General features: G+C 44.1%; 1 protein-coding gene across 1 annotated transcript; it reads left to right on the top strand.

Moving 5' to 3' along the window:
- The first annotated feature begins 42,107 nt into the window (after nucleotides 1-42,107).
- On the top strand, nucleotides 42,108-110,643 carry UBE2H (ubiquitin conjugating enzyme E2 H). Its single transcript, XM_069765395.1, has 7 exons — nucleotides 42,108-42,525; nucleotides 80,550-80,626; nucleotides 90,822-90,896; nucleotides 94,798-94,837; nucleotides 96,518-96,570; nucleotides 102,321-102,449; nucleotides 108,001-110,643. Exons 1-7 carry the CDS (start codon nucleotides 42,473-42,475, stop codon nucleotides 108,123-108,125), a joined length of 552 nt encoding a protein of 183 aa, XP_069621496.1. The 5' UTR covers nucleotides 42,108-42,472; the 3' UTR covers nucleotides 108,126-110,643.
- Nucleotides 110,644-144,179: the final 33,536 nt, after the last annotated feature.

The raw sequence follows: 144,179 nt of genomic DNA on the forward strand, positions 1-144,179 counted from the left end.
CGCTCTGGCTGCAAGATTCAGAGATGGCCTTTCTGAGGCCATTAAAGATGTTATGGTGGGGTTCCCTGCGCCTACAGGTCTGAATGAGTCTATGACTATGGCTATTCAGATTGATCGGCGTTTACGGGAGCGCAAACCTGTGCACCATTTGGCGGTGTCTTCTGAACAGGCACCTGAGACAATGCAATGTGATAGAATTCAGTCCAGAAGTGAACGGCAAAACTATAGGCGGAAAAATGGATTGTTGTCACCTTTGCCTATCCCGAAGAGGCCTTGGACGCACATTTCCATGGACTTTATTTCGGATCTCCCTGTCTCTCAAAAAATGTCCGTCATCTGGGTTGTGTGTGACCGCTTTTCTAAGATGGTTCATCTGGTACCCTTGCCTAAGTTACCTTCCTCCTCTGAGTTGGTCCCTCTGTTTTTTCAGAACGTGGTTCGTTTGCATGGGATTCCGGAGAACATTGTTTCTGACAGGGGATCCCAGTTTGTGTCTAGATTTTGGCGGACGTTCTGTGCTAAGATGGGCATTGATTTGTCCTTTTCGTCTGCATTCCATCCTCAGACGAATGGCCAGACGGAACGAACTAATCAGACCTTGGAAACTTATTTAAGGTGTTTTGTTTCTGCTGATCAAGATGACTGGGTTACCTTTTTGCCGCTTGCCGAATTTGCCCTTAATAATCGGGCTAGTTCTGCTACCTTGGTTTCTCCTTTCTTTTGTAATTCGGGGTTTCATCCTCGTTTTTCCTCTGGTCAGGTGGAGCCTTCTGATTGTCCTGGAGTGGACATGGTGGTGGATAGGTTGCATCAGATTTGGAGTCATGTGGTGGACAATTTGAAGTTGTCCCAGGAGAGGGCTCAGCAGTTTGCTAATCGCCGTCGCCGCGTGGGTCCTCGACTTCGTGTTGGGGACTTAGTGTAGTTGTCTTCTCGTTTTGTTCCTATGAAGGTCTCTTCTCCTAAGTTCAAGCCTCGGTTCATCGGTCCCTATCGGATCTTGGAAATTCTTAACCCTGTGTCGTTTCGTTTGGATCTCCCGGCATCGTTTGCTATTCATAATGTGTTCCATCGGTCGTTGTTGCGGAGGTATGAGGTACCTGTTGTTCCTTCGCTTGAGCCTCCTGCTCCGGTGCTGGTGGAGGGAGAATTGGAGTATGTTGTGCAGAAGATCTTGGATTCTCGTGTTTCCAGACGGAAACTTCAGTATTTGGTCAAGTGGAAGGGTTATGGTCAGGAGGATAATTCTTGGGTGGTTGCCTCTGATGTTCATGCTGCTGATTTGGTCCGTGCATTTCATAGGGCTCATCCTGGTCGCCCTGGTGGTTCTCGTGAGGGTTCGGTGACCCCTCCTCAAGGGGGGGGTACTGTTGTGGATTCTGTTTTTGGGCTCCCTCTGGTGGTTACAGATGGTACTGGGTGACTTGTGTTCTCTGCGGTCTCTGGTGTCCACCTGTTCTATCAGGATATGGGAGTTTCCTATTTAACCTGGCTTTCTTGTCATTTCCTCGCCGGCGATCAATGTAATCAGTGTGTCTTGTTACCTCTGCTTTCCGCTTCTGTAATCATCAGGACTAGCTAAGTTTTTGATTTTCCTGTTCCACGTTTTGCTTTATTTTTGTTTTAGTCCAGCTTGCAGTTATGTGATTCCTTGTTGCTGGTTGCTCTAGTGGGCTGATATTACTCCTCATGTTCCATGAGTTGGCACATGAGTTCAAGTAATTTCAGGATGGTTTTTTGTAGGGTTTTTCGCTGACCGCGCAGTTCACTTTTGTATCCTCTGCTATCTAGTTTTAGCGGGCCTCATTTTGCTGAATCTGTTTTCATTACTACGTATGTGCTTTCCTCTCATTTCACCGTCATTACATGTGGGGGGCTGCTATTTCTGTGGGGTGTTTCTCTGGAGGCAAGAGAGGTCTTTGTTTCTTCTAATAGGGGAAGCTAGTCCTTCGGCTGGCGCGAGACGTCTAGAATCATCGTAGGCACGTTCCCCGGCTACTGCTAGTGTTGTGAATTAGGTTCAGGATCGCGGTCAGCTCAGTTTCCATCACCCTAGAGCTTGTTCTGTTTTTTTGTGCTTGTCCTTTTGTGATCCCCTGCCATTGGGATCATGACAGAAACCCCACCATAACATCTTTAACGGATTCAGAAAGACCCTTTCTGAAAATTGCCGCCAAAGCATCATTATTCCATTTAGTCAACACCGACCATTTTCTGAATTTCTGACAATACAATTCTGCCACCTCTTGACCCTGAGACAGGCCAACAAGGTCTTCTCAGCTTGATCCACAGAATTAGGTTCATCATATAACAATCCCAAAGCCTGAAAAAAGGAGTCTACATCAAGCAAAGCCGGATTCCCAGATTCCATGGAAAATGCCCAATCCTGCGGGTCGCCACGCAGCAGGGAGATGACGATTTTAACCTGCTGAATGGAATCACCGGAGGATTGAGGTCTCAAAGCAAAAAAACAGTTTACAGTTGTTTTTAAAACTCAAAAATTTGGACCTGTCACCAAAAAAACAAATCAGGAGTAGGAATCTTCAGTTCTAAAACAGGAGTCTGAACAATATAATCAGAAATACCCTGTACCCTAGCAGCAAGCTGGTCTACACGAGAAGCTAATTCCTGAACATTCATGCTAGCACAAAGCTCTTCAGCCACCCAGAGATAAAGAGGGAGTAGAAGACAAAGTAGACTGAAGAAAAAAAAATGGCTCAAGACCTTTCTTCCCTTTTTTTGACATGCATTTAACTCATTATTGGCCAGTTGTACTGTTATGATCAGGTGACCTTGGAGCAGCATGAAAACTTTCACTGGAGTAGGTGGTAACTATACTGACCGTAAACCCTGATCTTAACACCGCAACTAGAAGTAGCCGTGGGGTGTGCCTAACAAAACCTAGACACCTCGACACAGCCGGAGGACTAAATACTAGGGTTGAGCGAAACGGGTCGAAATTGTTCAAAAGTCGCCGACTTTTGGCAAGGTCGGGTTTCATGAAACCCGACCCGACCCCAGTGGGGGGTCGGCCATGAAGTCGGCGATCTTTTGAATCTGGAATCGGAATTCCGATCCCGATTCCCGATATGTTTAAGATATCGGGAATTGGTATCGGAATTCAGATTAAAGTGTAAAATATAGAATTAAAATAAAAAATATTGCAATACTTACCCTCTGACGCGCCCTGGTACTAACTGGCAGCCTTCCTCCTTCGAATCCGCTCTTCTAGGACCTTGCCGTGACGTCGCGGTGACGTCGCGGCTTGTGATTGGCCGCGCGGCCGCCCATGTGACCGCTCGCGCGGCCAATCACAAGCCGCGACGTCACCCGCGACGTCACCGAAGGTCCTGGAAGGGCTGATTCTTAGGAAGGAAGGCTGTCGGAAGGAAGCAGGGCGCTTCCGAGGGTGAGTATATACCTAATAGGAATATACTCACCCTCGGAAGCGCCCTGCTTCCTTCCGACAGCCTTCCTTCCTAAGAATCAGCCCTTCCAGGACCTTCGGTGACGTCGCGGGTGACGTCGCGGCTTGTGATTGGCCGCGCGAGCGGTCACATGGGCGGCCGCGCGGCCAATCACAAGCCGCGACATCACCCGCGACGTCACCGAAGGTCCTGGAAGGCTGATTCTAAGGAAGGAAGGTTCCCGGTTAGTACCAGGGCGCGTCAGAGGGTAAGTATAAGGATATTTTTTATTTTAATTCTATATTTTACACTTAAATATGGATCCCAGGGCCTGAAGGAGAGTTTCCGCTCCTTCAGACCCTGGGAACCATGGAAACCCAATGCACTGCATTGGGTTTCGAGTTTCGGCCGACCCCGACCCCGACTTTTTTATAGGATCGGCCGATTTCACTCGACCCGACTTTTCCAAAAGTCGGGTTTCGTGAAACCCGACCCGATCCTATAAAAGTGAAGGTCGCTCAACCCTACTAAATACCCCTTTAGATGGAAATAGGAATACTACCTTGCCTCAGAGCAGAACCCCAAAGAATAGTCAGCCCCCCACAAATATTGACTGTGAGTAGTAGAGGAAAAGACACACGCAGGCAGGAAACAGGATTTAGCAAATGAGGCCACACTAGCTAAATAGGAAAGGATAGGACAGGATACTAAGCGGTCAGTATTAAAAATCCTTCCAAAAATATCCACAGCAGAAAATACGAAAACTCCACCATCTAACTAAAGATGTGGAGTGTATATCTGCAACTCCAGAGAATCCAACAAGACTGAGAAAACACTGACACAGTCTAAGCTGGACAAGAGAAAAACAAATGAATAGCACAGAATATAAGCACACTGCATGTGTGCCACAGAAAAAGAAACAGACACTTATCTTTGCTGAATTGGCAGCTAAGCAGGAGAAGCCAGAAAGTGATCCAACACTTCACAAGAAACATTGACAACTGGCAAGGACTAATGAATCCTGCACACCTAAATATCCCAGTCAGAACTGCAATCAGCAGATACACCTGGCCAGGACTGTGACTCAGAGACAACTGCATTCCCACCTTCAACCACTGGAGGGAACCCAAAAGCAGAATTCACAACAGGGCCCACTGTGTTTATATGCGATCATGAATCGTGGTATGTGTTAAAGGGGGGGCCCACTGAGACTCTTTCACGCGGGGCCCTCAAAAACCTGGAGCCGGCCCTGTACATACATACCACATACATACTACATACATACTACATACAATACATTCATTCATTACATACAATACATACATACAGACATACAGTACATATAACATAGAGTACATACTCACCATCACTTGTCACTCTGTTCCCTGAAGCCAGTGTCATCTGTAAAAAATATTAAAATAACAAGCAACCAATATACTCCCTGATCCGCAGAAATGCACGAGTGAACCACGACGATCTCCCGTGGAGAATGGCAGCATCAGCTGATGCGACCGCTCTCTAGGGGCTCCAGGAACACAATGATGGGAGGAAGGTATCCTTCCACACTGTATTCCTCTGCCGCAGTGAATAAAATAGTCCCTAGTCTCACTTTTGGCATTGCTGTGTGAGAAATTTTCCCACGCAGCAATTGCCATAAAGTGAGAATTTGAACTATAGTAAACTCAGTGATGCACTGCAGGAGCCATTGTCTCCTGTCAGTGTGTCACTGAGGGTCCTATAGAGCAGTGACATCACCCGATGTCACTGTTCTATAGGGGAGATCGTCATGGGACACTCGTTATTAATTGGACTACGGCGGACAGGTAGTATATGGTTTATTTTACGTTTTTTGCAGGCACTGAAGTATGGTAAGTATGGTTAAATGAAGAATAATTAAATACTTTTTTCCTAATGTGTGCGTGTTTTATTAACCCTTTATTACTATTGGATTAATAATGGATAGGCGTCATTTCTGGGGGCGGCTGCGGACTGGTATTTGTAGCCGGGGGGGGGGGGGGGGGGGGGCGAGGCAATATCCATGGCCCCTCTCTTGGCTATGAATATCAGCCCGCCTTTCTGGCTATAAAATATAGGGGGACCCCACATCAGTTTTTTGGGGGGTCCCCCTATTTTAATAGCCAGTAAAGGCTACGCAGACAGCTGCGGGCTGATATTCATAGCAGGCTACAAATATTGACCGTCGGCTTTCCTCTCTAGTGCAGAAAATTGAGCGGGAGCCCAGGCCTTTTTTTTTTTTTTAACCCCTTTACCCCCAAGGGTGGTTTGCACGTTAATGTTATGATACGGTGGTTTAGGTGCAACATGGAGCGAGCTCTGAAGGAAGTGGTAACTGTACTGACCGCAGTCCCTAAGCTCAACACAACACTAGAAGTAGCCGTGGGATGCTCCTAACTCTCCCTAGGCACCTCGTCACCGCCTAAGAGCTAACTACCCCTAAAGATAGAAGCAGGAAAACTATCTTGCCTCAGAGAAAATCCCCAAAGGATAGATTAGCCCCCCACAAATAATGACTGAGTGGAGAGGGAAAAGACATACACAGAATGAAACCAGGATGAGCACAGGAGGCCAGTCTAGCTTGATAGACAGGACAGGATGGAATACTGTGCGGTCAGTATAAAACACTACAAAAATCCACACAGAGTTTACTAAAAATCTCCACACCTGACTAAAGGTGTGGAGGGTAAATCTGCTTCCCAGAGCATCCAGCAAGACATAATTAATTCATACTGATAACGCTGGACAAACATAGAAAGCACAGAACGGACAAGTCCACAATCAGTGAACAGAAAAAAGCAAGCAAGACTTAGCTTTGCTGAACTGGTCAGGATAACAGGGAAATCCAAAGAGATGTGAATTCAACCAGGAACTATTTACAAGTGGCACTGGCTGAAGAAAGAGCCAGGCATAAATAGCCGAGCAGAAAAGATGATCAGTGAAAGCAGCTGCTGACAGCTAACTCCAAGGAGCAGCCATACCACTTGAAACCACAGGAGGGAGCCCAAGAGCAGAACTCACAAAAGTGCCACTTACAACCACCGGAGGGAGCCCAAGAACGGAATTCACAACAGTACCCCCCCCTTGAGGAGGGGTCACCGAACCCTCACCAGAGCCCCCAGGCCGATCAGGACGAGCCAAGTGAAAAGCACGAACCAAATCGGTGGCATGGACATCGGAGGCAACAACCCAAGAATTATCCTCCTGGCCATAACCCTTCCACTTGACAAGATACTGAAGCCTCCGCCTCGAAAAACGAGAATCCAAAATCTTCTCAACCTCATATTCCAACTCTCCCTCAACCAACACCGGGGCAGGAGGGTCAACCGAGGGAACAACGGGCACCACATATCTCCACAACAAAGTTCTATGGAAAACATTATGAATGGCAAAAGAAGCTGGAAGAGCCAAACGAAAAGACACCGGATTAATAATTTCAGAAATTTTATAAGGACCAATAAACCGAGGCTTAAACTTAGGGGACGAAACCTTCATAGGAACATGACGAGAAGACAACCAAACCAAATCCCCCACACGAAGCCGGGAATCAACACACCGACGGCTGTTAGCAAAACGTTGAGCCCTATCCTGAGACAACGTCAAATTGTCCACCACATGAGTCCAAATATGCTGCAGCCTGTCCACCACAGAATCAACACCAGGACAATCAGAAGGCTCAACCTGCCCAGAAGAAAAGCGAGGATGAAAAACAAAATTACAAAAGAAAGGTGAAACCAAAGTAGCCGAACTAGCCCGATCATTAAGGGCAAACTCGGCCAACGGCAAGAAAGACACCCAATCATCCTGATCAGCAGACACAAAGCATCTCAAATAGGTCTCCAAGGTCTGATTAGTTCGCTCAGTTTTGCCATTAGTCTGAGGATGAAACGCCGAAGGAAAAGACAAATCAATGCCCATCCTAGCACAAAAGGCCCGCCAAAATCTAGAGACAAACTGAGAACCTCTGTCAGACACAATATTCTCCGGAATGCCATGCAAACGAACCACATGCTGAAAAAAAAATGGAACCAGATCTGAGGAGGAAGGCAACTTAGGCAAAGGTACCAGATGGACCATTTTAGAGAACTGGTCACAAACAACCCAGATAACAGACATCTTCTGGGAAACAGGAAGATCCGAAATAAAATCCATGGAAATATGCGTCCAGGGCCTCTCAGGGACCGGCAAAGGCAAAAGCAACCCACTAGCGCGGGAACAGCAAGGCTTGGCTCGGGCGCAAGTCCCACAGGACTGCACAAAGGCACGGACATCGCGCGACAAGGAAGGCCACCAAAAGGACCTAGCAACCAAATCTCTGGTACCAAAAATCCCAGGATGACCAGCCAACACTGAACAATGAACCTCAGAAATCACCTTACTTGTCCATCTATCAGGAACAAACAGCTTCCCCACAGGACAGCGGTCAGGCCTATCAGCCTGAAATTCCTGAAGTACCCGCCGCAAATCAGGGGAGATGGCAGAAAGAATCACCCCTTCCTTAAGAATGCCAACCGGCTCAAGGACTCCAGGAGAATCAGGCGAAAAACTCCTAGAGAGGGCATCAGCCAGTGGCGTAACTACAAAGTGAGGGGCCCCGATGCGAACTTTCAAATGGGCCCCCCCCCCCCTTCGCCAAAATATTTCCCACCGAAATTCACATTTTCCCTATTCATTTCGCACACTATAGTTGTGTTGCAATGTTGTATAGTCTGACCTAATACTGCCCTGTACTCGCTGAGAAAAATGATTTTATAACTAACATGTCCCTATAGTAATATGTCCTCCCTCGCTCTAATTCCAAGCGCACTCCCGCCATTTGAAATTTGTGTGCTGTTTCTTCCTGGTATGACGCTGCAGTGCGTCATTTCCGGACCTGTGCAGTGTGGGGGTGTATTCGGTGTACTGGTCGGCTCCGGAGCATGCGCACTGCACATTCTGATGCTGGCGAGTACACACAATACTCCCCCACAGTGCACATGCTGGGCTCTGCCCACAGCCGTGTACAGCCCGTACACACACGGCTTCGCTCCGAGAACCAGTACACACGCGGCTCTGCTCCGTACACCTTGTACACACGCGGCTCTGCTCCGTACACCTTGTACACACGTGGCTCTGCTCCGTACACCTTGTACACACACGGCTCTGCTCCGTACACCTTGTACACACGTGGCTCTGCTCCGTACACCTTGTACACACACGGCTCTGCTCCATACACCTTGTACACACACGGCTTCGCTCCGAGAACCTGTACACACACGGCTCTGCTCCGTACACCTTGTACACACACGGCTCTGCTCCGTACACCTTGTACAAACGCGGCTCTGCTCCGTACACCTTGTACACACGTGGCTCTGCTCCGTACACCTTGTACACACGCGGCTCTGCTCCGTACACCTTGTACATACGCGGCTCTGCTCCGTACACCTTGTACACACGCAGCTCCGCTCCTTACACCTTGTACAAACGCGGCTCCGCTCCGTACACCTTGTACACACGCAGCTCCGCTCCTTACACCTTGTACACACGCAGCTTTGCCCCATACACCTCACACACACGCTTCTCCGCTCCGTCCACCCCGTCCACACGCGGCTCCGCTCTATACACCTCTTAAACACGCAGCACCACTCCATACACTCCATACATACACGAATCCGCTCACCTCTTTCACCCTCGGCTCAGCTTTGTAGATCTCGTACACACCTGACTCCGCTCCGTACACCTCGTACACATTGCTCCACTACACACATACACAGCTCCGCTCTGCACACCTTGTACACACACGGCTCTGTTACATAAACATCCCCTCATTCAGCACCATGACAATCAAGCACAGCAGAGTCCTGCATAGTGCATACACTGAGGCCACTGATCATGTGACCCCTGACTCCTCCCCTCCAGTGACCTCATCATAGGTCCTGTGCACATAGAACAGGTAGGTGTGTGTGTGTGTGTGTGTGTCAGGTGTAAGCAGCACATCACTCACCAGCTGCTGCCTTCTTCCATCTCTCCAGCTTCAGTCAGTGACAGCCCAGCCATTCTGCTAGGTCACATGTCCTTCACGGACACGCCCACTCGCCCCACACTGCTGAAAGTCTGGGGAAGCTGTGGGCGTGGCCAGCAGGATGCGTGCGTGACTTGTCTCCTAGTCCTTTGTTTCCCCTGCTACTTGTTTTCTGGACTGCACGGGCCCTGAAAGCGCTGCGGGCCCCGTCGCAGTCGCGACCCCTGCGACCGCAGTTGTTACGCCCCTGGCATCAGCCTTAACATTCTTAGATCCCGGAAGATACGAGACCACAAAATCAAAACGGGAGAAAAACAGGGACCATCGAGCCTGTCTAGGATTCAGCCGCTTGGCCGACTCGAGGTAAATCAGATTCTTATGATCGGTCAGGACCACAACGCGGTGCTTAGCTCCCTCAAGCCAATGTCGCTACTCCTCAAACGCCCACTTCATAGCCAACAACTCCCGATTGCCGACATCATAATTGCTTTCCGCAGGCGAAAACTTTCTGGAAAAAAAAGCACACGGTTTCATCAAAGAACCATCAGACTCCCTCTGAGACAAAACGGCCCCTGTACCAATCTCAGACGCGTCAACCTCAACCTGAAGAGGAAGAGAAACATCCGGCTGACGCAACACAGGGGCAGAAGTAAATCGGCGTTTAAGCTCCTGAAAGGCCTCAACAGCCGCAGAGGACCAATTCGTCACATCAGCGCCTCTCTTTGTCAAATCAGTAAGGGGCTTAACCACACTGGAAAAGTTGGCAATGAAACGGCGATAGAAATTAGCAAAGCCCAAAAATTTTTGAAGGCCCTTCACAGATGTGGGTTGAATCCAGTCATGAATAGCTTGGACCTTAACAGGATCCATTTCTATAGACTAGGGAGAAAAAATAAAACCCAAAAAAGAGACCTTCTGAACTCCGAATAGGCACTTAGACCTCTTCACAAAGAAAGCATTATCTCGAAGGATCTGGAACACCATCCTGACCTGCTTCACATGAGACTCCCAATCATCGGAAAAAATCAAAATATCATCCAAATATACGACCATGAATTTATCAAGATAATTGCGGAAAATATCATGCATGAAAGACTGGAACACAGATGGAGCATTAGAGAGCCCAAATGGCATCACAAGGTATTCAAAATGGCCTTCGGGCGTATTAAATGCAGTTTTCCATTCGTCACCCTGTTTAATACGAACAAGATTATATGCCCCTCGGAGGTCAATCTTAGTAAACCAACTAGCCCCCTTAATCTGAGCAAACAAATCAGTAAGCAAAGGCAAGGGGTATTGGAATTTGACCGTGATCTTATTAAGAAGACGATAATCAATACAGGGTCTCAAGGAGCCATCCTTCTTGGCAACAAAAAAGAAACCCGCTCCCAATGGTGACGACGACGGCCAAATATTCCCCTTCTCCAAAGATTCCTTAACATAACTCCGCATGGCGGCATGCTCTGGCACAGACAGATTGAAAAGTCGGCCCTTAGGGAACTTGCAACCAGGAATCAAGTTAATAGCACAATCACAGTCCCTGTGCGGTGGAAGGGAACTGGACTTGGGCTCATCAAATACATCCTGGAAATCCGACAAAAACTCAGGGACCTCAGAAGAGGGGGAAGAGGAAATTGACATCAAAGGAACGTCACTATGTACCCCTTGACAACCCCAACTAGTAACAGACATAGTTTTCCAATCCAGCACCGGATTATGTTCCTGTAACCATGGAAAACCCAGTACAACAACATCATGCAGGTTATGCAACACCAGAAAACGGCAATCTTCCTGATGTGCTGGAGCCATGTACATAGTCATCTGCGTCCAGTACTGAGGTTTATCCTTGGCCAAGGGTGTAGCATCAATACCCCTCAAAGGAATAGGGCTCTGCAAAGGCTGCAAGGAAAAACCACAGCGCCTGGCGAATTCTAAGTCCATTAAGTTCAGGGCAGCGCCTGAATCCACAAATGCCATGACAGAAAAGGACGACAAAGAGCAAATCAGGGTCACAGATAAGATAAATTTAGGCTGTATAGTACTAATAGTAACAGACCTAGCGACTCTCTTAGTACGCTTAGGGCAATCAGAGATAACATGAGCAGGATCACCACAGTAAAAACACAGCCTATTCTGACGTCTGAATTCCTGCCGTTCTGTTCTAGTCAAAATCCTATCATATTGCATAGGTTCAGGACTCTGCTCAGAGGACACTGCCATATGGTGCACAGCTCTGCGCTCGCGCAGACGCCGATCAATCTGAATGGCTAGAGACATAGATTCGCTCAAACCGGCAGGCGTAGGAAAGCCCACCATAACATCTTTAAGGGCTTCAGAAAGACCTTTTCTGAAAATAGCAGCCAGAGCCTCCTCATTCCATTTAGTGAGCACAGACCATTTTCTAAATTTCTGGCAGTATAGTTCTGCCGCCTCCTGACCTTGACACAAGGCCAACAGGGTTTTTTCTGCATGATCCACAGAATTAGGTTCGTCATACAATAAGCCGAGCGCTTGAAAAAATGCGTCTACATTCAATAATGCCGGATCCCCTGTTTCAAGAGAAAAAGCCCAGTCTTGAGGGTCACCACGCAGCAAGGATATGATGATTTTTACTTGCTGAATGGGATCACCAGAAGAACGGGGTTTCAAAGCAAAAAACAATTTGCAGTTATTTTTAAAGTTCAAAAACTTGGATCTGTCCCCAAAAAACAAATCAGGAGTAGGAATTCTAGGCTCTAAAGCTGGAGTCAGGATAACATAATCTTGGATACTCTGTACTCTTGCAGCAAGTTGATCCACACGAGAAAACAAACCCTGAACATCCATGCCAGAGCATATATCCTGAACCACCCAGATATCAAGAGGAAAAAAGAGACAAACCAGAGCACAGAAAAAAAAAATGGTTCAGAACTTTCTTTTCCTTTTTTTGAGATGCATTTAATTCATTTTTGGCCACTTGTACTGTTATGATACGGTGGTTTAGGAGCAACATGGAGCGAGCTCTGAAGGAAGTGGTAACTGTACTGACCGCAGTCCCTAAGCTCAACACAACACTAGAAGTAGCCGTGGGATGCTCCTAACTCTCCCTAGGCACCTCGTCACCGCCTAAGAGCTAACTACCCCTAAAGATAGAAGCAGGAAAACTATCTTGCCTCAGAGAAAATCCCCAAAGGATAGATTAGCCCCCCACAAATAATGACTGAGTGGAGAGGGAAAAGACATACACAGAATGAAACCAGGATGAGCACAGGAGGCCAGTCTAGCTTGATAGACAGGACAGGATGGAATACTGTGCGGTCAGTATAAAACACTACAAAAATCCACACAGAGTTTACTAAAAATCTCCACACCTGACTAAAGGTGTGGAGGGTAAATCTGCTTCCCAGAGCTTCCAGCAAGACAGAATTAATTCATACTGATAACGTTGGATAAACATAGAAAGCACAGAACGGACAAGTCCACAATCAGTGAACAGAAAAAAGCAAGCAAGACTTAGCTTTGCTGAACTGGTCAGGATAACAGGGAAATCCAAAGAGATGTGAATCCAACCAGGAACCATTTACAAGTGGCACTGGCTGAAGAAAGAGCCAGGCATAAATAGCCGAGCAGAAAAGACGATCAGTGAAAGCAGCTTCTGACAGCTAACTCCAAGCCATACCACTTGAAAACACAGGAGGGAGCCCAAGAGCAGAACTCACAAAAGTGCCACTTACAACCACCGGAGGGAGCCCAAGAACGGAATTCACGAAGTTTATTAACCCTTCTGGTGCTTCACAGGAATTTTTGGAATGTTTAAATAAAAATGAACATTTAACTTTTTTTCACAAAAAATTTACTTCAGCTCCAATTTGATTTATTTTACCAAGGGTAACAAGAGAAAATAGACCCCAAACGTTGTTGTACAATTTGTCCTGAGTACACTGATACCCCATATGTGGGGGTAAACCACTGTTTGGGCGCATGACAGAGCTCGTAAGCGAAGGAGCGCCGTTTGACTTTTCAATGCAAAATTGACTGGAATCGAGATGGGACACCATGTTGCGTTTGGAGAGCCCCTGATGTGCCTAAACATTGAAACCCCCCAAAAGTGACACCATTTTGGAAAGTAGACCCCCTAAGGAACTTATCTAGAGGTGTGGTGAGCACTTTGACCCACCAAGTGCTTCACAGAAGTTTATAATGCAGAACCGTAAAAATAAAAAATCATATTTTTTCACAAAAATTATCATTTCGCCCCCAATTTTTATTTTCCCAAGGGTAAGAGAAGAAATTGGACCCCAAAAGTTGTTGTACAATTTGTCCTGAGCACGCTGATACCCCATTTGTGGGGGTAAACCACTGTTTGGGCGCATGGGAGAGCTCGGAAGGGAAGGAGCGCCGTTTGACTTTTCAATGCAAAATTGACAGGAATTGAGATGGGACGCCATGTTGCGTTTGGAGAGCCACTGATGTGCCTAAACATTGAAACCCCCCACAAGTGACACCATTTTGGAAAGTAGACCCCCTAAGGAACCTATCTAGAGGTGTGGTGAGCACTTTGACCCACCAAGGGCTTCACAGAAGTTTATAATTCAGAGCCGTAAAAATAAAACAAAACTTTTTTTCCACAAAAATTATTTTTTAGCCCCCCAGTTAAACCCCCAGTTTTGTATTTTCCCGAGGGTAAGAGGAGAAATTGGACCCCAAAAGTTGTTGTCCAATTTGTCCTTAGTACGCTGATACCCCATATGTGGGGGGAACCACCGTTTGGGCGCATGGGAGGGCTCGGAAGGGAAGGAGTGCCATTTGGAATGCAGACTTAGATGGAATAGTCTGTAGGCGTCACATTGCGTTTGCAGAGCCCCTAATGTACCTAAACAGTAGAAACCCCCCACAAATGACCCCATATTGGAAACTAGATCCCCCAGGGAACTCATCTAGATGTGTTGTGAGAACTTTGAACCCCCAAGTGTTTCACTACAGTTTATAATGCAGAGCCGTGAAAATAAAAAATCTTTTTTTTTTCCCACAAAAATTATTTTTTAGCCCCCAGTTTTGTATTTTCCCAAGGGTAACAGGAGAAATTGGACCCTAAAAGTTGTTGTCCTATTTGTCCTGAGTACGCTGATACCCCATATGTTGGGGTATACCCCTGTTTGGGCACACGGGAGAGCTCGAAAGGGAAGGAGCACTGTTTTACTTTTTCAAAGCAGAATTGGCTGGAATTGAGATCGGACGCTGTTGTGAATTCTGTGGTCAAGCTCCCTCCTGTGGTCATGAGTGGTACTTCGGCTGGTTCTGTCTATGAGCTTCCTCTGGTGGATGTGAGTGGGGCTGCGGCTTCTGAGTTTCCTTCCTCAGGTGACGAGGTTAAGTCGTTAGGTGCTGCTCTATTTAACTCCACCTAGTTCTTTGTTCCTTGCCTCCAGTCAATGTTCCAGTATTGGTCTTGCTCTATCCTGGATCGTCCTTGTGGCCTGTCTTCACTGCATGAGCTAAGTTCTGCTTGTGTTTCTTGGTTTGCTATTTTTTCTTTCCAGCTTGCTATTTTGGTTTGTCTTGCTTGCTGGAAGCTCTGGGACGCAGAGGAAGCACCTCCGTACCGTTAGTCGGTGCGGAGGGTATTTTTGCGCCCTCTGCGTGGTTGTTTGTAGGTTTTTGTGCTGACCGCAAAGCTATCTTTCCTATCCTCGGTCTATTCAGTAAGTCGGGCCTCACTTTGCTAAAATCTATTTCATCTCTGTTTTTATATTTTCATCTTTACTCACAGTCATTATATGTGGGAGGCTGCCTTTACCTTTGGGGAATTTCTCTGAGGCAAGGTAGGCTTATTTTTCTATCTTCAGGGCTAGCTAGTTTCTCAGGCTGTGCCCGAGGCGCCTAGGTCTGGTCAGGAGCGCTCCACGGCTACCTCTAGTGTGGTGTGATAGGATTAGGGATTGCGGTCAGCAGAGTTCCCACGTCTCAGAGCTCGTCCTATGTTATTAGTAACTATCAGGTCACTTTGTGTGCTCTTAACCACCAGGTCCATTGTGTTTCTAAACCACCAGTCATAACAGGATGACATGTCGTGTTTGGAGAGCCCCTGATGTGCCTAAACAGTGGAAACCCCCCAATTATAACTGAAACCCTAATCCAAACACACCCCTAACCCTAATTCCAACGGTAACCCTAACCACACCTCTAACCCTGACACACCCCTAACCCTAATTCCAACCCTATTCCCAACTGTAAATGTAATCTAAACCCTAACCCTAACTTTAGCCCCAACCCTAACTGTAGCCCCAACCCTAACCCTAGCCCTAACCCTAGCCCTAACCCTAGCCCTAGCCCTAACCCACCCCTAGCCCTAATGGGAAAATGGAAATAAATAAATTTTTTAATTTTTCCCTAACTAAGGGGGTGATGAAGGGGGGTGTGATTTACTTTTATAGCGGGTTTTTTAGCGGATTTTTATGATTGGCAGCCGTCACACACTGAAAGACGCTTTTTATTGCAAAAAATATTTTTTGCGTTACCACATTTTGAGAGCTATAATTTTTCCATATTTTGGTCCACAGAGTCATGTGAAGTCTTGTTTTGTTGCGGGACGAGTTGACATTTTTATTGCTAACATTTTCGGGCACGTGACATTTTTTGATCGCTTTTTATTCCGATTTTTGTGAGGAAGAATGACCAAAAACCAGCTATTCATGAATTTCTTTTGGGGGAGGCGTTTATACCGTTCCGCGTTTGGTAAAATTGATAAAGCAGCTTTATTCTTCTGGTCAGTACGATTACAGCGACACCTCATTTATATCATTTTTTTTATGTTTTGGCGCTTTTATACGATAAAAACTATTTTACAGAAAAAATAATTATTTTTGCATCGTTTTATTCTCAGGACTATAACTTTTTTATTTTTTTGCTGATGATGCTGTATGGTGGCTCGTTTTTTGCGGGACAAGATGACGTTTTTTCAGCGGTACCGTGGTTATTTATATCTGTCTTTTTGATCGCGTGTTATTCCACTTTTTGTTCGGCGGTATGATAATAAAGCGTTGTTTTTTGCCTCGTTTTTTTTTTTTCTTCTTACGGTGTTTACTGAAGGGGTTAACTAGTGGGCCAGTTTTATAGGTCGGGTCATTACGGACGCGGCGATACTAAATATGTGTACTTTTATTGTTTTTTTTTATTTAGATGAAGAAATGTATTTATGGGAATAATATTTTTTTTTTCATTATTTAGGAATATTTTTTTTTATTTTTTTTTACACATTTGGAATTTTTTTTTTAAAACTTTTTTATTTTGTCCCGGGGGGGACATCACAGATCGATGATCTGACAGTTTGCACAGCACTCTGTCAGATCACCGATCTGCCTAAGAGCACTGCAGGCTTCACAGTGCCTGCTCTGAGCAGGCTCTGTGAAGCCACCTCCCTCCCTACAGGACCCGAATCCGAGGCCATCTTGGATCCGGGGCTGGAGCAGGCAGGGAGGTGAGGAGACCCTCGCAGCAACGCGATCACATCGCGTTGCTGCGGAGGGCTCAGGGAAGCCCGCAGGGAGCCCCCTCCCTGCGCGATGCTTCCCTGTACCGCCGGCACATCGCGATCATCTTTGATCGCGGTGTGCCAGGGGTTAGTGTGCCGGGGCGTTCCGTGACCGCTCCTGGCACATAGTGCCGGATGTCAGCTGTGATAGGCAGCTGACACCCGGCCGCGATCGGCGGCGCTCCCCCCGTGAGCGCTGCCGATCGCATATGACGCACTATCCCGTCGGTGGTCATAGAGGCCCACCCCACCTCGACGGGATAGTACGTCTAAAGTCAGAAAGGGGTTAAATTAAATGCTCATTAAGGCCTTTTTCACACTTGCGTCGATACGGGTCCGTCGCTATGCGTCGGGCCGACGAACCGATGCACGTTGTGAAATTTGTGCACGACGTGGGCAGCGGATGCAGTTTTTAAACGCATCCACTGCCCATTCTGAAGTGGAGTGGAGGGTGGGGCGGAGTTTCGGCCGCGCATGCGCGGTAGAAAATGGCGGACGCGATGGACAAAAAACCTCCACTTGAACGTTTTTTCGTGCCGACGGTCCGCCAAAACACGACGGATCCATTGCACGACGGATCCGTTGCACGACGGACGCGACGTTTAGCCATCTGTCGCGATCCGCCGCTAATACAAGTCTATGGGTAAAAAAACACATCCTGCGAGCGTATTTGCAGGATCCGTTTTTTTCCCAAAACGACGGACTGCGACGGATTGCTAAAAATGCAAGTGTGAAAGTAGTCTTAGAAACATCGGCCTTTCTATTATATATCTATGGATATATCTATCTATAGATACAGTTAAGTCTATATATATTTGGACAGAGACAACATTTTTCTAATTTTGGTTATAGACATTACCACAATGAATTTTAAACAAAACAATTCAGATGCAGTTCAAGTTCAGACTTCCAGCTTTAATTTGAGGGTATCCACATTAAAATCGGATGAAGGGTTTAGGAGTTTCAGCTCCTTAACATGTGCCACCCTGTTTTTAAAGGGACCAAAAGTAATTGGACAACTGACTCCAAGGCTATTTCATGGACAGGTGTGGACAATCCCTTCGTTATGTCATTCTCAATTAAGCAGATAAAAGGCCTGGAGCTGATTTGAGGTGTGGTGCTTGCATTTGGAAGGTTTTGCTGCGAAGAAAACAGGCGGTCAAAGGAGCTCTCCATGCAGGTAAAACAAGCCATCCTTAAGCTGCGAAAACAGAAAAAACCCATCCGAGAAATTGCTACAGGAGTGGCAAAATATACAGTTTTGTACATCCTGAGAAAGAAAGAAAGCACTGGTGAACTCATCAATGCAAAAAGACCTGGGCGCCCACAGAAGACAACAGTGGTGGATGATCGCAGAATAATCTCCATGGTGAAGAGAAACCCCTTTACAACAGCCAACCAAGTGAACAACACCCTCAAGGAGGTTGGCGTATCAATATCCAAATCTACAATAAAGAGAAGACTGCATGAAAGTGAATACAGAGGGTTCACTGCACGGTGCAAGCCACTCATAAGCATCAAGAATAAAAAGGCTAGACTGGACTTTGCTAAAAAACATCTAATAAAAGCCAGCACAGTTCTGGAAGAACATTCTTTGGACAGATGAAACAAAGATCAACCTCTACCAGAATGATGGAAAGAGAAAAGTATGGCGAAGGCGTGGTACAGCTCATGATCCAAAGCATACCACATCATCTGTAAAACACGGTGGAGGCAATGTGATGGCTTGGGCATGCATGGCTGCCAATGGCACTGGGTCACTGGTGTTTATTGATGATGTGACACAGGACAGAAGCAGCCGAATGAATTCTGAGGTATTCAGAGCCATACTGTGTGCTCAGATCCAGCCAAATGCAGCCAAACTGATTGGTTGTCGTTTCATTCTACAGATGGACAATGACCCCAAACATAAAGCCAAAGCAACCCAGGAATTTATTAAAGCAAAGAAGTGGAATATTCTTAAATGGCCAAGTCAGTCACCTGATCTCAACCCAATTGGGCATGCATTTCACTTGTTAAAGACTAAACTTCAGACAGAAAGGCCCACAAACAAACAGCAACTGAAAACCACCGCAGTGAAGGCCTGGCAGAGCATCAGAAAGGAGGAAACACAGCGTCTGGTGATGTCCATGAGTTCAAGACTTCAGGCAGTCATTGCCAACAAAGGGTTTTCAACCAAGTACTAAAAATGAAAATTTTATTTAAAATTATTTAATCTGTCCAATTACTTTTGGTCCCTTTAACAACAGGGTGGCACATGTTACGGAGCTGAAACTCTTAAACCCTTCATCCAATTTTAATGTGGATACCCTCAAATGAAAGCTGAAAGTCTGAACTTCAACTGCATCTGAATTGTTTTGTTTAAAATTCATTGTGTAATGTCTATAACCAAAATTAGAAAAATGTTGTCTCTGTCCAAATATATATGGATTTAACTGTATATTTATAGATATATCTATAGATACATAGATGCTGCTTTCACACATCAGGTTTTTGCCGTCAGGCACAATCTGGCGAGTTTTGAAAAAAACGGATGGGTTTTTTTCCGCCGGATCCGTTTTTTCTGCAGGATCCGTTTTTTTCCACCGGATCTGTTTTTTTTCCCGCCGGGTCTGTATTTTCCGATGGATCCGTTTTTTCCACCGTATCCATTTTTTTCCGCCGGATCCGTTTTTCCCACCGGATCCTTTTTCCCGCCAGATCCGTTTTTTCAACCGGATCCATTTTTTACGCAGGATCCGTTTTTCCGCCAGATACGGTTTTTTCTGCCAGATCCTTTTTTCCGCCGGATCTGGTTTTTCCACCAGATCTGTTTTTTCCGCCGGATCAGTTTTTTCCTGCCGGATCTATTTTTTTCAAAACTCGCTGGATTGTGCCTGCTGGCAAAAAACCTCATGTGTGAAAGTAGCCAGATATATGGATAGATACATCTATGTATCTATAGATATGTCTATCTATAAATATATGAATAGATAGATAGATCCACAGATATATAATAAAAAGGCCGATGTTTCTAAGGCTACTTTCACACTTGTGTTCTTAGCAATCCGTCGTTTTGGGGAAAACGGATCCTGCAAATGTGCTCGCAGGATGCGTTTTTACTCATAGACTTGTATTAGCGATGGATCGCGACGGATGGCCACACGTCGCGTCCGTCGTTCAATGGATCCGTCGTGTTTTGGCGGACCATCGGCACGAAAAAACGTTCAAGTGAAGGTTTTTTGTCCGTTTTGTCCACCATTTTCTACCGCGCATGTGCGGCCGAAACTCCGCCCCACCCTCCACTCCACTTCAGAATGGGCAGCGGATGCAGGGCTGGCTCCAGGTTTTTCAGGGCCTTGGGCGAAAAAGTCTCAGTGGGCCCCCTTTAACACATACCACGATTCATGATCACATATAAACACAGCCATATAATATATAACACAGCCCACGTAGTATATAGCATAGCGCTCCCCTCCCCGTTATACTCACCTGCTCCTGGCGCTGTGCAGTCCGTGCTTCCCGACACCAGCAGCTTCTTCCTGTATTGAGCGGTCACCATTACCGCTCATTACAGTAATGAATATGTGGCTCCACCCTTATGGGAGGTGGAGCCACATATTTATTACTGTAATGAGCGGTACCATGTGGCCGCTCAGTACAGGAAGAAGCTGGGGAGCCGGGGACCTACAGGGACCGCACCAGCCGCCAGGAGTAGGTGAGTATAATTAGACAGCCCCTGGCCGCTCCCCCTCCCCTGCCGAGTCAGCTCCGTGATGTGCCGCTAGCTGAGGGCCCCTGGGGGAGCGGTGGTGCTAGGCACTGGCAGCTGCCTGCCCTTAACGCCGGCCTTGAATGGGCCCCCCTATCTCGCCAGGGCCCCGGCACTTGCCCGGGTACGCCGGGTGCTGACGCCGGCCCTGAGCGGATGCATTAAAAAACTGCATCCGCTGCCCACGTCGTGCACAAATTTCACAACTTGCATCCGTTCTTTGGCCCGGCGCATAGCGACGGACCGGTACCGACGCAAGTGTGAAAGAGGCCTTAATGAGCATTTAATTTAAAAAAAAAAAACGGCGTGGGCTCCCACGCAATTTTCTGCACTGGAGGGGGAAAGCCGACGGCCGATATTTGTAGCCTGCTATGAATATCAGCCCGCAGCTGTCTGTGTAGCCTTTACTGGCTATTAAAATAGGGGGACCCCCCAAAAAAATGACGTGGGGTCCCCCTATATTTTATAGCCAGAAAGGCTACGCAGACAGCTGCGGGCTGATATTCATAGCCAAGAGGGGGGCCAAGGATATTGCCCCCCAGCTACAAATATCAGTCCGCAGCCGCCCCAGAAATGGCGGCAAATGACGCACACATTAGGAAAAAAGTATTTAAATATTCTTCATTTAACCATACTTACCATACTTCAGCGCCTGCAAAAAAACGTAAAATAATAAACCGTATACCACCTGTCCGCCGTAGTCCAATTAATAACGAGTGTCCCACGATGATCTCCCCTATAGAACAGTGACATCGGCTGATGTCACTGCTCTATAGGACTCTCAGTGACAAACTGACAAGAAACAATGGCTCCTGCAGTGCATCACTGAGGTTACTATAGTTCAAAGTCTCACTTTATGGCAATTGCTGTGTGGGAAAATTTCTCACACAGCAATGCCAAAAGTGAGACTAGAGACTAATTTTTTTTACAGTAGGTTCAATAACCCTAGTTATTGAAATCTTCAGAATTGGAATGGCACTCGGACCAGCTACTCAGCAGCACGAAAACTTGCAATCCTGCGATCACATTTCTCCTTCACGTGCCAACATTAGTGTGCATTCGGTTTTTGGTGCTCAGCTGTGTGCGAGTAATGCAATACGAAATCCCATAGAAAGAATATGACTACATGGACCTGTAGAAGTGCTATCCGCACGAAACGGCCATCGTCCTCCTGCACTCCCCGCACCCCTGTAACTTCTTAGCAAGAGACTGTATTAATCTGTACATGGATTAAATACTGCGCATCAGCAAATTGATGAGTGCCACTGTTTTCTTATTCTTTTTATGGGATTTTGTACCCTAGTTATTACCTACATTTAACCCCTTAACCCCCAAGGGTCGTTTGCATGTTTGTTCAGACTGGCCTACCGCCTCAATGCATTAACCTAACGATCCCTGTGTGGCCTATTTATAAAAAAAAAAAAAAAAAAAGGTTCCTCGCATGATGTTCTCATTCACTTTATGCAGTATTAGCCCTCTGTGTCTGTACTGCTACATACTTAGGCAGATAACTGGTTCATGCAGCTTTACATGAACACCTGAGCCTTACACTATAGCTGGTCCAAATAACTAAAGCAATTGTTACCATCCACCTCTCGTGTCTCCCCTTTTCCTCATAGTTTGTAAGCTTGCGAGCAGGGCCCTCACTCCTCCTGGTATCTGTTTTGAACTATATTTCTGTTATGCTGTAATGTCTATTGTCTGTACAATTCCCGTCTATAATTTGTAAAGCGCTGCGGAATATGTTGGCGCTATATAAATAAAAATTATTATTATTATTATTACTAGATGGCAGCCCGATTCTAAAGAATCGGGAGTCTAGAATCCATATATACTTGAAATTCGGCAGGAGCTTGAAGAGCAACGTCACTGGGCCCGCCTCCACGCAGTAGAAACTTGCTGTGAGGTAAAAATTCAAAAATCACACCAAAATGGCGGGCGGAGTGTGTCACAGTACGGCACGTTTCTGATTGGTCGCTCGCAGCAGGCGGCAACCAATCAGACACTGGACACTGTTGACGTCACTTATCTCCGGACATTAGCTCCGGACATTAGCTCCGGACATTAGCTCCGGACATTAGCTCCGGACAAAGCCACGGAAGTTGGCACAAATTGCAGGAAGTAGTATTCTAGGCAATTATATATTAGATTATCCGGGCCAATTTTTACAATTCTGACCAATGTCCTTTTATGAGGTATTAACTCTGGAACACTTCCATGGATCCCGGTGATTCTGACATTGTTTTCTCATGACATATTTTACTTTACATTAGTGGTACAATTTCTTTAATATGAATTGCGTTTATTTCTAAAAAAAAAAACAAAACGGAAATTTGGTGAAAATTTCACAATTTTCCAACTTTGAATTTTCATGCCCTTAAATCACAGAGATATGTCACACAAAATACTTAATAAGTAACATTTCCCACATGTCTACTTTACATCAGCAAAATTTTGGAACTAACACTTTTTTTGTTAGGAAGTTATAAGGGTTAAAAGTTGACCAGCGATTTCTCATTTTTACAACACCATTTTGTTTAAGGACCACATCACATTTGAAGTCACTTTGATGGGTCTATATGATAGAAAATACCCAAGTGTGACACCATTCTAAAACCTGCACCCCTCAAGGTGCTCAAATCCACTTTCAAGTTTATTAACCCTTCAGGTGCTTCACAGGAATTTTTGGAATGTTAAAAAAAAATTAACATTTAACTTTTTTTTCACAAATTTTTTTACTTCAGATCCAATTTGTTTTATTTCAACAAGGATAACAGGAGAAATTGGACCACAAAAGTTGTTGTGAAATTTGTCCTGAGTACACCGATACCCCATATGTGGGGGTAAACCACTCTTTGCGCGCATGGCAGAGCTCGGAAGGTGCGCCGTTTGACTTTTCAGTGCAAAATTGGCTGGAATTGAGATCGGACACCATGTCGCATTTGTAGAGCGCCTGATGTGCCTAAACAGTGGAAACCCCCCAAAGAGACACCATTTTGGAAAGTAGACCCCACAAGGAACTTATCTATATGTGTGGTGAGCACTTTGAACCCCAAAATGCTTCACAGAGGTTTATAATCTAGAGCAGTAAAAATAAAAAATCATATTTTTTCCACAAAAATTATTTTTTGGCACAGTTTTATATTTTTACAAGGGTAACAGGAGAAATTGGACCCCAAAAGTTGTTGTGCAATTTGTCCTGAGTACGTTGATACTCCATATGTGGGAGAAAACTACGGTTTGGGCGCATGGCAGAGCTCGGAAGGAGCGCCGTTTTGGAATACAGACTTTGATGGAATGGTCTGCGGGCGTCATGTTGCATTTGTGCAGCCACTGATGTGCCTAAACAGTAGAAAACCCCCACAAGTGACACCATTTTGGAAACTAGACCCCCCCAAGGAACTTATCTAGATGTGCTGTGAGAACTTTGAACCCCCAAGTGTTTCACTACAGAGCCGTGAAAATAAAAAAAAAACTTTTTTCCCACAAAAGATTTTTTTAGCCCCCAAATTTTTATTTTCCCAACGGTAACAGGAGAAATTGGACTGCAAAGGTTGTTGTCCAATTTGTCCTGAGTACGCTGATAGCCCATATGTGAGGGTAAACCACTGTTTGGGCACACGGCAAAGCTCGTAAGGGAAGGAGCACGATTTTACTTTTTCAACGCAGAATTGGCTGGAATTGAGATCGAATGCGATGTCGCCTTTGGAGAGCCCTTGATGTGCCGAAACAGTGGAAACCCCCCAATTCTAACTCCAACCTTAACCCGAACACACCCCTAACTGTAATCCCAACCATAACCCTATCCACACCCCTAACCCGGACATGCCCCTAACCAGGTACGGACTGGGGCTGATATTCAGCCCTGGAATTTGAAATTACACAGGCCCATGCTGTCCCCGTCCCCAAGCAACAGATGGGATATATTGCTACTAATATTGCCCTGAAAGGAGGAAAGCAAGATTTACCTCCAGACAAATATTTCTAATGATACCTGTGGCCTGCTGGGGTAAGTGACAGAGTCAGCGACTTTGTGTTCCGTCACAACAGTATAGGTGTCTTGAGAACATCGATTCTGTTAACAATGTCAACAAGGCAGCCCACGACCAGACAGGCCCTTCTGGCATTTGCCAGAATTACCAGATGGCCAGTCTGGCCCTAACCCTAATCCCAACCCTAACCACACCCCTAACCCTAATTCCAACCTTAATCATAACCCTAACCACACCCTTAACCCTGACACACTGCTAACCCTAATCCCAACCGTAAATGTAATTCAAACTCTAACCCTAACTTTAGCCCCAACCCTAACTTTAGCCCTAAACCTAACCCTAATGGGAAAATGGAAATAAATACTTTTTTATTTTATTATTTTTCCCTAACTAAGAGGATGATAAAGGGGGTTTGATTTATTCTTTATAGCGGGTTTTTATAGCAGGTTTTTATGTTTGTCAGCTGTCACACACTAAAAGACGCTTTTTGTTGCAAAAAGTAGTTTTTGCATCACCATATTTTGAGAGCTATCATTTTTACATATTTTGGCCCACAGAGTCATGTGAGGTCTTGTTTTTTGCGGGACGAGTTGACGTTTTTATTGGTACCATTTTTGGGCACATGACATTTTTTGATCGCTTTTTATTACGATTTTTGGGAGGCAGAATGAGCAAAAACCAGGAATTCATGAATTTCTTTTGGGTGGGGTGTTTATACCGTTTCGCGTGTGGTAAAATTGATAAAGCAGATTTATTCTTCGGATTATAACTTTGTTATTTTTTCGCTGATGACGCTGTATGGCGGCTCATTTTTTGCAGGACAAGATGACATTTTCAGCGGTACCATGTTTATTTATCTCCGTCTTTTTGATCGCATGTTAGTCTACTTTTTGTTCGGCGGTATGATGATAAAGCAGTTTTTTTGCCTTGTTTTTTTTTACGGTGTTCACTGAAGGGGTTAACGAGTGGGACAATTTTATAGGTTGGGCCGTTACAGATGAATGTATGTGTACTTTTATTGTTTTTTTATTTACATAAAGAAATTTATTTATTGGAACAATTTTTTTTCTTTATTTAGGAATTTTTAAAAAATATTTTTACACAGTATATTTATTTTTTTACATCTTCCACGTCTCTTCAGACCCCACGACTAGAACATGAGGGTGAACGTATTTCATGATGCAGAAGTCAGTCTAATTTTTGGTAAAGGTGTTTATGATGCCCGTAACTAATTAAATAATAAAAAAAGGGTACCCCCCAGGTGGAAATGTTTGTCAGCCCTTACACTTACTGTATGGGCATTACAAGTACAGTACACCTGCTCGTTTATAATAGGAACATTTTTTTATTAGGCCCTCCTCCACATCTCTTTCACGGAGCATTGGAGTGCCTCCAAATTTTTTGCAGGCCTTGCATTCACTGCATTGGCAAACACTATGGGAGACCCACTTCCTAATAATGGGAACATTATTTTCAGGAGGCCCACCTCTACGTCTCTTGCATGGCATATTGTGGTGCGTGTTACTTTGGTGCAGGGCAGGCCTTGCATGCAATGCATAGGCTAACAGTATGGCAGTACCGAATGAAAAAAATTTTAACTTTGGTTTCATGTGGCCATCCAGGACGTGGGCTCAAAGGCTTATTGGGATGCGTGTTACTTTGGTGCAGGGCAGGCCTTGCAATCAATGCATACGCTAACAGTATGGCAGTACCAAATTCATAATAATAGGAACTTTGGTTTCATGTGGCCATTCAGGATGTTTGTTCAATGGGTTGTTGGGGTGCGTGTAACTTTGGTGCAGGGCAGGCCTTGCATTCAAAGCATAGGCAAATACTATGGGAGACCCACTATCTTATAATGGGAACATTTTTTCAGGAGGCCCTCCTGTATGTCTCATGAAAGAGGTATTGGGGTGCGTCCTAATTTTTGGCAGCCCAACCTCTCACTGCTTAGGCAATAACAGTATAGGAGACCCACTGTATAATAATGGCCCTTTAAGAATATTAATGCCGCCTGATGCCACTATAAAAATAGGCTTTGTGACTTTACAAGTCCCTCCTTCGTTAATGAAACAAGATGTGTCTGATGATGTGTCACACACCACATGGCCAGCTAAGGTTGCTCAATGTTACAATGACATGTCCCAGTGAATGCATTTGTATTGGTTGAAAGCAATGCTAAAGTTGAAATACGCATCAAAAACGCTACGAGTGAACATAGCCCAAGTGGTGGAGGAACATTTGTTTTGGGTTAATTATTTCGCCTGATATATAATTCTTTACCCTGGAAAGGATGTTCATTAACATATTTACCAGGAAAACCAATTTTGGTTTTGTTTTTGTATGTTTTTTGGTGCGCCTGTAAAAATGGCGTAAAACTGACAACATTGCTCAAAGCTGTGACCTGGGACTGAGAAATGCTTCTAGGGGCATTCCCCATGATGTTCCCAGGTCATTTGAGCACTGTTTCCATCATTGTCAGAAGTTTTTAGGCCTTAAAAGGACCCCTGGGGGGATCGCAGTAAAAATGCTCGGGTTTCCCATAGACTTACATTGGGCTCGTTGTTCTGGCCGAGTACTTGAGTATTAAAAATTGCTTGACCCGAGCAACGAGCACCCGAAATAGGTTAACTTTTAGATGATATTCCAATTTTGTGAGAAGCACCTGTATGTGGGGAGCAGTGGGGACCTTCATAATATATACAGTGCCTTGCGGACGTATTCGGCCCCCTGGAAAGTTTCAACCTTTTCCCACACATCATGCTTCAAACATAAAGATACCAAATGTAAATTATTGGTGAAGAATCAACAAGTGGAACACAATTGTGAAGTTGAACGAAATTTATTGGTTATTTTACATTTTTGTGGAAATTCAAAAACTGAAAAGTGGGGCGTGCAATATTATTCGGCCCCTTTAACTTAATACTTTGTTGCGCCACCTTTTACCTGCGATTACAGCTGCAAGTCGCTTGGGGTATGTGTCTATCAGTTTTGTACATCGAGAGACTGAAATTCTTGCCCATTCTTTCTTGGCAAACAGCTCGAGCTCAGTGAGGTATGATGGAGATCGTTTGTGAACAGCAGTTTTCAGCTCTTTCCACAGATTCTCAATTGGATTGAGGTCTGGACTTTGACTTGGCCATTCTAACACCTGGATACATTTATTTGTGAATCATTCCATTGTAAATTTTGCTTCATGTTTGGGATCATTGTCTTGTTGGAAGACAAATCTCCATCCCAGTCTCCAACTGGTTTTCTTCAAGAATGGTCCTGTATTTGACTCCATCCATCTTCCCATCAATTTTAACCATCGTCCCTGTCCCTGCAGAAGAAAAGCAGGCCTAAACCATGATGCTGCCACCACCATGTTTGACAGTGGGGATGGTGTGTTCAGGGTGATGAGCTGTGTTGCCTTTATGGCAAACATATCGTTTGGCATTGTTGCCAAAAAAGTTCGATTTTGGTTTCATCTGACCAGAGCACCTTCTTCCACATGTTTGGTGTGTCTCCCAGGTGGCTCGTTGCAAACTTTACACAACAATTTTTATGGATATCTTTGAGAATTGGCTTTCTTCTTGCCACTCTTCCATAAAGGCCAGATTTGAGCAGTGTACGACTTATTGTTGTCCTATGGACAGAGTGTCCCATCTCAGCTGTAGATCTCTGCAGTTCATCCAGAGTGATCATGGGCCTCTTGGCTGCATCTCTGATCAGTCTTCTCCTTGTTTGAGATTAAAGTTTAGAGGGACGCCCGGGTCTTGGTAAATTTGCAGTGGTATGATACTCCTTCCATTTCAATATGTTCGCTTGCACAGTGCTCCTTGGGATGTTTAATGTTTTGAAAATCATTTTGTATCCAAATCTGGCTTTAAACTTCTCCACAACAGTATCACGGACCTGCCTGTTGTGTTCCTTGGTCTTTATGATGCTCTGTGTGCTTCAAACAGAACCCTGAGACTATCACAGAGCAGGTGCATTTATACGGAGACTTGATTACACACAGGTGGATTATATTTGTCATCATAAGGCATTTAGGACAACATTGGATCGTTCAGAGATCCACAATGAACTTCTGGAGTGAGTTTGCTGCACTGAAAGTAAAGGGGCCGAATAATATTGCAAGCCCCACTTTTCAGTTTTTGAATTTCCACAAAAATTTAAAATAACCAATACATTCCGTTCAACTTCACAATTGTGTTCCACTTGTTGTTGATGCTTCACCAAAAATTTACATTTGGTATCTTTATATTTGAAGCATAATATGTGGGAAAAGGTTGAAAAGCTCCAGGGGGCCGAATACTGTCACAAGGCACTGTATATATATATATCTGGTAATGAGGACCTTCATACTATACGTAGCTCGGGGGCTTTTTGGCCCCACTGTGCCACAAACCAGACTACCCTAGAAGGGGCGTGACTATGACAGCTGCCTTTGTATTCACTGGAGCATCTGATGGTGAGGTCAGGCTTGTGCGGCAGGCAGCTGCCAGGTGCTACTCCAGGGTGGTGTCTGGCTGTGGCTGCTGATCCCACTTGGCGAACAGGAACACTAGGACAGGTGCATGCATCAGGCAGGACAGGCAGAAGAGCACGGCTGAAACTCAGACGAGTAGGCTGGCATGGCTGAGACACAGGGCTGGCAGAGAAACAGGGCTGGCAAGTACGGCAGAGACACAGGGCTGGCAGGTATGGCAGAGACACAGGGCTGGCAGGTACGGCAAAGACACAGGGCTGGCAGGTACGGCAGAGACACAGGGCTGGCAGGTACGGCAGACACAGAGCTAGCAGGTACGCCAGAGACACAGGGCTGACAGGTACGGCTGAAACACAAGGCTGGTTGGTGTGGCGTATGAAGGAACAGGTAGGGTCCTGTTCACACAGGAGGTGCAGGTACGGAAACAAGCCAGAAGGAAAGGAGAATGAAGGAACAGGTTGGGACCTGTTAACACAGAAAGAGAAAAGCAAGGCTGCAGATAGGAGCGGTAGAGCAGCAAGAGATAGCGATGCAACAAAAGCTAAGCAGAGCGGAACCACAAGGAATGCGGAGAGGAGCTGCAGCAAGAGATTACTGCAGCAGCAGGAGCAGAGCAGAGTAGAACGGAGCAGACCCACAGGAGTGCGGAGCAGAGGCAAAGCCGCAGAGAGACAAGGGTAGAAGCACAAAGTGCAGAGCCAAGAGCAGAGTGAAGGCACAGAGTGCAGAGCCAAGAGCAGAGTGAAGGCACAGGGTGCAGAGCCAAGGGCAAAGTGAAGGCACAGAATGCAGAGCCAAGAGCAAAGCAAAGTCGCAGAGAGTGGAGTCGAGAGCAGAGCAGAGAGGCACTGCAGGGAAAGAAACTACAGACAAGGAGACAGAGATAGGACAAAGTTCAGACAGGGAAATGGAACAAGACAAGGTATAAGAACAAAGACACATGGACCAGGATATTCTGCCTCCTGGAGGGCGGACAGACCAAAACAAGGCAAAGCAAGGACACAGACACTGAGTCCAGGATATACAGCCTCTTGGAGGGCAGACCAACAAGATACAAGGCAAAGCTAAGAGTAGAGCCTCCAGAGAAGGAGAAACACAGAGCAAGGCCTGGCAGCTCAGAAGCAAAACACTAACTGAGTTAACACATTGCACAGGCCCAGTCCACTGGGTGGAGCTGCACTAAATACTGGAGGCCTCTTGGTAATTGGTCAGGAACAGATTAGACAGGTGCACCTGATTCCTATAAGAACCAGAGAGTTCATGCGCCGCCCTCCTATGCACACAGCCAGGAAGCATACAGAGAACAGAGGCACAGAATATGGAGCTGGCAAGAAACAGAAACCACAACATGACCTGGAGCAGTGGGTAAGAAAGTGTGAGAGATGTGAGGCCATGCCGTGATGCCAGCAGAGTTGTTACAACGGGGCAGTGGGGGCCATCATACTATATATTTGAGGCAGTGAGGACCTTCATACTATATATAGGGGGAATCTCTGTAGTCAACTCTGTTCTGCTCCCATATCTCTGTAGTAATCTCGGTCCTGCTCCCATATCTCTGTAGTAAGCTCGATTTGACACCCATATCTCTGTAGTAAGCTTGGTTCTATTCCCTTATTTCTGTAGTAAGCTCTGTTCTGCTCCCATTTCTCTGTAGTAAGCTATGTTCTGCTTAATCTCTACAGAAAGCTCGGTTCTGCTCTCTCATCTCTGTAGTAAGCTTGGTTCTGCCCCCAAAGCTCTATAGTAAGCTCCTTTCAGCTCCCTTATCCCAGTAGCAATCTTGGTTCCGTTCTCATGTCTATGTAGTCAGTTTGCTTCTGTTGCAGTAGCTATGTAGGCAGTAAGCTTGGTTCTGCTCCCATATCTCTGTAGTAAGCTTGGTTCTGCTGCCATATTTCTGTAGTAAGTTCAGTTCTGCTCCCTTATCTCTGTAGTAAGCTTGGTTCTGCTCTCATATTTCTGCAGTAAGCTCGGTCCTGCTCCCATATCTCTCTAGTAAGCTCGGTTTGACTCCCATATCTCTGTAGTATGCTGGTTCTGCTCCCTTATTTCTGTAGTAAGCTCTGTTCTGCTCACATTTCTCTGTAGTAAGCTCTGTTCTGCTCCCTTATCTCTGTAGTAAGCTCAGTTCTGTTCCCTTATCTCTGTAGAAAGCTTGGTTCTGCTCCCTTATCTCTGTAGTAAGCTTAGTTCTGCTCTCACAGGTCTGTAGTAAGATCCTTTCAATTCCCTTATCTCAGTAGCAATCTTGGTTCCGTTCTCATGTTTATGTAGTCGGTTTGTTTCTGTTGCAGTAGCTATGTAGGCAGTAAGCTTGTTTCTGCTCCCATATCTCCGTAGTAAGCTTGGTTCTACTGCCATATATCTGCAGTAAGCTCAGTTCTGCTCCCTTATCTCTGTAGTAAGCTTGGTTCTGCTCCATTTTCTCTGTAGTAAGCTTGGTTCTGCTCCCTCATCTCTGTAGTAAGCTCCTTTCAGTTCCCTTACTTCCGTAGCAATCTTGGTTTCTTTCTCGTGTCTATGTAGTCAGCTCGCTTCTGCTGCAGTAACTATGTAGGCAGTAAGCTTGTTTCTTCTCTCATATCTATGCAGCAATCTGCGTTCTGTTCCCATATCAATGTACCAGCCCTTATTGAAAGCCTGTTATCTCTACTGCTTTAATGAGTGGTTAGAGATAATCAGGAAAAGGGTGGACCACCGCAACTCAAGGGCCACTGCCTTGTGATTGCCCTCCAGGCTGAAAAGTGCCAGCCAGTCCGATTGTAAATTCTACAATAGCTCAGAAACAGGCAAATCCTGGCAATGCACAGTGTGACTGCAGACTTATCATTTTAGACTGGACAGTATAGTTCTCCATACAGCATTATGGGCACCACAATGTCCTCTATACAGTATTATCGGCACCACATAGTCCTCCGTACAGTATATGGGCACCACATAGTCCTCCATGCAGAATCATGGGCACCACATAGTCCTCCATACAAAACTATGGGCCCCATTTAGTCCTCCATACAGAATTATAGGCCACATATAGTCCTCCAAAAAGTATTATGGGTTCAATATAGTACTCCATACAGTATTATGGGCCCAATATAGTCCTCCATACAGAACTATGGGTCCCATATAGGTCTCAATACAGTATTAAGGGACCAATATAGTCCTCCATACAGTATTATGGACCCAATATGGTCCTCCATACATAATTATGGGCACCACATAGTCCCCATACAGTATTATGGGCCCCATTAAAGCTTTTCTCCATCTTGGGACCCTGGTCCTTGTAGGCGCAAACTGGCTTCTTCCAGAAGGACGAAAGGACCTACTTTGAAAGGGGTATCTTTTCTTGGCATCTGCCGCCTTCTCCAGTATCTCATCTAGGACTGGTCTGAAAAGGAATTCTCCTTGGCATGTAATACCGCATAATTTACTTTTTAACTGAAGATCTCCTGCCCAATTCTTCAACCAAAGAGCCCGGCGAGCAGAGTTGAATAAAGCGCACGAGCGGGCCGTGAGTCTTACTGTGTCCGTGAAGACATGCTATAGAAAATCAGAGGCTTTTTGAATGGTTGGAAAAATGGCTAAAATCTGATTCCGTGGGCATTTATTTTTTATCTGAGAGTGCAACTGATCTATCCATACAATAAGGGATCTTGCTGTGCATGTTGCAGCGATATTTGGCTTAAATGCTGCTGCCCCGACTCCCAGGCACTTTTGAGTAAACTTCTTGCCGATTTATCTAAGGGGTCCTTTAGGAGCCCTGAGTCATCAAAAGGCAAAGCCGATTTTGGGATACATGTGAAATCGTTGCATCAATTTTTGGGGCCTTTTTCCAACTCTCAGAAATATCTGCTTCAAAAGGGGTATTTCCTTTTAATTTGTTTAGGAATGAACCTTTTTTATCAGGCTTCTTCCATTCCTTCTTTATCAGGGAGGATACTTTCCTATGTATTGGAAAATTTCCTCCCATTCAAACATCACATTGTGTATGGTTCTGGGCTCCTTAATATACTCAATTTTCATTGTGGCAATAACAGCTTTAACTAATTTGATTGTGTCCTCTGCTGGGAAACAATGACGGCCTTCGTTATCGTCTGAGGATGAACATGAGACATCCGACTAAAACCCTTTTAATTTCCCATCTTCCAAGTCCTCGTCCGAGATTGTATCCAACTTCTCAGCAGGAACATAAGAGGACCTATTCTTAAGTCCCTTAAGCAAATTTCTGACCTCTGTTTTTACTATAGCCTTCAAGTTATTCATAAGGGGCAAGGATTCCTCTGCCACTGTCTTCTCTAACGAAATGTTGTGCCTGCCAAGTTTGCACAACTTTTTGTTAGAGGATGGCAACATTTCGCTCTACAAAGTGCACGTTCCTTATTCACCGCTTTTTTAGGCAGGTTCTACAACAAAACATATTCATGGGACACAGTCAGGTATGGACTGGGGCTGAAATTCAGCCCTGGCATTTGAAATCTCACAGGCCCATGCGGTCCCCATCCCCAAGCACTAGATGGGATATATTAGTAAAATTACCCTGGGTGGAGGAAGCAAGATCTACTACAAGACCAATATTTCTAATGTTCCCTATGGCCTGCTGGCACTTTGTGCTTGTCACACCTCTTAACAGTATGGGTGTCTTGAGAACACCGATTCTGTTAACAACATAGCAGACAATGCGGCCCATGACCAGACAGGCCCTTCTGGTATTTGCCAGAATTGCCCAATGGCCAATCCGGCCCTGGACACAGTATTAGTGTAAAGGTAAAAGAGGTATTTAATTCACTCACCCCAGCAGGAAACTACCGTGCACGGAGGGGCCACTTCTTCTGCAGGATCTCTGGCCTAGCTCCATTCCTCAGTTCTGCCGATCTACTGGTGCAGCTAAGAATGGAAGGAGAAGAGCACCTTTTATAATATGCGGCTCCATTTTCTAATTTCCCACCTCTGCGGTGGCGGCAACACCCCAGGATGTGACTCCAGACGCCGACCACTTTTACCTGGGTGCACGTGTCCGTGACATACTGCTCTATCAGGAGAACTGCGTAAGCCCCTGCCTGACTGATTTGGCAGTAGTTAATCTACACGAAGAACAAAAAGGATAGACAATTTAAATTGCTGAATCCGATGAGCAATTTTCAGTCAGTGACGGGGGCGCGCTTATAGCCGCTGCTCTATATACTGTATACTCAGAGCGGGTACTGAACCCACATTGTTGCCACTCCCGTCACTGAAACTCAGATGATACCGGAGTGAACAAAATTAATTTTCTCTGTGCAGCGCTCGGCTACATGCAGGCACCGGGCAGGTTAATAATGCTATTAAACCTGCAGATTAACCCCATATCTGCAGGTTAATACCGTTTTTTCTGGTGACAGGTTCCCTTTAAGGAGATATAAAGCAGTTGTTTTGTACTAAACAATTAATTAAAGGGAAACTGAGATAATTCATGCTGCCCAAACCGCTGGCAGCATGAACTATGGGTAGGCTGCACAATTGAAGCCAGTTATATTATCGGAAACGCTTTGGTGTTTCAGAGAAAGTACTGTTTGAAGATCCAGAGGTGATGGACAGGTCTCTCCCTATGTATTCCCAAATAGAAAAGACCTGTCAATCACTCGCAATGGCCAGAGGCAGAACTTGACTAACCTTGTCTCAGGCTATGGTCCCCGGCCAGATATTCAGACAATTTTTTTTCTGTGACGAAAGAGCATTTTAAAGAAAAATATACCTTGTGCAGCTAGGTTGAGATGTATCCTACCCGCGATTTTGGCAGCATAGATTGCCTGACAGGTTCCTTTTAATCTTATAGGACTCTGACCCTAAGCTAATGTTAACACAAGTACCTACATTAAAGTGTTAATAAAGTGATAATGCTGAGTACAATAACAAGGGAACAATCTGGTGTTCTTGTTGTAGATAAAGAGTAAATACATAGTGGAGGACAGCTGTAGATTACAGTTGATTTGGTTAACCTAAATTAAACTTTAAGACTATAATATATCAGTGTAATTCAGAATTAGGCCGGGATCACACATACGCGAGATACGGCCGAGTCTCGTAGGTGAAAACCCAGCTCTGGCGCCGGTACTCCGGAGCGGAGCGTGCAGCCGCACAGCAATACATGGAGCTGCACGCTCCGCTCCGGAGTGCCGGCGCCAGAGCTGGGTTTTCACCTGCCAGACTCGGCCGTATCTCGCGTATGTGTGATCCCGGCCATACATAGGCATTAGTGATGTGCAAGCGTGCACGGGTGTTATCAGAGCATCTGGGAAGGCTTGTATATTATGTTTGTGTCTCTGTGGCTGCATGATTTGTGGCTGTTAGATACCCTGAACACATGTGAGGGTTGCTTGTTTGTTAGGGAATTCCGACATTTGTTGAGGCTGTCAAACAGCCACAAATCATGCAGCAGCGGGGTGAACCTGTCACCCCGAAATTCGCGGGTGAGGTAAGCCCACCGGCATCAGGGGCTTATCTGCAGCATTCTGTAATGCTGTAGATAAGCCCCCGATGTTACCTAAAAGAGGAGAAAAAGAGGTTATATTATACTCACCCAGGGGCGGTCCCGCTGCTGGTCAGGTCGGATGGGCGTCTCTGGTCCGCTGCGGCGCCTCCAATCTTCATTACAAGACGTCCTCTTCTGATCTTCAGCCACGGCTCCGGCGCAGGCGTACTTTGCTCTGCCCTGTTGAGGGCAGACAAAGTACTGCAGTGCGCAGGCGCCGGACCTCTGACCTTTCCGGTGCCTGTGCACTGCAGTACTATCCTCTGCCCTCAACAGGGCAGAGCAAAGTACGCCTGCGCCGGAGCCGTGGCTGAAGACCAGAAGAGGACGTCTTGTAATGAAGATGGGAGGCGCCGCAGCGGACCAGAGACGCCCGTTTGACCTGACCAGCAGCGGGACCGTCCCTGGGTGAGTATAATATAACGTCTTTTTCTCCTCTTTTAGGTAACATCGGGGGCTTATCTACAGCATTACAGAATGCTGTAGATAAGCCCCTGATGCCGGTGGGCTTATCTCACCCGCGATTTTTGGGGTGACAGGTTCCCTTTAATACACGAGCACTTCTATATGTTCGGATAACACCTGAGCATGCTCAGATAAAACATTTTCCGAGCACGTTGGCGCATCACTAATAGCAAAATATGCAGCCGCACGCTCCGTTCCTGAGTGACGGTGGTAATGCCGAGTATTAACATGCGAGACTCGGCCGTATTTCTCGCATGTGTGATCCTGGCCTTAAGTGTGTTAATAAGATCTCTGTTGGCCTTGTTGTCAAGGAAGTGCTTAGGTAAAGTGAAGACCACTTAATTCTGCAGATAAACAAACTCACATTGACTATATTCAAATAAATCAGTGCTTGGTAATGTGGTAGTGACCTGTTCACATGGACTGAACAGAGGCGTAGCTAGGGTTGTGTTTCAGGGGGGGGCCAAACTTCTGAGTGAACCCCTAACCAGGTAACCTTGATTACAACTCGGTGATGCACCCTAATAGTAGATGTAGGAGAAACTCAACAGATGACTGTCCTGTTGCTGAAAATATAATCCCTATACAAAGACCAACATTGATATTACCGCTATATGGTCAGTGGTAGAGACCAGTCCTGCAGAACATATAAGAGATCACAGCACAGTTATAGATGGTGACTTAGGGTATGTGCACACGTCAGGATTTCTTGAAGAAATTTTCCTGACAAAAAACGGACATTTCTGCCAGAAATCCGCATGCGTTTTTACCGCGATTTTGACGCGTTTTTGGTGCGTTTTTTCCCCAAATGCATAGAAATGCGGGAAAAACGCAGAAAATCCGCAAAAATAATGAACATGCTCATTTTTTTACCGCGATGCGTTTTTTTTCGCGGAAAAAAACGCATCCATGTGCACAAAACATGCAGAATGCATTCTAAATGATAGAATGCATAATGTATGCGTTTTTAATGAGTTTTTATAGCGTTTTTAGCGCGAAAAGAACGCGAAAAAACCTGTACGTGTGCACATAGCCTTACAGAGGAAGTTCTTTCTGATGGAATAATTCACTTTTCCCGTCTTTTCTATTTGGCCCAGATCAACATGAGAACAGCCAGGACTCGGCTGCAGACACACGTTTCACTTATCATACTTGCAGCCCCATCACCATCTTTTCCCAACCTGCACAAACTCCTCATGCTGCTGATACCCCAGTACTGAGCCGCTGCTGCCGTATGTGTCCCTATTATTGCACCTGCTGTGTGGAACAATGTGCCTCTAGATCAGGGGTGTCAAACTGCATTCCTCGAGGGCTGCAAACAGGTCATGTTTTCAGGATTTCCTTGCATTGCACAGGTGATAATTTAATCACCTGCAGAGAATGATTCCAGCACCTTGTGCAATGCTAAGGAAATCCTGAAAACATGACCTGTTTGCAGCCCTCGAGGAATGCAGTTTGACACCCCTGCTCTAGATGGTACAATAAACCTCTAGAATATATTAACGTTGTGTGCAAGTGCCTGCATCTCTCCCAGCAGAGACACCAGCGTACTCATTTTTGAGGCTCCTGTCCTGCTCCTTCCGCGTGTGCTGCTGCCCGGGGTGCGTGCTCTCCTAGTAGGTCTCCAGGCACTGTGCTTAGGCCGCACGCACACTTCCTTTTTCTTAAGGGGGCCGCGCGCATTCCTCTAAAGTGTACACAGCCAATAGCTGGAGGTCACTTACTATTTAAAGCGCCTCTTCCAACATGGAGGTGCCTTTGCAATGTTGTGAGTTTGTTCCTAACACTCTTATCAGCTCTCAAGTCCCCATGTTTGCATTTAGTCTGTTGCTCACACCAGTGCTCACCTCAACGGCAGCCGAACCAGTTGCACACGCCAGTGCTCACTTCAATGGCAGCTGAGCCTGCTGCACCCACCAGTGCTCACCTCAACGGCAGCTGAACTGGCTGCACCCACCAGTGCTCACCTCAATGGCAACTGAACCGGTTGCACCTGCCAGTGCTCACCTCAACGGCAGCCAAACCGGTTGCAATCGCCAATGGTCACCTCAACGGCAACTGAGCCTGCTGCACCCGCCAGTGCTCACCTCAATGGCAGCCGAACCAGTTGCACCCACCAGTGTTCACCTCAATGGCAGCCAAACCGGTTGCACCCGCCAGTGCACACCTCAACGGCAGCCGAGCCTGCTGCACTTGCTTGAGCTTGTCACCCATTGACTTCAATTGAGTCAGTGAAATCTGCAGCAAAAACACAGGTATAAAAATGTCTGCGGATTTGCTAAGTTTTTGCTTTTGATGTTCTTACTTTGGTGTTTCCCACGGTGTCATCTGTGTGACAGCGTGAGAAACACCGGCGGCTCTGATTGGCAGTAAGATCGTTAGAGTATGTGCACACGTATCTGTGAGGGCTGCGGATTTTTCCGCAGCGGATTTGATAAATTTGCAGTGCAAAACCACTGCGGTTTTTCCTGCGGATTTATCGCGGTTTCTATTGCGCATTCCGCTGCAGGTTTACACCTGCAGTTTTCTATTGGAGCACGTGTAAACCCGCAGCAGAATCTGCACAATGAATTGACATGCTGCAGAATGTAAACCGCTGCGTTTCCGCGTGTTTTTTTTCCGCAGCATGTGCACTGCGGATTTCGTTTCCCATAGGTTTACATTATATTGTAAACGCATGGGAAACCGCTGCGGACCCACAGCTGCGGATCCGCTGCAAAATCCGCAGCGTGTGCACATACCCTGAAGCCCTTGTCTCCCATAAAAAAATATAAAAAAATATACTCACCTTAATGCCTAATCCTCGATGCCCATGTCACCTGGAAAAGAGAAAAAAATAATAAACCACCATATCCCTCACCTATCCGCCATTATCCGTATGGTCCAGTAACGATTCAGATTCAGTAACTGCTCTCAAAGTCATCAGGATCGTCGTGGGACATTATGGATAATCTCTTCACTTCAGACAGGTGAGGAATGTAGTTATTATTTTAATTCTTTTACAGGAGACATTGGCTTCAGTGAAATGTGCATTGAGGTGAGTATATGTTTTTTGTAAATGTAAATTCATTAAAGGAGTCTGTGTAATTATTTAATAGTCTCGCACTCAACTTAAATCTTATTTCTTTATTGAGTGAAGGGTAGCACTGGAAACGTTTCAGCTCAAATTGAGCTTTCATCAGTCACGTGCTGTGCCTAAAATGGTGTGTGGATCATGTCCTGAGATAGAAATACAGATCGTGCCTGTTGCAGCTGAATGACTACTGAGAGATGAGGTGGAAGTCTTTTATGTAGTATACAAAAGTTGCGAAGTAGAGCAGTGGTAGGCTTAGAGTTATATAGCATTGGTGGCAAGAAACAAAACACCTCGGGGGCGGTCAGCATAAGAACCGGGGCTTATGGGTATGGTGTCGGCAATTATTATTATTATTATTATACATTTTTATAGCGCCATTTATTCCGTGGCGCTTTACATGTGAATACGGGGCAAATATAGACAAATACATTAAACATGAGCAGATAACAAGGCACACAAGTACATAAGGAGGGAGGACCCAGCCCGCGAGGGCTCACAGTCTGCAGGGGGTGGGTGAGGATACACTAGGAGAGGGAAGAGCTGGCTGTGCGGCTGTTAAGTAGGTTGAGGATCACTGGAGGCTGTAGGCTTGTCGGAAGAGATGAGTCTTCAGGTTCTTTTTGAAGGTTTCTATGGTAGGCGCAAGTCTGATGTGTTGGGATAGAGAGTTCCAGAGTATGGGGGAAGCACGGGAGAAGTCTTGGATGCGGTTATGGGAAGAAGAGATGAGAGGGGAGTAGAGAAGGAGGTCTTGGGAGGATCGGAGGTCGCGTGTAGGTAGGTACCGGGAGACCATGTCACAGATGTATGGAGGAGACAGGTTGTGGATGGCTTTGTATGTCAGTGTGAGGGTTTTGAACTGGAGTCTCTGGGCGATAGGAAGCCAGTGAAGGGCTTGGCACAGGGGAGAGGCTGGGGAATAGCGGGGGGACAGGTGGATTAGTCGGGCAGCAGAGTGTAGGATGGATTGGAGTGGTGCCAGAGTGCTAGAGGGGAGTCCAGAGAGTAGGAGGTTGCAGTAGTCGAGGCGGGAGATGATAAGGGCATGCACTAGCGTTTTTGCAGTGTTGCGGTCAAGGAAAGCACGGATCCGGGAAATATTTTTGAGTTTGAGACGACAGGAGGAGGCAAGGGCTTGGATATGTGGCTTGAAAAAGAGGGCAGAGTCGAGGATCACCCCGAGGCACCGGGCGTGTGGGACTGGGGATAGTGAGCAGCCATTGACATTGATGGATATGTCTGGTGGAGCGGTAGAGTGAGATGGGGGAAAGATGATGAATTCTGTTTTGTCCATGTTCAGTTGTAGAAAGCGAGCAGAAAAGAAGGCTGAAATGGCAGACAGTGCGGGATTTTGGTAAGCAAGGAGGAGAGGCAGTACCCTCAGAGACGGCCAGTAGTAGAGCCGGGGCTGGAGGAAGAAGCCACCTATGTACGTATGACGCCCCTGGAGACGCAGAGGACAGGACATGATCCACACACCATTTTAGGCACAGCACGTGACTGATGAAAGCTCAATTTGAGCTGAAACGTTTCCAGTGCTACCCTTCACTCAATAAAGAAATAAGATTTAAGTTGAGTGTGAGACTTTTATACTGATTATTGATGGTTTGGGAACCTAGTCTCTGCACCACCCATATAGCAGTGCACACGGTGTTTATTTACATGTGTAATTATTTAAAACACAGGACTTTATTCGGGTGTGTATTTTTATAATATCACTACTATAAATTAACATGGTGCACAGTACTGTAAAAATGACATTGCTGAACACGTTTAGTTCATTGTTACTTCTTTTAGCCAAATCACAAACCATGACGCAGTTAAAAGCATGCTTATTGCTTAGGTGTCTTTGGAAGCCCCCAACTCTTTGAAAGTTCAAGGAAAAAACCCCGTAACTGACAGCAGAGCCGCCAGCGAAGCAACTTCAAGAAAAAGACTGACAGCTTTTTCCTGAAGGATCTTAGTCCAAGAAAACCTCTGCGGTTCCACCTTCGGAATTAAAAGGAGTTTGTCACCAGGTCTTTGCTACCCCATAAACGAGCATCAAAATGTAGGGGCAGAGACTCTGATTCCGTAATATGTCACTTACTGGGTTGCTTAATGTCATTTTGAATAAATTACTGTTTTATCTGCCGCAGATCTACCAGTTCTAAATGCTGAGTCCTGTATAACCCTCCCACACCACTGATAGAGCATGGGCAGAAAGCTGGCACTCAGTGGTGGGGGCGGTGTTATACAGAGCTTATGACTATGCTGGACTACCTGGCAGCAGGTTTACTAGTCCTCTAATGATAATGTCCTGCTGATAAATCAGTGATTTTATCAAAACTACAGCAAGCAGCCCAGTGACACATTGCTGGAATTAGGGAATGTTTCTACATTATGCTGCTCTGATTAGATGGCAAAAACCTGGTGACAGATTCAGAGATTTTTCCACGCCAGCTGCAGAGCCATACTAGTTTGAATGACTACCGATGGGCACAGTGAGGAGTGGGCCCCTGTACATTGGCCCTTTGCAGCCCAATAGCTCATTATGATGCACTCTTCTACCTGCTTTGGGGGGAAATGGGCCCCCTTACCTAGTGGGTTCCTGCACCAATTCTATGGCCACCACTGCTCTACACATTTTTTCATGGAGATTCATGGCCTCCTTACTATGAAACCAGCCTCATGCAGTTCACCTCTGTAGGAGTGCTGAGTGCGAGCTCCCACTCTGCTCACTTGAGAAACAAACACTCCTGGTTATTCTGCAGCCACATACACCCTGACTACAACTCCCATAAGGCATAGCGGTTCCCTATAACGCCATCTTCGACAACCGACGCCAAACTGACTGAAGAGAACAGGTAGTCCCTTTTTTTTCCAGAGCGAGGCTTGGAAAGCAATATAGATCACTCCGCCCATCTAGTCTGACTCCTCCTCTCCCTTCTCTGTTTTTAAGTCTTCCTCCGCGACCGGCGCGTCATTATTTGTCGAGGTCACGTGACAGCGGTTCTCGTAGTCGGTTGTATTATTTACGTGTTTGAAGGGGAGTCCCCCGGAGAGCGAAGACGTCGGCGGCGGTGACAGCACCCGACAGCGGGGTCCAGGGGGAAGCGACAGTGAGGCCCGACCCCTCCGTCACATATATAAACACCGACTGAGACTAAAGCTCCGGTTAGCCGAGTCCGGGGGAGAGAAAAATAAGTCCGGCTTTCTGTGTCAACGACAAGTCTATTTTCCAGCCCTCAGCACTGCGGCCAGCCGAGTGTGAGACCCCGGGGGGGAGCTGAAGCCATGTCATCTCCCAGCCCGGGCAAGAGGCGGATGGACACGGATGTGGTCAAACTGTATCCTTCTCGGGGTGCTGGGGTATGTGGGGGGCGGTGGAGGACTGCGGCTGGGGGCCTTCATTGTGGCTGCCATCTTCCTTGTCATGGCTGCTGGACAGCAGTGGAGGAGTGTAGCCCTGTAGTGTACGTGTCCTGTGTGCTGCCAGTGCTGGCCTCACTGTGTGTATGTGTATACTGTGTGTATATGTATGTATGTATTGTGCCTCCCTATCCTCGGGGCTGCCATGGCTCCTAGGCCCATTATTTATATTGGGTGGGGGGCACCGATCTGGAGACTTGCCTGGTTTGTGTTGAGCTGCCTTATTGTGCCCGTTGCCATAAGCTGGCGTTTAGTGCGCCCGTTGCCATAAGCTGGCGTTTAGTGCGCCCATTGCCATAAGCTGGTCTCTAATGTGCCCATTGCCATAAACTGGTCTTTAGTGTGCCCGTTGCCATAAGCTGGCCTTTAGTGTGCCCGTTGCCATAAGCTGGTCTTGTGTGCCCGTTGCCATAAACTGGTCTTTAGTGTGCCCGTTGCCATAAGCTGGTCTTTAGTGTGCCCGTTGCCATAAGCTGGTCTTTAGTGTGCCCGTTGCCATAAGCTGGTCTTTAGTGTGCCCGTTGCCATAAGCTGGTCTTTAGTGTGCCCGTTGCCATAAGCTGGTCTTTAGTGTGCCCGTTGCCATAAGCTGGTCTTGTGTGCCCGTTGCCATAAGCTGGTCTTTAGTGTGCCCGTTGCCATAAGCTGGTCTTTAGTGTGCCCGTTGCCATAAGCTGGTCTTTAGTGTGCCCGTTGCCATAAGCTGGTCTTTAGTGTGCCCGTTGCCATAAGCTGGTCTTTAGTGTGCCCGTTGCCATAAGCTGGTCTTTAGTGTGCCCGTTGCCATAAGCTGGCGTTTAGTGTGCCCGTTGCCATAGCCTGGTCTTTAGTGCGCCCGTTGCCATAAGCTGGTCTTTAGTGTGCCCGTTGCCATAAGCTGGCATTTAGTGTGCCCGTTGCCATAGCCTGGTCTTTAGTGCGCCCGTTGCCATAAGCTGGCATTTAGTGTGCCCGTTGCCATAGCCTGGTCTTTAGTGCGCCCGTTGCCATAAGCTGGCGTTTAGTGTGCCCATTGTGTCTTTGCTTAGTCCCTTTAAGAGCTGTCAGAAGCTACTTGTTGGTGTTCGCCTGCCTTGTGTGACACGTCCTATATTAATAATCTGTTGTCAGGTATGTGTCATCGGGGCTGGATGCAGTCGCCTTATGTCTGTCCTGGTGTTTTGTTGTAAGGCAGCACACAATAGGCTGTTGTCTCTTGAGAACCGGATCAGACCCCGTTGCTGATCCTTTCTCCTTGGTCTCTATTGTAGATTAATAAGACAGGTTTCTTACTGATGTGCAGGTTCCTCACCCCCGAGCTTAAATTAGATCACTAACCACAGGGTACATTGGTGCGTTCACGTTCTTTGTTCGTTTCTAGATTCAGACACAATGATTTCTGAAAGTGTCATTACATTAAATGAACACACCGAATCCTATTGGACTTTCAGGTCTGCAATGCAGGATCTCTGGTAAAGAAATGGTCACCGGTCTCTAAACATTAGTAATGGAGATTACATGTCCACTATTCTCTTATGCTGCATCTGTGTATAAGGCGGATCTGGGCCTGCAATAAGTAGATTTCGCACACTTGACACCCCCTCCTTCCTTCCCTCCCTGGGGTGTGCAAAGTTAACTTTGGGATCTAAGATTGCAGACCTTGTATGCTGCCTAGGGGTCTGCCTGGCACCAATGGCTTTAAGGGGGCTGTGCTAAAGGGGGGGGGAGGTTGGCTCAGAAGCTGTTTTGTATGAATGTTATTCCTCTCCACCCTTCTGTTTTGCTGGAAGTCCATTTGCCCCAGTGTATAAAGTGGGGGAGGACACTATAGGTTTGTTTTGCTCCTGAGAAATGAAGGTGGTGTTTTTTTTGCTGTGAAAGGGAGTTTTTGTGGAAGATGTTTAAAGCGAAGGAGGAATGTGACCCTTCAGTCCTCTGGAGCCTACGTTTAGCACCCAGGCCTAAATTCAGCTGTAGTCCTGATCTGGGAGTTATATTTTAGGAAATATATAGTGTCCAACCTGGTAAGAGGGGGTTAATGACTGGTTACCTTTTTAGGATCTGGTTTAATACTGAGGTGGAAATGTTTAGGGCTTGGTAATGACAAGCAACCACCAGAAATTGTGAGTCACTGATGTTTCATTCCCCCTCCCTGCAGCTGGCCCTATTTTTATGCCTATTACTGATGACATTATTCTTGGCTTAGGTCTCTCCTTGTGTTTACGAAGTTTGTTTGTTTGTTTTTTTGTTTGGGCTTCTTTGTTTGATATCATGGAGCAGAAAAGATGCATCGTGTTAGGGAGAGCAGTTTCTCCAAGTTCAGCACCTATGTAGGGAAGAGGTCACGGCTAAGGTTTAAAGGGCCTTGCCAGTGTCTGCTGTAAATATGTAGCCCCTACCCCCTTCCCTGACTTCCTTGTTAACTGTTGCATATTACTAGAGCAGAGCTGGAGCTGCTTGTTTTGTCAGCTTGCTGTCATATTATTGGCTGCTCTGTTACTACCCGGAAGCGGGGAGAGAGGAGGGCCAAGCAAACAGCTGATCGGTGACAAAGGAAGCTGTTCTGTGTATAGGGGCAGACTGGCCATGCAGGATCTGTGCAGAGTTGGCAATGCCAAATGACTTCCCAAGTATTGACCTTAGCTTCACTTTATTTTTCTGTTTGCCATTGTAGTTTGCACACTGTGAAGACCCTTTAGCTGTGATATGAGGATTGCATGCTGTTACTTGTTAGTGGGTTTTTATTGCATTTCGAGTGTTTGTTTTGTACCTCTCCGTTATTGGTCTGGTCGAATTCACACCACACTATTTTTTTTTTTTCCCCCACCCATGATTGGCTTGTGAATGCTAAAATCCATTTTGCTCCCGTCTAGTTTATTCTGATATCTCTTTGGAGACAGTTGCGTTGCCCTTACAAACATTGTCTGCGGGGTCTGCTGAGATTGTTTTTATATTTGTAGCTAGCTTTAGGGTGTGCTATTAATTTGTGACCAATTTTCACAAGGGCAGAGACCTCACATGGCATGATGTTTATACGCCCTCTGAGTATAATTGCCATTATACAAACCAAGGCTAACATGGATAGTATACGGTAGATCAATTTGTCCGGTTTGCCGTGCCTGTTAGCGGTTGCTACATTGACTGTCAATGTCCAGTGTTGCTCCCTCTAGTGTTTGCATCCAGCCTGAGCTATAAACAGCTGATCAGCAGAGGTGCTCCCTGGCAGACCTTCACCAATCTTATATTGATTACCTGGCTTGAGGATAGGCTATCAATACCAGATGCCAAGAAAAACCTCTTTAACACCAGCACGATTGAGGGGTGCTGATTTATTGCTATGGCAGTCGATTGCTGACAAAGGCCTCCAGCTAGGTCTGCCATACATGAAGTGATGTCTCATAGGCTACTGTCACTCAAACACTGACATGGTAGTGTCATACATAGTCCTCGTGAAGTAGTGTTGTGTATAAAGGGTGCTTTCACATGGTGTTCAGTGGCTTATATCCAAAACTGTTGCAAAACGGGATTCCGATGTATGCACCGACAGCTCCATACACTATAATGGGGCTGACAGAGTGAATGCGCACTCTGCCGTCCATCATCTTTTTCGGATGTGTATGTCTACTGCAGGTGTGCACTCAAACTTAGTAGATTGCATCTGAATGTCTGCCTCCAGTAGGAGTACAAGCCTGAAAATGATGCACAGCAGAGTGCACATTCGCTCTGCAGTCACCGTTGGTCTATTATCCCATCTGCCCATACGTCCGAATCCTGGGGGACCTGAGCCGCTAAACGGTTGCCTAAAGGCATTGTGAACGTACCCTTACCAATGAGATCATGTTAAAGTCGTTTTGAGGTACTAACACATTGCTAAAAAATAAATAAATCAGTATGTAACCCCTTAACGACCAGAGGTATTTTTGGTTTTGCATTTTTATTTTTTGCTCCCCTTCTTCCCAGAGCCATAACTTTTTTTTTTTTTTTTTCATTTTTTTAGTCAAAATGGCCATGTTTTTTGCGGGACGAGTTGTACTTTTGAACAAGACCATTGGTTTCACCATGTTGTGTACTAGAAAACGGGATAAAAATTCCAAGTGCTGTGAAATTGCAAAAAAAAAGTGTAATCCCACACGTTTATTTTTGTTTGGCTTTTTTACTAGGTTCACTAAATGCTAAAACTGACCTGCCATTATGATTCTCCAAAAAAATTCCAAACTTTGTTAAAAAAAAAAAAAAAAAAATTGCACCATTTTCCGATACCCGTAGCATCTCTATTTTTCGTGGTCGGGTGAGGGCTTATTTTTTAACGTGCCGAGCTGACATTTTTAATGATACCATTTTGGTGCAGATACGTTCTTTTGATATCCCATTATTGCATATTAATTCAATGTCATGACGACCAAAAAACACGTAATTTTGGCAGTTTTACTTTTTTTCTCGCTACGCCGTTTAGCGATTCTGAACTTGGCGATACCAAATATGTGTATGTTTGATTTATTTTTTTTTTGTTTGCTTGTTCTTATTTTGAATGGGGTGAAGGAGGGGTGATTAGAACTTTTCTATTTTTTTTAATATTTTTAAAAACTTTTTTTTTTTTTAACTTTTGGCATGCTTCAATAGTCATGGGAGACTAGAAGCTGCCACAATCCAATTGGCTCTACTACATAGAGGCGATGATCAGATCGCCTCTATGTAGTAGAATTACTCCCTTACTATGAGTGCCGACCACTGGGTGGCGCTCATAGCATGCTGGCTGTGACAACTATAGAGACTTCTGGTTGTCATGCCAATGAACCAGTGACTCGTGATCACGTGATGGGGTCACCGGTTGGCAGTCTTCCAGCCCGATGGCCGGAAGCTTTTAAATGCCGCTGTTGGCGTTTGACAGCGGCATTTAACGGGTTAATAGCCGCTGGTGGATCGCGATTCCACCCGTGGCTGTTCCGGGCACATGTCAGCTGTTCAAAACAGCTGACAGGTGGTGGGAAACACGTGGGCTCAGCGCCGGAGCCCACATCAAAAGGAGGGAGTCTGACATCTGTGTAAATGTATGCCCAACGTCGGAAAGGGTTTAAAAAGCTCAATCTCAAAAGTCCAATTTTCCAAATAAAATGGTTTTAACCCTTTCACGACATGCGCAGTAATAGTACGGCGCATGTCGTGTCTCCCCCTTTGATGTGGGCTCCGGCGGTGAGCCCACATCAGTCGCGACATGTCAGCTATTTTGTACAGCTGACATGTGCGCGCAATAGCGGCGGGTGAAATCGCTATTCACCCGCCGCTATTAACCTGTTAAATGCCGCTGTCAAACGCAGACAGCGGCATTTAACCGGCGCTTCCGGCCGGGCGGCCGGAAATGATGTCATCGCCGACCCCCGTCACATGATCGGGGTCGGCGATGCATCAGGAAGGTAACCATAGAGGTCCTTGAGACCTCTATGGTTACTGATGCAGGCCTGCTGTGAGCGCCCCCCTGTGGTCGGCGCTCACAGCACACCTGCATTTCTGCTACATAGCAGCGATCTGACGATCGCTGCTATGTAGCAGAGCCGATCAGGCTATGCCAGTTATAGCCTCCCATGGAGGCTATTGAAGCATGGCACAAGTAAAAAAAAAAAAAAAATGTTTTTAAAAATATGAAAAAAATATAAAAAATATAAAAGTTTAAATCACCCCCCCTTTCGCCCCATCCGAAATAAAACAATTAAAAAACAAACAAACCTACACGTATTTGGTATCGCCACGTTCAGAATCGCCCGATCTATCATTAAAAAAAGCATTAACCTGATCATTAAACAGCGTAGCGAGAAAAAAATCCGAAACGCCAGAATTACGTTTTTTTGGTCGCCGTGACATTGCATTAAAATGCAATAACGGTGATCAAAAGAACTTATCTGCACCAAAATGGTATCATTAAAAACGTCAGCTCGGCACGCAAAAAATAAGCCCTCACCTGACCCCAGATCACGAAAAAGTTTGGAATTTTTTTTCACCACTTAGATAAAAAAATAACCTAGTCATGTTAGGTGTCTATGAACTCGTACTGACCTGGGGAATCATAATGGCAGGTCAGTTTTAGCATTTAATGAACCTAGCAAAAAAGCCAAACAAAAAACAAGTGTGGGATTGCACTTTTTTTGCAATTTCACCGCACTTGGAATTTTTTTCCCGTTTTCTAGTAAAAGACATGGTAAAACCAATGGTGTCGTTCAAAAGTACAACTCGTCCCGCAAAAAATAAGCCCTCACATGACCATATTGACGGAAAAATAAAAAAGTTATGGCTCTGGGAAGGAGGGAAGTGAAAAATGAAAACGCAAAAATGAAAAAGGGGCGCGATTTGAAGGGGTTAAAAGGCACACATTTTGGTATTTTTGAATCCATAACTAAGTGTACTATAGTTCCAGACAAGTGTATGTGCTTGTCATGCTTGAAGTTACAGGAAGACTTTGTTGTATATCACCCAGTGCTTGAAATTTGAGCCATTATATGACTACACATGGCAAGAGAGTCCATCTTCTGGGGTAAACTTTTCAAAGCTTTGTTTTATCTTTAAAAAAATAAATAAATGAAACACCGTTCTTGTGAACAGGAATTCATCTTTAAACCTTTTGGATTTTAGCACACATGTTTTGGAACTGGCAATATATGTATCATATTTTTAAGAAGGCTTGGAAAATTTTATCCCAGGCTGGACTCTTTCTTTAGATGTACTATAACTAATAATAATCTTTATTTTTATATAGTTCCAACATATTCCGCAGCGCATTAGTTTTCACACACTATCATCGCTATCCCTGATGGGACTCACAACCTAAATTCCCTATCAGTATATGTATAACACTATATCCGTATTTAACCCGTAGGGTGAGCACCACAACATTTAACCCCTTTCTGACCTCGGATGGGATAGTACGTCCGAGGTCAGATCCCCTGCTTTGATGCAGGGCTCCGCGGTGAGCCCACATCAAAGCCGGGACATGTCAGCTGTTTTGAACAGCTGACATGTGCCCGTAATAGGCGCGGGCAGAATCGCGATCTGCCCGCACCTGTTAACTAGTTAAATGCCGCTGTCAAACGCAGACAGCGGCATTTAACTACCGCTTCCGGCCGGGTGGCCGGAAATGACGTCATCGCCGACCCCCGTCACATGATCGGGGGTCGGCGATGCGTCAGGATGGTAACCATAGAGGTCCTAGAGACCTCTATGGTTACTGATCACCGGTGGCTGTGAGCGCCACCCTGTGGTCGGCGCTCACAGCACACCTCCATTTCTGCTACATAGCAGCGATCAGCAGATCGCTGCTATGTAGCAGAGACGATCGAGTTGTGCCTGCTTGTAGCCTCCCATGGAGGCTATTGAAGCATGGCAAAAGTAAAAAAAAAAAAAAAAAATGTGAAAAAAATAAAAAAAAATATAAAAGTTTAAATCACCCCCCTTTCGCCCCAATCAAAATAAATCAATAAAAAAAAAATCAAATCTACACATATTTGGTATCGCCGCGCTCAGAATCGCCCGATTTATCAATTAAAAAAAAAAGCATTAACCTGATCGCTAAACGGCGTAGCGAGAAAAAAATTCGAAACGCCAGAATTACGTTTTTAGGTCGCCGCGACATTGCATTAAAATGAAATAACGGGCGATCAAAAGAATGTATCTGCACCAAAATGCTATCATTAAAAACGTCATCTCAGCACGCAAAAAATAAGCCCTCAACCAACCCCAGATCACGAAAAATGGAGACGCTACGAGTATCGGAAAATGGCGCATTTTTTTTTTTTTTTTTTAGCAAAGTTTGGAATTTTTTTTCACCACTTAGATAAAAAATAACCTAGTCATGTTAGGTGTCTATGAACTCGTACTGACCTGGAAAATCATAATGTCAGGTCAGTTTTAGCATTTAGTGAACCTAGCAAAAAAGCCAAACAAAAAACAAGTGTGGGATTGCACTTTTTTTGCAATTTCACCGCACTTGGAATTTTTTCCCCGTTTTCTAGTACACGACATGCTAAAACCAATGATGTCGATCAAAAGTACAACTCGTCCCGCAAAAAATAAGCCCTCACATGGCCAAATTGACGGAAAAATAAAAAAGTTATGGCTCTGGGAAGGAGGGGAGTGAAAAACGAACATGGAAAAACGAAAAATCCCAAGGTCATGAAGGGGTTAAAAAAAGAAAAATGCTAAAACTGCCATTTTTGGTCATTCTGCCTTACAAAATGACTAAATAAAAAAAATGATCAAAAAGTTGTACAAATCCACGAATTGTATCAACAAATGACTACTTCACAAAAAAATGATTGTCTAATTTTATTGTTCATAAGTAGTAAACAGTGGCACTTATGAAGGAAAAAAAAAGCCCTCCTACAACTGTCTGTGGAATAATCACTTGTAGGATCGCTATTTCCAACAGGTGGCGCTATATAGAGTTGAAGTCCTCTTTCTCTCTGAAGAGGCAATTTGCATATTACATTTCCCAGAGGAGCATTGCATGGCAAATAAGCCTCTTTACCTTGACAAGCCAGAGCTGGTATGTCACTCTCCACAAGGAGAAGCCTTACCCCTTAAACCCCAGTCCAGAGCCTCTCACCTAGCCAAATCAGATCTCATACTTTGCACTGACGAGGGCCAACAGCCTGAAACACCGTTTCTGTGAATTGAGATTCTGATTTGGCTTTTATTCTAAGTCCTATTGCAAGACTCGTTAAAGGATTGATTGTGACTTGTAGGATCGCTACTTCCAACAGGTGGCACTATAGAGTTCAAGTCCTCATTCGCTCTGAAGAGGCAATTTGCATGTGGAAGAATAAAACATTTATGGGTCATAGAATATGGCAACACCCTTTTCCTCCCACCCATCCTCAAAAATAAGTACTGTATATACTCAAGTATAAGCTGAGATTTTCAGCCCATTTTTTGGGGCTGAAAGTTCCCCTCTTGGCTTATACTCGAGTCATACCCGGGGGTCGGCAGGGGTAGGGGAGCGGGGGCTGTCTAGTTATACTTACCTGCTCTTGGCGCGGTCCCTGCACGTCCCTGCTTCTTCCAGCGCTGCAGATTCTTCCTGTACTGAGCGGTCACATGCTACCGCTCATTACAGTAATGAATATGCGGCTCCACCTCCCATTATATGTGGTACAGCTTTATATGGAGCATCTATGGGGCAATAATGAACAGTATGCAGGATTATATGTGGCACAGCTTTATATGGCGCATCTTATGGGGCAATAATGAACGGTATGGAGCATCTATTTTTATTTTTGAAATTCACCGGTAGCTGCTGCATTTCCTACCCTAGGCTTATACTCGAGTCAATAAGTTTTCCCAGTTTTTTGTGGCAAAATTAGGGGTCGGCTTATACTCGGGTCGGCTTATACTCGAGTATATACGGGTATATAATTTCTTAAATTTCAGTTGTTTTTCACTTTAGTTACTACAGCATAAAAAAAAATCTGCAGATGGGTACGATAATGACAATCTATATAATTGTCTAAGGGTCACTTCCGTCTGTCTGTCACGGAAATCCCGCGTTGCTGCACAGTCCGGCTGCGAATTCGCCCCTTCCTACTCTCAGTGCCCCTCCATACTTCCCTCCAGTCAGCGCTCACACAGGGTTGATGGCTGCGTTACACCGCGTTATGCTGCGGTGTAACAGTCCATTAACTCTGCTATTAACTCTGTGTGACCAACTTTTTACTATTGATGCTGCCCATGCAGCATCAATAGTAAAAAGATCTAATGTTAAAAATACCGTAATTAAAAAAAAAAAAAAATTATATTCTCACCTTCCGGTGCCTTTCCTGCTCCTCGCGACGCTCCGATCCATGCATTGCGGTCTCGCGAGATGATGACGTAGCAGTCTCACGCCTGGCCTAGATCCAGGGGACGCTGGAAGGTTAGTCTAGAACTATTTTTTATGTTAATTATTTTTTTTTTAACAGGGATATGGTGCCCACATTGCTATATATTACGTGGGCTGTGCTATATATTACGTGGGCTGTGCTATATATTACGTGGGCTGTGCTATATATTACGTGTGTTGTGTGCTGCGCGGGCTGTGTTGTGTGCTGCGCGGGCTGTGTTGTGTGCTGCGCGGGCTGTGTTGTGTGCTGCGCGGGCTGTGCTATATTTTTTTCTGCTGTATCTGTGCATTATGAATCGTGGTATGTATTAAAGAGGGGGGCCCACTGAGACTTTCGCCCGGGGCCCTCAAAAACCTGGAGACGGCCCTGGCTTCACTGATTGGTCACGCCTGGCCAGCCGCAAACAATCAGCGACAGGCGCAGTCCGCCCGGAATTTGAACCACGCTTCGCTTATTGGTCGCGCCTGGCCGGCTGAATCCTGTGTATAAATTGCATTATTCTGAAAACTTCATAAATAAACTACATACATATTCTAGAATACCCGATGCGTTAGAATCGGGCCACCATCTAGTAACTTTATATACCGGTAAATAGGTTAACATGTCAATTAAATGGAATCGTGAACAGTCCTTTGAAAAGCAAAACAAAATCCAGAATTGCTGTTTTGTTTTTTGTTTTTTTTTGTATGCTCTACCTCCAAAACTGTAATAAATACGGTAGTAATCAAAAGATTGTATGGACCTGAAAATGGTAACACTGAAAACTAGATACTGACATGGAAAAAATAAGCCTAATACAGCTCCATTAATGGAGAACTGTAAAACATACAGATCGCAGAATGATACATATAAACCAACTTTTCTATAATGGGGAAATGTCAAAGATTTTTCCTTCTAAACTTTCAGCTTCCCATTATGCCCTTTTACCTGCATTTATATAGTCCTTGTGTTGTCCTTAACAATTAAAGCTTTAAGTGCAAAAACAAGTTACCATGTGATTGTGATTCCAATAATTGCTCCAGTCATCAGGGTGGTGCTTCATACTAGAACCAGTCCAGCTACATGTGCTGTAGTCATTTTGGAAAGGACTTGATTGATGGTCTCCAAACTACCCCATCCAAAATGCTTTCTCCCTTGGTATGTGCAGTAGCTAGTCTGAATAGTGGTCACGTGGATCCGAAGAGGACCTGAACGCTGCTGATAACAGAAGGCAGCAACTGGTAATTACGGTATATTAAGAGATGCATTGTGTAAGCAAAGGTTGAGAATAGAAGATGAACATTTTCATGGGATGAATTTCCCACCTTGTAATCCAAAGATGGATTAAATGGATTTTCAGGTTTAAGAAAAGTGGACTTTGTATGCTTTTCTATACATACCCTAACAAGCAGGCACTGGCCCTCACCAGGTTCTAAAGGTACCTTCACACTCAGCAACTTCACAACGAGAACGACAACGATCCGTGACGTTGCAGCGTCCTGGATAGCGATCTCGTTGTGTTTGACACAGCAGCGATCTGGATCCCGCTGTGACATCGCTGGTCGTAGCTAGAAGTCCAGAACTTTATTTGGTCGTCAGGTCGGCGTGTATCGTCATGTTTGACAGCAAAAGCAACGATGCCAGCAGTGTTTTTACATGGAGCTAACAACCAGCGAGAACGATAAGTACGTCACTGGATCACTCCTGCATCGTTCTGGAGCTGCTGTGTTTGACGTCTCTACAGCGACCTAAACAGCGACGCTGCAGCGATCTAGTTTAGGTCGGCTCGTTGTCTATATCGCTGCAGCGTCGCTGAGTGTGACGGTACCTTAAGTCACTGCTTTGGTTTGGGTGTTTTGGCTGCAGTGGCAACATCATGTTGGCAACTCGCGTCACCGCTGCAGCCAGTTCCCAAGCTCGGTGGTGTGTGCCATCTATATTATTGTTAGCCCCAAAGTGCGTTTAAAAAAAAAAGACTTTTCCAGTTGTCATTTTGACATTTTAAAAGTTTATGCTACTCACGTGCTGCACAAAGGTGATAACTATTCTGTGCATCAGCAGGGTTATAGGTATAGCGATAACAAATGTTTAATTTGTGCTTTGACTTTTCTGGCTTATTCTAATTTGAATTTGTCACCATATTCGGAGAGCCATAAGCTATTCAATTCTTGGACTGAAGCTGTAGGTGGGCCACCTTATTGCATAAGTTATAGGCTTTAGTAGTACCATTTTCTAGTGCTTACAGTTACAACTCTTGATTTTCATTAGTTTTGTGGAAGAAAAGAAGTTAACTCCTACATATTTTTACCTTATTCAGTTGAAAGCTTATATGGGCTAAACCCATGTGAAGGTGTAGGTGAATTAACATACTTGCTGGTGGTGTACAGCTCTGGTGCTCTTCTGAGGCTGTGTAGGCCTACATCAGAGGTGTCAAACTGCATTCCTCGAGGGCCGCAAACAGGTCATGTTTTCAGGATTTCCTTGTATTGCACAAGGTGCTGGAATCATTCTGTGCAGGTGATTAAATTATCACCTGTGCAATACAAGGAAATCCTGAAAACATGACCTGTTTGCGGCCCTCAAGGAATGCAATTTGACACCTCTGGCCTACATTGTGTGCCACAAGTCACTTCTACAAAGATCCCTGTGTGAGCCAGAAGGTTGAAACGTTGGTCACACCACTCAAGGCCTGGAGCAGCACTGGACACCGGAGAAGACTGCAAGTGGTGAATATATTAATACATCTACTCTACAGACACATCCACACAGGTTTAGAGAGTACATATTCTCACTGGAGTCTTCTAAGCACAAATTGCTGTTTAGTTTTACTGGCATATAAACTTTATTTTTGCAGGTTGAAATAAAAATTACAATACCCAATTTATAGTGTTTGGTTTTACGTAAAAAAAAAACTAAAAATGCTCACTTTATTTTTCCATAGAGAGTTGTATTCGTTTTTCTTGTGGGAAAACTTGTAGTTTTCACCTGATCATCAAACTTCTGGAATTTTGTTTTTCTTCGTTGGTAAGATTAGGGATATCCACTTTATATATATTTTTTTGTTTTTAATTGTACTTTCAGTTGCACAAGAAATAGATTTTATATTTTTTGCATTAGACTCTCAACCTTTTTTTTTTTTTTTCCCCACTTGATAGGGCTTTGAGGAATTTTTTGCCTGAAGAGCTGTAGTTTTATTGGTAAAATTATCGGATATGTTAAACTTTCTGGGCAATTTACTTTTTTTTTTAAAATGATTTAGAATGAATAAAAATTAAAATTCAAGCCTTAATATATATTAAATTTTTTGCAAAATTCACCATGCAGGTTAATTGATGGTGTTCTAGTGCACTCTATTACAGAAATGGAAATATACGGTAAGTACCGAAATAGTCACATTTGAAGTTTCCCCAGATTTAACCATTTTTTCGAGGGTGGGGGGAAACCTAGGTTTTCGGGGAAATTATGTCTTAAATTATTTTAAAAGATGTTAGAAAAATAATTAAATCATTTTTTTTTTTTTTTTTTTATACCGAACGCTCCCTCCACCTCCGGGGGCTTAAATAATGCAGTCCTGTTGCATGGATAACCAACTGATATACTTAAACAAAGCAGTGTATTACATAGGTTCTTAAACACTAATAGGACAGTCAGACCCAACCTTAGTTGGGATCTGATTGGCTGTAGTGCATAGCAGACCCAAAGCCTTTGTTATGCTTTTGGTTGCTATAGCAACCCAATGACACCTCCGCATCAAACATCATTGTAGCTAATGGGTTGACAGAAGGAGCACTCTCCCTCTGTCAAACTCCTTAGGTCCTGGTGTTAATAGTGCATGTTAAACTGCTATTAATAATCACACTGAGCCAAACTGTTATAGCAGGAGTCAGCCATGTATGTCTGTCGGGCTTGTGCAGTTGGTCACATTGTTACAGAAGCCACAGAAACCATGCAGTAGGCATGACCTACATTTCTGTCCGAGTACAAGGTGACGTGTGCGTGATTGAGATGTCAAATGCCACCAAGGGATTAAAGTGGAAACCCTTTAAGGCCAAGTTCACATATCCAGTAGTGATCAGTTAGAGTGGTTCCAGCAGCAATCCGTTGGCAAAAAAGGTGTGGAGACACATCTTTTTAGTCTGTTTTTAAGTAACTGACTCATTTTAGTCTTTTTCTTTTTTTTTAACTGTTTGTTTTTTTGTGTGTTTTTTTTTTTTTTTAACATTGTAGTCTATGGAAAATGTAACTGTTATAATTAGCCATCGGTTTCTTTCATTTGTAACAGATCTGTTTTTTTGCTTACTGGATCCAGTCAGCAAAAATGGATGTACATGATTTTCACTGACCCATAGACTTGTACTAATTGTGTTCCGTGACCCTGATAAAATAAAAAGAAAATTGGTACGTGTTTTACCCATGAATGACAGATGTCTGAATGAGGCCTTACAGTGTTGCTCGCTGTTCTGCAGGGAATCCCTCAGTAGAAGGGATCATAAGTGGGGGATCCCCTCTGTTGTGTATGTATTTTCCTGTTAGGTCTAACGGGCTAAGGTTGTCTTCCTGAGACAATCCATTTAATGTTTGAAGGATAGCACAAAAGGTGAATATTACCAAATTACCAGTTATTAACTATTGGAAAGGGAAGTCATAGAATCATAGAATGGTAGAGTTGGAAAGGACCTTGTGGGTCATCGTGTCCAACCCCCTGCTAAATGCAGGATTCACCAAATCATCTCAGACAGATGTCTGACCAGCCTCTGTCTGAAGACTTCCATTGAAGGAGAACTCACCACCTCCCGTGGCAGCCTGTTCCACTCATTGATCACCCTCACTGTCAAAGTTTTTTTTTCTAATTTGTCTCTACTCCCATTTAGTTTCATCCCATTGCTTCTAGTCTTTCCTTGTGCAAATGAGAAAGATAATCCCTCTACAGTGTGACAGCCCTTGAGATATTTGTAGACAGCTATTGAGTCTCCTCTGTCTTCTTTTGCAAGCTAAACATTCCCAAATCCTCTAGTGTCTCCATTGTGTAAATCCAAAATGTTATATTTTAAAATCTAGCTTTATTTGGAGAATTCCTTGGTGCTTGAATTTAGTCCTTTGAGAAGTTTGTATAGAAAATGTTTAAGTCTTAGCAGGCTGTGTTGCAGTGATATCAAATACTTGATATAATCTACTATGTAATTGTCAAAGGGTCACTTCAGTCTGTCTGGCCACAGTCCGATTAGTCCCTCCTTACTCCCCTGCAGTCAGTGCCCGGCACCCGCTCCATACTCCCTGCAGTCAGCGCCCGCTCCATACTCCTCGCAGTCAGCACCCGCTCCATACTCCCCTCCGGTCACCGCTCACACAGGGTTAATGCCAGCGGTAACGGACCACCTCATACCGCGGGTAACCACTCTGTTACCGCCGCTATTAACCCTGTGTGACCAAGTTTTTACTATTGATGCTGCCTATGCAGTATCAATAGTAAAAAGATCTAATGTTAAAAATAATAATAAAAAAAAACAAAAAACCTGCTATTCTCACCTTCGGTAGTCTGACGATGTGCTCGCACCTGCCGCCAGCTTCTGGTCCCAGAGATGCATTGCGAAATTACCCAGAAGACTTGGCAGTCTCGCGAGACCGCGAAGTGATCTGGCTAATTTCGCAATGCATCTCTGGGAACGCAAGATGGCGGCAACCGCGCGCATCACCAGAGGTTCGCTGGATCTACGTTGGATCCCGCCAGGTGAGTATATAACTATTTTTTATTTTAATTATTTTTTTTTAACAGGAATATGGTGCCCACACTGCTAAATACTACGTGGGCTGTGTTAGATACCGCGTGGCTGCTATATACAGGTCCTTCTCAAAAAATTAGCATATAGTGTTAAATTTCATTATTTACCATAATGTAATGATTACAATTAAACTTTCATATATTATAGATTCATTATCCACCAACTGAAATTTGTCAGGTCTTTTATTGTTTTAATACTGATGATTTTGGCATACAACTCCTGATAACCCAAAAAACCTGTCTCAATAAATTAGCATATTTCACCCATCCAATCAAATAAAAGTGTTTTTTAATAACAAACAAAAAAACCAACAAATAATAATGTTCAGTTATGCACTCAATACTTGGTCGGGAATCCTTTGGCAGAAATGACTGCTTCAATGCGGCGTGGCATGGAGGCAATCAGCCTGTGACACTGCTGAGATGTTATGGAGGCCCAGGATGCTTCAATAGCGGCCTTAAGCTCATCCAGAGTGTTGGGTCTTGCGTCTCTCAACTTTCTCTTCACAATATCCCACAGATTCTCTATGGGGTTCAGGTCAGGAGAGTTGGCAGGCCAATTGAGCACAGTAATACCATGGTCAGTAAACCATTTACCAGTGGTTTTGGCACTGTGAGCAGGTGCCAGGTCGTGCTGAAAAATGAAATCTTCATCTCCATAAAGCATTTCAGCCGATGGAAGCATGAAGTGCTCCAAAATCTCCTGATAGCTAGCTGCATTGACCCTGCCCTTGATGAAACACAGTGGACCAACACCAGCAGCTGACATGGCACCCCACACCATCACTGACTGTGGGTACTTGACACTGGACTTCAGGCATTTTGGCATTTCCTTCTCCCCAGTCTTCCTCCAGACTCTGGCACCTTGATTTCCGAATGACATGCAAAATTTGCTTTCTTCAGAAAAAAGTACTTGGGACCACTTAGCAACAGTCCAGTGCTGCTTCTCTGTAGCCCAGGTCAGGCGCCTCTGCCGCTGTTTATGGTTCAAAAGTGGCTTTACCTGGGGAATGCGGCACCTGTAGCCCATTTCCTGCACACGTCTGTGCACGGTGGCTCTGGATGTTTCCACACCAGACTCAGTCCACTGCTTCCTCAGGTTCCCCAAGGTCTGGAATCGGTCCTTCTCCACAATCTTCCTCAGGGTCCGGTCTCCTCTTCTCGTTGTACAGCGTTTTCTGCCACATTGTTTCCTTCCAACAGACTTACCATTGAGGTGCCTTGATACAGCACTCTGGGAACAGCCTATTTGTTGAGAAATTTCTTTCTGGGTCTTACCCTCTTGCTTGAGGGTGTCAATGATGGCCTTCTTGACATCTGTCAGGTCGCTAGTCTTACCCATGATGGGGGTTTTGAGTAATGAACCAGGCAGGGAGTTTATAAAAGCCTCAGGTATCTTTTGCATGTGTTTAGAGTTAATTAGTTGATTCAGAAGATTAGGGTAATAGGTCGTTTAGAGAACCTTTTCTTGATATGCTAATTTATTGAGACAGGTTTTTTGGGTTATCAGGAGTTGTATGCCAAAATCATCAGTATTAAAACAATAAAAGACCTGACAAATTTCAGTTGGTGGATAATGAATCTATAATATATGAAAGTTTAATTGTAATCATTACATTATGGTAAATAATGAAATTTAACACTATATGCTAATTTTTTGAGAAGGACCTGTACTACCTGGCCAGTGTTAATACGATGTGGGCTGTGCTATATATTACATGGCCAGTGTTATATACCGCGTGGGCTGTGCTATGTATTACGTGGCCAGTGTTATATACTGCGTGACTGCTATATACTGCGTGGCTACTATATACTGCATGGCCTATATTAACGCATCGGGTATTCTATGATATGTATGTATATCGCAGCCACATGGTATATACCACAGGCCACGTAGTACTCCTATATACTACGTGGCCTGTGCTATATACGATGTGGCTGCTATATACATACATACATATTCTAGAATACCCGATGCTTTAGATTCGGGCCACCATCTAGTGCAATATATTGATGGATGAGAAAACCCTTTTCAATAACCTTACTGCATAAATGTGAATGCAGTCTTCGAATCGTAAATTTAAAGGGACATTGAAATTGAATAAACTTGATACGTAGTCTGCTTGGAGTAATCTTGGTAATGCATGTGTTAAAATGTTGGGATGGAAAGGGGTTTGGTTTGTGCTACTATACCAGTGTATTGAAACAGGCATATGTATTCCCTGGATGAGATGAAATGAAATGTGCTGTAAAAATTCTTTAGAAAATTGAAATACTTTGGTAATATGCAATAGATGCCCATTTTGTTTCTCTACTCCAGTGCTACACGGAATCCGTATTCTGGTAGAGGGCACTGTATCTTCGATGGATGTTTACCCCTTTTATCATTTTTAAGGGCTTCTGAATAAGAATCTGATGGTCAATGTCAGCACCCTGAATCTTGCTTTTCAGTGGGCCTTACAGATATACCACAAGCACTAGTTTTTATTAGAAACCCGATTCCTTGCTGCTTTTTCTCTGTACCATCACCATTGGAAGGATAGCGGTCCCAGGAGTAATGCTTCCATAGTAAGGCCCTGCCACAGTAGTTCTATATTGTTACAGGAGTGAACTAATAATATACAGTCATGGATGAAAAGGCTTGAAATTGTTCTAGAAAACGAAGTATTTCTCACAGAAAATTATTGCAATTACGCATGTTTTGTTATACAAATGTTTATTTTCTTTGTGTGTATTGGAACAACACAAAAAATAGAGAAAGGAAAAATTGGACAAATTCAGACAAAACCTCAAAAATGGGCCAGACAAAATTGTTGGCACCCTCATATTAATATTTGGCTGTACACCTTTTGGAATAAGTACCGTATATACTCGAGTATAAGCCGACCCCCCCCTAATTTTGCCACAAAAAACTGGGAAAACTTATTGACTCGAGTATAAGCCTAGGGTGGAAATGCAGCAGCTACCGGTGAATTTCAAAAATAAAAATAGATGCTCCATACCGTTCATTATGGCCCCATAAGATGCTCCATATAAAGCTGTGCCATATATAATGCTCCATACTGTTCATTATTGCCCCATAGATGTGCCATATAAAGCTGTGCCATATAGTGCGCTGCACCGTTAATCATTGCCCCATAGATGTGCCATATAAAGCTGTGCCATATAGTGCTCTGCACCGTTCATTATTGCCCCATAACTGCCATATAGTGCTCTGCGCCGTTCATTATTGCCCCATAGCTGTGCCATATAGTGCTCTGCACCGTTCATTATTGCCTCATAGCTGTGCCATATAGTGCTCTGCACCGTTCATTATTGCCCCATAGCTGCCATATAGTGCTCTGCGCCGTTCAGATTTCCCCATAGATGCTCCACATAAATCTCTGCCATTGCTGCTGCTGCTTAAAAAAAAAAAATGACATACTCACCTCGCTGCTTGCAGCTCCCAGCATCCGGTCCCGGCATCTCTCCGCTCTGACTCATCGGTGGCGGTAGTCATAGGGGGCTCGGTTAGGCATTTCCAATTTAGACCTCTCCCCTTTGGTCTTGCCGTGGCCCCTTGAGTTTTTGCTAAGGTGGTAGCAGAAGTCATGGCCCACCTGCATGAAACCAATGTCTTGATTATTCTCTACCTGGACGATTTTCTTATTGTATGCAGGTCAGCGAATCATTGCCCATCTCAAGTAGAGGGGATAATGGCCACTCTCAAGCACTTGGGGTGGTTACTCAACATTAAAATATTTCGGCTACAGCCCTTAAGGGTGCAGCAGTTCCTGGGGCTCATTCTGGACTCCTAGAGGCAGGAGTGTCGTCTGCCACATGAGAAATTGATTAACCTTTGGCACCAAGTAATAAGAGCATCAAACAATCCCACTATGTTCCTTAAGGTACCGTCACACTTTAGCGACGCTAAAGGCAGCCGGAAAGCACAGCGGTGACGTCACCGCTCTGCTTTCCGGCCGCTGTGCTCACAGCCAGAGCAGAGAAGCCCAGCGCCGGGGACAGACAGCGGTAGGTAAGTAGCGGTTGTTTTTTTTACTTTAACGATGGTAACCAGGGTAAACATCGGGTTACTAAGCGCGGCCCTGCGCTTAGTAACCCGATGTTTACCCTGGTTACCAGCGAAGACATCGCTGAATCGGCGTCACACACGCCGATTCAGCGATGTCAGCGGGACCTCAACGATCAAAAAATGGCCCAGGCCATTCCGACACGACCAGCGATCTCACAGCAGGGGCCTGATCGCTGGTACGTGTCACACATAGCGAGATCGCTACTGAGATCGCTGTTGCATCACAAAACTTGTGACTCAGCAGCGATCTCGCTAGCGATCTCGCTATGTGTGACGGGGCCTTTAGGAAGGCTATGTCCCTGTTGGCGTCACTAACCTGCATCCCAGCGGTCTGGTGGGCGCAGTTTCATACAAGAGCCTTGCAGTGGGACATTTTGTTTAATGATGGAGCGCTACCTGCAGGAACTGGTGACCTTGTCCCCTTCTATACATTCTCTGAGGTGGTTAAACCGGTTTAATCTGTCCAGGTGGGGTTTCCTGGGAAAATCGTATAACTCGGGTGGTCACCACGAACACTAGCCCTACAGGATGGAGCGGCGCATAAGGGCGAGGTCGTAGTCCAGGGATTATGGGAAGAACAGTTCTTCTAACCTGAAGGAGCTGAATGGCAGTGGAGCTGGCTTTAAAAAGACTCCTTATATCCCTACAGGGTCATCATGTCAGGATCTTATCCGACAATCAGGTTGCAGTGGCCTACATCAACCACCAAGTGGGAACTCGGTCCAGACACCTAATGGAAGTGATAATAAATACCTCCAAAAACGTACAACTACAATAACCTCTTTGCAAGAGACACTCTAAAGTGAATCAGCAGACCAATATGGAATGTGGAAGTGGAAGAGCGGCTATTCCAAGTAGCAGAGTAACATTTTCTGTGTCTGACGGCTCTGCACATAAGAGCAAAGGACAACATCAGGGCAGACTTTTTAAGGCGCAACCTACTCTGTAAGGGAGAATAGTCGCTGAAAGGTTACTTCTTCGACCAGATTGTGCGGTTGTGGGGTCATCCAGACATAGACCTCTTCGCCACCAGGAAGAACAGAAAAGTAAGGCTAGGTTCACATTGCGTTAATGCAGCCCGTTCAACACATGCGTTAAACGGGCTGCGTTAACGCAAGTGCCAACTTGCCATCGCGCTAGCGTAGATAGAGCATCTGCTAGCTCTATCTGCGCTAGCGGTGACGGACCTGGAAGCGCTGCAGACCGCGTTCCAGGGTCTGTCACTAAATGATGGCACATCGGTAGCCCATTATGGGCGTGCACTAGCAATGCGCCCGAAATAGAGCTCAATGGCAGCGTTAACGGACCACGTTACACTGCGTTATGCCATGTTGTGCTTGTTCCCATGGTTTTCATGGCTAAGGACCATGTCGGTTTCCGAACGGTGGGTGCTACTGGAACTCCCGGATCTCCTTTCCCAGGGACCGGTCTACCATCCACGAGTGGCGGGGCTTCACCTGACAGCATGGAATTTGAGAGGCTGTTACTGAGGGATAAAGGATTTTCCCACAATCTGATAGCCACTCTCCTTAAGGGCCCCTTTCCACTTGCGAGGAAAACGGACGAGTGCAATCCGATAAAAAAATCAATGTTATTTAATAGGTGACATTACATATGCGATATTTTTTTTTTTTTTTTCTCAGCCGAAATCGGACTGAGAAAAAAATCACAGCATGCTGCATATTGCTGCAATTCTCAGACGAGACTTACCAATGCAAGTCAATGGGTGCGAGAAAAAAACGCACAGCACTCGCACCATGCGAGTGCTGTCCGTTTTTTACGCATCGGTGTCCTTTGAAAAGCCGGCAATTCAGCGCGGTGTGCAGTAAAATCACACTGACAGCTTAGATTACAGTAGATATATACACATAGAATAGATATATATATACCTATTCTATGTGTATATATGTACTGTAATCTAAGCTGTCAGTGTTATTTTACTGCACACCGCGCTGAATTGCCGGCTTTTCAAAGGACACCGATGCGTAAAAAACGGACAGCACTCGCATGGTGCGAGTGCTGTGCGTTTTTTTTCTCGCACCCATTGACTTGCATTGGTAAGTCTCGTCTGTGTATATATATATATATATGTGTGTATATATATGTGTATATGTATGTGTGTATATGTATATATCTATCTATATATCTATCTCAGCGCTAGATGGCTTAAAAGCCGGTAATTCAATTATCGGCTTTTGCTATCTCCTTCCTAAACCCGACATGATATGAGACATGGTTTACATACAGTAAAGCATCTCATATCCCCATTTTTTTTGTATATTCCACACTACTATTATTTGGGCTATCTAGCTATTATATTTAAGGATTAAATCGCGGAAAAATTGGGCTCCCGCGCAATTTTCTCCGCCAGAGTGGTAAAGCCAGTGACTGAGGGCAGATATTAATAGCCTAGAGAGGGTACATGGTTATTGGCCCCCCCCCCTGGCTAAAAACCTCTTCCCCAGCCACCGCAGAAAAGGCACATCTGGAAGATGCGCCTATTCTGGAACTTGGCCATTCTTCCCATTCCATGTAGCGGTGGGATATGGGGTAATAAAGGGTTAATGTCACCTTGCTATTGTAAGGTGACATTAAGCCTGATTAATAATGGAGAGGCGTCAATTATGACACCTATCCATTATTAATCCAATAGTCTGAAATGGTTAAAAAAAAAAAAAAAACACAAACACATTATTACCAAGTCTTTTAATGAAATAAAAACACAGGTTGTTGGAATATTTTATTATCCTGGTAATCCACCTGAAGACCCTCGCTCTGTAACAAAGGAAAAATGAAAAAACAACAATATCTCATACCTTCCGATCTGTCACGTCCCACGATGTAAATCCATCTGAAGGGGTTAACTTTTTTTTTTTTTTATAGGCAGGAGCTCTGCTAATGCAGCTGTGCTCCTGGCTGTAAAACCCCAGCGAATGAATGGAAACTAGGTCAATGACCTGTAGTTACCTTCATTCGCTGTGATGCGCCCTCTGCTGGATGTCCTCATATGAACTCGAGCCTGGGAACTTTTCTGATTTTTTTCCCCCCCCCACGCTCGAAGGACATCCAGCATCCATAGGTGTCTCCCCTATCTACTCTAATCTAAGCTGTCAGTGTGATTTTACTGTACACTGCGCTGAATTACCGGCTTTTCAAAGGAGACCCATGCATAAAAATCACAGCAATACGGATGTTATACGGATGTTACGATAAAGAAAATCGCATGACACTCGCAGACGTTACATCCGTTTTTTTGCTCACAAGTGAAAAAGGGGCCCTAAGAGAAGAAAGGTAGTCATGACCAAGATCTATGCCAGAACCTGGAAGAAGTTTCTAGCTATCTCAGATTTTAGTCAGGGAGGGGGTCTCGATACATCAGGTTCTGGAGTTCCTTCAAAAAGGACTTGAGATGGGTCTTTCCACAAGTGCCCTTAAAGGGAACCTGTCACCTGAATTTGGCGGTTTTGGGTCATATGGGCGGAGTTTTCGGGTGTTTGATTCACCCTTTCCTTACCCGCTGGCTGCATGCTGGCCGCAATATTGGATTGAAGTTCATTCTATGTCCTCTAGTACAAGCCTGCGCAAGGCAATATTGAATGCCTTGCAATAGAATGAACTTCTAGTAGCTCCATTGCTACTAGAATGATGCAATATTCGAAACATCTTAAAAAAAAAAAAAATAATAATAATAATAATAATAAACAGTGGGTCATAGTGATCACTGGCTAATTCTTACAGTGCATAGTTAAGACTAGACAGTTTTCTACAATTCTGCAAACTCATCAAAATGGCTCATGCAGTTTGATAATTGTCAGACTTTGTAGTACAAGTTTACACCACCTATTAGTTGACTTGACTTACATTGTGCCATAAATGTGCACCTTGAATTGCAAATTAAGCCACACCCTTTTCACAAAGCCACGCCCCTAATCAGGCATGTCTTACAATTGTCTAAAATACATTAATATGGTGCAAATCAGTGTTATTTTTTTTTTGTTTTTTTTAAGGCATTTTTTCTTTTTCCTTAAATTATGCCAGAATTGTGGCCCATTTAGCTTCATCACTATGACCCTTGATGTGGATAGGATGTAATTTTCCTATTTGCTCATTGTCTCCATCTGGCCACTGCGTTTTGAATCTTGGCAGATTGAATACAAATCTGCTTATTTTAGATCCTGATTAGTGTCTGTTTACCATAGGCAGATATCGGTTTATTGTTTCTATTGCTGTTCTGTGGTTTTAGAAAACTCAAAGAATAAATTTAAAAGTACAACCTCCCTACTGACTTGTTTTAAGCTTTCAGGCTCTTGGATTTGTTTGTCAGCACTGGCCTACAAAAGACCCCTATGCTAAATGTAGCAGTTCATTGTTGGTTTTGCTGACCTGTATACATTGCATGTTTGTGGCCAACTCACTTCTGTTGTAAAATTGTCCTGTAACTGCTTTCATTTTTCCTATTTTGTGCAGTAGGTATGAGATGTGTATAAAGGTACCTTCACACATAATGATATCGTTAACGATATCGTTGCTTTTTGTGACGTAGCAACGATATCGTTAAGGAAATCGTTCTGTGTGACAGCGACCAACGATCAGGCCCCTGCTGGGAGATCGTTGGTCGCTGAGGAAAGTCCAGAACTTTATTTCGTCGCTGGACTCCTGCTGACATCGCTGGATCGGCATGTGTGACACCGATCCAGCGATGTCTTCACTGGTAACCAGGGTAAACATCGGGTTACTAAGCGCAGGGTCGCGCTTAGTAACCCGATGTTTACCCTGGTTACCAGCGTAAAAGTAAAAAAAACAAACACTACATACTTACCTACCGCTGTCTGTCCCCGGCGCTCTGCTTCTCTGCACTCCTCCTGCACTGGCTGTGAGCGTCGGTCAGCCGGAAAGCAGAGTGGAGACGTCACCGCTCTGCTTTCCGGCCGCTGTGCTCAGTCAGTGCAGGAGGAGTGCAGAGAAGCAGAGCGCCGGGGACAGACAGCGGTAGGTAAGTATGTAGTGTTTGTTTTTTTTACTTTTACGCTGGTAACCAGGGTAAACATCGGGTTACTAAGCGCGACCCTGCGCTTAGTAACCCGATGGTTACCCGGGGACCTCGGGATCGTTGGTCGCTGGAGAGCTGTCTGTGTGACAGCTCTCCAGCGACCAAACAGCGACGCTGCAGCGATCGACATCGTTGTCGATATCACTGCAGCGTCGCTGAGTGTGAAGGTACCTTTAGTGGCATTATACCATTGTCCCTGACTCCTTGAATTTCTATATATAGGTAGCATTCTATATAATGCAATTTTATCTAACATCCTCTTGGCTAAAGACACAGTCCTTGACTTAATAACATTTTAGTATTTTTATTTTCTTTTTTGTTTTCTAAGTCTGCAAAATTTGGCATGGAAAATGTTTTGTATGTATGCCAGTAATTTCTGGAGCTTGGATCCGTTTAGCATTGTGCATTGAAATAGTAACTGCCTGCGCTCCTAGTTCTACTTTTCCAGTCTCCCAGGATCACATTACCTGCAACCTCTCATTTGTATACAGATGGCTATATTTATAGCTGGCAGAGTTCAGTCATCCTATAAAATGTCATGACAGGAATGCATCCCTTTAAGATGGCCATGCCTGGAAATGAGCTGTATACTGCTGCAGTAGATTAATGTGGCAAGTGCATGGATCTCAGTACAAGCATAGGGAGGATCTTTAACTTGTTTTTTTTAAAAAGTGGTAAGGCTATTTTTTTTCCACTTTAATACTCGTAGGTATGTATGTAGTGGGGAAAATTTAAGTATTTGATACACTGCCATTTTTGCAAGTAAAAATATACAGAAAATCACATTGTATGATATTCACATAATTAAATTTCATTTTATTGCATGCATTAAGTATTTGATCACCTACCAACCAGCAAGAATTATGGCTCTCACAGACCTGTTCTTTTCTTTCAGAAGCCCTCATACTCTGCACTCATAACCTGTATTAATTACACCTATTTGAACTTTTTACCTGTATAAAAGACATCTGTCCACACACTTTATCACACTCCAACCTCTCCACCATGGCCAAGACCAAAGAGCTGTCTAAGGACACCAGGAACAAAAATTTTAGACATGCACAAAGCTGGGATGGGCTACAGGATAATAGGCAAGCAGCTTGACGAGAAGGCAAGAACTGTTGGCACAATTATTAGAAAATGGAAGAAACTTAAGATAACTTAATCTTCCTCGGTCTGGGGCACCATGCAAGATCTCACCTCGTGGGATAAGGATGATTTTAAGAAAGGTCAGGAATCAGCTGATGACTGCACGGGAGGACCTGGTCAATGACCTGAAGAGAGCTGGGACCACCGTTTCAAATATTACCGTTAGTAACACACTACACAGTTATGGATTAAAATCCAGTAGGGCATGCAATGTCCCCCTGCTCATGCCAGCACATGTCCAGGCCCGTTTGAAGTTCACCAATGACCATCTGGATGATTCAGAGGAGGCATGGGATAAGGTCATGTAGTCAGATGAGACTAAAATAGAACTTTTTGGTATCCACTCGACTCTGTGTTTGAAGGAAGGAGAGGAGTACAACCCCAAGAGCACAGTCCCAAACATGAAGCATGGTAGGGGAAACCTCATACTTTGAAAGGTGCTTTTCTGCAGAGGGGACAGGATGATTGCACCTTAATGAAGGAAGGATGGATGGGGTCATGTGTTGCGAGATTTTGGTCAACAATCTTCTCTCAGTAAGAGCATTGAAGATGGGCCGTGACAGGGTCTACCAGCGTGACAATGACTTGAAACACACAGCCAAGGCAAGTTGCTCTGTAAGAAGCATTTTGGGATCCCTGAGTGGCCTAGCCAATTTCCAGACCTGAACCCAACAGAAAATCTTTGGAGGGAGCTGAAACTCAATGTTGCTCAGCAACAGGCCCGAAACCTGAAAGATCGGGAGAAGATGTGTATGGAGGAGTGGGCCAAAATTCCTGCTGCAGTGTGTGTGCAAGCTTAGTCAAGAACTGCAGGAAAGTCTGACCTCTAATAGTTAAATTTTTCCATTGTATCAAATAATTATTTCATGCAGTAAAATACAAATTGGTTATTTAAATAGCATGCATTGTTTTCTGGATTTTTTTTTTTTTTTTTTTTTTAAGATCATCTCACAGCTGAAGTGTACCTACAATAACAATTACAGACCTCTCCATTCTTTGTAGGTGGGCAAACTTGCAAAATCTTCAGTGTATCAAATAATTATTTTCCCGTGTGTTTGTAAAATAACAAAAGTATAAACGAAACACTTGCTTTTGCTCCCATTTTCCATTAACTGAACTCCAAGATCTAACACTTTTTTTTTTCAATGTACACAAGGCCTTTTAAAAAGAAAGAAAAAATCACTTTATCTAAATCCGTTAGGCTACGTTCACATTAGCGTTTTGCGTGTTTGCGTCGGGCGACGCATGCGTCATGCGCCCCTATATTTAACATGGGGGACGCATGGACATGCGTTGTGCAGCGTTGTGCGACGCATGCGTTTTTTTTGCCGCAAGCGTCGGGCGCAGAAAACGCAACAAGTTGCATTTTTCTTGCGTCCAAATTTCGGCAAAAAAGGAAGCATGTGTCGCAAAACGCAGCGTTTTTGCGTGCGTTTTGGTGCGTTTTTATTTGCGTTGTGCGTTGCGTCGCCGACGCAGTGGCGCACTACGCAAATGTGAACGTAGCCTTAGTGAGCACTTCTCCTTTGCTGAGATCCATTCAACTCACAGGTGTAGCATATTCAGATGCTGATTAGACCGCATGATTATTAAACTGGCCACAATAAAAGCAACTCAAAATGTCAAAATGTGCAGTTTTACAGTGTACGGGTGGTCCCATGGATTCAGAAAATTAGTTAGTATCTGTGGTGTCCATCATTTTGCCTCACGCAGTGCAACACATCTCCTTCACATACGGTAGTTGATCAGATTGTTGATTGTGGCCTGTGCAATGTTGATCCATTCCTCTTCAATGGCTGTGCAAAGTTTCTGGACATTTGCAGGAGTTTGAAAATACTGTTGAATATGCCGACCCAGAGCATCTCAAACATGCTCAATGGGTGACGTCTGGTGAGTATGCTGGCCATACAAGAACTTCGCACAGCCACTGAGAAGTGGACCAACATTTCACTAACACAGATTTAGACAAATTTGTGAATAGTTGAGAGTTGTGTACATAGGAAAGTCTTAGATCTTAGTTCAGCCTATAAAAAATGGGAGCAAAAACAAGTGTTGCATCACACACACACACACGCACGTGCGCGTATGTATCTCTCAGAACAGATTAAAAAAACCTTAAAAGTAATCTGGCATCAGGTTATTGCTAAGAAATCTGAGGACCGCATGAGGTAGTGGTTAAAACAGACTTCCATTGTGTCAGATGTCAAGCTGTGTGTGGTTTACTTACACTGAACACTTTATCACATGGTGATTATCATTGCTGTGACTGCGGGTTGCGGGAGTGGCTCTTGTCAGACTACATCCCCTCCTGTGATAAGCAGCTCACTGTCTATAGACAATGTACATACAGAAGCGTAGTGGACATAACCGGAAGTTGAAAAAGACTACCGTACTTCTGAAGTTCGTCATATGCACTGCACATTTGAAGCTGGGAAGTGTATACCCGATTGCAAAGGCACAGTGACGCTGACGAAATATGCGACGCATGTGCACATTATTTGCAGAATCTGATGACACCTGCTCCTGCAAATTATCAAACCCACAGGGGCGTGATATGTAAAGAGGGTTAATTAGTCTGTGGACATTAAGGCCCATCGACCAGTCAAAGCCCTGATTGGCATAGGAAACTGGGATATTATAAATGTGTTTTTTTTTTTTTTTTTTAAACCTAATTTTATACGGTTTGGTTAGGCAAGGAATTTACATAAGTAAATGCTGCTGGGTTGGAAGGCATGTGGGTCCTGAAAGGTTGCCTTTACAGGGCACGAGTCGTTTAATAAGTATGTTTTGTCAGTGGTGTGTGCCTCCTGCAGGTTGCCAGAAGTGTTACTGCAGTTAGGGACTTTATGTATACTTTAAGTACACTTCACAATTTTGGAGAGGAGCAGGAGAATGTGTCAAATATCACACAATTTTAATAAATGATCCCTTTCTATACATTTGTGGAACATGGAACACGAAGGATGCCATATAATGTACATGTATTTGTTTCACGCCTTTTAACCCCTTCCCGACCTGTGACACAGCGTATGCGTCATGAAAGTCGGTGCCAATCCGACCTGTGACGCATATGCTGTGTCACAGAATGATCGCATCCCTGCAGATCCGGTGAAAGGGTTAACTCCCATTTCACCCGATCTGCAGGGACAGGGGGAGTGGTATTTTAGCCCAGGGGGGCTACGATCGCTCTGGCTGTTGAAAGTGAAACTGCCAATCAGAGCGATTTGTAATATTTCACCTAAAAAACTGGTGAAATATTACAATCCAGCCATGGCCGATGCTGCAATATCATCGGCCATGGCTGGAAACACTTTTGTGCCCCCACCCCACCGATCGCCCCCCCAGCCCTCCGATCTGTGGTCCGCTCCCCTCCGTCCTGTGCTCCGCTCCCCCGTCCTCTTGTCTGCTCCCCCTTCCTCCTGTCCCCACCCCCTTTGCACACCGATCCACCCCCCCCGCACACCGATCCACCCCCCCATGCTCCGATCCACCCCCCGTGCCCTGATCTCCTCCCCCACCCCCCCCCACCCCACCCCTTATAATTACCTAGCCTCCCGGGGTCCATCCGTCTTCTTTCCTGGGCGCCGCCATGTTCCAAAATGGCGGGCGCATGCGCAGTGCGCCCGCCGAATCTGCCGGCCGGCAGATTCGTTCCAATGTGAATTTTGATCACTGTGATAGGTTTTATCGCAGTGATCAAAATAAAAAAAACAGTAAATGACCACCCCCCCCCCCCTTTGTCCCCCATAGGTAGGGACAATAATAAAATAAAGAATTTTTTTCCACTAAGGTTGGAGTTAGAACTAGGGTTAGGGGTAGGGTTAGGGTATGGTATGTGCACACGTATTCTGGTCCTCTGTGGATTTTTCCGCAGCGGATTTGATAAATCCGCAGTGCTAAACCACCCTGGATTTATCGCGGGTTTACCGCGGTTTTTCTGCGCATTTCACTGCGGTTTTACAACTGCGATTTTCTATTGGAGCAGTTGTAAAACCGCTGTGGAATCCGCAGAAAGAAGTGACATGCTGCGGAATGTAAACCGCTGCGTTTCCGTGCAGTTTTTCCGCAGCATGTGTACAGCGATTTTTGTTTCCCATAGGTTTACATTGAAATGTAAACTCATGGGAAACTGCTGCGGATCCGCAGCGTTTTCCGCAGCGTGTGCACATACCTTTAGAATTAGGCTATGTGCACACGGTGCGGATTTGGCTGCGGATCTGCAGCAGATTGGCCGCTGCGGATCCGCAGCAGTGTTCCATCAGGTATACAGTACCATGTAAACATATGGAAAACCAAATTCGCTGTGCCCATGGTGCGGAAAATACCGCGCGGAAACGCTGCGTTGTATTTTCCGCAGCATGTCAATTCTTTGTGCGGATTCCGCAGCGTTTTACACCTGATCCTCAATAGGAATCCGCAGGTGAAATCCGCACAAAAAACACTGGAAATCCGCGGTAAATCCGCAGGTAAAACGTAGTGCCTTTTACCTGCGGATTTTTCAAAAATGGTGTGGAAAAATCTCACACGAATCCGCAACGTGGGCACATAGCTTTAGGGTTGGGTTGGAATTAGGGTTGTGGTTAGGGTTAGGGGTGTGTTGGGGTTAGGGTTGTGGTTAGGGTTACGGCTACAGTTGGGATAAGGGTTAGGGGTGTGTTGGCGTTAGAATTGAGGGGTTTCCACTGTTACGGCACATCAGGGGGTCTCCAAACGCAACATGGCGCGACCATTGATTCCAGCCAATCTTTTATTCAAAAAGTCAAATGGTGCTCCCTCCCTTCCGAGCCCCGACGTGTGCCCAAACAGTGGTTTACCCCCACATATGGGGTACCAGCATAGTCAGGACAAACTGCGCAACAATTACTGGGGTCCAATTTCTCCTGTTACCCTTGAGAAAATAAAAAATTGCTTGCTAAAACATCATTTTTGAGGAAAGAAAAATGATTTTTTATTTTCACGGCTCTGCGTTGTAAACTTCTGTGAAGCACTTGGGGGTTCAAAGTGCTCACCACATATCTAGATAAGTTCCTTGGGGGGTCTAGTTTCCAAAATGGGGTCACTTGTGGGGGGTTTCTACTTTTTAGGCACACCAGGGGCTCTGCAAACGCAACGTGACGCCCGCAGACCATTCCATCAAAGTCTGCATTTCAAAAGTCACTACTTCCCTTCTGAGCCCCGACGTGTGCCCAAACAGTAGTTTACCCCCACATATGGGGTATCACCGTACTCAGGAGAAACTGGACAACAAATATTGGGGTCGAATTTCTCCTGTTACCCTTGGGAAAATAAAAAATTGCAGGCTAAAAAATCATTTTTGAGAAAAGAGATTTTTTTTTTTTTATTTTCATGGCTCTGCGTTATAAACTTCTGTGAAGCACTTGAGGGTTCAAAGTGCTCACCACACATCTAGATTAGTTTCTTTGGGGGTCTAGTTTCCAAAATGGGGTCATTTGTGGGGGATCTCCAATGTTTAGGCACATGGGCTCTCCAAACGTGACATGGTGTCCGCTAATGATTGGAGCTAATTTTCCATTTAAAAAGCCAAATGGCGTGCCTTCCCTTCCGAGCCCTGCCGTGCGCCCAAACAGTGGTTTACCCCCACATATGGGGTATCTGCGTACTGAAGACAAACTGGACAACAACATTTATGGTCCAATTTCTCCTATTACCGTTGGCAAAATAGGAAATTCCAGGCTAAAAAATCATTTTTGAGGAAAGAAAAAATATTTTTTATTTTCATGGCTCTGCGTTATAAACTTCTGCGAAGCACCTGGGGGTTTAAAGTGCTCACTAGGCATCTAGATAAGTTCCTTGGGGGGTCCAGTTTCCAAAATGGGGTCATTTGTGGGGGAGCTCCAATGTTTAGGCACACAGGGTCTCTCCAAATGCGACATGGTGTCCGCTAACGATGGAGATAATTTTTCATTCAAAAAGTCAAATGGCGCTCCTTCCCTTCCGAGCCCTGCCGTGTGCCCAAACAGTGGTTTACCCCCACATGTGAGGTATCGGTGTACTCAGGAGAAATTGCCCAACAAATCTTAGGATCCATTTTATCCTGTTGCCCATGTGAAAATGAAAAAATTGAGGCTAAAAGAATTTTTTTGTGAAAAAAAAAAAGTACTTTTTCATTTTTACGGATCAATTTGTGAAGCACCTTGGGGTTTAAAGTGCTCACTATGCATCTAGATAAATTCCTTGGTGCGTCTAGTTTCCAAAATGGGGTCACTTGTGGGGGAGCTCCAATTTTTAGGCACACGGGGGCTCTCCAAATGTGACATGGTGTCCGCTAAAGAGTGCAGCCAATTTTTCATTCAAAAAGTCAAAGGGCGCTTCTTCCCTTCCAAGCCCTGCCGTGCGCCCAAACAGTGGTTTACCCCCACATATGAGGTATCAGCGTACTCAGGACAAATTGGACAACAACTTTCGTGGTTCAGTTTCTCCTTTTACCATTGGGAAAATAAAAAAAATTATTGCTGAAAGATCATTTTTGTGACTAAAAAGTTAAATGTTCATTTTTTCCTTCCATGTTGCTTCTGCTGCTGTGAAGCACCTGAAGGGTTAATAAACTTCTTGAATGTGGTTTTGTGCAGTTTTTAGAATGGTGTCACTTTTGGGTATTTTCAGCCATATAGACCCCTCAATCTGACTTCAAATGTGAGGTGGTCCCTAAAAATAATGGTTTTGTAAATTTCGTTGTAAAAATGAGAAATCGCTGGTCAAATTTGAACCCTTATAACTTCCTAGCAAAAAAAAAAATTTTGTTTCCAAAATTGTGCTGATGTAAAGTATACATGTGGGAAATGTTATTTATTAACTATTTTGTGTCACATAACTCTCTGGTTTAACAGAATAAAAATTCAAAATGTGAAAATTGCGAAATTTTTGAAATTTTCGCCAAATTTCCATTTTTATCACAAATAAACACAGAATTTATTGACCTAAATTTACCACTAACATGAAGCCCAATATGTCACGAAAAAACAATCTCAGAACCGCTAGGATCCATTGAAGCGTTCCTGAGTTATTGCCTCATAAAGGGACACTGGTCAGAATTGCAAAAAACGGCAAGGTCTTTAAGGTCAAAATAGGCTGGGTCATGGGGTTAAGAGGGCTGTGGCCTGTGTTGGGTAAGTGCTTATTACGATTTTTTTTTTTCTCGTTTTTATATTTGGCACGGGTACAAAATGGTGTTTTAGCATAAAGGATTGATGAACTTGCAAACACCATGAATGTCCCTATTTTATTGTGAAAAATGTACCACTGTTCTGTTGCTGTATCCGATTTTTCACAGGTGGATGAGCCTACAGTATATGCAGTTTACATTACCAGCTCTACATAAAAGGCAATCACAGGGTGCAGTCTCATTACTACACAGGGCACAGAAGCCATGTGTCCTTGAGGCTTTGTATGGTCCCAACCTCATGGCTAGTTATACAGAGTTCTAGAACCACTGTGAATTGTATTTGTCTTTGTAGATTGACATCTTTGGTTGTTGCACTATAAGAACAAAGAACTGCTTCTCTAGCCTTTTACCATTAACTTCAATATAATTGCATGTTTAGTGTCCTAGTAATCCGTTAATGAGCAAGTACAAAAAAATATCAATTTGAAAATGGTGCCTGCACTGTAGCGGCTATATCAGTGTGGGTGTGGATCTGACAACTGCCATTGTGCCAGCAGCGCCATCTTGCTGGAGAAGAAAAGTTTCCTCCTCCAAGATGGCACCGCCTGCGAAATGGCAGCTGTCAGATCTCTATACACACCAATAACATCAAGAACAGTGATTACTAGGACACTAAACATGCGACTGTGGACATTGAACTGCCTGGCAATTGTGGCAGCTGGGAGTGGGCCAACAGAGTCACCAGATTTCTTTTCTGATAAGTCCCAGAGGTAGCACATGCACCTGTCAGGCATTTATTGGAAACACTCATATAAAGCTCTAATCGTATTACTCAATATATCTTCTCTAACAATTCTTATTTTTCAAGACCTTTTTCCTTACCGTAAAATTTGTCAATGACTGCAAACAGAGCAGCTCGAAAGGTGTTTTTTTTTTTTTTTTAATTTTTAAAGGGAAAACTGTCCTAGTCACGTAATCACATACATTAACAGCCTCAATTCGCTCAATACTGTTGCAGATTCCCCCGGGAAAAGCAGCTTAAGGCTTCTTTCACATTTCCGTCGGTACGCGGCCGTCGCTAAGCATCGGTACCGACGGACGTTGTGAAAATTCGGCACAACGTGGGCAGCAAATGTAGTTTTTCAACACATCCGCTGCCCATTCTAAAGTCCCGGGGAGGAGGGGATGGTGTTCCAGCTGCGCATGCGCGGTAGGAATTGCAGGACCCGACGTACGAAAAAACATTCCCTTGAACATTTTTTTCGATATGACGGTACGCCAAAACACGACACATCCAGTGCACGATGGACGCAAAGTATGGCCATACGTCACAATGCTATGGCCATACGTCACGATGCTATGGCCATACGTCACGATCCGTCAGCAATACAAGTCTATGGGAAAAAAAACGCATCCTGCGGGCGCATTTGCAGGATGCGTTTTTTCCCCAAAATGACGCATTGTGATGGATCAATAAAGACGGAAGTGTGAAAGTAGCCTAACTCACTCTTGGAGCTTGTCGCATTCTGCCATAGTGTACCTCAGATTTCATACATTTTCTATATGAGGAAAAGTACGTGCTTGCACTGTTGAATGCCGTTTTATGGCACTAATGTCCATAGTCCCTGTGGCTCCTTAGTGTGGAGGGACTCCTCTATTTGGCCTCTAAGCACACAGCAGGGATGTGCCTAACCTGTGTCTAGCTGTGTGCCTCTTCCTACATGACCAGGTGTCCTGCGGGCTTTAGGTGCATCAGTGTCAGCACAAACTATCCTTTGGCATTTGAATGAAATTAAACTCTCTGGCAGGAGACCCAGGAGGACTCCACTGCTAACATACATAAAAAGCTAGTTTACAGTTTGCCAAAATGTATGAGTAAGCCAGAATGCTTTTGAGAGTCTTGTGCACCTATGAGACCAAGATAGAGCTTTTTGGTAAAGTACATCATTTACAGTTTACTGAAAACTGAAAGAGGCCTACAAAGAAAAGAACACAGTACCTACAGTCAAATATGGTGGAGTTTCAAAGATGTTTTGCTGCCTCTGGCACTGAGTGTGTAAGCATCATGAAACCTTGAATATTACCAAAGGATTTTTGGTTTCGATGTAGTGCTCAATGTCAGAAAGCTGGGTTTGTGTCCTAGGTCATGGATCTTCCAGCAGCACAATAACCCCAAATATACTTCAAGAATCACCCATAAAAGAATGTAAACTAAGCTCTGGAGAGTTCAGAAGTGGCTAGTAATAAGATTGGATCTACATCCTATTGATCACTGGGGAGCTCTTAAAGTTGCTGTTGGAAGAAGGCACACTTCGATTATGAGGGACCTGGGGCGGTTTGCAGAAGTGGTCCAAAAGTCCAGTTGAGAGGTGTTGGTGGTTATAGGAAGAGATTGTGGTTATTTATTCCAAAGGGTATGCAAGCAAATATTAAGTTGAAGGTGCCAACAACTTTGTCTGGGCCATTTTGTTGGGTTTTGCATAAAATTGTCCAATTTGGCTTTTTTTTTTGCTGTACACACAAAGGAAATAAGCATGTATAGCAAAACATATGTAATTGCAATAATTTTCTGGAACAACTTCAAGGGTGCCAACACTTTCGGCCTTGACTGTGTCATAGATTATAGTCAACTAAAAGCTATACTGTAGATTTGACTTTAGTCGGAGCCAAGTCCCCTACATACCTATACCACTCGGAGCCTGCAGACTTCCATTTTCTGCCTTAACAATCCTTTCAAGGTTCCAGTTATCCCAGTTTCTTGTGCACCTTTTTCTACCACACTTTTTCCTTCCACTCAACTTTCCATTAATATGCTTGGATACAGCACTCTAAACAGTCAGCTTCTTTAGCATTGACCTTTTGTGGCTTCCCTCCTGTGGAGTGTGTCACTAACTGCCTTCTGGGCATCTAAGTCAGCAGTCTTCCCCATGATTGTGGAGCCTACTGAAACAGACTAAGGGACCCTTTTAAACGCTTAGGAAGCCTTTCTAGGTTTTTTTTTATCCTAATTTACGGAGATAATGACTTTTGGGTTCTCATTGGATGTAAGCCATAATCAACTTAAACAGAAATAAACGCTTGAAATAGATCACTCTGTTTGTAATGACTGTAATGAGTTTCACTTTTTGTATTGAGGAACTGAAATGTAACTTTTTGATGATATTCTAATTTTGTGAGACACACCTGTATGTGATATGGTCTTTCATGCTCTGGTATGGACACCAGGGCATTTGGCTGTAGTGTTAGAGGCTAGTACTCCGTCTTGTTTACTTTTGTATTTTTAGCTGATGTTGTATGTCTTCTAGCAGAAAATACAAGCTGTCATGTAATGACGGCAGTGCAGATTCCTGGAATAGATTTTTCACTTGTGACAAGACTTCTATGTGTGTAAGTGAACATTGTGTGCCTGGCTTTGATTTCTGCATGGTGGATATCTGTAAGAGGACATAATGTGCCTGGCTCCGTGATTCCTGTATGGTGGCCTTGATGTGTGAGAAGACCGGTTGGGTGCTTGCCTGGAGTAATGCATGGTAGGAACAATTTAGTCTTATCGCTAGATTTAGAAATACAACCTACGAAAGGCTGAATGTGGAGAGTTGTCAATGTGAGCATCTCTAACAAAGTGTGCCTATTTGTAATATTAGAAGAGGCGATCTCTACACAGAATATTCTACAGGACATCCTGCATACATCTTCAAAGTAATTACAACAACTATTTATAAATAGTCTTTACTGAAACTTAAAGGCATACGCTCTTTAGCAACTTATTTTCAGTTGCCAGAATTCTTTAAAATTCGCTATTATAGACATGGCTCATTGGTAGTTACTAAGGCGTTTTCAATGGTACATAGCTTGGGTGACATCTCTGAGTAGATTGTGTGAATGAGCCATTGTAAGAAATCTCATTCCCAAGTGTCTGCCCTCTCCCCATCTAAACCTACCAGCAATCAACTGATAAAAGGTCAAAACGCTTGGTGATTGTATCAGTTATGCTGGCAAAAAAAATCATTCAGACTTGTTGCGCTGCTGAGAAACAGGACATACGCTGGCAATAACCGGATAATGTACAGGGACAGAACAATCATATTATTGACCGTCCCCACCATTGTAGATCAGCCTGTATAACAGCCAGGGCGCATGCTTTAGTTACACATTGCAATGTATAGTTGTTCCTGAGCTCCTAAGTATTTTTTATCCCTGCTCATTGAGGTCTTAAAACAATTTTCAGCTTGATTGCTCACTCAGATCTCTAGTATTAGTACCAACATCTGGGAGACCCTTGCCTCTTCTTCTTTTTTTTTTTTTTTTTTTACCCTTTACTTGGGCAAATAGGACCAGAGTATGCCTAGGAGACTCTCATAGAAGACAATGAATATCTCCAATCTGCTGGTTCCTGTTGGCTATGTGGTTACCATAACGCAGCTCAAAGTTCTCATCTAGCTACGACAAGATGGCTGCCCCATAATCATGTACAGCAAATGGAATACAAAGATGCATACAATTTGGAACTAAAAAATAAATAAAATAAGTATCTGGATTTAATTGGATAAGACTGTCAGTACAGAATGACTGTTCAAACCAAGTCCTTACGCTCGGTGCTTCTTGGCGGAGCCAATCGTTTATATTCACCTTCCCATCTGCTTGTTTTCCCTCTATCTCCATCCCCGCTGCTCTTCTTTGACAGCTCAGGCTTCATAAGGCCATAAAGAATGGAGATGGCTGGAAACCAAGCAGGTTGAAGGAATATATGTGATTGACCCTGCCATAGAGCACCAAGCGCCTGTACTGGTTTTGAACAGTCATTCTGTGCTGACAGTCACTTTAAAAAAAATAGGTGATGTATTCCTCTTAAAGTACTGTGATCAAAAGCACACATCAACAGTGCCTCGTCTTGGTATTTTATGTATAATCCATCTTCGTGTTGTTGTCCTTGACATACTGCTTTTAGTATTGAAAGCAAACATGAAGTCACAATCCTAGGAGGTCTAAATGAATTTATAGTGAAGTTTTATGGACCACAAGGAAGTAAGTATTACGATCACGTTCATCAAACCCTTCTTCCAGGTATAATCTTGGCTCTGCCGTCGAGGTAATGCTGTTCAGGGACTTGGATAATCTGAATCTTCAAGAAATTATGCCACCAGGTTCCCTTTTCGCTGTTAAAGCTATATGTGCTGGTTGCCACAGAAAATTATTCCTCAATTAAAAGGAACCTGTCAGCCAGTTGGTTTTTAGATCTTTTATACGAATTTCTTCTATGTAAATCCTCTGAAATGTTACTGATTTCTATACATTTGTCTTAGTCTTCTAACCGTGCAGACCAGACTTGACTCCTACATAACTACTCAGGGAGCCTGGTGACATTGCTCTGCATGCATCTCTCAGAAGATAAGTGGCAGGGAGACAAACATGGCTTCTTTGGTACTCTCAGCGTATACCAATTCCAATGACACGGATACTATTCAACACAGAGTATTACTAGCGCTCTGAGTCTTGCTTTTCAATTTTTCTGTGAACCCACTTCTGGCATCTAGGAATGCAATGTCGGCAGTATGAGCAGGGCTCTTTATGCATTCTCGTTTGGGGAAAGGGGAGCCTAGGCCTTGGCTCAGACGTCATTGCTGACATGTTCGAAAGCTGCTAAGAATCATGGGCATCTTAATGTGATGTAATTGGAAGTGTTGAGGATCGAGAGTGCATTCACAAGGGTGACACTTCATGGGACACTGCCACTAAAAAAAATCTATTGGAAAAATAAAATTGTCTCTTTAGAAAGGCTTTTAAGTGCTGGCTAAAAATGAAGTCAATGATGCGTACCAATGTTATGTTTAGATACCTTTCTCTTGCCTGTCCTGACTGTAAAATGATCTAGGGAAAATGTGCTGTTCGGTAATAAGGTGTGCCCATTTTTTCTTTCTAATATAGGATATTATGGATTTTTTTTTTTTTTTTTTTTAATCTATTCACAAGTGACCGGTCCTCTTGAATAGCGACTTTGCAGTTATAGGAAAACATTTGCCATCTGTTAAAAGTAGAAAACAGAAACTTTGTGTAATCTGGATTCCAAAGTCTAAAAAGTTTTCTAGGGCCAAAACATACAATAGTCTATACTGGTCAGTTTCCTAGTTTCTGCAGTGTCAATAGGACAGGGTCACTGCAACCTAAACTTGGAAAAAACTACAAGTTTTTGTTGATGGTTTAAAAAAAAAATTGACATTTTGGCTTTTTCAAAAGATTTTCCTGACCCTTTATCAAGTTTGTGTTCAGTGCATATTCCTTTTTGTTTTACACCTTTATTAGCAGAGCACCTAAGGTCTGCGTTTGTCATGCCGGCACTGCACCTAGGATTTAAAGTGTGATTCCAAACAAAATGGTGTAACACTGATCATTAGTTAAATGTTACTAAAGCAACTTCAGCCGTATTGTTTGTCACTTCTGAATTGTAATTTGTCACACTTGAATCCATAATATAGAGACTATTTGAGATGACAATCACTAAAAATGAAATGGGCTTCTGATTTAGGCTAGTGTTGTCATATTGTTCTAGTACACTGAATGTAAGGGTACCGTTACACAGTGGCATTTTGATCGCTACGACGGCACGATTTGTGACGTTCCAGCGATCTCGCTGTGTCTGACACGCTCCTGCGATCAGGGACCCCGCTGAGAATCGTACGTCGTAGCAGATCGTTTGAAACTTTCTTTCGTCGTCTAGTGTCCCGCTGCGGTGGCATGATCACATCGTGTAACAAAGGTGTGCACGATATTGTATACGATGTGCGCATAGTAACCAACGGCTTCTACATCGCACATACGTCATGAAATTATCGCTCCAGCGTCGTACATTGCAAAGTGTGACAGCAGTCTACGATGCTGGAGCGATATTGTTACGATGCTGGAGCGTCACGGATCGTGCCGTCGTAGCGATCAAAATGCCACTGTGTGACGGTACCCTAAGTCCTATTATTTTTATAGCCCCTTATAGGAGTTATGAATGCAGTTTCTTAAAGCCGATTGAATACAATAGAGATATTTTGGTTTTTGCCTCAGAAAACTGCATCAAGAAAAATACAAAATCTGATTCCAGCCTTAATCATTGGGGAGATAAAAGCCAACAAATTTTCATAAGTCTTAACTGCTTGTAATGTGAAGGTGTCATAAATGCCGTTGCCCCAAACATATCTGTTTTTATCTGCCAATAAACATGAAAATTGTTCTACTCAGGATATGTTCTACTGCCTTAGACAGTGTTACCAAGGTCAGTATTTTTGCCCATGTTTAAAATTAATTGGTCCTCATATTTCACAATGCAAATTGCATGTGTTACTAAAAGAAATTGGGCATTACAATCCAGCACATCCTCCCGGAAACCCCCCCCCCAAAAAAAAAAATACTTGTCATGTTAATCATTGACAGATAAGCCAATTCGAACATCTATAAACTCCACTGCTGCATGACCAACAAAATCCACACTTTAATCCATACGCAATTAAACTTTAGTGCTCTGGGCGTGATCAGGGTGCTTCACGAACCCCTTGTTTCCCCTGCTCTATTCACTGCTTTTTTTTTTGCAAGCTTTTTTGTAAATCAGGTTTATTGAGTTGTTTATGAAGAAACATGAGAATCACAGTAATAATTTGCATTTATAAACACATACAAAGATGCAAGATATACATTGTGATTCAAATAATGATTATCTAATATTTGTCACTCTTGCAATATTATAATAAAATTTAACTGTCTCAACAAAGAGAGTATAAAGAAAAAAAGAAAAGGGGGTCGGGGTATTGTAAACTGGTTATAGTTTTAGTCCTATGAACATGGACATACTACATTTAGTACATTAAGAATTTATTGATGATTGTAATGTGGGTTTGTAGACATTACAATCCCCTAGCCCCCGCTACTCCACTTTTATGAGTTCGAAGATATTATTTATTTATTAAAAGGGAGTAGTGATGACTAGGTTCTCCACAGTACCAAACTCCTATAGGAGACTCTGAGTGACCTAGGTTATGAAAGGAGAAGACGAGTAGTCAAAAGAAAGAAGAGAAGATGAAGAGAGAAAGAGAAGAAAAAAAAAAAAGGGGGGTGTAGGGGTGGGATGGAGAAGATGTGGGTGTGGTAGGTAGGGAATAAGAATCTGGTTTCTGGTCCAAGTGAACTGGAGTCTAGTTTTTCGTGGTGATACAATATTAGTCCCATTATCAGGATAAATGGTGAGTATGGGTTTCTAGTGCACTGGGCTGGTTATTTAGTGTAACCAGTTATTTAGCTCTTCAGTTTCCCTAAAGGCGATCCAAGGAGACCAAACCCTAAACACCTTGTCCGAGGTTCCAGTGTCTTGACCAATCAGTTGCTCCATTCTAAAGATGTGATTGAGTTCCATTATGAAATCAGAGCGCGAAGGAGATTTAGATTGCTTCCAGTAGCGGGGAATCAGGTTACGCGCCGCCGTTAGATGTCTCAACAGGCCTTTCTTGAATTTGGAAATGGAGAGGTTACAAATGGATAATAAGGCTAATTCCATTGTAGGTTGGATTTTGTGGAAGGATAGTTTATTGTGAAGTTCAAAAATGTCGACCCAAAAATCATGTATAGGTGGACAGGACCACCAGACATGCGAGTATGTCCCCTCATCCTCCCAGCACCTCCAGCAAGTAGATGGGGTGGTGGGGTAAATAATATGGACACTTGATGGACATCTGTACCACCTAAACAAGAGCCTATAGCCTCTCTTGGTAGTCTGAGCATAGAGAGGATCTAAAGGTGAAGAGAAGGCTTTTGTGGCGATCCTCCGGTGATAGTTGTTTACCTAGATCATTCTCCCATTTTGAAAAAAATATAGTGGAGTTATCTGGGGTTATTTAGTGCCCTTGAAACATATTGTATAATAATGATACCGTGTGTGTCGGAGGGTCCCCACCCAGGCACGCAGACTCAAAGGGAGTAAGTTGTCTGTAGATGTCAGTCTGTTTGGATAATTTGATGAGGTAGCTTTTAATTTGTTCATGGAGGAGCCATGAGCCTGGCGGTGTCTCAGTTCCCGCAAAAATCAATCTCAGGGGTTTTATCGAGTCCTGATTAGTGCAAGCTTTTTAATTTAAATTAATGGCTCACTTGCTGGACTACACAGCCTGTGAGCGGGGAATTGAGCATAAGGAGGTGGCGCTAGGCAGGGAATAGTCGGGGAGGCAGTGGCTCTGGAAATGTCTGATCATGCCCAAAGCTTAATTTGCATACCAATAATGTGGAAGTTTTGGATTATGGGGTGACCAATCTTATAAATGTACAAATTGGCTGCTCTTTCAACAAGCTAAGCAGTTTTGGGGGCTTTGAGCTTCAATTCAGATTTCCTTTAAATCAGGGCTGTGGAGTAGAGTCAGAGCCCATTTTGGTGGAGTTGGTGTCATGGAAATTGAGTTGGAGTCAGAGGTTTGGCTTAGACTCCACAGCCCTGCTTTAAATATGTCTGAGACCTGATGAGACTGATGTAATTCTCTTGTAAATTCTTGTCAGAATGGCTGAATTTATGAAAGTTTAAGGCTATGTGCACACATTCTGGATTTTTAGTGTTTTTTCGGCAGTTTTCCGTTGCAAAAACGCTTACATTAAGCATCACATCAATTTTTTATGAATTCCACAATTTTTGTGCCCATGTTGCATTTTTTCCGGCAAAAAAAACGCAGCATTAATTTTGTGGACTTGCCGCTATATTATTGCATTGGGAATCTCCGGAAAAATCCGCAAAAAAAGCGCAAAAAAAGCGAGCGGATTTCCTGCAAAAGTAGTCCGGATTTGCTCAGGAATATTCAGCAAACTTTCCTGAACGTGTGCACATAGCCTTAAGGATTTGTCTCCACCATAAGTGGGTAAAGCTGTACATTGCACTTATCGGCCACTTGTGAACGCTTATCAACTGAGATTACCCTACTGGGCAAGGATCAAAGTACTTACAAACTTTTTTCCTATAAGGCTTTTAATCACTGCTCTGAAACTATCTTGAGTGCCACCTCGCTCCTCCAATTCTGCAGAGGCAAAGCGGTTTCTACATGCAGCATCAAAGAACATACCATTTGGGCCAGCAATGTGATGATTCCGTTGGTCCAAACTGGCAAACAGTCAAACTCAAATTGCCACTAACAAGAAAAATGACATAAGGGAGGCGTAGACAAGCCCTCCTGAAGATCGATGTTGAGAATAATCCTTTTAAAGGGAATCTGTCAACAGGTTTTTATTTATTCTGAGAGCAGCATAATCTAGAGCAAGAGAGCCCCATTCCAGTGATGTCACTTACTGGGCTGTCTGGCATAGTTCCAATACAATTAGTATTTTATCAGCAGGAGATTCACAGTTGGACTAGGTGTCATGTGCAGGCCAGTCACTGATTGGCAGCTTCTTATGTATACTGTGCATTGTCAGGAAGCTGACAATCGGTGATGTTGGTAGAGTTATATACATCTCAAGCATATGGTACCTGCAGCTATGCTACAGCATACCACTGCTACACCTGCAGCAGAATAAACAGGGATTTTATCAAAACTGCGCCACGGAGTTCAGTAAGTGACACCGCTGAAATCGGGCACTCTGCCCCTTCTTCATGATGCTCACATTCCATAGTAAAGACCTGGTGACAGATTCCCTTTATTTTGTACCCCACACACCTAGCCTGACTGACAGCTCCTCAGTGCCCCTCCTGTTACTAAGATCTGATGCTGCTCTGTACAAGCTGCGGCTGTTAATCTGGGTGCGTGGATGAAGGCTGAATACACTTGAACTCAAGGGCTGTTTGTCTGTGAAACAGTCCCTAAAATGCTCCTCTTGAAGGACACGCACACTTGCGCTTTTATTTTTTAACTTTTACAGCCATCTTTGTGGGTGTAGTGTTCCCATCCTGAACTTTCTGCCAGCTCACCAACTGTTTGCCTCTACACATTTCCCAAGTGGAAAACGGGTAGCATAGTGAGCTATAGTGTAATCTCGCACGCTAAATTGCCCTGCTCCACCCTGTGTCCAGCAGTTAATATTGCTGCTCTCCATGAAGCCTGCAGTGCCTCTGTGGCTTTTTCTCTCCTTCCCTACATACATATACAGTGGGGAAAATAAGTATTTGATACTCTACCGATTTTGCAAGTTTTCCCACCTACAAAGAATGGAGAGATCTATCATTTTTATCGTAGGTACACTTCAACTGTGAGAAACAGTATGTTAAAAAAAATCCAGGAAATCACTGATTTTAAAATAATTGATTTACATTTTATTGCATGAAATTAAGTATTTGATACAATAGAAAAACAGAACGTAATATTTTGTACAAAAACCTTGTGTTTGTAATTACAGAAGTCAGATGTTTCCTGTAGTTCTTGACCAAGTTTGCATACTCTGTAACAGGGATTTTGGCTCTCTTCTGCAGCGCTTTCAGGTTTTGGGGCTGTTGCTGGGCATCGTGGAGTTTCAGCTTCCTTGATAGATTTTTATATTGGGTTCAGGTCTGGAGTCTGGATAGGCCACTCCAGGACCTTGGAATGCCTCTTACGGAGCCACTACTTAGTTGCCCTGGCTGTGTTTCGGGTCATTATAATACTGGAAGACTCAGTAAGAGTATTGAAGATGGGTCGTGGCTGAGGGAAGGGGGTTGGTGGCCAGAATCTTGCAATAAATGACCCCATCCATCCACCCTTCAATATGGTGTAGTCGTCCTGTCTCTTTTGCAGAAAAGCGGACCTAAAGTATGAGGCTTCCCCCACCATGCTTCACGGTTAGGATGGTTTTCTTGAGATTGTACGCATTCATCTTTCTCCAAACCCAGAGAGTGTAGTTGATACCGAAGAAGTTCTATTTTGGTCTCCCCTGACTGCAAATGACCATCTGGCTGATCCAGAGCAGGCATGGGAGAAGGTCATGTGAACTTCAAATGGTCCTGGACATGTGCTGCTGTGAGCAGGGAGACCTTGCATACCCTGCAGGATTTTAATCCATGACGATGTAGTGTGTTACTAAAGGTATTGTTTGAGACTTTGGTCCCAGCTCTCTTCAGGTCATGGACCAGGTCCCCCTGTGTAGTTCTGGGTTGATTTCTGACCTTTCTCAAAATTCTCCTTACCCCAAGAGGCGAGATCTTGCATGGAACCCAAGACCAAAGAAGATTAACAGCCATCATGTGTTTCTTCCATTTTCTATTAATTGTGAAAACGGTTGTCTTCTTACCAAGCTGCTTGCATATTGTCCTGTAGCCCATCCCAGCTTTGTGCAGGTATACAACTTTGTCCCTTCTGTCCTTAGACAGCTCTTTGTCTTTGGTCATGTTGGAGTGGTTGTGTGGATAGGTGTCTTTTTATAGAGATAACAAGTTCAAACAGGTGCAATTAAAGGGAACCTGTCACCCCCAAAATCGTAGATGAGCTAAGCCCACCAGCATCAGGGGCTTATGTACAGCATTCTGTAATGCTGTAGATATGCCCCCGATGTTACCTGAAAGATGAGAAAGAGGTTAGATTATACTCACCCAGAGGCAGTCTGGTCCAATGGGTGTCGTGGTCCAGGGCCTCCTATCTTCATAGGATGATGTCCTCTTCTTGTCTTCACGCTGCAGCTGCGGCGCAGGCGTACTTTGTCTGCCCTGTTAAGGGCAGAGCAAAGTACTGCAGTGTGCAGGCGCCGGGCCTCTGAGCTTCCCTGGAGCCTGTGCACTGCAGTACTTTGTTCTGCCCTCAACAGGACAGACAAAGTACGCCTGCGCCGGAGCTGCAGCCTGAAGACAAGAGGACGTCATCCTATGAAGATAGGAGGTGCCGGACCGCGACTGCCCCTGGGTGAGTATAATCTAACCTCTTTTTCTCATCTTTCCAGAATGCTGTAGATAAGCCCCTGATTCTGGTGAGCTTGGCTCATCTTCGATTTTGGGGGTGACAGGTTCCCTTTAATACAGGTAATGGGTGCAGAGTAGAAGGGCTTCTTAAAGAAAAACTAACAGGTCTGTGGTAGCCAGAATTCTAATTGGTTGTTAGGCGATCAAATACTTATTTAATTATGTAAAAATATTATGTGATTTTTTATTTTTATTTTTTTTTATTTTTTTAAGATTCTGTTTCTCCAAGTTGAAGTGTACCTACAATAAAAATTAGACCTCTCCATTCTTTGTAGGTGGGAAACCTTGTAAAATCGGCAGAGTATCAAATACTTAAAATAGAGAGAGAGCAGAGGCACTGCAGGCTTCATGGAGAGCAGCAATCTTATCTGCTGGACACAGAGATGGTGCAGGGCAGTTCAGAGTGCGCGAATACATTACAGCTCACTGCTGTATTACTACTCATCTGAAGAGTGTGTGTATATGTGTGTGTGTGTGTGTGTGTGTGTATGTATGTATAACTGCCTTGGCTCACTGGGCAAGCCCCCTTGACATCACCATTCAGAGCATACTTGTTGGCTGAGCAAGTTCAATGAACAAACAGGAAATCTTTGGCTTTGAACAGATAACAGGAAGTGTGGCGCTGCAGGTCCCATCGCCACACGCTGAAGGCCAGAAAATAGCTCTACATTTCTGATGGGCTTTAAAGCTGCGTTCCTAGTAAACCCCTTTAAAATCCGTATTATACAGCCATAATTTCTGACGAATTTCAGGCTTATGAGATTTGTTTGATACATGTAGTTTGTATTGTGACATTTGGTGACAGATCCTCTGAGGGTGTGTGCTGACAATCAGGAATTGGCAGAGCTTTAGGCGCAGCGCATTTCCACTGCTTCCAAAGCGCTACCGTCTATTGAATGCAGGTGAACCGCATGTGTTCACTGAATCGTGCGGATTCACCGCGTCTAATACATTGTATGGGTGACATTTCTCTTGCTGACTCGTGTCTCCTCAAGATAGACGTACTACAGTCTGGAAAGACGCGCCGCATGTTCGTCTCTGCATGTGAGCCGCCGCCGTCGGTGCACGCATAGTGAAGATGGGATTTCTTGAAATCCCATCTGCTATGTTGTAACATCTGGACACTGCAGAAGTACACAGCGCAGCGTCTAACCTGCAGTGTTTACTGGTTGTCTGCAAATACATTAAGGTATACTATACTGCAAGTTACAAATCTGACAAATTTACTCATCTTATCAATAACCAGCCACATTCTGGTAATGCAAAGTGCACCAGTGAAGTCTGCAAAATAAAAAATAACATTTACGAGCACCTGCTAGAAAAATGAAATATGTGAACATTGACTAAATTCTGAACTGCATTACTGCTACATACAGTTGTGCTCAAACGTTTGCATACCCTGGCAGAATTTTTGCTTTCTTGGTCTTTTTTTTTTTTCTTCAGAAAATATGAATAACACAAAACCTTTTTCTCCACTAATGGTTAGTGGTTGGGTGAAGCCATTTATTGAACGGTATTAAGAAATGGGACATGTTAACTTTTGATTAGTGTCACTTGCATGTTTTGGGTTGTCATTATGATTTAAAAAGCAAAAACAAAGTAGTTTGACAATAAAAGGCTTCCACTAACTGAGTGGAGAAAGTTTTGGTGTCATCAGTCATATTCTCTGGAAAAAAAAAAAAAAGGCCAAGAAAGCAAAAATTCTGTCGAAGTATGTAAAGTTTTGAGCACAAATGTAGATTATACTTGGCAGAGTTTCATCAAATTGTATGAGCCCATCACTGGCGTCCATCTGGGATCACCATATGAAAAGAATCACTTTCCCATACTGACAAATATTGTTCGGATGTTTATAAACCACAGACTTCATAGCTAGCGTGGGACCCTTTCCATGAGGTAGCAAACTGCTTTTATCTAATAAGGGGTCTCTCTCCATTAGGAACTGAAAATGGTAAAATTGTAACAGATCAAATAGAACAATGCTTTCTACATAAAAACTAGAACACATGAGGCATGTAGTATCTTCTGATATTACTAATTAAATTGCTGCCCCTACTGGCGGCATTGAAGAGCTCATGGCACCGGATCGAAATTCCAATCTCAAGGAGAGTACCGCCTCTGAGGAGGCAGGAAACTGGTGCATGCTGGAAGATGGATTAGAGCAAGCCTTTAATGGCTGGTGGTCAGATATGTACACTTTTCTTCACAAAAACTGAGGTTCTCCAGCACTCCCAGTGTATGAATTCTGAAATGTTCTTTGTTTGACATCATGAACAGATCGTTTATGCCCCACATCATTTCCTTGTGTTTGGAAAGCTTTAGTCATACTTGGTCTTTTCTTCTCTATGGCAGCACCATATGAAGGTGGAGTGTGGAAAGTTAGGGTTGATCTCCCTGATAAATATCCTTTCAAGTCTCCTTCTATAGGTAGGTATTGCTTAACATTTTTAACTGTTTCGTCATGTTTTGTCCAGAACATGGAAAGCTGCGCTTGAATGTCAAATTATTCTAACTTCTTAGTTTTATGCATTTTTGCTTCATCTGTTTATGGCATACATGAGTTTTTCTCATTTACAATCTGATATTATTTACAAGCTCTCATTTCAAGGAAAAAAGGAGGATTTTTTTTTCCTCATTCTGCTTTAAGGTTTAATGAACTGAAATGAATCCTGCTCCCCCCCCCCCCCCCCCCCCCCATGCTAGCAGTGCCTAATGTGTACATTGTAACATGTTTTTTTGTTGTGCCATGAAAGAATGCTTTTTGGTTTTGCATTTATTCCCCCTTTTTACTTTTTTTTTTCTTTTTAGTTGCCTCTGTGCATGTATAATAACAGGACAGCTTGGTGTAATTGCCTGTGTAGTATGCACCTCCATTCTAAGTGATGAGAAAGTATTAAAAGGGTGTGCCAGGATTAAAACTATTCTAAAATCAGGAAAGGCTTTAAAAATAAAAATAAAAAATAAAAAACAGAAAAAAACAAACCTCAACGGTTAAATGTATCTCCACCATTGGAGTGCTCACCATCACTCTGTGCAGTGATCATAAGGACTGGCCTTAGGTGTTGTCTGACTGTAAAGTAGAAGACCGCTAAGACCAGTAGTTGGTTTTCCCTGCTGTTGGGATAATGATTGAAAAGTATGCGTCACCTTAATATTTTTTTCCCCCCCCCCACCCACGAAGTTTGTAATATTAGAGAAATTGCCTTTTTCCGAACCTGGGCTATCAATCTCAGTTCATGGGTAAGATTAGTCTTCAGTGAATACAGACTTTCCCATTACGGAGAGAGATGACGGTGCTCAAAGTTCTATGAAAAACTGTAATCGACACAGTTTGCAGCAGAATGTCTGCGTCTAGCGTCTGCCTCCATAGAATCTTTTGTCATGGGAAATTGTGTTCACTGAATAGATTTTTACCCAAGAATAGAGTGACCGGTAGTATAGTGACCCAAAAAGAGAAAGAAGCTGATTTTCTTGGATAGGCAACTTTGTAATATATCATATCTTTACATGTACTATGCCTTTATGAAATAAAAACTGATTATTATTCTTTAAAGTTGTCCACTACTTGGACAACGTCTTATCATACCCCATGCTTGTTCATGATAAAATTAAAAAAAAAAACCGTACTTGCCTCCTATGCTGGCGTCTTTCCCTCTGTGTCGGCACTGGCTCTCCCTGGGACTATCGTGTGGTGTTGTGACGCCGGCACCCAATCGGCACTGTCGTCACTGTCTCCGCCTCCTGTTGAATTGAGCAGGAAGAGGAAGTCGGAGATAGCTGTAGCCCGGACTTCATCTTCATCGTTGATTTGTCCGAAGACTGAGACAGCGATGCTGGTGCCTAATTGGGTATCGGTGTTGCGTGTCATAACACCTCGCGAGTGCTGACACCACGGTAACAGCACTGGCACAGAAGGAGAGTATAGGCTTTATTTTATCGGGGCCAAATTTTTTGATCAAGAACAGTTTGTCCTAGTAGTAGACAACCCCTTTGACCTTTTGTGCACCTGAGCAAAATGTGTTCATCAGTCTTATGTTGGGTTTTTGTGTGACGAAAGGATGTTTTGTTTTGTTTTTATTAAATTTACTTTACTCATTACTGGGTTAGGTTAGATATGTGCCATCTTTTCTGTTGTGCTCATATACAGGTCCACCGATCTAATGGCACTTGGTCATTAGGTCAGTTATTTGTACAATCATTGTCCCCTGCATGTCTCTGAACCCCCTCTACACAGGGAATACCTGTGACGTAATTGCTGACATAATGGATTCCTTAGCAACCAGAGAAATGTGGGATCAGCCCTTCTGCATTCACTGCACTTAATATGATTATATCCGATTCCTAGCATAACATTGTTGGGCTGCCAGTGTGAGTGTGATCCTATTGATGCTGCTCTGTGCAGGAACGGTCAATGCCATCAAAGGCAGCATGTAAATTAACAGGCTTTTGGCATTGTGCCATTGGCTGAGGATTTGACGAATCTTACTAAATACACGGTTTAGGTATTTGGATTATTTCCAAATGCCTCATCAAAGCAACCTCTTCTAAAGGTTTTCTGTACCTGCAGGAAACCTTCTACCGGAACTACAATAATTTGCCACTCTTGGGTCTGGGCTTTCAGGACCTACCTTCACTCTGAAAAGAAAAAAATAAGGCTTCGTTCACACGGATGTATTTTGCATCAATATTTTTAGTCCGCTCTAGAAGTGGTCTCAATTTAAAAGCTGCAGATCTTTCCATAAAAGTATTTCAAGTGTGAATGTGTCTAAGGCCTCGTTCACACTGGCTTTCTGTAGTTCATTTGGGTGTTCAGTCTGAATCCTATTTTTAGTGCGATTCCGCAATGGGGCCATATAATACAATGAATACAAATTTAGTCAGTTTGTGGTTTTTTGTTTTTTTTTTTATCTAAAACCCTGTCTTTCATTCGAGTTGATCTCATTGTATTCTATGGCCTTGTCTGCGGTTTGGTTGAATCCTGTGTTTAGGGGGATTTGGAAGCACAGAACAGGATCATAGAAAGTGGAAGGAGCATGATGAAGAAAAAAAGAGTCATCAACAAAAAGACAAGTTGGAGATGGGGGTTGTGTGTGTGATTTTTTTTTTTTTTTTTTTTTTTTTTTTTTTACATTTGTCCCTTATTTTCTATCCTCCTTTTACCTCTTCATCTGTCTGTATGAATCTATTTAAGGTTTTCCTCAAAGCAGTGACATTTACTTCTTATCCACAGGATCAGCCTCCAATGCTTTTTATGTGGAGTTAAATCTGAGACTTAAGTTGATCATTACAATACAGTGGTCCCGGTTCTTCCGCATGAACCACTGTGCCTGGTACTGTATCTGGACCTCTGTTTTGTGATGATCATCTTGCGTCTCAGTTGTTGGCTTGTAAGTGATGACAGGACTGCATTGCTTGCTGAAACGTCATGGCCATATTCCCATTAATAAAAATGTTAATGACTCATCCTAAGGTTGAAGAAGTTGAACAGCTCCTTCTCATACTCAATGCTTGGCCCCAATAAAATAAAAGCTTATACTTCCCTCCCGTTCGGCTTTAGTGCGGTTATTGTTACACATGACGCCAGCGCCCAGTCAGTGCTGGCTTCACTGTCCCTGCCTTCGGACATATTGAACATGACGAGGAATTCTGGACTGCAGCTGATCTGACTTCATCTTCAATTCTACAGATGGCGAGGACAATGACACCAACGCTGATTGGGCACCAAAGTCACATGTCGCAACAACCACACATAGAATGGGAACAACCCCTTCAACTCTCACCCTTAAGACCATTTTCACATTTTTGACATAAACAAATGAACTTTAAACTATAATTTTTTATAGTTTAATTTCCCTGTATGTTATCTAAAAGACACTTGTCACATTGTGAACAAGTCATGGACAGATTCATGCAGTCTTAATTCGAAGCATAGCATTTTGTAGAATGTGTGTATATGTGTGTATGTATGTATGTATGTATGTATGTATATATATATATATATATATATATATATATATATATATATATATATATATATATATATATATATATATATATATATATAGTGTGTGTATATAAAATATATGTGTGTATGTGTATATATAACCTCTCTTCTTACACTTTTTTTTTCTATTAATCTAAAAGTTCGACTTAAGTTAAACGACACCTAAAGGCAAAAGCTGTGTGAAGAACATGCACAAACCTCTGCTCTAGCTGCAGCAAGTGCTCAACGTCCCGTTGTATTACATACCATTTTTAACTGTGAAGGAGGTATTTATTTTGCCAAATCTAGGGTTCTTAAATATTTTGCCTTTTTTTTTTTTTTTAGGATTTATGAACAAAATATTTCACCCCAACATCGATGAAGCGTAAGTTGCCCTTGAAATTTCCATAGTCTAAATGTTATGGCAAAACTTTTAAAGAAAAATTATTGCAGTATATGGAGAACTTTATTTGTAATCAAACTTTTCTTTTCTTTTTTTTTTTTTTTTTGTTTTCAATTCTTTGCGTTAGCACATCATATTTAATAGAAACTGTCTATTTCTTTGCATATCCTATTTGACTTCAATATATGTATTATTTCTGGAACATGCCAGTTACTTACACCCTTTAGTGCATCCATGAGCTACATTCACTTTAAAGGAGCACTCCCAAGAAATGGAATATTGGCAATAATTATAATAATAATCTTTATTTATATAGCGCCAACATATTCCGCAGCGCTTTACAGTTTAACAGTTTCAAACACAAAAGTCATAAGTAACAACGTTAACAATACAATAATTAAAGCAAAATAAGACGACCCTGCTCGTGAGAGCTTACAATCTACAATAAAATACTTCTCAATAGCCTTCCCACAGTTTCCAGCTTTGGTCCTCTTCTCACTCACCTGAATGACATTCCATCTTGTTGGAACATGATAGGGTTGAGGTGTGAGATGGAAGTCATTTTTACAATGAAAGCTTGTGAAGCCTCATTCAGAAATTCCAGACTTATATTGTGAAGGCAACTACTGGTTCGCACCTAAACCCTAGTGTGAGGTGACGATTTGGAACAGCTGTCACATGAGTGAACAGAGGAAGCCAATCGGTATGTATTTTATTGCACTTTAATTGCATACACACAGATTTATACAGTGTTAAAAGAAAAATAAGATATTTCTTGTGTTTCTTTAAGATTTCAGCTCTGAAGTCTGAGTTTAAAGCATTATTTGCTGGCACAGTGTACCTTCCAGGCACTATGTAGTAATCTGTGCTATGCTAAAAAACATATAGGCCTCTATTCGTCAGGACTGACTATATTCACACCGGTCTTGAGGGAGCTGGGTGGAGTAACTCCTCTTAATGATTCAGGAGCATCTGACCAGTATCAAGCACCACACTACATCTTACTGCAGTCAATGGCCGTAGTAAGATTTCTGCCATAAGGAGCGCCACATCTTCTCTTGAATTAGATGAGCTGAGGTGTCACTCCCTTGCCTCGCTTCTATCCCGACCTAGCTCTGTTCATTTTGTCAGACCACACATCCCCGTGTATGCGCTTTTGTCCCAACCCAGATCTATCCATTTTGGCAGAACTGGGAGAAACTTGTGTGGAAACTCCAAGCAATTTACACCAGAAGTATGGTGAAATTGCTTTGATTTGGGCCCTTAGCCTTTGTATCCTCATGCTTGACATTATAATCGACAATAGTTGTGTGGCTTTTTGCCACAGCAGTAGGGCCACGTAAGCTTCACTCACCGCATCAAATACAGGCCTCAAGATCCACCAACAGATCATGCACTGCAAAACAAATCCTGAAAACATAATTTGTTGGCGGGGTTGTGAGAACTTGAGTTGAGGAACACTGGTTAAAGAGTAGCTCAGCCATTAATATTTATGATCACACGCGTAGCATTATGTAGTTCGCTTATTGTGTTCTCTGGTATTATGCAATACTGTGCTAACAGGTTGGTAATGTCTAACTGTACTTTATTAGCAATGTTACCTGAGCTCTTGATGACTATTTGGTGCAATAATTGTTGTCCTAATGCTTTGCCTCTCCACAGATCAGGTACAGTGTGTCTAGATGTCATCAATCAAACCTGGACAGCTCTGTACGGTGAGGTGTTAAAAAAAAAAAAAAATTGTTTGCAACAAATCGACATTTAAAGAGGTGGTTCACTACATTGTACAATGCACCTACCACTTTACACGTCACAGTCCAGTATCCAGCGCATTCTTTTTACCCTTCACCACGACAGCACCCACATTGAGTGAAAGGGTGCTGTCATGGCTCATTAAAAGGGCATTACCGGTAAGTAATCTGACTTTTTACCCCTCGCCACGACAGCACCCTCGCACTCAATGTGGGTGCTGTCGTGGCTAATTAAAAGGGCATTACCGGTAAGTAATCAGGCTTTTCCCCTCTCCTATGCGTTCACTGGCCGCAAGCGCGCACTGGTTACTGGGCTGTGAATTGCCACTCAGCCCAGTCAATCGGGGGTGGAGGGGTGCGTGCTCCTGGGTCACGCCTGGGTGTATCGAGAGATGTCCAGAAGTTGACATGACCTCAGCGGATGTCAGTGGCGGCTGCAGCCAGGGTCACGTGATGCCAACTGAGCGAGCAGTGATAGCGCTGCTCACAGGCACATATAGCAGCAGTATGTATTTACAAAAAGACTTATTTAAAAGGTCTAAATTGATGAGTGCATTCTGCAATGTAGAGGAAAACCTTTTGGGTTGAATAACACTAATCTGCAGGCTATTAGCACTGTAGAGGTGCGACTGTACTGAAGGTGTGGCTCCTGGGAGAAAATTAACTTTTTCTCGCGCAACCCCCCGGCTTTGTTATGCAGGCATGCTAGCCTGGCTACAGTCATTGCTCCCTATACTGTGAGCACGCCCCCCGCCACTTTAACTGACAGCTGGCTCTCCACTGATGCACTGCAGACACAAGGCTGTCGGTCAAAGTGCCAGGATGTGTTTACAGCTCCCAGTATAGTTAGCGATTATTGTCGCCACACTGGCACGCCTCCATGAATGAAAGCTGGAGGCTCCCTGGAGAAATGGTTAATTTTCTCCTGGGTGCTGTACTTTCAGTAGTGACCAAGCACCTTCATAACTCTTATAACCTACAGATTAATCCTATATCTGCCGGTTAATGGCATTCTCTGACGTGACAAACTGCTTTTAAAGAAGTTGCCCACTACTTTTTCATTGATGACCTATCCGACATCTGGCACCCCCACCGATCAGCTGTTCTTGGCAGTGGCCACTGGCCAGAACTACTCGATTGTGGAACTGCTCCGTCTTCTGATAGTGGCCGCGACAGGGTACTACACAGCCGCCCCCTATTGATTTGAATAGGAGGCGGATGTGTAGTATTCTGCCACGGCCACCATCAGAAGACTGAGCAGCTCCACAATAGAGTACTTTCAGCCGCCAACCTTAATAACCTTTGCTAAGGATGAGTCGTCAATGAAAAAGTAGTTGACAAGATCCATATAAACCAACTGCTTTGGTCTGCCTGTATAAATTTACAGATTGTATCGTGACACCAAACCATTATCTAAACTGATCGTTCAGTGCTCATAGGATGCCACGGTTCTCGGCAGTGTGAGTCCTGTTTGCTCAGGATGATTATATTTTACTCTGCTCAATAGAGAAGTTCGCCCAGTTAACAAGCAAGCGTTCTGCTTGTTCATCAGGTTGGCAGCCTGTTTACACAACAAGATAATTGTGAAACAAACGTTTTTAACACTGTGCGTTCACAATGCTCTTGCAGTATAAATGCCCCTTTTCTTTTTTGATTCAGTAATAGAGTGCAACTTTTTGATAGGTTGCTGAATGAGTGATAGGTAGTTTGATATATGTGGTGGTGTTTATAAAAAAAGGTAATTTGGTGTAGGGGCAGCTCTGAAAAATATGATTTTGTAAAGCAAAGACTTAGTTGTTGTAAAATAGTTGGTTGTCCCTACTGCAAAAACTTATAGGCATATGAGAAAAAAAGCAATAGCTCTTAACACTGGAGTAGTGATATAATGGAATGGGATTCTTTAAGACCACTACTCATGTCAGTTAAACATACGCTGATTATTCTCAGTTTTTATTGTCTTAAGTTTGCAATATTCTCAAATTCTTTTAATTACAGTTTTATTAAGAGCAACCTGATTTTGAGGTTGAGAAGTGCTAAAAAGAAACAGACAAGAAAGCATAATTTAGCCAACTGATGCTATTGCTCCACTGTCAGATGCAGCTAAAATCAAAACCTTTTCTTTAAGTTGTCTATCCCACCCTAGCTCTCTGTGTTTGTACAGATTCCCTCATGTAGTGGGTGAATTGCACCAACAGATTAATTGAGCTACATTAATTTATACATTGAAAAAGTCCAAAGCTTCCAGCAAGTTCTTGTAACTGCATTTTTAGATGGCTAATGAGCATCTTTCAGTTCTAGCCTTCTGTTTCCAGTGTCTGAATGGCTTTTTCTTTTATAGATGGTCTTGCAACTGCTGTAGGGTTTGTCATCCGCTTTATACAATTCTTGAAAGGCTCTTTCTGCCTCTTGACTGTGTTGAAGTAGACTTATTACGCTGACCCAATTGTGAACCATTCATTACTAACTAAATACAGGGAGTGAAATAAGTATGGAACATATTACCAATTTTCAGATATATTTGTGAAGGTGATATTGACATGAAATTCTCACCACCAGATGTCTGAACAGCCAATCCACACAAGCAAAGAAATCAAACCATAAATGTCCATAAAGTTGTGTAATAATGAGAAAGGACACTGGGAAAAAGTATTTAACACATGAAGAAAGAGAAGTGCAAAAATCCATGGTAAAACATGACACCAGCTGAAAGCTATCAGTAAATAGAAAGCAATCCTGCCATTTAGTGAAAAATAGTAGGTGGTTCAACAGGTGACCTCTTCTAATGGTGCTACACAAGAAACCTCTCATGATGGGTAAAAGCAGTGAGCTGTCTCAAGACCTTTTCAACCTTACTGTTCCAAAACTTACTGGTTACAGAAGAATTTCTAACAAGTCCAAAGAGAACAGTAAGTGTGACCGGCACCGATAGCTGTATGATATGTTGAAAAATTAACCTGTGATCTTCATAGGATGGGATATACTTGGTCTAATGAATGCGGTGGGTGGTGCACAATCCAAGCAGTATAAACAGAAAGAAAGAATGCGGCACTCACCCTGTATCTTCAGCTAAATTTGTGTCCTTTATTTAGCACTTACGCCATAACCGACATTGTGCGGCAACGGCAGGAGTGCACTACGGAGTGCTCACAAGGACCCGTAGAAGCACTTGTGTGCGAAACAGCCGTCGTCCCGTCTCTTCACTCTCCCGCTCCCTCGTGCACTCCTGCCATTGCCGCACAATGTCTGTTATGGCGTAAGTGCTAAATAAAGGACACAAATTTAGCTGAAGATACAGGGTGAGTGCTGCATTCTTTCTTTCTGTTTATACTGCTAGAAGAATTTCTAAACTACTGAAGATTCCAGTGAGAAATGTTGGGATCATAATCCTGAGTGGAAAAAACATAATTTAACTATAAGGGTATGTTCACACGTTCCTGATTTCCATCCTTTTTTTTTCAGGACTGTTTTTTAAAAAACTGCAGCTCTTGGCAGAAAACGCAGGTCCTTTTTTTGGTCCTTTTTTTTGTCCTTTTTTGATCCTTTTTTTGATCCTTTTTTTTATGCAGTTTTCTATGCAGCTAAAATGGCTGAAAATACCCTAACCCTACCCCTAACCCTACCCCTAACCCTACCCCTAACCCTACCCCTAACCCTACCCCTAACCTTAGTGGGGGAAAAAAAAAAATTCTTAATTTTTTTTTATTGTCCCTACCTATGGGGGTGACAAAGGGGGGGGGTCATTTACTATTTTTTTTTATTTTGATCACTGAGATAGGTTATATCTCAGTGATCAAAATGCACTTTGGAACGAATCTGCCGGCCATTTTGCAAGATGGCGGCGCCCAGGGAGAAGACGGCCGGACGGACACCGGGACGCCGGGTAAGTATAAGGGGGGGAGATTAGGGCACGGGGGGGGGGGGCATCGGAGCACGGGGCGGTGGGATTGGAGCACGGGGGGCGGGATCGGAGCACGGGGGGGCAGCCACACTCCGCCCACGCACTTCCGCCCGCTTCCCCGCACTTCCTGCTGCAGCGGTTCGGCACCACAAACCGCAGTAAAACCCGCAGATATTTTTTTCATCTGCGGGTTTTACTGCGGGTTTGACCTCACAATGGAGGTCAATGGGTGCAGAACCGCTGCGGCTCCGAAAAAAGTGACATGGTACTTCTTTTTTACCGCGGCTATTCAGCGCGGCTTTTTTTCCCGATTCCCGCATCATGTGCACAGTGGTTCCTGTTTTCCATAGGGTACAGTACACTGTACCCTGCATGGAAAACAGCTGCGGAACCGCAGCGGCAAAAACGCTGCGGTTCCGCAGAAAAAAACGCACTGTGTGAACATGGCCTAAACCGTCCACAACCAGGTGTTCCCCGTAAGATTTCAGACAGGAGTGAAAGATTTTTTCAGAAGAGTTGTCCAATAACAAAGAACCACCTTGGTAAAGCTACCGAAAGACTTGGAATCGGTAGGTACAACTTTTTCTTTTTTCCAAGAAAAATATAAGTAATGCACTCAACCTCCATGGCCTGTATGCACACTCGGCATGCAGGAATCCATTGCTGAACAAAAAGCATGTTGAAGCACGTTTAAAGTTTGCTCAACATTTAGTCAAGCTGTGAAATATTGGGGGAAATATAGACTGGTCAGATGAGATCAAAATTGAGCTCTTTGGATGCCATAATGCACACCATGTATTGAGGCCAAAAGGTACTGCACATTACTTCAAAAACATCATACCGCCAGTGAAGTTTGGAGGTAGGAACATGATGGTGTGGGGCTGTTTTTTCAGCATACGTAACTGGCAAACTTCATATAATTAAAGGAAGGATGAATAGACAGATGTACCTAGACTTTCTTGATAAAAATCTGCAACCATCTACCAGGATGATGAAGATGAAGCTAGGGTGGACATTTCAGCAAAACAAATGATCCCAAACACACAGCCAAGGAAACTCTCAACTGGTTTGAGAAAATAAAGCTGCTAGATTGGCCCAGCAAATCACCTGACCTGAATCCAATAGAAAACTTGTGGAAAACACTAAAATTCAAGCTTTCATAGAAGGAGCCAACTGGACCATCAGGATTTGAAAGGTATTTGTGTGGAACAATGGGCCAAAATTACACCTGCAATGCATGCATATGACTAGTTTTTCCATGCAGGAGGCATCTTGAATCTGTCATCACCAACCAAGGCTTTTGTACAAAGTGCTAAATAAATGCGTTGAATACTTTTTCCATGTCTATTCTCATAATTACACACAACTTTATGTACCTCTATGGTTTGAATTTTCCCTGTGTAGATTGGGTGGGTTGGTTGTTACCGACGTCTGTTGATGATTTCATATCAGTAGCACCATTAGAAATACATTTACTTTGTAAATTGTAATATTGTAAAATAGCATTGGAATGAGCCCCTACCCCATACAAATGGAGTACAAGTTCACAAAGTGTGTGATGCCAACGCACTGAATAGTCTCATGCAGGCCCTGTATTATAGTGTAAATATACAACACCACCATGTATTTATAATGTACTATGCCCTTCTGACCCGTCTTTGAAGTGTGCCCAAACTCAGTGTGCCACTTGGTGATTCAGGCAAAGCAATTTTGACATTTTTGAGACAGAGCAATAATCTTTTAACTAAATTGAACTCTGGAAAAGTGTAATCAGGATGTCTAACTTTTTTTTTTTTTTTTAATATAAATATTGCAGATCTTACCAATATATTTGAGTCCTTTTTGCCCCAGCTGCTGGCCTACCCCAATCCAATAGATCCACTTAATGGAGATGCTGCAGCAATGTATCTGCATCGACCAGAGGAGTACAAACAGAAAATTAAAGGTAAATGTGTAATTCTAAGAAATGGAAGGATAGTGTAACTTTTATAAAATGTGTGTAAACTTAACCGAAAAAAGCACATAGTTTCAACAGCAATTAGCACAACTCCCTTCCTAAAACTAAAAAAAACCTCATAATGCAAAAGGGTAAACACTGGCGCAGTTACCACCTGCACCAGGTCAGTTAGGCAAGTTGGCTTAATGACTGTATACGGTAGTTTCCATTAGGGGAGACTGCATGGCCCCTAGTTACTACAGTAACTTTACCACTGGGTGGCATCATGACTCGGTGCAGCACCATGGAGCATTGGTAACTGTAGGAGTCTTGATGTGGCTTATGAATTGATTTTGACATCTGGCCTGGAAGATCTCCTTAACACAACCTGCCAGGAGCAGCCACAACTGGTTTTTACTGACTGACTCGGATGGAATTAGCCTCGCACAACTTGAACTCATACAGAGCTGTAAGTAAGTCTGTATTAATGAGTACTTACTCGTATGATGTATTACCAAATGTATCGCGAACACAAAAAAATAAATAAATAAATCATGTGCATGGATCTACACTCTGCATTTAATGTGCTAAACTCTTTTTTAGCCAGAAAAAGCCTTTATCGCCTATAAACAGGATACTAGATGATTTAAAGTACTTTTAATCTGGTTAGGGACAGAAATTCCACAATTGATGTGGATCTCCGTGATGGGACACCCACTGATCAGCACATTATCAACTAGTTTGGGAAAAACTTGGTCACTGAATGGCCCCTCTTAAGGTTCTTAACCAGTTTATAATGGGAAAACCTCTTGTGTTTTATAAAGCACTCTTCATCCCTCCCAAATGGAAGTGATTTAAAAATTTTATTTATTATACTGCACACACAGCACACTATTTGTACGAAATGCACTTAGCCTTTAAATGTTAACATAGGTTAACAATGAGAATTTAAAGAGAATACAGGTGTTTCTCACAAAACTAGAATATCATCAGAAAGTTATTTTATTTCAGTTCAATATAAAAAGTGAAACTCCTATTTTGTGAGCTTTTTTTATTTATTGTAATGACTATATAATATAAATCAGCATGACAAGTGCCCAAGAGATTTACTGAATAGAGATAAATATCTGCTGATCAAAATGGTGGACAAAGAATAACTAGTAACTAACTAACTAGTCAAGCAACAGGGGGGAAGGCAAAACCAAAACAAACGACTGTTCCAGAACCCCCCCCCCCCCCCGCACCAAGAATGTTATGCAGTATATGTATGTATAATAGTTTCCATGTGAAATGCATCAGTCCACAGGCTGCGCCCCTGGACAAGATATTCTCTTTCTGATCTCCCCCCACCTTTGTAATTCCCACAGTAAATATTGGCAGGCTCCGGCCCCCTGCGGCTATTGTAATGTAGGTCTGGCCTGCTGTGTTCCTATTGGCCTGCCCTGTGTATCTGTGTTATATATTCTGTGTGCTGTAAATAAAGGTTGTTCTTGGACTGTTAATACGTGGAGAAGCAGTCAGCTTTTATATGCTCTCATGTAATTAAGAAATTCCTGCCAGCTTCCTTCATTCAAAATCTAGCAAAAGCAGAGTGGACTTCCTGAAACACGGGGTGGTACTGAAAGAGGTACCCCAGCTTAGTAGACCCCGTTACAACGACCATAAAGTCCATGGGTATAAAAATATGAAAAATCTTTATTAAATAGAGTACATAGAGCAGGTGAGGAAAAGTGCACCAAAAAAGTACAAACCACTATACAGGTGCACGAATACAAGAGCACACAGCCAGGGAACCATGCCTATCACATTAAAATTAAAATCATAGCAAGGATTTCCACTCCCATAGTAGGGACTAATCAAGGTAGAAACCAATTATAGCATGCAAACATATCTGCAAATTATCATAATGTAGCTGTAGACAGAGGCAAGGTTGTTAAACAGTATGCACTGCGGTTCCCTGGCTCCATGTGCTCTCGTAGTAGTCGTGCATCTGTATAGTGGTTTTTACTTTTTTGGTGCACTTTCCTCACCTGCTCTATGTACTGTTTAATAAAGATTTTTCATATTTTTATACCCATGGACTTTATGGTCGATTGTTTTGGTTTTGCCTTTCCCCCTGTTTAGTCAGTACAAACAGGGCGATCTATTTCAAGTGTTTTTCTGTTAAGGTTGATGATTATGGCTTACAGCCAATGAAAACCCAAAAGCCATTATCTCGGTAAATTAGAATAATCAACAAACACCTGCAAAGACTTCCTAAGCATTTAAAAAGGTCCCTTAGTCTCTTTCAGCAGGGTCCACAATCATGGGGAAGACTGCTGACTTGACAGATGACCAGAAGGCAGTCATTGACACACTCCACAAGGAGGGTAAGCCACAAAAGGTGATTGCTAAGGAAGCTGGCTGTTCAGAGTGCTGTATCCAAGTATATTAATGGAAAGTTGAGTGGAAGGAAAAAGTGTGGTAGAAAAAGGTGCACAAGCAACCGGGATAACCAGAGCCTTGAAAGGATTAAGAAAAGGCCATTCAAATATTTGGGGAGGTTCACAAGGTGTGAACTGCTGCTGGAGTAATTGCTTCAAGAGCCACCACACACAGACCTATCCAGGGCATGAAAAGAAATCCTATATAGAAAAGAAATACCAAAATATAATGTGTGACCAATTTAGTAAATATTATTCAAAAGATATATAACCTAAAAAAATATTTACTGACAAACCAATCATAAATTTAATAAAATAATTTTATTTGTTAAAAAAGGACATGTACACAACAAATAACATTCTTTTAATTTTATTATTGTATGCGACAGTATCCAAATATACGAAAAATTGGTTAAAAAATAAAATACAGCAAGTATGCGAGGGGGCTAGGGCACGCAGAAACTGATTGGCAACAATTTAATAAGAATAATATCCAACATCAATTAAATATACAAAGTAATACAAGAAATCTTGATATTTGATGAAAAAATAACAATATGGCTGACCAAAGCCAAATAAATATAACCTTATACAATAAAATTGATAACAAATAAATAATATTTAATAATTCTTGTGATAATATGGGCAACATTTGAATTAGTCTACACACCTGATCATTACCAATAGATCTATGTAATTAATACAATCGGCAATATGATGAGAAATAGGGGAAATTAAATAGGAATTGATACAAAATGTGTTTATAAAATAAAATGTGTGCAAAAAGAAAAAATAAACTAAGTGTAAATCAATCCTGAAAACTACAATATGTGTAAAAGATTTAAATAATAGTGTTTTAAAAGTGAAACTATGAATGAATAAAAAAAATATATATATATATTAACTCTTAATGCGTGCAGTAAAACTGAGTATAAGTATAATAGTGTTAATTCATATACTGAAAATAACCATGTAAAAATCTGTGCAAAAAAAGGGAATGTATGGGAATCTCAACACTAGCCGATGGTAGCCCCAGAGTATACAAGGATGCTGATAGCGTAACAATGTAATGAACAAGTTTGTGGATATACCTATACAGAAATAAGAAAGGCGTACATATAATAAAAATAAAAATAAAGTAAGCTCAGCCGTTACCAACCAGATATGCGTGCCGCAGCCCCCGCACACACCACACCAACGCACGTTTCGCAACCGCTTCGTCAGGGTATATCCACAAACTTGTTCATTACATTGTTACGCTATCAGCATCCTTGTATACTCGGGGGCTACCATCGGCTAGTGTTGAGATTCCCATACATTCCCTTTATTTGCACAGATTTTTACACGGTTATTTTCAGTATATGAATTAACACTATTATACTTATACTCAGTTTTACTGCACGCATTAAGTGTTATATATATATATATTATTATTATTATAGTTTTTTATTCATTCATAGTTTCACTTTTAAAACACTTTATTATTTAAATCTTTTACACATATTGTAGTTTTCAGGATTGATTTACACTTAGTTTATTTATTTTTTCTTTTTGCACACATTTTATTTTATAACACATATTTTGTATCAATTCCTATTTAATTTCCCCTATTTCTCATCATATTGCCGATTGTATTAATTACATAGATCTATTGGTAATGATCAGGTGTGTGGACTAATTCAAATGTTGCCCATATTATCACAAGAATTATTAAATATTATTTATTTGTTATCATAATTTTATTGTATAAGGTTATATTTATTTGGTTTTGGTCAGCCATATTGTTATTTTTTCATCAATTATCAAGATTTCTTGTATTACTTTGTATATTTAATTGATGTTGGATATTATTCTTATTAAATTGTTGCCAATCAGTTTCTGCGTGCCCTAGCCCCCTCGCATACTTGTTGTATTTTATTTTTTAACCAATTTTTCGTATATTTGGATACTGTCACATACAATAATAAAATTAAACGAATGTTATTTGTTGTGTACATGTCCTTTTTTAACAAATAAAATTATTTTATTAAATTTATGATTGGTTTGTCAGTAAATATTTTTTTAGGTTATCTATCCAGAGCATGGACTAAGTGTTGGATTCTTTGTGTCAAGATACTCATGACCAATAGACAACACCAGAAGCGTCTTACTTGGGTCAAGGAGAAAAAGAACTGGACTGTTGCTCAGTGGTCTAAGGTGTTGTTTTCAGATGAAAGTAAGTTTTGCATTTCATTTGGAAATCAAGATCTCAGAGTCTGAAGCAAGAATGGAGAGGTACACAATCCAAGCTGCTGGAGGTCTAGTGTGACATTTCCACAATCAGTGGTTTGGGGAGCCATGTCATCTGCTGGCGTAGGTCCACTGTGTTTTATCAAGACCAAAGTCAGAGCAGCCGTCTACCAGGAAATCTTAGTGCACTTCATGCTTCCCTCTGCCGACAAGCTTTTTGGAGATGGAAATTTCATTCTCCAGAAGGACTTGGCACCTGTCCACACTGTCAAAAGTATCAATACCTGGTTTAAAAACCACAGTATCACTGTGCTTGATTGGTCAGCAAACTCACCTGATCTTAACCCCACAGAGAATCTATGGGGTATTGTCAAGAGGAAGATGAGATGGCAGACCCAACAATGCAGACAAGCTGAAGATTGCTATCAAAGCGACCTGGGCTTCCATAACACCTCAGCAGTGCCACAGACTGATCGTCTTCATGCCACTCTGCATTGATGCAGTAATTGATGCAAAAGGAACCCCGACCAAGTATTGAGCGCATTTCCTGAACATACATTTCAGTAGGCCAACATTTCGGATTTTATAATCATTTTTCAAGCTGATGTTATAAAGTTTAAAGCCACAATCAACATTAACAGAAATAAACACTTGAAATAGATCACATTGTAATTACTCCAATATGCGTTTCACTTTTTGTATTGAAGAACTGAAATTAACTTTTTGATATTCTGATTTTGTGAGAAGAACCTGTATTAGAAAACTTGGGAAAGGGAACAAAGTTTTTGAGGACAGGTCCTGTTTTTTATTGACATCACAAGTTATTAAAGGAAGTTTTCTCTTTAATGTACTGACCATGAAAGCGTGCTCCAGAGTTAATGCTTTGCGTTTCTTCTCTTAATGTCTAGAGTACATCCAGAAATATGCAACAGAGGAGGCGCTTAAAGAACAAGAAGAGCGCACAGGCGATAGCTCATCTGAAAGCTCAATGTCTGACTTCTCGGAAGATGAAGCCCAGGACATGGAGTTGTAGTAGATACAATCTGCTTTTCGGAAGCGAAAAACAAATACAAAGACTTATTTCCTAACCCTGAGAAGCAGACTATAATATTCATATTTAAACAAAGCAATTTTTTTTATTACTAAACAAGGTTTTTATGAATAATAGCATTGATATATCATCACCCTTTAGGTCTTGATTTTCCTGATCATTTTGCAACCCAATGTGCATAGCGTGTGCCCCTTTCCCCACATTCCATTTTGGTAGCTGTGTGCATGAGTTCAGCAGTCCAACGTTGTATGCTACTTGAACTGAGGAAAAAGACCACAAATATAGCAAACAAATAACAATTCTGACTGCTGTGATACGTAGTTTTCAAGTAGTTTTGTCCTTTTTATCAACGCCCTGCCAAGTGGATCATGCCTCGGACTCTGCTGGAATAGTACATTCTGTAAAACCATACGGTGTACATTGAGGCAATTTGTGCACAAAGAAAAAAAAAAAACCTTGGGAATACAAACTTCCATGGAATGTGTGCTTTTGGGGGGCACCGGTTGGTGTTGCCCTTGTCCTTCCCCGTTTTTTTTTTTTTTTTAAATTCAGATTTAGTTTCAAAGAAAGCAAAACAACTTAAAATGACCCTCCCTCCCCCCCCCCCCCTTGAATGGGTTTCATACATGCCTGTCCGTTTTTAATTTTTTTTTTTTTTTTTTTCCCTTTTTTAAAGTTTATTTACCACCCACCCTTCTTTTAAAGCCAGGAGGGCTGAGAATATGACAATGTTTAATTTGCTAATATGGTGACTTGCTCCATCTTGAAGGATTTGATTCATTTGGAGATGGGTTTGGGGGTGTGCAAAACCAGTGGTGAAGTGACCCATTGCTATTGTTTCCCTTTTAGAGAAAGAGGGTGGTGAATTGTATGACTTAATTTACTTTCAAATATAGAGACAACTTCAAATGTGTCATATTCACGGTTTTTCAGCTCTCGTTTGTACTGGTGTGACCACAGCATCTTTACACTACCAACCAATCAAAATCGACTTGTTAATTAGGAATTCCTCTGCAGTTTAGCATGCTTTCAAGGTTTACCGTTCAGTTAAGCCCACAGTTAAGACATATATGCCAAGGTTTCTAAATACATGACGTTTTTTTTCTAATTGCAGTAAAATTTCTCCTTGCAATTTTGTATTTTCCTCCCCTCCTCATACTAGATACACTGGCAACATTAGAGCTCTCTGATCTTTTTGCTCTCACTGGGAATATTAAACAAAATTGGGCCTGTTGTGAGAAATAGAAGCATCACAGCACTCTTGGACCCTTATGTACAGTATTGGGGTTGAGTCCTCACCTCTCTGAAGGAAAGTTGTCATTGTTGTCCCACATGCACTGAAGATGCAGACCAAGCTCTGTCACTTTACTTCACTTATCTACTCACTGACCTGTTTACTACAGTGCCTAGAGGTAAAAAGTCGCTCTGCAGTGTACTGTCACGTTGGCCGTTTTCAGCAGAGAGCAGAGACTTTGCTCTCCAGGCTGAGCTTTTTTCCCTCGTGGTCTGTGTCCCATTGAGTGAGCAGATAAGTTATGCTCATTCACGATGTTGCTCCTCGGTCTGACATACTTGCTTTTTCTATACAATTGCTAAGATGTCTTGATTGTTTTTCTTTTTTTCTTCAGGCTTCAACTCGTCATAAGATGATGACCAGCTTGGATTACTTCTCCGAGCACCTCCTTGTAATGTCTTCTAAACATTGTGAAAGATTTAGTCACAGTATATGTATCAGATCTGCATAGGTATCCGATAACCATGGTCCGATTTATATCACCTGGAAGTAAACAATGAAGATTCCTATTGAATGACAACAAACGGAGACTTTGAAAAACTTGTGTGTGTGTGTGTATATATATGTATGTGTATGTATGTGTGTATATATTGCAACTTGCCAGATTTGGCCCCTCTGGCAACTGTGTGTGCGCTGATGACTGCAGATATACGTGCTACATTCTTTTTGTCAGCCAGTGGCAGGGTGTGGTTAACCCCTTCATCACATGGCAATTTTCCATTGTTTGTTTTTTCCTCCCTTTCCAAGATTCATAACTTTTCCCCCTCCCCATCAATATAGCTGTAGGAGGGCTTGTTCTTTGTTTGTTTCTTTTGCAGGAGTTTTATTTTTAAATTACACCATTTATTCTACCACATATTGTACTGGAAAAATTCCAAGTGTGTTGAAGTTGCAAAAAAGTGCAATTTCACAATAGTTTTTTTTTCCGTGTGTTTTTTATTTACCAAGCTCATTATATGGGCAAAACTGACCTGGCAATATGTTTCTCAAGGTCAACTCGAGTACACAGATACCAGGTTTTTAAAATGGCAAACTATTCAGAAATTACATAAATAAATAAAGATATTTGCTTTTGTCACCATTTTCTGAGAGCTGCTGTAAAATTCAAATTTTTGGGGACATGGTGCTGTGTGAGGACTTATTTTCTGGGCTGACTTTTCTTTCTACTAATAGCATTTTGTGGTAGGTTTTTTTTTTTGTTTTTTTTTTAAAACAAAATCAGAATTGCATTTTTTTTTGTCTTGATACGCGGTTTACCGATCAGAATAATTTATCTTGTATAAATTTTTAAGAACTATTTGGTGACACCAAATGTGTGTTTTTTGTTTTTTTTAAATAAATTGTGGTGATTTTAATGGGGCAAAAGGGATGACTTGAGCTTTTTTCATATTTTGTAACTTTTTTTCGTCACTTTTTACTGTATTTAATAGCACTTCGTCTGATCGCTTGTGGTGTACAGGTTTTCACAGAAGGATCATAGTGACAGCTCGAGGTCTGCCTCTCAAGATAACCTACTGGTGCCCTGCGATCACATGGGCACGCTGATGGGAGTGTGGAATTACATGCCTCCCTGCTGTCGCCTGTTAAATCCTGCAGTCAAATTGCAGGCTCTGCTCCACTCCACCTGTGGCTGTAAAAGGCATGTGATGTCTGATTTAAATCGGCCATCATGTGCTGGGAAAGATGCAGACTTAAAGGGAACCTGTCACCTCAAATTGGTGGGATATGTAAATGCCTTTTTTCCGGTCCAACGGGTGGCGTTTCATCTTCATTTCTTCACCCCATCCGTCCCTGTTGTCCGCAATATGTTCGAGAATTAGAGTACTTCTCCTCCCTAGTTCGCGCGTGCGCAACTGCGGGCAAAGCTGAAAAGCATTACTGGGCATGCACCCGCGCATTATGTCCCGGAGGTATTTCGCTGTGTCCTAGGACATAGTGCACGGGCGCATGCGCAGTAATGCTTTTCGGCTTTGCCCGCAGTTGGGCAAAGCATGCTGCGCGAGCGAAGATTGTATTGCGCTCGCGCAAACTATGGAGGACAAGTACTCTAATTCTCAAACATATTGCGGACAACGGATGGATGGGGTGGATAAATGAAGACGAAACGCCGCCCATCGGACCGGAAAAAAGGCATTTACATATCCCGCCAATTTGAGGTGGCAGGTTCCATTAAGGGTATGTGCACACGTTTCGGATTCTCTGCGGATCTGCAGCGTTTTTTGAGGTGCAGAAACTCTGCAGATCCGCAATTGATATACAGTACAATGTAAATCAATGAGAAAAAAAAATGCTGTGCACACTTTGCGGAAAATCCGCTGCTGAAACGCTGCGGTTTAAAAGAAGTAGCATGTCACTACTTTTTTGTGAATCTGCAGCGTTTCTGTACCCATTTCATTATAGAAAACTGCAGGGGTAAAAAACGCAGCAAATCCGCAAGAAAACCGCAGCACAAACACTGCGGAACCGCACAAAAAAGCGACAAATCCGCAGCGGAGTTTTCTGCCAGGAGAGGCAGAATCCGCACCAGAAATTCCTAAGCTTAATCCGCAACGTGTGCACATAGCCTGAACCTGCAAGTCAACATGAAAGGCAGGGATATGGCACAAGTTTACCTCATCATATGTTGTGAAAGGTTTAAAGCTGGCGCTTAATATGTAGAGGGCAGTGACTGAAGCCATTCTTCTACAGATTAAACTTTGAGGCTGCCGGTAGCCCGGCACCTGGTCTTTCTGTGGCCGCTGCAACCTGCTTATTGACCCCATACCTGCAGGTGTGGCTCAAACGGCATTTAAAGGGAACCTGTCACCCCTGTTTTTCAGTACGAGATAAAAATACTGTTAAATAGGGCCTGAGCTGTTCGTTACTATAGTGTATTTTGTGTACCCTGATTCCACCCCTAAGCTGCCGAAATAACTTACCAAAGTCGCCGTTTTCGCCTGTGGTGGTGGCGTAGTGGTTTGCGCATGCCCATCTTCTGAATCCACTGGGCAGGAGAAGAAAAACGCGCGATCGGCGCTGTTTCCCTGGTGATCTGTGGGGGCGGCCATCTTCTTGAGGCCGCGCGTGCGCATATGGAGTCCTCTGCTGCCCGGGGCTTCAGGAAAATGGCCGCGGGATGCCGCGCCTGCGCAGATGGAGATCGCGGCGGCCATTTTCCTGAAGTTGAGATGTGAACCCGGCTTCAGGAAAATGGCCGCCCCGATCTCCATCTGCGCACGTGCGGCATCCCGCGGCCATTTTCCTGAAGCCCCGGGCAGCAGAGGACTCCATATGCGCACGCGCGGCCTCAGGAAGATGGCCGCCCCCACAGATCACCAGGGAAATAGCGCCGATCACGCGTTTTTTCTTCTAATGCCCAGTGGATTCAGAAGATGGGCATGCGCAAACCACTACGCCACCAACGGAAATATATGCAAGATCTAAAGGAAGAACCAGCGATGTCTCCACGCCCATCTGACCTGACCAGCCTGATTGACAGGCGAAAACGGCGACTTTGGTAAGTTATTTCGGCAGCTTTGGGGTGGAATCAGGGTACACAAAATACACTATAGTAACGCACAGCTCAGGCCCTATTTAACAGTATTTTTATCTCGTACTGAAAAACCGGGGTGACAGGTTCCCTTTAACTTGTGCAAATTGGATACTCGTATTAGCTCTGCCCATCAGCACCTTTGTTACATTATCGCCGGGCATGATGGGTTAGCATGACAACTCATGGTCTGCGGGAGACCGCTGTGGTTGTCATTGCCCTGTGGGTGGTGGTCATGGCAAAGGAGTATTTTTGTTACACATAGCAGGGCTGCAGCCCTGCTATGTGTATACCAAGCGGTCAGTTGATTACAGCTTCTAGTCTAAAGGCAAAGACGGACTGCTGTACTTCTCGTGCGAGAATCGCATTGCACTCCATGGACTGGCCTGGCTCCTCTTCTGACCTGAGCAAGACAGAATGATGTATTTCTATGCAGCTGTCAAGCTCAAGTCAGGAGAGCAAACAGCCAGTACGAGGATTACGATGCAATTCTTGCACGAGAAATACGGCAGTCTGTCTCTGCCCTAACATGGAGAGTATTAATGCAAGTGAAAAGGAAAAAAAAAGAAAATTAAGGCTACGCACTGCAGATTACCTGCGGAATTACCGCAGAATTACTGTGTTTTTGCGGGTTTTTGTGCGGATTCCTATTATGGAGCAGGTGTAAACCGCTGCGGAATCCGCACTAAGAATTGACATGCTGCGGAATAGACAACGCTAGTGTTTTTGCGGGTTTTTGTGCAGATTCCTATTATGGAGCAGGTGTAAACCACTGCGGAATCCGCACTAAGAATTGACATGCTGCGGAATAGACAACGCTATGTTTCCGTGCGGTTTTTCTGCAGCATGTGCACTGCGGATTTTGTTTTCCAGGAGTTTACAGAACCATGTAAACCTATGGAAAACAGCTGCGATTCCACAGCGTCAAAACCGCTGCGGATCTGCTGCAAATCACATCCCTATTTGCTCCATTCAAAATAAAACGGACAAGCAAAAAAAAAATTACACATTTGGTATGACCAATTTGTTCAGAAACGCCCGATCTATCAAGATATAAGAATCCGCTCGGTAAACGGCGTAACAAGAAAAATCAATATGCCAGAATTCTATTTTTGTTTCTTTTTTTTCTTTTTTTGGTCGCTGCAACATTGCAATATAATGCAATAATGAGCAATTAAAACTTCATTTCTTTATCGCCTCTCATTGGGGGACACAGGAACCATGGGTGTATGCTGCTGCAACTAGGAGGCTGACACTATGCAAATAAAAAAGTTAGCTCCTCCTCTGCAGTGTACACCCCACCGACTGGCATTATACTCTTCAGTTTAGCTTAGTGTCACAAAATGTCTTCTAAAGGGGGCCGCTCTCGTCCTCCTCCCCGCTGTGTCAGTCCTACAGCAACCCGATTGTTCCCACCGCCCAGGATCCCCCGGCTGTTCCGCCCGAGAGTGATCCCCCATCCCAGGCTGGGCCGCCTCTCTGTCACAATCGGTGGCCGATTTAACACGGGTATCTCCTGGTCCCGGACCCTGGTCTCCGCGCTGGATCGGTTACCCTTGCAGACCCCTGCTGTGGCCAGCGGGTCGCAGGAACCGCCGCCCGAGCCCTCCTTGCTAAGCTACAAAAGGTCCAGACAGGAACGTCGGTCTGAGTCCTCTTCGCGTTCCATCTCGCCGCACGGCCCTCCCCCGCGGTTGGTGTCCCACCGATCCTCCTCCCCTGAGTCAGGCGAGGCATTATCTGATGCGCCCTCAGAGGATATTTCGGAGCTGGATCCTAACCAAATCGCCACCATGAGTGAGACGGTCCAGAACCTCATTCGGGCTATAAACCAAACCTGTGGCATCAAGGATCCCTCTACGGAACCCGCAGATCAGGCGGTTTCGTTTAGACGGGCCAAACCACCTTCAAAATTTTTTGCTCCTCATCCTGAATTCGAGGAAATCTTGGCCAGGGAGAGAGAGAACCCGACCAGACGTTTTCAGAGGGGAAAACGCCTGGGGGTGTTATATCCTTTTTCACCAGATCTTACCACCAATTGGACGGTCTCCCCCTCGGTGGATCCCCCTGTTTCCAGGCTGTCCACCAACACGGTGCTTCCACTTTCCGGCGGAGCATCTCTGAAGGATTCTAACGACAGAGTTATAGAATCCTTCGCGAAATCTGCTTTCGAAGCGGCTTCAGCAGCGCTATGTCCAGCCTTTGCTTCCACTTGGGCTTCAAAATCCATCTCAAAATGGGCCAAGGATCTACGGCGAGGTATCCTGGACGGGGCACCTCCCGCGCAATTAGCGGAACTTGCCAACCAGATTTCCTACGCTGGTGAATACCTGGTTTCCGCCTCCCTGGATGTCGCGTCTTGTGCGGCTCAGGCTTCCAGCAATGCCGTTGCCATCCGCCGGACCGTTTGGCTCAAGGCCTGGCAGGCGGACTTGTCCTCCAAAAAGTCCCTCACTAGTCTGCCCTTCCAGGGCTCTCGTCTCTTTGGTTCCCAGCTGGACCAAATCATTAAGGACGCCACCGGGGGTACAAGTTCTCTTCTCCTCGTCGCCCTCCTCCTAGACGGCAGTTTCGCTCTTTTCGGCCTTTTCGTCGCTTCGCTGCATTAAACTCTTTTTCCCAGCAGCAACAGAGGCCACAGGCACGTCAAGAGAAGAAGGCGGTGTCCTTCAGGCCCACTCCGTCCTGGCGTCCTCGCTACTCCCAGGGTAGATCCTCCAGGACTGGAAGACCCACCTCCGCATGACTCTCGGCAAGTCTCCAGCCCAACTCCCAGGTTGGGGGGCCGTCTTCTCCGTTTCAGGGACGTCTGGATTTCCGCAGTAGAGGATGCATGGGTCAGGGAAGTTGTATCCTCGGGATACAAAATAGAGTTCGCCTCCCGACCCAGGGATCGTTTCTTCCAATCCCGTCCTCCAAAAGATCCCGCTCTGGTTCCGGGCTTCTTCGCAGCCATCGCTTCTCTGCTAAAATCCGGGGTAATCGTTCCCGTCCCAGAAAAGGAACGGTACACGGGTTTCTACTCGAACCTCTTTGTGGTACCGAAAAAAGACGGCAAGGTTCGTCCCATTCTGGACCTCAAATTGCTGAACAGGAGGGTTCACCTGAGACACTTCAGGATGGAATCCCTTCGTTCAGTAATTGCTTCCATGGAGGCTCAGGAATTTCTATGCTCTATAGATATCCAGGACGCCTACCTACATGTTCCGATTTTTCCCGGACATCACCGTTTCCTGCGCTTCGCAGTGCAACAAGATCATTTTCAGTTCGTCGCCCTGCCGTTCGGTCTCGCAACCGCGCCAAGGGTGTTCACGAAAATCATGGCGGCGCTGATGGCCATCCTGAGAGTCAGAGGCTTGGTCCTGTTTCCATACCTCGACGACATCCTCATCAAGGCTCCGTCCTTTGCTCAGGCCCACGAAAGCCTGTCCATTGTTCTCGACACCTTAGCCCGTTTCGGGTGGCTGGTCAACCGGAAGAAGTCCTGCCTTATTCCTTCTCAGCGCATCATCTTTCTGGGCATGCTTTTCGACACTCGTCAGTCCAGAGTCTTCCTTCCCAAGGACAAGAGATCCACCCTTTGTCGGGACATACGCCCGCTCCAGGGTCCTCGGCCTCCCTCCCTCCGATCGGCCATGAAGGTTCTGGGGAGGATGGTAGCTGCCTTGGAAGCGATTCCCTTCGCCCAATTCCATTCTCGACCCCTTCAGCAAGCCATTCTGTCTCAGTGGGACAGGTCGGTCTTCTCCCTGGATCGGCCGATCAGACTCTCCTTTCGGGTCAAGCGGTCTCTCAACTGGTGGCTGACGTCACCCCTCATCTCCCAGGGCAGGTCCTTCCTTCCGGTTCACTGGCAGGTGGTGACAACGGACGCCAGCCTGATCGGCTGGGGTGCGGTTTTTCGCCACCTGACGGTTCAGGGACGTTGGTCGCCGCAGGAGTCATCTCTGCCAATCAACGTCCTCGAGATTCGGGCCATCTTCCTGTCCCTCCGCCACTGGGAAAGGATCCTCAGGGGCCTTCCAGTCCGGATCCAGACGGACAACGCCACGGCTGTGGCATATGTCAACCATCAGGGGGGGACCCGGAGCTCCTTAGCTCTTGCCGAGGTATCCAAGATCCTCCTTTGGGCAGAGGCAACGGTTCCGGTGATATCCGCAGTGCATATCCCCGGCGTGGACAACTGGGCCGCCGACTTTCTCAGCCGCGAGGGTCTCGCGGCAGGGGAATGGTCCTTGCATCCGGAGGTCTTCCATCAGATCTGTCTTCGATGGGGGACTCCGGATGTGGATCTCACGGCGTCTCGAATCAACAGGAAGGTTCCGCAGTTCATCTCCAGGTCCCGCGATCCTCTCGCAGTGGGCGTCGATGCTCTGGCCATTCCTTGGTCACAGTTCGAGCTGCCCTACCTGTTCCCACCCCTTCCATTACTTCCCAAGCTGTTGAAGAAGATCAAAGCGGAAGGGGTGCCGGTCATCCTGATCGCCCCGGATTGGCCCAGGAGAGCTTGGTTCGCGGAGCTCATCAACCTTCTCGCGGACGCTCCCTGGCGCCTTCCAGACAGGCCCGATCTGCTGTCCCAGGGTGCGATCTGCCACCCGAATTCTCGGTCGCTCAGTTTAACGGCGTGGGTGTTGAGACCGCGGTTCTAAGAGCGTCCGGCCTTTCGGACCGGGTGATTCACACCATGATTCAGGCTCGGAAGCCTTCGTCTTCCAGGATCTACTACCGCACCTGGAAGGCCTACTTCCGTTGGTGCGAGTCCAACCGCGTTCCGCCTATGGTTTTTTCCCTACCTTCTCTTTTGGCCTTCCTTCAGGCAGGGCTGGATTCGGGCCTGGCTCTTAGTTCCCTGAAGGGTCAGGTCTCTGCGCTTTCCATCCTCTTTCAGAAGACCTTGGCCTCTCGGCCACAGGTTAAGACCTTCTTTCAGGGGGTAGCCCACGCCATCCCGCCGTACAGGGCCCCTGTGGAGGCATGGGACCTAAACCTGGTACTGGACGTTTTGAAGGTCTCTCCCTTTGAACCTCTTAGGGAGATTCCTCTCAGTCTTATCTTGGAAGGTGGCCTTTCTTGTGGCCATCACGTCCATTCGCCGCGTTTCCGAGCTGGCGGCTCTGTTCTGCCGCCCTCCGTTTTTGGTCATTCACCAGGACAAGGTGGTCTTCCGACCTCCACCTTCTTTTCTTCCTAAGGTGGTTTCCACCTCAACGAGGACATCGTTCTACCTTCCTTTTGTCCAGCTCCGACTCATCCTCTGGAGCGATCGTTGAACAAGCTAGACCTCGTCAGGGCAGTGAGGATTTATCTGGATAGAACATCCTCTTTCCGGAAGACGGATTCTTTTTTCGTCATTCCTGATGGCACGCGCAGAGGCCAGTCGGCTTCTAAAGCGACTATTGCTCGATGGATCAGAATGGCAATTTTGTAGGCTTACCGGGTCAAGAACAGAGTGCCCCCTCCTGGGATTAAGGCTCACTCTACCCGGGCAGTCGGCGCCTCCTGGGCGGTGCACCACAGGGCTTCCGCCCTACAGCTTTGCAAAGCGGCAACTTGGTCTTCCATCCACACGTTCGCCAAATTTTACAAGGTCCATACCTACGCATCGGCGGACGCCAGCCTAGGCAGAAGGATCTTGCAGGCGGCAGTGGTGAGTCCTCTGACCTGATGGAAGTCTGTTTTTCCCGCCCTTGGGACTGCTTTGGGACGTCCCATGGTTCCTGTGTCCCCCAATGAGAGGCGATAAAGAAAACAGGATTTTTGGTTGCTTACCGTAAAATCTGTTTCTTGAAGCCTCCATTGGGGGACACAGCTCCCTCCCAATGTTTTCTGTTGTTATCTGTTCTATGACTGTTCTCACGTTACAGTTCTCAAGTTTGTGGTTATGGTTTTTCAACCTTGTTTCATTATCTCCTACTACTTTCTCACTAACTGAAGAGTATAATGCCAGTCGGTGGGGTGTACACTGCAGAGGAGGAGCTAACTTTTTTATTTGCATAGTGTCAGCCTCCTAGTGGCAGCAGCATACACCCATGGTTCCTGTGTCCCCCAATGGAGGCTTCAAGAAACAGATTTTACGGTAAGCAACCAAAAATCCTGTTATCCATCCCAAAATGGTATCAATAAGAACAGCTCTGCGTGCAAACAAGCCCTCATCCAGTCCAACATTGCGAAAAATAGAGACGCTACAGAGCTTGGAAAATGCCTTTTTGTAAAAAAAAAAAAAAAAAAACCTTTGTTTTTTTTTTTCTTTTCTTCCACCACTTAAATTTAAAAAAAAAACCTATACATGATGAACATGGGGGAAAAAAAGTGCGGAATTGCATTTTATTACAATTTCTCTGCACTAACAATTTTTTTTTTCCCCGTTTTTCAGTACACATGGTAGAAAGCAATGGTGTCATTCAAAAGGAATACCTGTGTTGCAAAAAAAGACCATATGGCCGGGCAAAAAACAAGTTTACTCTGGGGAGAAAGAAAACTGAAACGAAAAACTGAAATGCCCCTGCTCGTTAAGGGGTTATTATTCTAGGCCACACAAATGGTCTTCGCCACTTGGAGATACCATATAGTGTGAACATTGGTTGTGGAGTCTTTTTGTGCAGTATTTACTACTTTACAAAAATCGGCTCAAAATCCTCGTGGAGGAGATTGCTGTGGAATACACCTAACGCACAATTAGTGGTGTAAGGGTACCGTCACACAGTGCCATTTCGATCGCTACGACGGTACGATTCGTGACGTTCCAGCGATATCGTTACGATATCGCTGTGTCTGACACGCAGCAGCGATCAGGGATCCTGCTGAGAATCGTACGTCGTAGCAGATCGTTTGGAACTTTCTTTCGTCGCTGGATCTCCCGCTGTCATCGCTAGATCGGTGTGTGTGACACCGATCTAGCGATGCGTTCGCTTGTAACCAGGGTAAACATCGGGTTACTAAGCGCAGGGCCGCGCTTAGTAACCCGATGTTTACCCTGGTTACCAGCGTAAATGTAAAAAAAACAAACCGCACATACTTACATTCCGATGTCTGTCCCTTGCCGTCTGCTTCCCGCACTCACTGACTGCCGGCCGTAAAGTAAAAGCAGAGCAGAGCGGTGACGTCACCGCTGTGCTGTGCTTTCACTTTACGGCCGGCAGTCACTGAGTGCGGGAAGCAGACGGCAAGGGACAGACACCGGAATGTAAGTATGTGCGGTTTTTTTTTTTTTTTACGCTGGTAACCAGGGTAAACATCGGGTTACTAAGCGCGGTCCTGCGCTTAGTAACCCGATGTTTACCCCGGTTACCCGGGGACCTCGGCATCGTTGGTCGTTGGAGAGCTGTCTGTGTGACAGCTCCCCAGCGACCACACTACAATTTACCTACGATCACGGCCAGGTCGTATCGCTGGTCGTGATCGTAGGTAAATCGTATAGTGTGACGGTACCTTAAGAAACAGTGCCCTGGAGTCTGTAGCATGGGAACGCTTCAGGGGTACTAAATTGGGTATGAAATACCCTCATTCATGTCAGTTGTAACTAAAATGCTGTGAAGATTTACTGGTAGGTGCAAAATTTCTGCTAAAAATAAGCGTCCCTCTTAACACATTGAGTTTGATCTTTAATTCAACGTTCTTTGTATTCTTCATCAATTGGCATTTGACGTCACTGACAGGTGAAGTGAATAGTATTAATTATCTTGTGATAATTGCATCTGTGAAGTAATAGGAGATATTAGATTGCAAGTGATTAGTCAGTTTGTGATATTGTTGTGTTGGCAGTAAGAGAAATGGGAAAGTGTAAGGATCTGAGTGACATTGACAAAGCCTAAATTGTGATGGCTAAACTGGCTTGGAGCATTTGCATTTCCCAAATGGCAGGTCTCGTGCGGTGTTCCTGGTATTTGGTGGTTTAATCCTACCAAAAATAGATCATGGGAGAATTATTATTATTTATATAGCACCATTGATTCCATGGTGCTGTACATGAGAAGGGGTTACATACAAATTACAGCAAACAGACTAACAATAGCAGACTTATACAGAGGGGCGAGGACCCTGCCCTTGCAGGCTCACTTTCTACAGAATGGTGGAGAAAGGAGATAGTAGATTGGGGGGTTGCGGCAGGTCTGGTGTTGGTGAGGCATTATCTCCGGTAGTGGTGAGGAGGCAGTGAGGTCATTACAGACTTAAGGCTTTCTTTAAGAGGTGAGTTTTCAGGTTCCGTCTGAAGGATCCGAATGTGGTTGATAGTCTGATGTGTTGGGGGCACAGACTTCAGAGGATGGGGGATATTCGGGAGAAGTCTTGGAAGCGATTAGGTGAGGAGAGAAGGAGGTCTTGGGAAGACTGGAGGTTACATGAGGGAAGATATCAGGAGATTAGTTCAGAGATATATGGAGGAGACAGGTAATTGGTGATAAGGTCATGGGCAACCAAGACTCACTGATGCACTTGAGACACTGTTCTGGTTCAAGAAAAACTACTGTAACACATTTCTAGTAAAGCAAATTCTTGCTTGTATAGCCATCTACTACACAAAGTTAGCCGGTTTCATTTTAATGGCTGGTTGGTGTATATAGCCGTATTTTGAGTAGAGGAGTATGCATAGTGTAGGTGGGTTACAATGCCATATCGCGCTCCACCGTTAACTACAGAAGAACGGGTCTGTTCCATCATAACATTGTATATTTCCTTACTGTATAATTAATTGTAGCATATAATATAGAAATGCACAAACAATTGTACACGTCACTAAATGGCTTTAAATTTGCAGAGAGTTGATGTACATAAAATCACTGTGCTGAGGAGGAGGGTAAGAACATGTACATTTGCGGCAAAACTTGTCTTATCAAAAAGTCATAATTAATGAATTGATTGAAAACAAACACAGCCCCAATAGTGAACCAAAAAAAAGGCAGACACCCATACATAGGCTTAAAAAATATGTAAGGTAAGAGGCATACAATTTAAAAAAAAAATTGAACAAGGAACAGGTGCAAATTCACTGAGCAGGGGACCAACATTTATTGTTTGAATATAGTACAATGAACAACACGGAAGACCCCACTATTGGGAAGAGACGGAGTCTTGTTTGTGATGTAAATTACTTTAGATGCTTCAATCCAATAGCAGCACTTTTAAGTCAGATGCTCAGTATGCTGTGACTGTGACCCATGTCAGGGGACAACATAAAATTTCTGTGAAAATAGCATTGGTGTGATGTAGAGATCAAAGTTCACCAAAGTGATAAACACCAGTATTTTGGACATGGCTTTGTGAAAATTTATGAGACTTAGGGTGGTTTTACATTGCGTTTTCCCACCCGTTCCTTGGTCCCATCAAGGCTAACATCTGGGGGTGAGGTTCAGACGTAATGCCCAACGGGACCAAAGAATGGGTGGCAATGTGAAAGCACCCTAATAGAATGCATCTGCATGTAATGGAACTACATGCACAGAGCCAATAATGCAGACAGGATTTGAAAAGGATACTAAATAAATAGCATGTTAAAATAAAAAATACATGGCAGAGCACAGCATAACCATATGTAAATGCAGATCTTATTAGAGGGATGATGGAACTAGCTAAATTCCTGCAGAGTATGTGCGACAGTATACCTTATACTACACCTGTGTATATTGGAATAATCAAAAAAGCGCCAAGCTAGGTCTGGGAAGGTGAAGCGGCATTAAAGTATAAGTCAGTAGAGGGTATGTTGCTCACCACAAAAACCTTTGCCCTGACTGATCCATGTGGATTAGGAACACAGCCACCTGTCGGCTGGGTGTATGAAGAAGTCCAAAAAGGAAGAAAAAAAAAAGGTAATGCTGTATCCTTGAGATGAAAATATCCATGTTTTTATTTGGAAATCATTTAAAAAAAAAATTACATCAGGGTAGTCAAGTAACTGGTTGATGCGTTTCAGCAAGAGCCTTACAGCTAAGGCTCTTGCTGAAATGTGTTAACCAGTTACTGACTACCCTGATGTGATTTTCTTGGTTTTATTTGCAAATCATTAAAAAAAAAAGGATATTTTTATGTCAAGGATCCAGCATTACTACTTTTTTTTCCTTTTGGCATTAACGTATAGTCCTAAATAGGCCATTAACTTACCCGTTTTAGTCTATGAAGGTACATTAATCTATATCAGAGGTACACATTACATTTGTGTCCAATAGTGGCATTCCAAATCTTTATTCATTACATGGTGGAATGCGTTGAGAACAATAAAACAAAAATAATTATTGTAAATCAAAATTAATATCTCATGAAGGTCTGGATTTGAAATGATACTTAAAATCAAAGTACTAAATCACCTTACAGGTTTATCCAACTTCAGTGGGAATGCCTCAAGACAAGGAAATGATGCTTAATAGTGTGTGTGGCCTCCACATTGCCTGTATGACCTCCCTACAATACGTGGACAAGGTGCTGATAAGGCGGTGGATGTTCTCTTGAGTGATCTCCCAGACCTGGATTAAAGCATCAGTCAACTCCTGGGCAGTCTGTGGTGCAATGTGGCATTGGTGGATGGAACAAGATATGATGTCCCAGATGTGCTCGAATGGAATCAGGTCTGGGGAACGGGCGGGCCAGTCCATAGCATCAATTCCTTCATCATGCTGGAACTGCTGCCACACTTAAGCCACGTGAAGCTTAGCATTGTTATGCATCAGAAGGAGCCCAGTGCACCTGCATTTGGTCTCACAGCGAGTCTGAGGAACTCCTCTCAGTACCTAATGGCAGTAAGGGTACCTCTGGCTAACACATTTAGGGCTGTGCGGCCCTCCAAAGAAATGCCTCCTCACACCATTACTGACCCACCGCCAAACAGCTCATGCTGGAGAATGTTCATGGCAACAATGTTCTCCACAACGCCTCCAGACTCTGTCATGCCTGTCACGTGCTCAGTGTGAACCTGCTCTTGTCCATGAAGAGCACAGGCTGCCAATGTCGAATCTATCAATCTTGGTGTTCTCTGGCTGATGCCAATTGCGCTGCATGGTGTTTGACTGTAAACAAAGACCCCTCTTGTGGATGTTGGGCACTGCTCCTCCTGTTCCTCCTTGCACAAAGAAGGAGGTAGCGGTCCTGCTGCTGGGTTGTTGCCCTCCTATGCCCCTTCCATGTCTCTTGGTGTACTGGCCTGTTTCCTGGTATCTGTTCCATGTTCTGGTCACTGTGCTCACAGACACCACTACCTTTCTTGCCACAGCTTATATTGATGTGCCATCCTGGATAAGCTGCACTACCTGAGCCACTTCTGTCTCATGAAACTACCTCTAGGGGTGATATAATGACAAAATGCAAAAGTGACCAAAAAGGATGAGAAAAGAGAAATGGTCTGTGTTCACCACCTGCAGAACCACTCCTTTACAGGGGTTGTCTTGCTAATTGTCTATCATTTCTACCTGTTTGTTCTATTTGCACAACAGGAGAAAATCTGTGTTGCTTTATAAATGTTGCAAAACAATGGGGAGACAAAGAGCGCAATAGGGTCTTATCCACGTTACACAGAGGAGAGTATACACCAAATTTGCTCACCTGGTTAGGATGAGATTAGATCATATAGATAGCGGCTGCTGCAGATCCACAGGTCTTCACTGACCAGAGAAAATAATGTCTTCAAAGGGAGATTTGTAGTTAAAATTCTGCGCTGCCGCTAAGATGAATTTCAGGAGAGTATAGTTGATTTACAGTGGTTTTATTTAACGCGTTTCAGGGGTCTCATGCCCCCTTCATCAGGAAATACCATCAGTATTATGGTAGCTCCTATGCTGCTTGGAGCATATTGGATTACATTTAATTTCAAAACCATATTCTCTCCTATGAGTTGTGAGTGTAAGGGAGAAATAATCCTGTAAAGTGTCTAACAAAGTGTCAAACTAAGTCATATTGCACGACTCGTTAAAGAGTTGATTGTGAATTGTAGATTCGCTACTTCCAACAGGTGGCGCTATAGAGTTAAGTCCTCTTTTTCTCAGAAGAGGCAATTTGCATATTATATTTCCCAGAGGAGCATTGCATGGCGAATAAGCCTCCTTACCTTGACAAGCCAGAGATGGTATGTCACTCTCCATAAGGAGAAACGATACCCCTTAGACCCCTAACAAAGACGAAAACGTTTCTGGTCGAATTTTTGTTTTGCTGTCCTAGATATCTCTATGTCAGAAGATTTATAAAACGGGATCAACAGGAGAAAAAAATTAGGCAAACTATATATTTCTGTCCTGTTAAAACAACAAGACAAAACTTTTTTATATTAAAAAAATTGTCAAAGTCAACAGGAAAGACATTCTGCTGCATAAAAATAATGAGCCAGACATGGGCCCACTTGACAACTACTGAACTTGATATCAGAAGGACTGGGTGGTAAAGCGTGTTTACATACAGTGGGGAAAATAAATATTTGATACACTGCCAATTTTACAAGATTTCCCACCTACAAAGAATAGAGAGGTATGTAAATTTCTATATTTGGGACACTTCAACTGTGAGAGACAGAATCTTAAACAAATAATAATAATCCAGAAAATAACATTGTATAATTTTTATATAACTAATTTGCATTTTATTGCATTAAAATACGTATTTTATACAATAGAAAACAGAACTTAATGTTTGGTAGAGAAATTTTTGTTTGCAATTACAGAGGTCAGACGTTTCTTGTAGTTCTTAACTAAGTTTGCACACTACAGTAGGGATTTTGGCCCAATCCTCCATACAGATCCTCTCCAGATCATTCAGGTTTCAGGGCTGTCGCTGGGCAACATGGAGTTTCAGCTTCCTCCAAAGATTTTCTGTTTGGTTCAGGTCTGGAGACAGGCTAAGCCACTCCAGGACCTTGAAATGCTTCTTATGGAGAAACTTTTTAGTTGCCTTGGCTGTTTATTTTTGGTCATTGTCATGCTCGAAGACCCTGTCACGACCCATCTTCAATGCTCTTAGGGAAGGAGGGTGTTAGCCAAAATCTTGTAAAATATGACACCATCCATCCTCCCTTCAATGAGGTGCAGTCATCCTGTCCCTTTTACTGAAAAGCACCCCCCAAAGTATGGTGTTTCCCTCTCCATACTTCATGGTTGGGACGGTGTTCTTGGGGTTGTACTCATCTTCCACCAAATACGGCGAGTGTAGATGATGCCAAAGAAGTTCTATTTTGGTCTCATCTGAGCACATGACCTCTCATGCCTCCTGTGGATCATCTAGATCAGTGTTTCCCAAACTCCAGTCCTCACGGACCCCACAGGTCATGTTTTCAGGATTTCCTTAGTATTGCGCAAGTAGTGGAAGTATCATCAAGGCATCAGGAATTGTCTCACCTGTGCAACACTATGGAAATCCTGAAAACATGACCCGTGGGGTCCATGAGGACTGGAGTTTGGGAAACACTGAGCTAGATGGTCATTGGCAAGCTTCAAACTGGCTTGGACATGTGTTGGCGTGAGCAGGGGAACCTTGCGTGCCTTGCAGGATGACCGGGGAAGATTGACAGTCATCTTGTATTTCTTACATTTTCTAATAATTGTGCTAACAGTTGTCTTCTCACCAAGCTCCTTGCCTATTGTCCCGTAGCACATTCCAGCCTTGTGCAGGTCTGCAATTTTGTCCCTGGTGTCCTTAGCTCTTTGGTTTTGGTCATGGTGGAGAGGTTGGAGCGTGATAGTGTGTGGACAGGTGTCTTTTATACAGGTAACATGTTCAGACAGGCACAATTAATACAGGTAATGGGTGCAGATTAGGAGGGATTCTTAAAGAAAAACTAAGGCTAATGTGCACACATATTCTTGGCTCCTGCGGATTTTTCCACAGCAGATTTGATAAATCTGCAGGGCAAAAATGCTGCGTTTTTGCTGCAGATTTATCGTGGATTTACCGCGGTTTTCACTGCGGTTTTACAACTGCGGTTTTCCATAGGGGCAGTTGTAAAACCACTGCGGAATCCGCAGAAAGAAGTGGCATGCTGCGCAATGTAAACCGCTGCGTTTCCGCGCGTGTTTTTCCACAGCATGTGCACAGCGTTTTTTGTTTCCCAGGGTTTAAATTGAACTGTACGTAAATGCATGGCAAACTGCTGTGCACCCACAGCTGCGGAAACGCTGCGGATCCACAGCAAAATCCGCATCGTGTGCACATACCCCAACATGTCCGTGAGAGCCAGAATTCCTGCTGGATGGTAGGTGATAAAATAATTAAATTGCATTGCATTGCATGAAATATTTAAAAATCATACAAGATGATTTTCTGTGTTTTATTCTTAGATTCTGTCTCTTACAGTTGAAGTGCACCTACGATAAAAACGACAGACCTCTCCATTCTTTGTAGGTGGAAAACGTGTAAAATTGGCGGTATATCAAATACTTATTTTCCCCATTGTATGTAAACAAGCTTAGTGACCCAGTTCTTCTGATATCAAGTTCCTGTGTTTGCAGTAGTAGTCTTGTTCTTCAACATGACTGAAATATATAGTCTGTCCATTCTTTTCTCTCCTGTTTGATAAATTTTATGTTGATTTGAACACAACTTTACATCTTAAAGTATGGTAAACTTAATATATATGTGTGTATATCTATAATATAACGCTGGGAGCGTCACTCTGTCCGAAGCCTTTATAGACTGCTCCCGGGAGATCGCGGTGTGCGTTCACACTGAACGCACACCGCGATCTCCAACAGAGAAGCAGGGACCGCCAGGAGGGTGAGTATCGGCTATATTCACCTGTCCCCGTTCCATCGCTGAGCGCCGCCATCTTCCCGGTCTTCGATCTGTGACCTTCAGTTCAGAGGGCGCGGTGACGCGCTTAATGCGCGCCGGCGCCACCCTCTGACTGAACAGTCACAGCCAGGAGACCGGGAAGATGGCGGCGCGCAGCGCTGGAACGGGACAGACAGGTGAGTATAGGAAGTGCTGGGGGCCTGAGCTGGCGGCGATACCGGCACCTGACCCCCACAGTGCGCCGGTGTCCCCGCCTGCTCAGGCCCCCCAGCACTCGGTGCCGAGCGGGTCAGAGGCAGTATCGGGATGCAGGATGGAGCAGCACATAAGGATGGGGACGCAGGATGGAGCAGCACATAAGGATGGGGACGCAGGATGGAGCAGCACATAAGGATGGGGACGCAGGATGGAGCAGCACATGACAGGATGGGGACGCAGGATGGAGCAGCACATGACAGGATGGGGACGCAGGATGGAGCAGCACATAAGGATGGGGACGCAGGATGGAGCAGCACATAAGGATTGGGGACGCAGGATGGAGCAGCACATAAGGATGGGGACGCAGGATGGAGCAGCACATAAGGATGGGGACGCAGGATGGAGCAGCACATAAGGATGGGGACGCAGGATGGAGCAGCACATAAGGATTGGGGACGCAGGATGGAGCAGCACATAAGGATGGGGACGCAGGATGGAGCAGCACATAAGGATGGGGACGCAGGATGGAGCAGCACATGACAGGATGGGGACGCAGGATGGAGCAGCACATGACAGGATGGGGACGCAGGATGGAGCAGCACATGACAGGATGGGGACGCAGGATGGAGCAGCACATAAGGATGGGGACGCAGGATGGAGCAGCACATAAGGATTGGGGACGCAGGATGGAGCAGCACATAAGGATGGGGACGCAGGATGGAGCAGCACATAAGGATGGGGACGCAGGATGGAGCAGCACATAAGGATGGGGACGCAGGATGGAGCAGCACATAAGGATGGGGACGCAGGATGGAGCAGCACATAAGGATTGTGGACGCAGGATGGAGCAGCACATAAGGATGGGGACGCAGGATGGAGCAGCACATAAGGATGGGGACGCAGGATGGGAGCAGCACATAACAGGATGGGGACGCAGGATGGAGCAGCACATGAAAGGATTGGGACGCAGGATGGAGCAGCACATAAGGATGGGGACGCAGGATGGAGCAGCACATAAGGATGGGGACGCAGGATGGGAGCAGCACATGACAGGATGGGGACGCAGGATGGAGCAGCACATGACAGGATGGGGACGCAGGATGGAGCAGCACATGACAGGATGGGGACGCAGGATGGAGCAGCACATGACAGGATGGGGACGCAGGATGGAGCAGCATATGACAGGATGTGGACGCAGGATGGGAGCAGCGCATCACAGGATGGGAGCAGCGCATCACAGGATGGGGACGCAGGATGGGAGCAGCGTATGACAGGATGGGGACGCAGGATGGGAGCAGCGCATGACAGGATGGGGACGCAGGATGGAGCAGCACATGACAGGATGGGGACGCAGGATGGAGCAGCGCATGACAGGATGGGGACGCAGTATGGAGCAGCGCATGACAGGATGCGGACGCAGTATGGAGCAGCGCATGACAGGATGGGGACGCAGGATGGAGCAGCACATGACAGAATGGGGACGCAGGATGGAGCAGCACATGACAGGATGGGGACGCAGGATGGAGCAGCACATACCAGGATGGAGACCATATACCAATATAAATGCTCGCCACCCGGGCGTAGAACGGGTTCAATAGCTAGTATATATATATATATATATATATATATATATATATATATATACATATATATATATATATATATATATATATATATATATATATATATATATTTTATGGCAGATGCATCTAAGTGGTCTTTCCATCTAAAAGTTTGTAGCGTGTCTGGTTATCGCGGCCGAACAGCTGAGATAACCAGACATTGGCTGAATTACTTAGTTAATACGGTTGAAAAAAGACAAACCTCCACCAGATTCAAGCGAGGGATTGGACAAGACAAAGGGAAAAGGCACAACCACAGCACATGATTCAGGCCACCCCAATTGACATAAAGCTCAGAAACGAGTAGACATCAAACAAGCATTTCTTCATCTAATCGTGGCTTGTCGTTTAATCAGCAGCGCAGGATACTTTCATCGCCTTTGGCACATTTGCATCATTGCATTCCAGATTAGTGAAAGTGTGTTCACTGTAGTGATGTATCCTCTAAGAATCTTCACTCTAAGTGCACACGTTGCAGAATTGCCGCGGAAATTTCTGCAACAATTCTGCAACTCCTGCCGCGGGTATATCGCATGCAGAATTGGCATGCATATTCCCGCTAAACACTAGCCTTTTGCAAGCATAATTACCTTGCAGAATGCTAGCGTTTTCCAAGCGATCTGTAGCATCGCTTGGAAAACTGATTGACAGGTTGGTCACAATTGTCAAACATAGTGTTTGACAAGTGTGACAAACTTTTTTACTATTGATGCTGCCTATGCAGCATCAATAGTAAAAAGATCTAATGTTAAAAATAATTTTTTAAAAAATGGTTATTGTCACCTTCCGACGGCCCCCGATCTCAGCGGTGCACGCGGCGGCTTCCGTTCCCAGGGATGCTGTGTGCGAAGGACCTGGGATGACGTCACGTGACCGTGCCGTCATCCCAGGTCCTTTGCACACAGCATCCTGGGGAACGGAAGCCGCTGCGTGCACCGCTGAGAGGCGGGAGGACTGCGGGGGCCATCAGAAGGTGAATATATCACGATTTTTTTATTTTAATTTTTTTTTTAACAATTATATGGTTCCCAGGGCCTAGAGGAGAGTCTCCTCTCCTCCACCCTGGGTACCATCCGCACATGCTCCGCTTACTTCCCGCATGGTGGGCATAGCCCCATGCGCGGAAGTAAGCGGATCAATGCATTCCTATGTGTGTGGAATCCCCGTGATTCCGCAAATTAATGAATATGCTGCGTTTTTTTCTGGAATGCATTTCCGCTCAGGAAAAAAACGCAGCATGTGCATACAAAATGCGGATTGCATTCTTTTAATAGGATGCTTAATGTGAGCGTTTTTATAGCAAAATAGCAAAAAAACGCAAAAAATCTGGAACGTGTCCACACAGCCTCAATGTAACAAGCTCTAGCAAAATGCTTTATCTGAGAAAGCAAGGTGTCAGCTCTAATGTTATTACATTAATATAGACATAGAAAAGGTCAGTTATGTAAGATAGAGATGGCTGCAGCCAAGAAAAAGCTTTTGGTACCTTGTAATCATTGTCAAAACTGCCTCCCCTGCGGCTCCTCACCAGAAGGCGAGGGGCATCTCACAGCTTGAGAAGCACTACTGTAGAATACAAGTTAATTGTTTAGTGTCCCTATCCCAGCAATTGCCATGAGATTAATTTTAATGTAGGAAATAAATTAATCTTTATCGCCTATCCAAAGGTAATGGGGTATTTCAGAGCCCTATTCCCTGAATTAATGGTGGTCCTAGCGATCAGAACCCATGCAATTTGCAAAGCTATATTGGGAATAACTCTTTGGGAGAGGTCTCTACATGTGAGAAGGGAGGCTATTTCACTATGATTGGCTTCCAAAATGGACTGTGTGGACAGAAGAAATTAAAGGTATTAAATTGAAATATGTTTGACTAGGAGCCCAATAGAAGGAACGATAAGTTTCCTTCTTTCAGTCATGTTATGTCTGAGCGTTGTGCTTGCATGGTGTTTAACTACATACTTGTTTTCTTGCAAAAATTTAGCTTTTTATTTTTCACTTGAGATGTTCTAGACATGTATCATGTAACTGTTCAATTTTTCAGGGGCCAATTATTTTTTATATAGCACCATTAATTCCATGGTGTTGTACATGAGAAGGGGTTACATGAAAATACAAATATCACTTACAGTAAACAAACTAACAATGACAGACTGGTACAGAAGGAAAAGGACCCTGCCCTTGCGGGCTTACATTCTACAGGATTATGGGGAAGGAGACAGTAGGTCGGGGGTTGCAGTAGCTCTGATGGTGTTGAGGTCGCCGTGTGGTCATTACAGGTTGTAAGCTTTCTTGGAGAGGTGGGTTTTCAGGTTTCTTTTGAAGGATCCAAAAGTGGTGGATAACTGGACGTGTTGGGGCACAGAATTCCAGAGGATGGGGGATATTCGGGAGAAGTCTTGGAGGCGATTGGGTGAGGAGCGAATAAGCGTGAAGGAGAGAAGAAGGTCTTGGTAGGACCGGAGATTACGTGAGGGAAGATATTCAGAGATTAGCTTGGAAATATACGGTGGAGAAAGGTTATGGATGGCTTTGTAGGTCAGTGTTAGTAGTTTAAACTGGATATGCTGGGAAATTGGGAGCCAGTGAAGGGATTTGCAAAAGAGGGGAAGCAGGAGTGTAGCGAGGAGAGAGATTATTTAGTCGGGCAGCAGAGTTAAGGATGGACTGGAAGGGTGCGAGAATGTTAGAAGGTAGGCCACAGAGGATGTTGCAGTAGTCGAGGCAGGAGATGATTAGGGCATGCACGAGCATTTTGTTAGAGTGAGGGTTGAGGAAAGGACTGATTCTAGAAATATTTTTGAGCTGGAGGTGACAGGAAGTGGCGAGAGCTTGGATGTGCGGTTTGAAGGACAGGGCTGAGTAAAGGGTTACTCCGAGGCAGCAGATTTCGGGGACGGGGAAAGTGTGATTTCATTTATTTTGATAGATAGATCAGGTAGGGAAGATATGCGAGATGGTGGAAAGATAATTAGTTCAGATTTGTCCACATTGAGCTTGAGGAGGCTAGAGGAGAAGAAGGAGGATATGGCTGATAGACACTCTGGGATTCTGGAGAGCAGAGAGGTGACATCTGGGCCAGAGAGGTAGATCTGAGTGTCATGAGCATATAGATGGTAGTGGAAGACATAGGACTTTATGAGTTGTCCCAGGCCAAGTGTATAGATTGAGAAGAGTAAGGGTCCTAGGACAGAGCCTTGAGGGACACCAACAGAGAGGGTGCGAGGTGAAGAGGTAGTATGGGAGTAGGAAACGCTAAATGTGCGATTGGTAAGGTATGAGGAGATCCAGGATAGGACGAGGTTTTTGACACCAAAAGAAGAGAGGATCTGCCAATGGCAGTTGACCCACAGGACCAAAAGTAACCGGCTAAAATGTGGAATTCTGAAAAGAAATTATGTCATAAAAGTAAAACAAAATAGCTGTAACTTTAGACTGTAACAGTCGCAGCAGTAGCATTTTTCTAGGGATACTTTTGAGTGAGGCTTATAGTTTTTTTGTTTTTTTTTTCTTCTCTCGGATGCTGGAGTACTGATGCTCTCTTTTCACTGAAAGCCAAATTACAAAAATTCAAAACTTGTAATTATTTGCCAATTTAGTAATAAAACTGCTTGGCTAAGGTTCTTTTTGTCTTTTATGCTGAAGGTTAATTATGCTTTTTGTCTCTTCAGAGAAGAGACTAAGGATAATAGCCAAACCAGAATCTCAATTTGCAGACACTGTTTTGATGTACTGCTCATTAAAGGGTCGACATTGACTTGTAGGATTGCTACCTTCCAATAGGTGGCACTAGAGTTCTAGTTCTCTTCCTTTCTGAAGAGACAATTTGCATAATTAGCATATTTCCCAGAGGAGCATTGCGGCTTTAAGTCTCCTCATCTTGGCATGCTTGGCATGTCAATCTCTGCAAGGAGAAGCAATACTTCTTGGATGCTGAAGGTTACTAACACACAGTACCTCATGTTACCGCTTACTACTCGGCACTTGATGTAATGTGTTTTCTGAGGCATGCCAGACAATGGGAGACATGTGAGTCTTGGGCCTTGTTGTTCCTGCCAAACTACTTGCCAAGTAAACTTCTAGTATTTGGGGAGAGAAATGGATTTTTGCTATTTTTTCTCACATCTAAAGTGTTTCTATTGTATATATTAAACATTGGCAACTATACTCACGTGGTTGTTAGCTGGTTGCATGTAGGCTCTTGTTAAAGAGTAGTGTAGGATTATTGAGACGATAAAAGGTGGACACTATTGCTAACACAAACACTTTATTATTATTATTATTAATAATTTATATAGCCCCATTGATTCCATGGTGCTGTACATGAGAAGGGGTTACATACAAATTACAGATATCACTTACAATAAGCAAACTAACAATGACAGACTGATAAAGAGGGGCGAGGACCCTGCCCTTGCGGGCTTACATTCTACAGGATGGTGGGGAAGAGACAGTAGGTTGAGGGTGGATAATTGATACCTGTACACATTCAGAAGCTTTTATCGCATCCCATTTTATGAAGTCTGCCCCCCCTTAGAGCTAAAACAGTTTCCACTCTTCTATGAAGGGTATCTTCCATGAGTTACGGGAAATTTTGGCCCATTCACCCAGAAGAGGTCTGACACTGATGTTGAATGACAGGGCCTGGCTTGCAATCTCTATTCTAGTTCAACCCAAAGGTGTTTGTGGGGTAAAGGTCTGGAATCTGTGCGGCCAGTCAACTTCTTCCACACCAAATTCACCCCTCCATGCCTTTATGGACCTTGCATTGTGCACTTTGGAATGTTGGAAGTATACAATTGTGCAAAATGTCTTGCTATACTGAAGTATTAAGAATTTACTTCACTCGATCTAAAGAACTTAATGGAACCACTGAAAATCCCATAGCATTATCCCTCCGCTACATAGTTACAGTTTGGAGCAATATAGTCAGCTAGATAATATTCTCCTGGCATTTGCCAAATCTAGCCCACCAGGCTGCCAGATAAAGAAGCATGGCTCATCACTCCATGGAAGACCTTTCCACTGCTCAATTGGTGGCATGTTTTACACCACTTGCTCTAACACTTGGTATTTTACTTTGTGATGCAGGCTTGCATACAGCTGCTTGGCCATGCAAACCTATGTCAAGAAGATCTGAGTGCGCCGTTCTTGGGCTGATGGTAACTGGTATGATTAGATTAGAATATACACCCTATCTACAGAATACGGCTGGGACCCCCACCGATCACAAGAACCGGGACAAGAGCCCTGTCTGAATATAATGGAGGTTGATCATGCATACCTCTACTCCATTCATTCGTAATGGAAGTGCAAGAGGCAGCCGAGCGCAGCGCTCAGGGATGTCCGGACTGTAGAATGAGTATAGAGGTGACATGCATGCACAACCTCCGCTCAATTCAGACAGGATCGCAGGGGTCATAGCAGTCAGACCCCAGTGATTGGGAAGTGGTTCCTATCTAATCTATAGGGGGTATCTTGCTACATATGAATGTCATGATTAAGGGAGCTTAGTCTCCAGAAAAGCGTTGAGATTCACACGCATATGGTTTGTGCTGAAGTTTGTATCCTCTATGCTACAAGTTTTTGAATAAAGAAATTTTATCCTCATGGATTCGGTGGAGCTGGACATTCCTTTTTTTTGGTGGGGGCGTCTTGCTACATACCCTTGCCAGAGGGGGGTTGTAGCTCTGCAGTTATTGAGGCAGTGGAGTATTGGCAAGTGGCAACTATTATCACTGTGCGTCTCAGCGCTCAACAATCTCATTCTGAAATTTTGTCGTGTGCCACTACATGGCTGACTTACTGTTGATTCTAAACGCTTCCACTTTTCAATAATACCGCTCACAATTGATGGCTAATGAATATTATATATTTTTATCACCTGTGGTAATAGGACTGAATGAAAAACCTGAATTTAATGATTAAATGTGTCCTGATACTTTGGTGCCATTAGCGCATGCATGCCTACCTCTCTGCCTAAGGCCTCATTCATATCTCTGTAAAATGTCTCATTCATGGGACATAACACTGACTGTCCTGTACATTTACATGCTGTATTGCAGTTTCTCATATTGTTTATTGTTGCTATGTGTTCCTGTGTTTTGCATAGCTGAAATCCTCCCTTTCCATCAAGTTTGTCCCTTCTGTCTCCCTCTGCTGGGTGTCATGTCACTTCCTTCTTCTTCTCCCTGTTTCTCAGTCTCCATCTTGGCTTCATTAGAGGCATATGTGCTTTCAGCTTGTCTGAAGAAAGTCTTCTTTACCTGCTGCTGATTGTATGCATTCAACAAGAAATCTTAAAGAAATCAATGTCTCTTCTGGATTCTTCATAACGTGTGCCTGCAGCTGAGTTAAGCTATCTGCGACCGTCACCAATTGTAAGTAAGGTGAAGGGATCCAGCATCTCACAGAGGCATATTTGCAGCCACAGGCCCCGGGGACAGAATACTCAGTTTTTTACATACAAGTGATATCTGTTTGCTGATGGGATTTGTACCTATTACAACCTATGGGGCTGTTTAACGTGACATTTTTTCCTTGGACCTAGCAAAATGCGTGCAGACATTCGATACTGCTCCAAGTGTTGGATCATAATCGGCTATGCAAGGCTGAGTCTGTGAAAAAATCCGACATTTGGATGCCATCTGTGTGCCGTCTGTTTTTTACTGACAGACAGAAGGTGGAGAAACTTTTTTTTCTCATCAGTGAAAAAACTAATTAATCTGTCCAAACTCTGGAGAAACTAACAAAAAGCACTGAAGAAATTGTCTATTTTTCTTTTACGTTAACAAGCTGATCTTTGAATGAGGTCTACGACATTTGTGTTGGCATTACTGTTATGGCATGTTAAAGGGAACCTGTCACCTGAATTTGGCGGGACCGGTTATCGGTCATATGGGCGGAGTTTTCGGGTGTTTGATTCACCCTTTCCTTACCCGCTGGCTGCAATATTGGATTGAAGTTCATTCTCTGTCCTCCGTAGTACATGCCTGCACAAGGCAATCTTGCCTTGTGCAGGCGTGTACTACGGATGACAGAGAATGAACTTCAATTCGCCCATATGACCGAAAACCGGTCCTGCCAAATTCAGGTGACAGGTTCCCTTTAAGGATCGTCTGTCAGCACAAAATAACTGTTCACACCAAACGGAGCTCAGTACACTTTTCGAGTGGCTACACAATTCAGTGCACCTTCCACCTATCCCCACACCCTACTTCCTTGACTGACACCTGCTGGCTTTAAAGAAGTTCCAAAGATGTGTATATGTCGCAGGCCGTGGACATGACTGTGTAGCTGCAAGGTTTACTACATGATATAGTTATGCCGCTGTATGGTAACTGTGTATTAGGAAATTTCACAAACACTCAATGCATCACTGTGTCCCTTACTTATCCCAGCGTGTAGGGAATGAGGGGCTTTTAATTTGTCATGCTTATTTTTTATTGCGCCAATATGTCCTGTAGCGGCTTTACAGACATCATCACTGTCCCCACAATCTAGATTTCCTATCAGTATGTCTTTAGAGAATGGGAAACCCACACAAACATGGGGAGAAAATACAACTCCTTGCAGATTTTGTCCTTGGTGGGATTTGAACCCAGGACTCCAAGGCTGCAGTGCTAACCACTGAGCCACCGTGCTGCCCTGTATTTTTTTCAAGCTCCTATAAATGCAATTAGCCTCTGCCTTTTACAGTAACATATTATGGAAATCTCTTCTGTCTTGTGCTAAGTTAATAATACATGGTCTTCCCAGGAACAGCTTTTTTCCCTTACCCTTCGGCGTGCCCACCCAGCTCACATTGCTAGTGTCCAGGATACACGGCACTCAGAAATACAGAACAACAACAACGTGACGACATTGTGTACTCGCTGTCCCAGCAATGCCGTGTCTTACTCTACACTGTAAGGACACTGTTACTGCTTCTGGTGTAAAGCAAGCCATGGCCTCATTTCCACTTATGGTAATGGGAGACGTTGTAATAATCTGCAGGCACGGAGGATGTCGCCATGGATTTGAGGCAGACCACGAGTTAAATGTTTATTATCAGGTATAAACACTCCACGCAGGGAGGACCAGATGGGGGAATAGATGCAACAGTAAAGGGTTAAACGGTTTTTCCAAGAAATAAACAAAGCCAGAAATAAACGTATCAGTCTGTAGATGGTTTGATTGAAGGGTCTAATTCTCCAACGTTGGCACCGTGAACAGCGACACATGCAGTCTCTCAGGTCCCAGTCCACAACCAAAATATGGTCCCCAAGGCAGGCAACAGGATGGTGTGGGGTGAGACGAGGTCCTGCTCTCACTGGTCTTAGTAACAAAGCTCCGTCCGGCACGAGTCACCGCATGAACGATACTTTGCTCCTCGGTCAGTCCAATCACTCCTCTCGGGCTCAGGCCTACTACTCAGTTCACCGGGCCTGCCTGTGCCAGCGTCTGCCTCTAACCTGTCAGGCGAGTCTCCTCCAGTCACGGAGGTTGGCGGGTCAGTTCGGGGGAGCTCACAGAATCAAGCCTCTCTCTGCAAGAGTCCTCAGTCGGGAGGCCCTCACACTCAGTGACAGTGGTGCAGCTGGCAGCTCTCTCTCCTGTCCTCTGCACTTTCCCATCCAAATGCCTCTCAGCTTCTAGCTCGCAGCGCCTTTTAACTGGTACCTGCCCCCTCCTGTCACATGGGAAGGTCCGTCCAGGTCAGGTAGGCTTCCCCCCGGGAACACTGGTATCTGCCCTGGAGGTTCCAGACACGGAGCAGAAGAGGCAACCCCATTTGAGTCCATCCTTCTCTTCATCCCCTTACATTTCCCCTCTCTTTTCACTTGCCATTCCACGAGCAAGAGCTTTCGCAACTCCCGTTGACATTCTTCCAGTCCTTGAACAATCTGTTGCCAAACAAACTGGTCTTGATTATAGCGGTTGGGTGGTATGCCGGCAGTTGAACGTTCGGAGCGTCGTAAATCAGAAGGAGTAATCAAGTCAGGCTGCACGGGAGGAACAGTAGACTCGGCCTCTCTCGTAGGGCTGTCAGCCTTTGTAGATGTTCCTCAAATGTGGAAGGAAAGATAATGATGTCGTCCAGATGAAATAGGGTAGCTTCAAAGATCAAGTCCCCTAAAAATCTTTCCATCAGACGCTCTCTGCAAGAGTCCTCAGTCGGGGGGCCCTCACACTCAGTGACAGTGGCACAGCTGGCAGCTCACTCTCCTGTCCTCTGCACTTTCCCGCCGGGACTCCTCTCAGCTTCCCGCACCAGCGCCTTTTAATCGGTACCCGCCCCCTCCTGTCACATGGGAAGGTCGGTCCAGCTCAGGTAAGCTTCCCCCCGAAACACTGGTATCTGCCCCGGTGGTTCCAAACATGGAGCAGAAGAGGCAACACCATTTGAGTCCATCCTTCTCTTCATCCCCTTACAATGTTAACACGCATCCTGACTACAGCAATGCCGGCTTATTGGGTTTGTTAAGCCAAAGAAGATTAATCTAAATGTCACACGTGTCCCAATTCTCAGAGAATCCATAACGGCCTGAAATATTACTTATCTTGACATGTAGGCTATTCACAAAAATGCATGGATTCCCAATGTAAGAACGTGACAGGTTACTCAAGCAAAAGAGAAAATATAAAGTCTATAAGGGAGTCTGTGTGTTGAAAATGGCGTCTGATCTGCAGGCAGGATGTTATGGAGTAGGAGGAGCAGAGCAGAGGGATAGAAATGTCGATACCCGATTTCAGACTGACCATCACATTGTTCTCCCTGTGATAAGATGACGGCCATCCTGCCAGTTGGCAGCTTTTGAGAACACCAGTGCTCCTATGTATAGGAGAGCTGGCTGATCGATCGGCTGAAGCACCATTCCGCCAACAGCCATCTAATGTGTATGGCCACATTACAGTATTTGATCTGCCACAACCACAAGCGTCTTGTTGCCAGATACTCCAAGACACCTTCAGAAGTATTGTGGAGCCCAATCCTCATTAAGTCAGAGCTGTTCGGGTACAAGATGAGGACCTACTCAATAATATCTGCCTGTGCTATGCAGAAGAATCATTATTGTGTCCAGTAGGTGGCAGCATTGCTACGATGCCTTCTGTTGGTGCTATAACACAGGCTGAGTGAGACCAGTAGTGAGGTTAGTCTGAGGCGAGTAATTGCTCGCTCCCATATAATACGGAGGAGTGCAATGCCAGAATATCTCACATTGTACTCTGACCAGTGTCATTTAATGAGGCAGAGCAGATCTGTTATTTTTTTTCCTAATGCCGACTCAGTATGGGAAAACAAAAAATCACGTCATGCTGCAATTGGTAGCGTATCTCGCTTGGCACACAACCTTTCAAGTCAATGGGTGCTTGCAAAACATTCGACTGCACTCAAATGTCATCTGAGTGCAGTCCAATATACGCCGATGCAGGCACTGGAGAATATGTAGAGATTAATCTCTCCTTCTCCTCACCTGTGCTGTGATTCTCACACACCAGAATCTTTTTAAGATATGGTTTGCTTACCATTACATATCACATCAGCTGTATGGGTCATAAATAGTGATGAGCGAGTATACTAGTTGCTCAGGTTTTCCCGAGCACGCTCGGGTGGTCTCCGAGTATTTATGACTGCTTGGAGATTTAGTTTTCATTGCCTCAGCTGAATGATTTACAGCTACTAGCCAGGCTGAGTACATGTGGGGGTTGCCTGGTTGCTAGGGAATCCCTGCATGTAATCAAGCTGGCTAGTAGCCGCAAATCATCCAGCTGCGGCAAGGAAAACTAAATCTCCGAGCAGTCATAAATACTCGGAGATCACCCGAGCAACAAGTACACTGGCTCATCACTAATCATAAAGAATTGAACAATGTATGGTACTTGCATGGTGTTTAACACAAGCAATCTAATGAAGTGTCATGACAATCAATTACATATAATGGCGTCACCTTGAGTTTAAAGTGAATAGCAATGTATATATCTATTTAATGACAACTATATCATGTACCAATATGCATTAGGATATGGCACCATGAAAGGCAACACATATCTACAGAAAGAAGTCAAGGCAAATAGCCAAATAAAAGCATAGAGACAATATAAGATCACAAAGTGAATGGGAAAACACCAGGATAAAAGTATACACACTGCTATTTCAGTGTCTGCTTCAACTAAATGCAAAGTGTTGTAAATATTTGCATGCTGTCAAGGAGAAACAATATAGCCAAGGGGTAATAAATAAAGATGAGCAGATCTGACGAAACTCCAACTTGTTAAATTACGCGGATTTGTCAGGAAATTCGATTTCTCCATGAAATAAATGTTCCCTATTAGGCTGGTTTCACACGTCAGTGGCTCCGGTACGTGAGGTGACAGTTTCCTCACGTACCGGAGACACTGACTCACGTAGACACATGAAAATCAATGTGTCTCTGCACATGTCAGCGTGTTTTCACGGACCGTGTGTCCGTTTGGAAAACACGGAGACATGTCAGTGTTCGTGGGAGCGCACGGATCACACGGACCCATTAAAGTCAATGGGTCCGTGTAAAACACGTACCGCACACGGATGTTGCCCGTGTGCAGTCCGTGTGCCATGCAGGAGACAGCGCTACTGTAAGCGCTGTCCCCCACATGTGGTGCTGAAGCCGGTATTCATCCCTTCTTCCCAGCAGCGTTTGCTGGAAAGAAGGAATGAATAATCTTTTTTTTTTATTTATTTTTGTTTTTAAAATAAAGTTGCCGGTAATCTGGCATTAAAATACTTACCAAGCTCCCTTGGCGCTTAGATCCTTTCAGCGTCGCTGCTTGTCCTGTATGAGCGGTCACGTGGTGCCACACATTACAGTGATGAATATGCGGCTCCACCTCCCATTACTGTAATAAGCGGCACCACGTGACCGCTCATACAGGACAAGCAGCGACGCTGAGAGGATGTTAGCGCCGAGGAAGCTGGGTAAGAATTTTAATGCCAGTGGGGGGGGAGGGGGAGGTGCACAGGGTGTGGGAGGGGGCAGATTACCGGCAACTTTATTTTTAAAAACAAAAATAAATTTTAAAAAAAGATTATTCATTCCTTCTTTCCAGCAAACGCTGCTGGGAAGAAGGGATAAATACCGGCTTCAGCACCGCACACAGGGGACAGCGCTTAACTCTAGCGCTGTCTCCTGCACGGTCCGTGTGGTCCTCAGTCGGCACACGGCTGCCGCACGTGTGCCACACTGATGTTCAACGTAAGCACACGGACACACGGACACGAATAATTCCGGTACCGATTTTTCCGGTACCGGAATTATCTGGACGTGTGAGACTGGCCTTAGGCTGTGGGGGTCTCTGCAGACCCCAGTGCATTATAAACATAGCATGTCAAAAATTTAAAAAATCCGAACACCTCACCAGTGCATTATAAACATAGTATGTCAAAAATTTAAAAAATCCGAATACCTCACCACCACTCACCTGTCCCAGAACCCCTGATGCCTTCGGTACCCGCTGCTCGTCCATCCAATCCTCAGGGACTCTTTTTCAGTGACTTCACTCTGGAACATTGCTTGGAGATCACGGCGTGTCATGACTTCCCAGTCTGTCACATCCAAGGCCTGGGGTCTTCACCTTAGAACAGAACTTCTGGCCGTGACCAGGTCTCGGAGGACACCGCCGCACAACCGCAGAAAGAAGGCCCCGAGGACCAGATGGTGAGCAGCAGGGCTGCCAGGTGGCTGCCATTTTGCTGTTTTTGCACAAAGCAAATTGCCAAAAAAAATCCATATTTTTCAGAATACAGATTTTTGTAAAATTTGAGTAGCATTCATTTCCAGTCAAATTCACTAATGTCTGGTAATGAAATCAAGGGAGATAAGGCACTAACCAACTCTGCAGACATATGTGGAGTCCCAATAACAGGCCTCCCCGAAATGTGCATAAAAATAGCAAAAAAGGGGTAATTTAATCACCTCTTGAAGCAGGAACAATTCTTACCACAGTAAACTCGGCACAAGGTAATACAGCAGGGAGCCAGGGACCCACAGGGACACACATTTTGCTTGGCAACTTCCTCCAGGGTTGATTTTTCTGAGGCTTATTTTGGGGCACCACACATGTTTTTAGGGTCGGTTAGTGTCTTACTCTGCTTGGATTTTCTTCTTTACCCCATTGCTGTATTATTTCTCCTTGACATTATGCATTTACATTTTTTGCCCTTGTGGTTGTTTGCCGCCATCTTGTGGTATAGATTGGAACTGCAGGGTATATCTATCCAGGTGTTGGTCCATATGTCTGTATTCCTGTGATCTTATGCTCTCTCCATACTAGCGCTAGTTGCATCCATATTTTTATTTTAGATGTGTGAATAATGATGTGGTTTTATCACAATCATTTAGATGGCATTTTTTTTTCTCTAATCTTGGGTTATCTATTTAATGAGCTAAATGCTGCATGTCAGGCATTATCTGTCACCCTCCTCACTATTCCTGCAGAGCAGCCAAAAATAAAAATAGAAAGCTGCTTATTTGGTTGTTCTACAGTGAACAGTGAATCAGTGCACACAGCGCTGGATGTGGGGCTGGACTGGGCATGCCTGACCTGCGGCATTCAGCTCATTAGACGGACGTGCACATTACTGTGCACACTGAGCACCTGGTGGCGCTATACTGTATAAGCAAATGTCATAATTCTCTATTGAATTGTTTATTAAACAGATTATAGTTTGCAAATATTGTTACATTTTTTATTCCATACAGTATGGAATAGTGAGACAACCCACTTTAATAATCAACACTTTTTTTTGCATACTAGAATGCATACGTTTTAAAGCAGCCCTCCTTCCATCAAAATTTTTATCCTCTTAATATATTACAATCACCATATTGCATAGCACTGTGTACTTACAATTGCTCATTTTGCCCTTCTACCCAGTTAATTCTTCTCTTTTCCATTAGGTCTATGACATCATGTGATTAAAAAGCTAGCTGAATCTTTCTAAGCTCCGTGTAGTAGCAGGAGGTCAATTTTGCCTGTATGAGTCATCAGACGCTGCAAAAGTCCCTGGCAGGGGGAGGAGGGGGTAGCTGGGTCAGGAGGTGAAGAGAGGAATGATTTCTGCAGGGAAAAGATATTTTCTGTTTCTACAAAGAGCAGATAAAAGAGAAGAATTAAATGAGTAGAAAGACAAAAGGAGCAATTGTGAGTACACAGTGCTGTATAATATGATGACTGCAATATATTAAGAGGATAAAAGCTTTGAAGGGAGGAGGAGTGCTTCTTTAAGATTTTTCAATACATAAGGGTTTGTAATTTTGCGGGTTGCACTGTGTTTTTAATGGCATCATTTTAGAGTTGATATTCTTTGGCTGCTATAGTCATCCATTAGCCCCCCATGATCAATTTGCTGGGGCAATAGTTAGTGTAATGAGGGATCCCCCTCCATCACTGAGTCACTTACCTGTATTTAGACCACCGGCGGCTGTGTTGTCATTTAGTAACCTGTTTAGACAGGGTAACTGAACATCCCATGTCCATGTGGACAGAACAATTGTTTTTTGCTAATAGACTCTCATTACTCTTGTCAGCACATCCTGCCAAGAAAAATGAATTTGAAGCAAGATTAAATATCATTTCACCACATAAAGGAGCTTTTTACACTGTCTGTCATTTGAGATAATTATCCAGTGTGAATGCATCCTTAGCATAGCCTAAAGTCACTTAGTGACCATC

The sequence above is a fragment of the Ranitomeya imitator genome, chromosome 4 (assembly GCF_032444005.1).
Source record: "Ranitomeya imitator isolate aRanImi1 chromosome 4, aRanImi1.pri, whole genome shotgun sequence".
Classification (NCBI taxonomy): Eukaryota; Metazoa; Chordata; class Amphibia; order Anura; family Dendrobatidae; genus Ranitomeya; species Ranitomeya imitator.

Excerpts from the sequence above, each read along its gene's own strand:
- UBE2H (XM_069765395.1), top strand. The coding sequence starts at position 42,473 with ATGTCATCTCCCAGCCCGGGCAAGAGGCGGATGGACACGGATGTGGTC. Across the intron at positions 80,627-90,821 it reads GTTTTATGGACCACAAGGAA|CACCATATGAAGGTGGAGTG; the intron begins GTAAGTATTACG and ends TCTCTATGGCAG. Across the intron at positions 96,571-102,320 it reads AACCTGGACAGCTCTGTACG|ATCTTACCAATATATTTGAG; the intron begins GTGAGGTGTTAA and ends TAAATATTGCAG.